The sequence below is a fragment of the Pinus tabuliformis genome, chromosome Q (genome assembly GCF_031772625.1).
Source record: "Pinus tabuliformis cultivar Carrire ecotype Pingquan chromosome Q, CPIR1, whole genome shotgun sequence".
Taxonomy (NCBI): domain Eukaryota; kingdom Viridiplantae; phylum Streptophyta; class Pinopsida; order Pinales; family Pinaceae; genus Pinus; species Pinus tabuliformis.
In genome coordinates, this window is record NC_142296.1 from 288,711,724 (window position 1) to 288,836,003 (window position 124,280).

Here is a 124,280-nt window from a genome sequence, read left to right on the forward strand (position 1 = left end):
GACTAACTAACGTGACAAGTTTGAATATTCTCAGTACCAGAAGTAACATTTGTTTTTACTATCCTAATTTTCATTCATTTCAAAACAAAATATACATGGTGAAACATGGGTGTGTGACATTTTTCCTCAATGGAAATTTTTTTATCAAAATTTTCATAATTTTAATTGGAACTTAGTAACTATGCCATAACATATTTTTTAAGTTGTGATATATATATATATATATATATATATATATATATATATATATATATATATATATATATATATATCTATATATATATATATATATATATATATATATATATATATATATATATATATATATATGTATGTATAAGTCAAATAGAGGAGACATTCTTATTTCATTTCTATTCTACTCTTGATTTTGAACGGTCCTTCTAATTTGATCATTTATTGGAATCTTCAATTTTACAATGATTTCTTCTTCTTCATATAATTAGAAAGTAGCTCTTCTCCACTCGGCTTAAAATCCTACTTTCTCCATTATTTTTCAAAATTATTAGACAATGTATGATAATTTTTAGAAAATCAAAGAAGCATTAATAAATATTGTTTCTTCATAATTTTTTTCAAAACGTCGACAAATTATAAGATGTTGAATGGTTTAATTCTTATGCCAAAAGAAACCAAAGAAAAACCCTTCACAAATTTACATTATTAGTCCTTGCCTAGACAAGAATCTAGCATCATGTTGAGTGGCATGCCAAATTGGTCAACACTATGTAATTGTGCATTGTGCTAAACGATTTTCAATTTAGATCTATATGAATGTGGCACCCATTTAGTTTTATATGCACATAATGTAAGTATTATTTGAATAAGTCCCACCAAAGTTACTACGTCATAACTTAATTACAAGATTTTGTTTTTTTTGAGAAAATATAAATTGTCAAACATTGCCATATAAATATGATACAATTGTGCTTTGTACTACAATTTCATAGACTAATAATTTTATGTTAGCTTACATATATGAAAAATATATATGAATCTTATCCATATTATACTAATATCAATTTAAATATTTTACATAATGCTTTATATGTATCATGCTAGCAACTTCTATATGAAAATTTTGTAGCAACATAATTCTTAATTTCAATGACAAGGACTACACTGCCCTGCAACGCTTGTTTCTTGGTGTCGAGATAACATTGATCAATGTTTTCTTCCCAGTTTAATTTTCATTTCAATAGCAAGGACTACATTGCGCTGCAACACTTGTTTCTTGACGTTGAAATGACATTAATTAATGTTTTCTTCCCGATATAGTTTTTTAATTTTCTTTTTTATTTATAGAATTAATTTCAACCTTAAATAGAAAAATAAGTAATCTTTTTCGCTTCATACAATTACCCTTCCCTTAATTTATAAAAACATAATGCTATTTTGTATGGTTAAGTTTCATGGGAAAACCCTGTAATACCCTTTGATCGGATGCTTATGGCACAACATTGTTTTTTTTTTAAATGGTCACCATGTGAGAAGAGTATTTTATATCAACAATATGCATGATCTAATAAGCCCAAGGAGTTGAATCACTAACTTGGTCCCATGTGACTAAATACTCGAAGAAGCACATATCCCATATCTCATTTCTATCACAAAAACCAAGAATATAATCTTTTGGTGTGCTAAAGAGGGGCTAATAATATCGTTAAAGTTTTAATAGGGGTTAATAATATTATTAAAGTTAGAATAAATGGTTATAAGAATGAGCATAAGTTTATAAGCAAATTATAAATTTATTTGACAATTCATTTTAGTAATAATAAAGATAGAATAGTTACTTTTAAACAAATAAGTTATGAATAGAAATTTAAAATAAAAGAAGAACGTTTATTTTTGATAAATAAGTCCAAGGAAATTTCTTATTGGTGAGTAATTTTCCAATATATTGTAGGGAATCCTCAACGCATGTCACCTCCAAGAATTTAAATAATAAGGCCACAAGTGTGAAAGAAATTGACCCACTACACTTATTTCACTTACTTAACTAAATTTCTGTGGAACTCAACTAAATTATTTACCATAAAATTCTCTATGGAACACTCCAATTAGCAAAATGATGGCCCTCCTTTAATTACCCAATACAATGTAGGGAAAATAATTCCCTTCCTTTTTCAATAGTCCCTCATGAATCTTCTTCCCTCTTGTACTCTTTAGTATGCATAGAAGTAGTACAACCTACCATTTGCCTCTAGGATCAACTTAGAAAAAATGTATTTGGCTCTTAAGCACATATGAAGTAGCAATCTATAAGGATAATGGATATGGCTTCCTATCAAACCTAGCCTCTATGATCCTCTACAAATTTTCTTCTTCCCCCTTAGGTGCACACCCTTCTCTTCCTTGGCTTATTCTTGCTCACTTACCATTCAAATTCCAGTAGCATAGCATGGGACCACATAAAATTGAATGGAATATCCCAAAATGCTCATCCGTAGAGTATAAAATGAATAGCATAGAATGAGTCCATGGTACAATTAATTTGAATTATCCAAAGGGAGTGTAGGGAAAAGAGATGCTCTAAATATCCATCCAATTTAAATTCATATGGAAATAGAATATCTACACTCTTTTAGACATATACTTAACTCCCATGCTAGTATAACTAAGGGAGGTGGACTTCCCCATTGACCAAAAATTATATTTAATACTTGGTCATTGTTGTTCATAATGCACATGGTGAAAATGTGAAGATTAAGACATTTAGATAGCTCAAAGAACATAGTATTATTTCTCATCCCCTTTGACCTCCTTTCATCTTCTCCTTTTTTTAACTTGTAGTCGCTATAGTTTTCATCCATAGCTAGAACTGGATCCTTATATTCATTTTTGAAATAATATTTACATATATTGAGAAAATTATGAAAATTTTACCTCATGGTAAATATAAAACATATTAATCTAAAATATATGCCTAGGCATTCACTAGTTTCTCCCTGCGCTCAAGCGATATTGTAATAATTCATACAAGATATTTACATCTTGTTTATAGTTAAAACATGCTTTAGCCCAATACAATCTAAAAGTGGCATTGGAGCCATTACAATTTCCCTCCTTGAGCATGAAAATATTATATACATGTCTTCAAAAAACTTTCTCGATAAGATAACCTTTAGTTGAAATAACACTAAATACAATAATATATAAATTCTAAAATAGTATGAAAAAAAGAAACAAAGTCATAATCTTGAAATAAGTAAAGAGCAAGAACCCCACCTTTTGTTTCCTTACAATGCATGCATCCTTAATAATATTCTTGGATGTTTTCTTTGTAATGATCTCATTAGCATGCTTCATTATTATTTGGAAGACATGAATCCATGGGAGGAGGGAATTTTATCCTACATATAAAAAATGGTGTTATTTAGTTAAATTTGTATGACAATGTTCCATCCATGGAGGAAGATATAAGAAAAAAATAACTCAAACACTTTCAAAAAATAGAGATTGGGAAACCCACCTTTCATTTCACTATAATGAATTTTAAATTAGGGTAAGTGAATTTTATATTTATTTCTAATTGTGATTGGTGAAACCTTAAGACAAAGGGAGAAGCGATGAAAATGGTGTGTAGTGCAGGTCATACAGATTACACTCAAGTAGTTTTTATTTGATTTTGGACCATGTTGATGTGAAGTATTTAAGTTCTTGGATGAGTTATGGGTATTGGAATTGCAAGATACTTTACTTTGATGTGCATGGAGAGTTATTATAGGTTTGATTTTCATATAGACCAGATAGATTTTTCTATAGATCTAGTGGTTGGTTGTCATTTTGGATGTGTCTTTGTGGTTTCAAAGGGCTGGTATCATATGCTGGAGTTTATCTAGTGATTTCTTTTTTATTTTATATTACATGGGATTCCTCTTTTTCAAGAGGTTTCAATAGCTGGTGGGCATGCTATTTGGTTATTTTCTCTGAGATTTAGGTGGTTTTATTAAAAAAGTCAATATCTATCTAAGATGGGAATCATTTATTGATTTTTCCTATTATTGTGACGGCTTGTTAGCGTGCACTTCGGGGAGCTTCATGGGGGTATTAGATTACTAGTGAAATTTTTTGGCTCCTATCATCATTTTTCCCTTATCAATTTCATTGGTGGTTTTTCATAGCATGTGTCTCTATGGGAGTTACATTTGGTTTCATCTATTTTGGTGAGTTTGGGTGGTTCTTTACTCATAATCCTAGTGGTATCTAGTATATGATCTGGGGTGACTTAGGACTACTATGGTTAATATTTTCTACTTGATGGGGGTGATTAACTATAACTGATATTTGTTGTTGTTTTAATTTTGGGGTGGCCATAATTTGAGTTTTTATTGGTGGGTTAAGCATTTGTCATTTTGTCATAACTCTATTATGGAGGGCCATGTTTATGGGACTCCCGCATGTGGATTTTTTGGTTGTACATTAATTGGTACTTTAATAAATTTGTCCAATCCTTGTTGTTGGTGATTTTCTCTTATTAATCTTTGGGAGTTTTTGGGGCAACATGGTGGATCGGGATTTCACCTACGTGTTATACATTTGGTGCATATTTGGGCTGTTTGTTGACGTGTATGCCACCTATCGTTATAGTTGGCTTATCTGTTTATTCCCTTGTTTTTCCACCATCATTTCAGGTTTACATGGACATCGTTTTGGATCCACTGCAGGTGGTTTTGGGCTACTGTGGTTAGTATTCACTACTTGGTGTGGGTGGTGCACTATTTTTGGGATTTATTATGGTTTTTCTTTTTGGGTGGCAATAATTTGAATTTTTATTAGTAGGTTAAGTATTTGTCATTTCATCATAAATCCTTTATGATGGGCTATGTTATGGGCTTCCTATATATAGATGGTTTGGTTGAATATTAATTGGGACTCTAATAGACTTGTTTGATTGTCATTTTCAGTGATTTTATCTTATTAATCTTTGGGAACTTTTGGGGCGATATGGTAGATTCAGATATTTGCACCTGCATGCTATACATATGTTTCATATTTGGGCTGGAGGTTGATGTGTTTGTCACTTATCATTATAGTTTCCTTATTTGTTTATTCCCCTTTTTCCACCATCAATGCAGGTCTATGTGCACATTGTTTTGGATTCACTGTGGAAAATTTCAACTTGCATGTGTTCAGGTGTTAACATTAGCATTTATTGCTTGGGTCATTTTTCACTTATTGTGGTTATAATGAGTGGATTGTATGCATGTGGGTCAATCTGTGGTGGTGATGCTTGGGATCCATTTGCATGTGATAGCTAGCTATGCCCTGCATGATCCATCTCCCTAGGATACAGATGACCAAATTTAGGCATTTGTAGAGATAAAAACTCTTTTTTCTCGTAGACATTCTTACATTTCAATTTGGTCATGGTCCAAGTTTACCAAATGTTACTAGGGGTGAAGGTATTGAGGTGCACTCTTATTCATGGGTTGGCTCTGATTGTATTCTTGACTTACATGGTTGTAGGTAAAAGGTTTTTCATCCTCTGAAGGATATAAAATTGCTTATTTTCTATCAATACATTTATAGGCATCAGATCCTAGGATTACAACAATGTGTTCTCATGGGGTGTTGGGAATTTGCTAGTATAGATGGTTCACATTTGCAAGAGTGCGTCGATTCCCACTAGACTCCCATTATTACATATAAGTTAATGATTAGTATATTGTTTAATGGGTGGTTCTGTGTCCATTTTCTACATTCTTAGGATGTGGAAATAATTATAGGGATTATATGTGCGTGGGGTTGTAGCTACTTGTCTCTTTAGTAATGGTACTTGGGATTTAATCTATTTAGGGAGGTTCCACCATGAAAATTAGCCTGGGTTAAACTTCCAAGGCTCCCTTTGGAGCTATGAATGAGTCTAGCTCTTATTTCCATCGGGAATATGATTGGAAAGTTCATATATTTGGAGGATCAAAGTCTATGTGGGATGGATAAGAATTTAGCTTGGATTTATGTTGAGTTTAATTACTCGAATAATCTTCCAGTGGAGCCTGACTTGCTGTGGGGCGATATTTACTTTCAATAGTACATTTATTATTAGAAAATTATGTTTAGATGCTTTGGCTATCATAAGACTAGAAATTTGATACCACATTATATGCGACAGTTCAGGGTGGCTCATCGGACACAACGACTAGTGGGGGGGTCGTTGCTAAAATATCAATATGGGAACATTGAAAACTATGTGGCTCTAGTGGATGCTCATCATATGTTCCATCACACTGATCAAGGTACTATAAATACACTTCCTGAATCTCCCACTAGTGTGTCTCTTGTAGATGTTTCCCATGAACATGTTGAATTTTTTGTTCAAAAGTCTGGGGAAAAGGGGGAAATAGCTTACAATTATTGCTTGAATCCATTGATTTGCTTGGGTTATGTTGGGGTTTCATCAATTTTCACTACAAATTCTCTTATGGGCTCTTGCCCACCATCATTGGTGACTCCATATTATGGGATATCCCCAGTGATTGATCATCTTATTGCTTGACCTGCACATTGTTTTCCATTGATGTTTCTTTCTCTAAATATTCCTTTTCGCACTTATAGGGGGATCCTATCTCCTACAAACTCTATTGGTAGTGACTTAGAGATTCTGAAGAACAATCTAGTTTTATATCTAGAACCACTTACCATCCATTCATCCTTGTCCCTGACAACTGATCTGTCCATTAGTCCTCAGTCAAGGTAGAACGTTATGATTAGGAAAACTTGGGGTGGCAAATATAAAAAGGTTTTGTTTGGCGACCTTACTTCCTCTTCCTTAGCTCTAACTTCTTCAGAAGAACTAACTCGTCAACATATCTCTTCATTTGTGGAATATGCTTCTCACGATCCTAGAGAAAATTTTCCTGGTAAAACTATTTCCCCATGAACATTATGTCTTTAAACATCTCGGGAGTGGTGGGTGTCCCTAAGTGTTTGTTGGTTAATTTAATTGATGGTTAAATTACTTCATAAATTGTCAACCAAGGTTAGTGTACTTGTGAAGTGCATGTGCGCAATATATGCTAGGAGTTATATTTTTTATTTTAAAAGATGAAACTAAAACAAAATTTTCTATTGAAGCAAAGTGTAACTATATTAACTCATATCATTCCTACGCACATGTTATTTCAATCAAAATTTTTCTTTTGAAATAAAACTAGTCTTAAAGGCGAAATCAATTGAAATTTATATATTATCAAATTGAATTGAAACTTATTCTACTTGACAAGAATTCAAATTTACTCTATTGAACTGAATTGAAAAGATTATTCTAATGAATAGAATTGAAACCTTATTCTACTTGCAGCAAATTGAAATTCTATTCTAAGTACTGGAAATCAAAGTCTCTACTATATTTGAGAGAAAGAAAACTTTGATCTAAATACTTTAGAATTATATCAAGAAACAAAACTTGAAAGTGATGATCCAAAATACAACTTTGAGTAACTACTAGTGTGTGCAATTGTGACTATAATTGATATGTTCTTTAACTCATAAATCTTAAATAGAGCCATTGAAATAATCAAATTGAGAAAGGAAATATTTTTGGTCTTTTTAACATATGTGAGTGCTTGACTTCTACAAAACAATTGATGTCAAATCATGAAAACAAATTAAATGGAAAAGAGACTATGAAATGAATCAATAACTAAAATAACAAATAACTAAACTAACCTACAACTCTCTAGGGGGTCCCATGTCCATTTCCTTTCTCCAAGGATTTTTATAATTCTCTGTTAAGTAAAAATTCTGAGTTATAAGCCGAGAATTTAGTTTATACTTGACAAATAAGAGATTAAATCAAAATAGGAATCATTATTCTCATGATTTTCTATGAGAAGAGAAAATCATGAGAATATTTCGATTTGACATATTGTAGCCTTTCATTCCAAGATTTTCTCATTGAATCCCATGCTCACTTGATGATTCCATGATCTTCCTTCAAATTATGCACAAGGTTGGAGTATTATAGCCAAAATTGACTTCTGGTTTGACCATCAAATTTCTTGAACCCTGTGAATTTCTAGATCAATGCAATAGGTGGATGTCCATATTTTAATCATTTTCCATCTACCTATATCCTTTATTACTCTTCAAATGTGCTAGAACCTATCTAACCATGGATGTAGCCACAAAATCTTTAGTTAGCTGTAGAATGAGTGTGTTTTGGTAGCTATAGAAATGTTTTGATTAAATTTCATAAAGAAACAATAGACTATAAAACATGAATGAATGATATCTTTTATTATGTTTGAGCATATCTAAAGTGACCTTATAACTTAAAAAATAGTAAAAATATCATGAAAATGATGGAAATGAATGTAAGAGGATATAAAAAAAGACAATTCACGACTTCAACATTCCCCTGCATTAAGGGTTTTGCATGTACTCATGCATCAAAAATTCAAAATTGGTAAATTGTTCTTTCACTACATTATCTGAAGCTAGGATTAGGACATCTAAACTAGTGCCTCCTTATTGACTTTTAACATTAAGTTCTACTTTTGGATTCCTCATTAATATTTTTCTCTACAATCCTCTGACTTTGTTTCTGAGAACCCTATTGTTGGACTTGAGTTTCTTGTTTTTATTGTACTAGTGGCACAAATTCAACAACATACTATCAAATTGAGTCCTCTAATTTTCATTTTATATTTTTATTGCCTCATTTTCTTCTTTGGGATGACTTTAATATTTTCAACTCATATATCTCTTGATTTAGAGAGACTTTGATTTTATGTTCTTTTTGAGGAATTTCATCGGTCAAGGGATCATTTTCATTAAAAATTTCTTCAAAATCACTTTGTGGGGAAGAATTAACCTTTTATTGTTCTCTTTGATCAAGTGTTTCTAGGTAGTCATAGAAATGTTGTTGGACATGGTCGATTTCAGTTGCTTCCTAGTTGGACTCGAGGTTTGATAAAATGGTGATGTTATTACCTCTTCATTTGTGCTATGATATTCCTTCTCTTGGTAAACTATTTTGGATCATTGTATGTTTAAATGCTTAGAAACATGTTTATTCCTTCTCAGCTTTAGTTCTTCTTCCTTAGTTTTTCGAATATTCTTTCTCTTGTTACCTGGATTTCTCATTTTCCCATGTTCCTTGTCCACTAACTTTACTTATTTTATTTCTTTAGTATACTTAATGCTTGAGCTTACCTTATTTATTCTAACATTTTGTTTCTCATTTTTCTACTTAATTTTCTATAGAAACTGTAAAAGGAGGGTGTCATCCTTTCCTCTGGGGAAGACTTCATTTGATCTCCTTCAATGATATTCAAACCCTCCTCTTCATTGACAGTCTTAGGGTTAGGGTTTGAGACTATTATGTGTTAGCTTATTTTTCTTTTTGTTACTACTTACTCTTCGAGAGCCTCTACAAAATGGTTTCAAACTAAAAATCTTTTCCAATTATCTTCCTTAGTCCTCAAATGTGCTTCGATAAGAATTTTGATTAGTGCCTGATGATACAAGGCATTGTCAAGGGTTTTAGAATCTCGTTGTACACTAGAAACTATTTTATTGAGACTACAAAGTAGAGATTATGGTAAATTCAACTCATCCCCTTCAACTAAGTGCATTAAGAGCTGAATATGGTAGAAAAACATTATGCCTTATCATCCCTCACAAGTTAAAATTTTATAAATTACTGGCAATAGATTTCTCCACTTGGTTTTCAATGCAGTGACTGAATCCATTTTTTAAAGATGGAGGTATCCATGCCTGGGTTTTGAAGGAAAATGTCCATTCTTTTTCTTTGATTTTCTTATTATTGAACCAAATCTCTCTGTTTCTGGGTAATCTTGTTGCATTTTCCATTATGGATTATGTAATTATGAGATTAATGTCTCTAATGTCTTCCTATACTCAAAATTCTTGTGTAAACACTTTTATAACCTCTATCTCGTGCCCATTAAATTTCTTAAAGGAATCGAGCCAACCCACTTTTTGTAACTGATCTTTGACTCGTGGGTATGGTTGAAGAAATTTAACTCCATTGGGATTTTATATGATGATAACACCCATGGTGAAGGAGGAGTTTCAATCCTAAATTGCTTCTCTCAACAAGGGTGATGGAGGCGATGGAGGGGTGGTCGATAAGGCTGAATAATTTGATGGTGGTCAAGGTCATGTGAAAGTTCAATTCATAACAAAATTTCTCCTCTTGTGCAAATGATTGCCACGATTCTTAGATCCATTTTTATAGCATGGTTATAATTTAGGCAATTTCGTATATAATGGAGATATTTTGATGTGATAGATAAGGATATAATGACAACATAAGGTTATGATTGTAGAGAGTGTTATAAGGTCTAAGAATTTACTCAATTTTTATAATGTATGTATCATAATCATTCGGTGAGTTTAGAAATCTAATGCTCTTAAATGAAAGATAATATCACATCATATTTTCATACCATGGCACATACCTCTTTGGAATTTGATGTCTTTTTCTTTTGTTTCATATTTGGAGTGCTCTAATGCTTCCTTAGACATAGATTGATGTGAGCTGCAAAATTATAAGTCGGCTACATAATGTCATTGGTTCAACAATTGTTCCTTTGAAAAGTTTACTGTTGTTGATGGAATGTAATTTCATTAGTTTTGTTACTTCTTGATGATGCTTGATGAACACCAAGCCTTAAAAGTGTTGCCTTTAGACCTAAAAATTTATTAGAAGAAAAGGGGAATAGCTAAGAAGTGGGAAAAAGACAAGGAATGTGAAAATCTAAAATGCCAAGAAATATTGGTTTTCAGTTAATATTTTCTATATAGACATGCCAACAACGTTGGTTTTCATGTATATACTTATATTTATTAATTTTAATTGAGAAAAGAAAATTATAGTTAGGTTGGGAGATCAGGAGAAAAATAAACTTTCTTGATCATCTTGAAATCATAATCATTTTCAAATATTTGACAAACTCTTCTCTTGCTTGATTTTAGACTTTTTTGATCCATACTGATTTTGATAAATTCTTTCAGATTAATCACATCATGAGTTTTTGGTGACATTTTGAACCATCTAATGTGGTTCATCATCAGCCACATTAGATGGTTCGAAACGTCACCAAAAACTCATGATGTGATTAAGCTGAAAGAATTTATCAAAAAACTTTTCTCTTGTCAAAGGTTTATGATATGACCTTATTCTATGGGCGTTAACAAGGAATGTGATATTTTCTTCATTAATATTCTTGATTCTATCTACTCCATTATTAAAGGCAATATCTATCTCAGAAGGACCATGCCAGTGAGTGTGAAATTTTCCTTGAAAATATTTGAATTTAGAGTAAAAAATAAGAGCCCAATCACCTGCCTTGAATATCTTAACTTTGATGAATTTTTCATGCCATCTTGATCTTTGTTGTTGGATTATGTTGGTTCTTTAGATAACATCTTGTCAGATTTCATCTAACTCATTCAATTGTGCTAATATTTATTTTTGAGCTTCAGATAGATCAAGGCCCAATTTTGTTGTTGTTCTGAAAGATCCACTTGGAATTCATTTGGAAGCAAGACTTTCTTTCCATATACAAGCTCATAGAGAGTGTGTCCAGTAGTATTCCTCCATGTGGTACAATATGCCCAAAGTGCTTATGGAATCATTTTTTCCCATTCTCTTCTATGCAAGGGTATAGTCTTGGTCAGAATTTTTTCAAGTACTTTATTGGTAGATTCCACTTTACCATTAGCTTGTGGATGATCTAGAGTAGACTTCCCATGTTTTATTTTGTATTGCTCCATTATTTTCTTCACCAAATTGGATGTGAATTGAGGACCTTGATTTGTCACAATTTCCATTGGGACACCAAAACGAGTAAAAATATCCTAAAAAGAAATGTAACTACAACAATTTCAGTAGAAAACGAAAGTGGTTTAGCTTCTACCCATTTTGTAAGCTAATTTGTACAAATAGGTATATACATTTTCTGCTTAGATGGAGGATTGATTGGACCAACAAAATCTAGAATCCATTTTTCAAAAGACTCTACAAGCACCTAAGGTTGTAGTGGCATCTCATCCAATGGAATGGGTTTTCTCATTCTTTCATAGCTATCACATCTCTTGACATATTCCTTCGCATATTTAAAAAGAGAAGGCCAATAATATCCCAAAAGAAGAACTTTATAAGAAATTCTTTTATCGGCAAAGTGTCCTCCACATGGTTCATGATGGAAAGATTTCAATATCTATGGCACTTCATCTTGTCTAACACATCTTTGAATGATTAAGCCAAGTCCAATCTGATACAATTCTCCCTTTATCCAACAATAAGGTGCACTGGATTTGATAACTTTCAGCTTTTTTTGGATGATAAATTGGGGAAAACTTTCTTGTAGCCAAATAATTAGCAATATATACAAACCAAGGAGATTTAGTAGGTGCTAAGAAAATACATTCATCAAGAAATTATCTTTTTTATGAGTATCATTATTATCATTCTGCATTCTAGAAAGGAAATCAACAACTGTGTTTTCTTTTCCTGACCTGTCCATAAAAGTAATATTGAATTCCTGCAATAAAAACAACCATCTAGTAATATTTCCATTAGTAATTGGTTTATTCATTAAATATCTAATAGTATAATGATCTGTATGAATGAGAGTTTCATAACCAATGATATAATGTCGAAACTTATTGATGGCATGCAAAACAACTAAAAACTCCTTTCCTGTTATAGTGTAATTTAACTCTGCATGAGTCAAATTTTTACTTGTGTAATAAATAACATAAGGAGTTAGATATTTTTGTCCAAAAACAACTCTTAAATTGGTATTTGAAGAATCAATTAAGATATAAAAAGGGAGATACCAATTAGGTCCTCTTAAAATGGGTGCTTCAGTGATTTTTTGCTTCAATGATTCAAATGCTTTCTAGTAGCCAGAATTCCAAACAAAATCACAATTCTTTTTAAGAAGTTTAAAAAGTGGAGAGGCTATTTTTGTGAAGTTTTCTATGAATATTCTATAATACCCTATAAAACCAAGAAAACTTCTAACATCTCTTTTACAATTAGGAATTGGAATTTTAGAAATTACTTCTACCTTAGATGTATCCCACCTTAATTCCATCACCTGAAATATGGTGGCTTAAAACAATTCTCTCATTAACATCATAAAACATTGCTCATGACTTAATGAAATATTTGTTTCTTTATGCCTAATGAGAACTTTATCTATTTTTTCAAGGGATTCTTCAAAATTATTTCCAAAGACAGTAAAATCATCCATGTAAACTTCCACACGATCATGAATTAGATCAGAAAATATACATAAGACTGCTCTTTGAAATGTTGTAGGTGCATTGGATAACCCAAAAGGAAGTAACCTACAAGCATATGTACCCCATGGACATTTAAAGGTTGTTTTTTCTTGATCTTCTGGTGCCAATTCGATTTGGTTATATCCACTGAAACCATCAAGAAATGAAATTTATTTCTTCCCTGCTAAGGTATCTAGTACTTGATCTATGAAGGGTAGTGGAAAATGATAATTTAAAGTAGCCTTATTCAAATCCCTATAATAAATTCACATTCTCCATTTTCCATTATTACTTAGAACAATCACTAAAGGTGAAACCCATTGTCTATATGATATTGGATAAATGAAATTCACATTAAGCAACTGCTGTAATTTTTCCTTAACAATTTCTCTCACTAATATTAGGATTCATCCTCCTCTAAGGTTGTCTAACCAATTTTTAATTTTCTTGAATGTAAATGTGATGCATACATGTGTTGGCATCAATTCCCTTCATATCAGCATATTCCCATGCATATGCAGAAGAATGTTTTTGTAGCATTTTTACCAATTTTCTCTTTTGAATTTTTTCTAGGTTATTGTTAATGTTTAATGTTTTTCCTAGAAAAAATTCTACTAAGGACTTGCCAAACTTTTCCATACAATGTAAATCCATTTGATGAGATGATAAATATTCAATATTACATTGCTCTTGAAAACTTTGATCTTGCTCACAATATGAAGAAAAATCATTATTATTCATCAAATTTATTAATTGATCTTCCTCATCTATTTGTGAAAGAGTAAATATTGGTTGAATATCATCAAAGTCTTCATTATCATAATCTATCCAAATTTCACTTTCTACTTCAGTTATTGTTTTTGCAGGTGAATACAATGTGAATTTCTCAGCAAAGATACCATTAGAAATGTACATATCACCATATATACATCTTATGAATCCCTTAGTTGTAGGTAGCCAAGGTCTACTAAGGATCAATGGATGGTCTCCTAAATTATTCTTGGGAGTTAAAATCATAAAATCAACAGGATACTCCCATGAATCTAAAGACACAAACACATCTTCCAATATACCATCTGGTTTGATAACATATATATCTACTAATTGTAGTAAAGTTGGGGTATATTGAAGATTGGGAAGCTTTAGCTAGTCCATAGTTTGTTTGCTCATAATATTAATGGTTGCTCCTAAATCAATCAAGGTGTTTGGGATTTCAATACCATTAATGTGGATTTTTACAATAAGGCTACCAGGATCTAGATATTTTTGGACTATTGGTTTCCCCATCATAATATATGAAATCTTTCCTACCAATTGAATTTTCTTGACATATTTCCTTTTTCTTCTTGGTTTTTAATGTGCAACTCCTTAATTATTTTTGCAAATATAGATATTTCCTTTATAGCTTGTAATAAAGGAATTTTGATGCAAATATTTTTCAATTCATCTAACACATCATATTTTGGTAAAACAATTTACCTTTCTATTCCCTTATCGATTTTGAGTCTTTAAAGAAAAGAAGGATTTTGTAGGGAAAAATAAGGTTGTTCTACTAGAGGAATTGTAAATCCTAGCTTTATTTGGTTGTCATCTAATTGTGCAGGAACATCTTCCTTTGGAGGAGTCTTTTCTTTTCCAGGAACCTTATCCTCTTTAAATTCTTAGATAACAACTCATGGTGAATTCTTTTTCAAAACCATACCAGATCTACGTTGGACACCATTTATACCTAAGGGGGATATCATGAACACTTTACAATTTTGACACTCTACGTTGTAGACAAGGGTTTTATTATTTGATTTGGAAGTGGTTGAGTAGGTAGTTGATTGGATTTTTGAGGAAAAGGAGTGGATGGTAATGGAAGTGGTTGATTTAATGGTTGTGTTTGAAATTGTGGTTGATTTGGTTGAGGAGGGGGGTATTGAGGTTGGCATGGGGAATATGGTTGTTGGAATTAAGGATACTAGGGATTTCTACCATAAGGGTTTTTCCAACCTTGTGCCCAAGATGGGTTTTGAGGTTGAGGTGGCCAAATTTTCCATGGCATAGGTGAATTCCAATTGCTTTTTGGTTGTGCATATGATTTATATTTACTATTAAGGCCTTGTGACATTCCTGGTTGTTGAGACTGCCATGGTCTTTTAGTAATAAAGCAAAGTGATTCAGCATGACTTGGTCCAACTTCATCCTGAAAAACAACCTTAAGCCCAGATATCGAAAAATATTCTTTTGTATCATAATTTTCAGCACATATGACACATATTTTTATTTTATTAGGAGGACATTCTCTTAAGGCATGCTTTTTCCTACACCTAAAAGATAAAATAGATAATGCAACATTTTCAGTAATTTGCTTGTTTTGTATCCTTAGAGTATCAAGTTGTTCACTAAGATTTCCAAGGATATATTTTTTTAAACTATCAAAAAAATTTCTTAATTATTATCTACTTACCATTATAGATGCATATTTATTGACTCTTGACATGGTTGGATCTCTTGGATTCTTACCATATCCAACCTTACCTCTTGAAATATGTTTTCACAATTCATAGATTTCATCAAATGATAATTGGGAAACATCTCCTTTTCCCATTAAATTGAGAAGATCAATCCACTCATCTCTTATAGCTTTTAGAAAAATATATTTTAATGTTTCCTCATCTAAATTATGCATCTTGGCCCTTTGATATTGTAGGAAAATATTTCCACTAGGTCTTCAAGGATTTCATCCTCCTTTTTCATCATCTTAAATACTTCATCCTTAAGGTTATGGTGCATACAATAATAATTATATTTTTTTAGGAATACTCTCTTAATTTCATCCCATGTTCTAATAGAGTGTGTTCCTAAACCCATAAACCATTTAAGGGCTCCATATTTTAGAGTAGCTGGAAATAATTTCAATTTTTGAGTATCAAGTAAATAGTCATAGGATCTACATAATACTTCAAACTCAAAAAGAAATGTCTCAAGATCCTTAGTTCTTAAGCCATGAAAATTGGGAAGAATAGAAGGTGATATATTTTTCATTGTGGTTGTGGTATTTTCATCAAAGATAGGGAATCCATAAGGGTCCACCACCACCTCCTCTATTTCCTCCTCTGCCTCTTCCACCACCAATATTAATTTCACCATCTACATTGTGTACTGCTCCTTGCCCTTCCCCTTCCATTGTAGATTCTTGAGAGTTAATATAAGGTTCAACAATAGGATTTTCTACTTCTTCATATGGTTCTTCTACTAATGGTATTTTAGAACAAGTTTCTTCCTCTTCCCCACTAGGAATTTCTAAATATTGTCCTAAGAGTTATTCTCTGGTTGAAGAGAGAAATATAACTCCTTCAATAGGGGATGTAGGTTCTTCAACTACAAATTTTATGGAGGAAGTTGGTGAGTCCGTAGGTTTAATTTCAGAATTGTGCACCTTAGGAAGTCTATGTCTACCTGCTATGGATGGAATCTAAGTATCAATGGATGGTGTGGCACTAAGTGGTCTAGTGGAAGTTAGTGTTAATGTTGGTATTGAACTCGATCCTCTACCTGTACTTATAAATATACCCCTAGAATCTCGTTATCTATACATGCATTCTAGATGATTTTAATATGATTTTAACTATGCATATATAAGATAAATGCATCTAATATGATATGCAAACCAAAAATAAAATCCTATATACACTTCCCCAACAATGACGCCAAAATGTTGGGTAATTTAGTTGATGGTTAAATTAATTCATTAATTTTCAACCAAGGTTCGTGTACTTATGAAGTGAATTTGAAAAATATATGCTAGAAGTTCTATTTTTTATTTTAAAATATGAAACTAAAACAAAAATTTATATTGAAGAAATGTGTAACTAGATTAACTCATATCATTCCTACGCACATGTTCTTTCCATCAAAATTGTTCTTTTGAAAGAAAACTAGTATTAAAGGTGAAATCAATTGAAATTTCTATATTATCAAATTGAATTGAAACTTATTCTACTTGACAAGAATTAAAATTTACTCTATTGAACTGAATTGAAAAGATTATTCTAATGAACATAATTGAAATATTATTCTAGTTCTAGCAAGTTGAAGCATTATTCTAAGTACTAGAAATCAAAGTCTCTACTATATTTGAAAGAAATAAAACTTTAATCTAAATGATTTATAATTATATCAAGAAAAAAACCTTGAAAGTGATGATCCAAAATAAAACTCTCAGGAACTACTAATGTGCGCAGTTGTGACTAGAATCGATCTGGTATTTAACTCATAAATCTAAAACAAAGTGATTGAAATAAGAAAATTGAGAAAGGAAATATTTTTGGTCTTTTTAACATATGTGACTACTCGACTTGTGAAAACCAATTGACGTCAAATCATGAAAACAATGTAAATGGAAAAGAGACTATGATATGAATCAATAACTAAAATAACCAATTGCTAAACTAACTTACAACTCTCTAGGGGGACCTCATGTTGAGTGTAAGCATAAAAGGAATTCAACTAATGAGTTATTCACCCACACATTTAATCATCAAAGGAGCAGAGTAATTGTATTTAAAAGCACAATTATTCAATATAAAAATAATTGCAGAGCTAAAATGATGTTCATTGCCTCAATCCAAGGCTTTTTATAATCCTTTTTTAAGTAACAGTTCTAAGAGTTATAAGCCGAGAATATAGTTTATACTTGGCAACTAAGAGATTAAATCAAAATAGGAATCATTATGTTCTTACTGCAACAACGACCCTCATAAATTTTTGCCTAAGTCAATTTTGGAACCTACATGAACTGTCGTTTCAAGCCCCCAAGTGTCATCACATTGTTTGATTTGAAAGTGTGCCTCCTGTGATGCAGGTAAATTCCAAGTGCGGACACAAACAATTCCTATAGCACGAGAGTGCGGGTCTAGTCACAAACAGACAATCTATGGAATATTTACTTATGCTAGAAACAATTAAGAGGGCCTACCTCTCAAAATGCTATTCCACTTGGTGATGATTCTGCTTCCTTGCTCCAGCTATCTTTCATTTCCTTCCTTCGTAGACCTGAAACATGAAAACAACTGCAAACGACAAACGTAAAAGCATACAATATGGTATGCAGCCTACTTAACAAGTCAAGAAACATTAAGCCATAAATATGTGAGATGACATTTGATGTAGGAAATCAATCGTAGTTGCATATATATTAGTTCAAGAAGAGATTACAACCTCATGGACAGCCTTAGCAATGATAGTCTCAAGGCTCTTCCCTCTATTCTTCCCACCAAACCAAACTCACAATTCTCCCTTAAACACAAACTAGAAAGCTACAAAATATGGGTAGCTTGTTGACTACTCCAAAATCAAAACCTCAGCTAGAACTTAATTAGGACTAAATGCTATCAACTAGCTTTTAGTTGGGAGAAAGAGAGGTTTATATAGCTGGGATGGAGGGGATATGGTTCCACTTCTCATGGGAGAAGGTCTTATCTTTGGGATTAGTTCCATCCTAAGAGGGGAAAGGAGCCCAAACTGATCTCTTCGACTCCATTCGGCCTAACCATATACCAAACTTCCGTTACGAAGCTTCAGCTTCATATTTAAAAAACTTTCCAAAAGAGGACCAACACGGCTGAGAAAGGGCTCAGTCGATCCGATCAGTGCTAGGGGTAGTTGTAAACCCTGCATATATGTGCGAGGAGGACACGGGTCATTAGTGTTAGTCTTGTAATCTGGGATAAACAGAAGAATTTTGGGAAATGATGAAAAAGGGAATTGTTTTGCTCGTGAAGAGGGACACAATGGGAGTTTCTTCATGATAGGAAAGCAAGTTGGGTACACTGTAGAGGTCCTCCATGGTCATGGACGGGGAGTACAAGGATAGTGACAAAATGTTGTGTAACACCTCCTTGTTTGCATGTATATTTTTTTCCCATGCATGTAGCTATGTGTTGGCATTGATGATTTGACATTCTCAGTTACAACTAATGGATCTTTGAATATAGTTTGATAAGATATTGCTACATAGTTAGGATATTTCGTAAATCTAATCTTGTCACCATGTTTGTTCTTCCATAGATGAGTGTTCGAGCTATAAGTATTGTCACTCTTTCATCATCTGTTGGAGCCATGCCTCCCACTACACATAAAGTGGGCTCCAAAGAAGCCTCAAAAGAAAGCATTGAGGAAGCAGTTAAAGTGACAAAGCCAACCATTCCCATATATGCAGACACATTGCTTCATAGATAAGCCTCTTGATGTCACATGGGGTAGCAAAAAATACACATTCATGTAGAAACAATTTGCTGAGAACTTGGAAGTATACATCAATATCAAGTGGTTCAAAATACCCAGGGTCGTATGAAGATTCCGTGTCATCCCCTATGTAGAAGTGATTGAGCGGATTATTACATAGATGGATGAATCTTATCTTGTGCTTCATTGTGAAAGTGGTGGTAATATTGCCACCTATTATGGAGAAAACATGCATAATTACTACAAGATTCTTAAGCCTCCATAATATTAAAATAATGACTTCTACATTATATGGGCCGATATTGACACAAGTGACATCATCAAATATTGGTGTCAAGAGCATGTTAAGTTTTTCCATTGCCTGTCCATAGTTTATATTACAAAGATTCTTAGATATGTATATCAATATCTTATTACCATGTGTTTTCGGTTGCATGGGTGGAAGCACGTTGAAGTATTTGAGAAAAATATATGCTCAATATGGTGGTTACCTGTGGTAAGATCTTCAATTGGGTAGATATATTGTAATTTGAGTTGCCACATCATGTGGAGCAGGAAAAACCATCTTTGAGGATGAATCAAGCACCATAATTATATATGTTTGCATTGATTTTAGATGGAATCTATGCATGATATGCTTTCCCAGGAATGTACTAGAACTGGACCCCTTAGAACAAGTTCCCAGTTTACTTCCACTGCAGAGTTTTATCAGAATCAAGCTTCAGAGGCACATATGCCATATGAGTTGAGCACTTTGCATTTATATTCCACATGATATTCAAGATCGATCCTCCTTGTATGATAGGTTGGTTTGCAGCACTTGAGGGCCCATACATTTGATGTTTTATATGTCATATCTCCCCTCATCTCATGCCGCGATATGTGACCAATAAGGTGGTCATGTAGGAAGTAGCATATTAGTTGGACAAGGAATTGTCAGGAGCCCTTCATAGGAGGAAGAAAGCCCCTTGGCCCACCATCCCTTTGAGGATTAGATTGTATGAACTAAATATCCATAAGGCGTAAGTTGTACAAATAAAAGAGCTAGATCACTTGCAATTTGTAACTAAATAATTTGATCGATGTGATCTAAAGAGATTGTGTAGAAAACATTGTGAAAGGATCAGCTTCAATTAGGGATATTCATCAATGTCTACCGCAGAAGATGAGAAGGTGAAGAATTGGTACAATTTATTTAGAAAGACACATCCAGGGAAGGAGACCAGTTCACCCCAAGATCCATTAGCACATCATATGTAGGTGTAGGAGGTAGAATAGATAACCCCTAAATCAAAGAATGTAGCTCCTAGGAAGAGGATGAAGTATGATTCGACATGAGAAAGAAATACGAAATGGAAAGTTGATCCTTTGAACATAGGAGTTATTCAAGAAGAACAAGGAATGAGAGAAAGAGAAGAAGAGGAGAAGAGGAAGTGATATGAGTTGCTTAGGAAGCAACAGGAAGAAGAAGAGGAAAGGAGAAGAATAGAAGAAGAAAAACAAAGGTAGTCTCAATAGGAAGAAGAAACACAGAGACTAGAAGAAGAAAATCTGACTTAGGAGATATAAGAAGAGTTGGAAGAAGAGGATACCATCTAACCCATGGATGATGAACTAGGTTCTCTAGAAAAATCTCCTCTTACAGGTGTTTATCTTCCATTTAGAGAAATGGGAGTCACACCTCCACATGAAGACAAAGTCATGGATGTGTGCAATGTCATGTTTGATCAACACAAGAAGAGGATCATGCAGCAGAGATGAAGATACTTCTCAAATGATCCTCAGAACCCAGTCTTAGTATCTACAGAGAAGGTGATAACTGCCAATACCAGAAGGGATCCTAGGGAAATAATGGTGGAAAATGTTGCCTTTTCTACAATAGTGCAAGATAAATCTGAATATTTTTTGAATGAGAACGTGAGATTAAGGAGATAACTAGTTGTGGTGATGAAAAAGGTGGAACATCTTGTGGTAGAGAATCAACAATTATCTTCACATAGCTTCAACACCGCAGAATGGCAATCAAACATTTAGTAGGAATTGGGGCCAATGGAGGAAGCCATGGCACAATTATATGATGAGATGATACTTCTATAACAAGTGGTGGCTCCTCTCATTGGAATTTAGAAGAAAGAACAAGAAGTAAAACTCCCGAAAGTGGAAAATAGAGCAATTGACCAACTTCAGGAATGGGCTACCAAGTATCTAGATGCTCTGCGACATTTGGAAAGAAAATCCAAGATTGTTGCTGAGATAGATATGTTTTAGCTAATACTCCACCATTAGAACTACATGCCTCTTGGAGAATATTTGATTAGCACCATTGCCGCTTACAATCGACTGCACAATGGTTTCAAGTCTCTAGCATAGAAACATTGGATGCCCTCAATAGGATAACTTAAATAAATAAAAGGCAGGGAAATAATCTTCCAGGAGATTAGGAAGTACATAGAACAAATCAAGAAAGCATTGGATCAGGAAGGCTTGGAGATCACCAAAGACATTATTATGAAGTATGTCATCGCACTAGTCAAAGCTCATATCAAAATCTTGTGGCTATGAAATAATGTACAATCAAGCTCCAAGACCATATTAATGGAGGCACTCGAGATGAATATGCGTTATGCAAGGGACTTTCCATTTCAGTTCAAAGCATGGCACAGGTACACCACCAATGAGCTCCATGAAGAAACAAATGATTTTTAAATTTGATAAGAATTTGTTACATTATCAATTTTGTCTTATATATCCACTGTTCCATATGTAATTTGTCTTTTGTAATAAATGATATGTAATGAAGTCCAAGAGACACATGTGGAATGTGAATAGCCACATATGGAATGTAAAGAGTCATGTATAGAATATGAAAAGTTATAGGAGTTGAAGAGTCACGAGGAAGCTCAAAAGTCATTGTCATTAGTTATAAATAACTCCTCATAACTCAAGCTAAGGGCTTGGATTCTTGGATTCTTGCCTTGGCTTCTCTTGTAGTGCATAGGAGATAGATCATTCTTTGGAGAAGTAAGTTGTGGCTTCATGTTCCACTACTAGATCTAGTGTTTCATATATGTAATAGTGTACTTGGGATCTTTCATTCATAATCAGAATCTCTATGACCCAACATCTTTTCATACATGTATCATGGACGTAGTAGGACTATTCTTGTTATGTTTATGATATATGTTGTTTAATTACATACTAAGGCTAATGAACTATTTCGTTACTTATATATGGTTGTTATTGAATAGATGTTGTTTTGTTTTCATGATTGTTGTTATTATGTGGACTAATTTGTAGGTAGTCAATAAGCCTTGCTTGTCCTTCCCAGGTCCCCCTTTTGGGACAGTACTATTACTTTTCTAAATGGAGGATCATTTTCCTTTACCAGTTTTGGAAGTTCCCCCGTGCACCTTACATTGGGTTTCTCGCAAATCCTACATACTTGCTGCCCAAAGAGGTGTTTCTATCTCTTATGTGTGATTGTAACCAAGGCTTCTCTTTGAAACCTTTCCAATGGCAAGCCATATAACTGGATGGGTCTCCTACACCAAAAGGTGTGAGGTCTAATTCAGACTTCACATCAGGGAGATCCCCTTACATTTTGGTGGAATCCATCACCGTCAACACATTCTTCTCATTATTTGCTATGAGAAGAACAAATCATGAGGCGATTTCAATTTTGCATATCGTAGCCTTTGATTCCAATATTTTCTCATTCAATCCCAGACTCGCTTAATGATGCCATGATCTTCCTTCAAATTATGAAGAAGGTTGGAGTATTATAACCAGAATGGACTTTGGGTTTGACCATCAAATTTCGCGAACCCTGTGAGTTTCCAGATCAATGCAATAGGTGGATGTCCATATGTTGAACATTTTCCTTCTACCTATATCCTTTATTCCTCTTCAAATGCACTAGAACTTATCTAACCATGGACGTAGCTATAAAATATTTAGTTAGCTGTGGAATGAGTGTATTTAAGTAGTTATAGAAATATTTCTGTTAAATTTCATAAAAAAAACAATAAACTATAAAAAATGAATGAATGCTACCTTTTATTATGTTTGAGCATATATGAAGTGATATTTTAACTTGAAAATGTAATAAAACTATTGTGAAAAGGATGGAAATGAAGGTAAGAGGATATAAAAAGAAGACAATTTGGGACTTCAACAATGTTTATCACTCCATCACTTCATGATGGTACATCAACCATCATTCATCCTATCTCAGGAGATTATGGTGATGGGGAAGAAGGAATGGTATTATTTCTTGAAAATATGTCCAGGATGAAAGGTTTATGCCACTGATGAAACTAGTTTTTCTGGTAGTTTAGCTACTATGTGGGACTCCCAAATGTTTAATTTATTGGTTTATAAAACTTGAGCAAGGATTCTATGTTAAATTGTAGCAAGAAAAGGCTTCATTTGAATTGTGCCTTAGTCAAATGGAGAAATTCAAATTTCCACATCGACAGTTATCTGAATTGGATCATTATATTGTTTGTCTTCCATGTCGATGCATTTTGGAGTGGAAAAAGTAGAGGAATCAGCTCATGGGACTATTTTTACCGGCGGACCCAATTTGGTGAAATGGGTCTGAAACCTTTTGGTAGCGTTTTGAGGCATCAAACGACATTTTTTAGGGGTAAAATTTTGTTTCTATAGCCTACACCGTTTCATGCTATTCTACACACAAAGACATTTCCAATGGCACAAGAAGAGCAATAATCGTAGTTTGTATGAAAAAGTTATGCCACTCAGAAGTTAACCGTCATGTTTTCACACCTATAGTTCGGGAGGATGCCATGTCAGTCCCCACTATTAATGGAAATGGGGCTAGCCATGTGTTATTTTATGTAAAATACTCTAGAACATTGTATTTTGTAACTCTAGTTAAGAGTTTATGTAGTCAAAATTAACCACTAGTAGGTTATCGTGTTGTGTTATAACTGAGCCACTAGGAGGAGGAGGAATTCCATTCTTTCATGAGCATTTTGTTCCATAGCTAAGAAAAGATAGCTAGGAGAGATAGGAGGTATAGCGCATAGACATTATCTGTGCAATGTAGAATCCCACGGGACATAGGCATTACTTCTTTGTACTTGCAACCATATTTCCACACAGAGAAAGAGAGTGAAGATGCCTCACCTTATAGCTGGGTTTCCCCTGAAAGGGTTTCCCATAGAGCATATCTTGTGTCCTGTGTGTGTGTGTGTGTGCTTATTTTTTTGTTCTCTACTTTTCTGCATAATTTCCATTCACATACATGCATTGATTACAGTTAAATCCATATATCTTAAAGTTTAGTACATTGTAATAGTGTAGAATTTTTAGAGTTTTAATAAAATATTATTAGATCTGTTGTGATAAACTGTCCAGTGGAATATCCATGACAAACTAACAATCAAGAAGGATGACTTGAGTTGCAGTTAGCAAGAGTGACATGGCCAAGTCAATTAGTTAAGTTAGGCAATTCAATTTTGTGGGCAAGAAGTAGAGTTGTGCATGAGTTGATTGCTAAGATCTTGCAATCTAGTGCTTTATAGTAGTTATCTGAGCTCTAGTCATGAATAGAGTCAACATGAGTTTATTTGAGTAGTTGCAACTGTTGTTAACTCACTGAAATCTTAGTTAACTACTAAATGTACTAAAAATATCCCTATTCATGCATGCAATTCAAATTGCGTAGTTGAGTGGAGGTAAAAGGCATACTTGTATTTATTATTGTATACTAGTGAGTGTATAGAGTTTTCATGTAGAAAGTGAGGAATTCTCTTGGTATTGTGCAAGCAAATAGGGGCTCTTACTATTATTTAGAAGTAGGAATTGCATAAGGAAATAAGAGGAAGAAGGAGGCCTATTTTCACTAAGTATTGGCCAGAGCAGACTCATGAGGAAATCAATATTGCAATGCATGTTGAGCTTCAAGGATTGATTTTGTCATCATAATATATCAATGTCTCATTGACATAATACAAATAGAGGAGGGGTTTTTCCCTGTTGGGTTCCCTAGTAAAAATTGTGCTCATTGTGATTGAACGATTGCATGTGTTTCTATTGGATGGTTTCACTTCCACAAAATTTAGTAGAATAAATTTGTGTCTTTTGTTTTCAATATAAATTCATTAGAAGTTACAAATTTCTAGTTATTTCTACATGGTATTAGAGCTATTGAAAACTACATAGAAACCAGGTTCCTGATATTCTCTGAGAGAAATTTCGAATAGAAGATTTGTGGTGCAGGAATTTTCTTCGGTGTAGGAACAATGTCTCTCTATGGATTGAGGCTTGAGTATGCATTGTAGGGAACTTCAAATTTCATAACTTGGAAAGATAGGATGGAACCTATGTTGGATGACAATGGAGTATTGGACTACACACAAAATGATATTCCAAAACCAACAACATAAGAGGCACAACAATTGACTCAATGGAAGAAAGACACAACAAAGTCCAGGAGGATTATCTTGAAGGGAGTCAGAGACCATGTGGTTTTGAGTTTTCATGGAAATCAAACTGCTTACGGAATGTGGAAAACCCTCATAGAGGTATTTGAAAGCAATAGTGATGATAAAAAAATGGCATTGAAAGATAATATATGGAACATTTAAATGTAGAAAAATGAAAGCATTGAGTCAGTACCTATCCAGATTCACTCAGGTAAGAGATTAAATTGGAGGATTTGAATATAATGTACCACCATTTGAACTAGTGAACTTAGCACTCCTTACTCTTCTGAACTCTTAGCACAATTATCAAGATTTGTTTAACGGGAGAGACATGCTCCCAAATTGGGTGAGTTTGGGTTTGACTTGGTGCAAGAGGAGATTAGAAGAAACACTAGATATGGAGTCTGATCCAGAACTGATGAGGAAGAAGACTTTTCTCTAGTTGGAAAAGGAAATAATGCCAAAGGCAAGGAGGGCCAAGGCAAGGCAAAATCCATCTAGATCCAAGGCAAGAAGAAATACCTTAGTAAAATTAAATTCTTTCATTGTCATGAGTATGTACACTATGCAACCAATTTTCCACAGGAAATCTAGTAAGGAACCTACAACAACACTAGGAGGGGATTCTCTCACATCACAATTTGAGTTCAATTTCACCCTCATTTCTTGCATGGAAAGAATAGTAAGAGGGAGCGAGTGGTACTTAGAATCTAGTGCTTCATTTCATATGACATGATAGTAAGGATTTCTTTAGCAAATTAAAGGAGAAGGACCTACAATTACACATAGAGCTTGGATATGATGGAAGGTATAGTACCAAAGTGTTATAGACATTTTTGGGCACTGCAAACCCAAGAATAAATGTCCATAAACCAAGGGCTACTAAGTCCCTAAATGTGTTGTTCCAACCCCTAAAATAACAAGGTCAACTGATTACAGCATCTCCCAGAAGTTCTCCATGAAAAACTACTCAGAACTGGTCAAATCTGGACCACTTCACTTGCTCCATAGGCAAAGTGCGTTGCATCCCACCTGAATACACATAGTAGGTGCAATGCATGTCAAAAAAACCTTCTATGGGGTACGATGGGCGAGAAGGGACAAATGGTAGGGTCAATCTGCAAGGTGGAGGAACATGGAATCTTCCAGAAACCTCTCCTGTGACACTTGCCTCTCTGAATTCGACCAGAGATCAATATCCAAGTGGAATCAAGAACTATCAGAGAGAAGACACTAATCAAATCTCAAAAGCTGACTCACCCCCCTTGCAGACATCTATATATGGATCCCTCATCCCAGAGATCCAGAGGCTGGAATTTTGTATCTTGTAAGGAAGTGTTGTTGGTTTCTGGGTGCAATATCATAGTATTGGGTGATCTAAGCTTTTCATGAGGTGAAGAAGGGATTTCTTGCTGAGAGGATGATGTTGGGTCAGAACAATTGGTTGTAATCCTCTTTTCTCTTTCTTGATTATTTATCAATAAAGCTATTCAAGTTTTCTTCCACATTCTTGTATGATTGATGATTTATGCATTTGTGTGGTCAATGTACATCTAATCCTATATTGTTTATGATAATAGATCTATGTTCTTGGATAGTGTTATGCTTCTTTGATTCTACAGGTACTCTTTGAGGCTGGGTAGACAAGGAAGCGAGTGCCAAAGACCTACCAGAAGAGAGAGGAATCGAGCAAGGAACCAAGCGCAAGACAAAGGTTGGTCTCCTTATTCTTCTCTTATCTATTTCCCATAAAGCAAAATGAAAGTAGTTTTTAGTGTGTTTGTTTCTAAGGTAGCTACCAGCCTTAGTGGGACTAGCAGCTCTGTATAGACACTAGTTTTCCCGATAAAAAAATGGCGACTCCGCTGGGGAGCGAATAGATTGTTTGTTCATCTACATTTGTTTACTTTATAAACTTACAGATGGAGCTTGCAGTCAAGCCAACTAGCCTTCGAACTGCATTTGCTATGCAAGTAAAAAGTAGATCAACGCTGCTTCAGTCTATCTCCGGGTTTTGTTTATGAATTAAACGATTGATTTACAAGCTCTCTAATTGCCCTCGTGGTGGCTCTAGTAACCTCCTTAGATCTACCCCTGTGATTGATTTACTGATTACCACTTGCTCGGCCTAAATACCTGAATTGAACTGCAAACTGTGACCCGGAATCCAATCAAAGTCTCGTCCCTCGTCCAGCGCACTGTCTATTCTGTAAACTTCAAATGCATCGCACTTGCCGAGTGTAGTAGGTACGTTGCATTTCAGTTTCACTGTGTTACAGGTGCGCTGATCAGACAAGACCTTGTTCTTAAATTTTGGTTTCTGTGTTCACTCTTTTCAGCTCTTTTCAGGAGTTTTGTTGCTTGTAGTCAGTACACCTATGTTTGAAACCCCTTTCCTTGCTTAGGGGTGATTTTAGGGGCGAATGTTCGCCCTTTGGCGAAATTAAGGGGTTTTAAATTTTTAGTGGGCGATTATTTTGTATCATAGTACATTTTTACAAATCACCTCAAATAGCCCACCTTCTTTTAAGGGAGAGGATAAAAGAGGTAAATTTAGCCCTTGAAATTAGGAGTTACAACCTTCCGTTCGCCCATTTTCAAGAACAGGTTTTATTTAAGTGAATCCATTCGCCCATTTTCAAGAATAAGTTTTATTTAAGTGAATCCTATGGTCCAAAGGCCCAAATACCATATTTATAAAAGAGGTATGGTAAATTAATAAAAATATAAATAAATGAGAAGTATGGTAAATAAATAAAACATTTTTTTAGATTTACTCCATAAGTCACCTTATATACATGCAAGGGTGTAAACAAATAAAAATATAAGTAAAGTGGAGGTATGGTAAATAAATAAAACGTTTTTTTATACTTACTCAAAAGGTATGGTAAATAAATAAAAATATAAATAAACTAGACGCATGGTAAATAAATAAAACCTCTTTTTATATTTAGTCCATAACCCTCGTTCTATTTATGAAGGTTCAAGAAAGAGGTTTTATTTAAGTGAATCCTATGGGCCAAATACCATATTTGTAAAAGAGGTATGGTAAATTAATAAAAATATAAATAAACGAGAGGTATGGTAAACAAATAAAACATTTTTTTATATTTAGTCCATAACCCTCGTTCTATTTATGAAGGCTCAAGAAAGAGGTTTTATTTAAGTGAATCCTATGGGCCAAATACCATATTTGTAAAAGAGGTATGGTAAATTAATAAAAATATAAATAAACGAGAGGTATGGTAAACAAATAAAACATTTTTTTATATTTACTCCATAAGTCACCTTATATTTACGAACACTCAAAAAATGCGTTATATTTAGGTGAAACCTATGGGAAAAATACTATGGGACAAATACCATGGACTAGATTGTTATTAATACCATGCAAAAAAAACATTATTAACCATAATATTAGTATTAATAAAAATAAAAATGGCACATGGTATTGACCCATGGTATTCACCAAAATGGCACATGGTATTGACCCACCATGGTATTCACCTGGAATGTGGCCTATTTAAATGGGGGAATTAAACCAGGATAGATCCATTTTACTCTGGATCTACTAACCCCCGAGAGGTATCAAATATCGTGATATGCAAACTAGCATAGAGTGAAAAAATATTTGATCCGATCAAGAGTAAAAATGGATGTTGTAATTACGCCGTAAGGCGTCTCCTTTTGAAATGAATTGCCCTAGCCGTCGCGGTGTCCTATTGTTCACCGTAGATTTATGGTGTTAGACGATTGAACTAATTTTGATCGTTGATCTAAAACTGAAATAAAACTAAGTTATGGTGTAAGGTTGTTTGCGGTCCGTGGAGTACCTCAATTGGCCGGAAAAATTGCAATATCGCCAGGTGCAAGAAACGCTATAATCCCCAACCTTTGTAATGCCCAAACCTCTTCTTTCATGAATCTGTGTGGGTACAACAGGCGTTGTTGATTTTGTTGGGCTGGCGGGCCAAGCGGACCCTTCTTCCAGATTCTTTAGAACAAACCATTAATTCTTGTTGAACGTTTCCAGTACGATCCACCGAGTTATGAGGTCAATTTTGACGACGGGATTCGGCAGGCCGAGGATCAACAGTTCCAGGGTTTGTCTTTGTCTACAATGAAGCTCCAGGAGTTCACAGGCGCAAGAAATTCCAGAAGAGCTGTAAAGGATATATAGAACCTGCAAGTAATTGAACCCTGCATGTCATAAGTAACCGGAATTTACTTTTAGCGTGGGCTTTCGTGGGTTGTTTTTTTGTGGGCTCGTATGAATTTTCATTTTGGGTTCAGTGCCTTATATATCGATCTGTAATTCCATATTAAAGTAATGATGTAATTCCATATTAAAGTAACGATGATCTTGTGCTAGTATTATAACTTTGGTGTCTGAATGCTTATACATATTGTTTCTGCTCAATGTCTTTAAAAAAAATCGAGTTAAAGAAACAGGGTCATCATGGCGTTCATGGCATTAGCTTGAGCTCCATTACGAGCGACTGGTCTTGCCAAATAAGTTGTGCATTCTTGATTTTATTTCCTCATGTGTTAGAACAAAAAAATGAAGTAATATTGAAGCAGCTGTTATCAAATAAATATTATTTAATTGATTAAAGTTTATAGCAAAATCTTTGTACATCTACAAGATCGCTTTTGGTTAAGATTTCAAGATCATCATAGACCGAAAATTCCAAGATTATTATAAATTGGCTATTCGAGAAATCTGAATGGTAAGTTGTGAATCTGTCTTATTAAAAGTCCAAAGTATCCTTTATCCTATCCTTTTTCCATGTCTACATAGAATTTAACCTTCCAACAGACTCCCTGTAAAAAAAAATGGGCTTCAATTCATCCCAGGACTATTTATTTGGAAAAATGGCTTAATGGGAAAATACTCCTTGCATGTCCATACCAACGATTTTTAAGTTCTTATAGCTTCTGTTCTTGGAGTCTATTAGTTTTTTTATTTTTGTCCAGAAGTATAAAGGTAGTTCTATAGGTTGTTTAATATCTAGAGGGTACTTCTACAGATTGTTTGTGGATATATAGGTTGTTTAATATCTAGAGAGTACAGACTTATTTTTATGTTGTGTTTTTAGTTAGATAAGTTAATGATAAAACTTTGTTTCTTTTTGGATTTCTGGTTGAAAACTAGATATATAACTGTACAGATCTATCTTTTTGGTTTACTGTCGGCCCTTCATAGTTGATCTTCAAATTTTGTTGTGCTCCGCTCCATGCTGAGCCTGCTCTTTATGTGTATCTTTGATTCAATAATAAACTGTTCCCAAAAAAAGAGAGTTTGTTATTTCTTCGTTGTTATGAACAACACCCAAATAACACAGGTTCCACAGTTTTGAAGTTGGCGACTGATAACATGGATACAGTACAAGAAGATAAAACGCATAATAAACAACATATATATATTTGAAAGATCTTTTATTTACTACTGCGAAGGTTTTTGAAGTAGGTGATACCATCGCCTAGCTACAATAATAAAACCGATATTTGTTTCTTCTCGAAACAAATTAATGGCAAACACACGAATCACAGGAATCTCATATTCTGACGCTAATTGCAAAGAGAAGCACAACGAAGCTATAAATTATCGTTCCAGTCGCCAGTTGCGCACGAACTGCAGTCAAATTCTTGCGCCCTCTCTGAGATCTGGAGTCCTGAGTCGTAAACAGACCCAACTTTCCAGTCTGCAGGTAGCAAATTTTATCCAGGGCGCCCTACCCAACTTCCGTCGAAGCCTCCCGTAACCAGTAACCGGAACAAGAAGGGACTGGGTTCGGCATGACCTGTTAATGAATAAGGGTTTGCAATACCCCACACTGCATTGTAATTGCGCAGACTCATTTCACGCCAACTCAGTGTCCTACCTGCATTGCATGCAAAATCCCTCAATTCAGATCGCATGATTGAATACAGTCATTGAAGCAAAATTTGTAAATTGTTTGTGATTTGCTCTATAGGATATTAATACTATTTTTACGGGTTGAATTCTTTTGACATTTTTGGGTTAGGATTAGTTCTATGGTTAATCTAACCGCAAGTGATCCCTTTAAAACAATTTATCTGATACAATATTATTTATGAACCATATTAGAAAAATAAAATTTAATACTTATATGAGCCATGGTCCCTGGTTACTCCACCTCGGTAACTTGAACCAAGGAAATGTCTGTTTGGCCTCCTTGATACAGAAACTGTATAGCAAGATAGTCGGGATAGTGACTGCTTTCGTGTACTTTGATGGACATATTTTTACCTGGATAATCGCATGGGATGCTGTAATCATATTCAAGTCATAAACAATTAAACACATATCCATCATGTCACTGTCGGAATTGAACAAAGATTCAAACTATAGAGAAACAAATAAAGATTCAAGCTGTAGACCAACTTATGGTTGTTTCAGTTATAATGTTCCTCGTACTAGCTTCACTAGGAATTTTTTTTTGGATTCTTGAATTGGTGCTCACCGTTTATGCTCCACGCCCGCCATCCCCCATGTTGAGAAGTTGGTCGATTTTACCAGGGCGTGCCAAGCTTACGAACGTGTGAAAGTATAGAAGAAAATCTGTCCTATTGTCCTCTGTAAAGTCCCTAACCACAACTTTCACCCCTGATTTGGTGCAAACAGCCAAATCTGTGCATCTTATTTGCTTTTATTCAAATAATAATTCAGACAAAAAATTAAAATACAATTAGAGAAAAGTTATACTACAATCAAACAAAGAGCTACGCCACAGAGGAGAGAACAAAAATATTATACTACAATTAAAAAAGAAGATTGTACTGTAATCAACTAAGAATTACACTAGAAATGTCCCGAGGACGATGTTAGAGGAATTCAATATATTGTAATGGATTAAATTTAATTACGCTAAGGCGTTTCTCTTTGAAATTGTCTGCGGTCCATTCTCTATGTTACATGATAGAAATATATTCTTCCTTCGGATTGATATCTCTTAAAGAATTTGCAAAACTGCCGAGTACCTCAATCAGCCAAAAAAACTGCAAGATCGCCAGGTGCCTCCATCAAGCGCCAAATCCAGGCAGTTACTAACTCCCAGTCGCTGTAACGGTAAGGAATGGCACTCAACAACAGTTGAAGTTGTATTAATAGAAAGTTGAAACGCTATAATCCCCAACCTTTGTAATGCCCAAACCTCTTCTTTCATTAATCTGTGTGCGTACAACAGGCGTTATTGATTTTGTTGGGCCGGCGGACCAGCGGACCCTTCTTCCAGATTCTTTAGAACAAACCATTAATTCTTGTTGAACGTTTCTTGCTGTGGCGAGTGAATGCAGGGGTCTGTGAATGAATAGGGTGCCTTGTTAGTGTAAATTGAAGGGATTGTGCTCTTTTGCTCTATCCTGTGGGCCTGTGAATGAATAGGGTGTCTTGTTAGCGTAAATTGAATGGATCGTGCTCTACTGCTCTATCATGTGTCAATACCATGAATCTGTATATCCGGGCTCATGCAGGAAAGACTGGGTTTCGCGAGTGAATTCTAGTCTTATAGTTAGCTTCTAACATGAATTCTTTTTGTTAGCTTTCTTTCAATAATCCGGATGTCTCAGAATTTCAAATATAGCCAACATCATAAGGTGGATCAGCCATGTTTGTTGATGGCATATCCAACATTTTAATTCTAGATTCCTTGTTTTTTTTTAACAAGGGAATCAACCTATATAGATCATGAACTCCCATTGTCCGGCATATTAAAAGAGCCATTTAAGCTTGTTAGTGGACCTGCTACTGTCGATGCTGGAAGTCCAAGTTATCATTTTTCTAATTTTCTATATTTGTGTTGCTAAGATTTTCTGGATTGTAAATTGTTTTGAATGATATGTTATTATCCTTTTTCTGCATTTTAGATTGTTGTGAACGAAATTGCTGTTAAATCCTTGAAGCACTTATTGTCCATATAGAACTTCTAAAATAGAAAAACACTAACAAGAACTTGAACAATACAAAGACTAGTGGTCTTAAGAAAAAGGGGAAGGATTATCGATTAATACTTCATCATTGACTTCAGAGATCTCGATCATACCAACCTTCAGGTGCACTCCACCTTTGGATAAGGAATCTGCGTGGGAGTTGGGCTCCTGGAAAATATGAGTAAAGGAGATGGAATTTAATCTGGTCTTCATTTCTACAATGTGATCCATAACAGATTGAATTCTTCGCAAAGAAGATTTTCCATTAAGCATGTTCACAGTGATATTTGAGTTTTCATACACGTGGAGTCTTCCAACTTAGTTTTCAATTGCTATGTGAAGGAGGTTGATAGTTCTTCCTAAACAATCAGGATCCGACAAGAGTAATAGAATGCAATGATTTTAAGAAGATGCATTCCCCTATGCCACATCTTCCAGAGTTACCTTCAAAGGCACCCATACCTCTTTTGTGTACACATGTTCTTGACACAATTGCTTTGTTCTAAGTCTTATGGGCAGTGATGAACGAACTTACTAGATGAGCCCAATCATATATTATATGGAACCAAAATGTTTCTAGCTGTAGCATACAAGGAAATACATTGCACCAAACAGAAATGCATCTTCCCCTGTGTGAGTGCCTTCTGATATTGTATTGGTTAATTGTACCTAATTATTTTCCCCATCTTTTCCCAACCACATACAAGTCAAGACAATCTTCAAGGTAATTATCCATGCGAAAAGACTACAAAATCCTCACTTTCATTAACATGGACCATTCCATGGAGTGACTTTATGATCGTGACCTTGTCATTTGCTTTAAACTAAGTAGCACAGTGGGTGAATACACTTTGCTTTTGACTTTGTTTGGAAAAATCATGTCACCACTCAAAGTTAACATTTATCTACGAATATGTGTGCAATTAGGAGAGAGATCTAGATAATTGTGTTCAATAGTCTCCAAACCAAATTTTAGATAATTGTGTTCAATAGTCTCCAAACCAAACTTTTAGGAAATTTAATCCTTATGTGATATCATATGAATATTTGAGTATAAAGATTTATTTCAAGTGGAAAAGATTTAATTTTACATTAATTTTATATTTAATTTTTTTTAATTATTAACAAATATATTTTTGTATTATTTTTATGGAATATTAAAAAAACATATTATATCTATAAACATTAAATTTATTAATGTATTTTTAAAAATATAATTTTTATTATTTTCATGGAATATAAAAAAACATATTATATTGAAGATTAAATGGGATTAATCTACAAAACCATAATTGCATGGACATAAATGGCATGAAAAAATGGGATAGGCTACGATGTTAAAAATTTGGAAGTGTCTGGTGTCGACCTCCCAAGCTAAGGTGGGAATGAGATACAATTGGACCTTGAAGCTTTGCCAACACAAAATAAAAATCATAATAAGATCTACAAATGAACATTCTCATTCATGAAAAATGAATAGAACCACCCAACTGTAATAAGGTTATGCAGGATCTTCAAGCGGCCAAGATGCCATCTTTAGGATTACAATGATCACTAGCTACTACCACAAACCCATCTCACTCAAGGTGTGATATGTTACATATATCTATTACTAAGGAACCATCATTAAAACACAAATTAGAATGACATCATATTCAACAAAAACTACCATTAAACTTTTACATATATCTATTACCAAGAAACCATCATTAAAACACAAATTAGAATGACACCTAAATAAAGCCATAATTTTCTTACAAATAGTTATAAGAAAAGTCATCAAGATGTCTAGACATCTACATCAAATTAGGGATCACAAACTAGCAAGAAATACCATATAGGAAACCCTTGAGTGTGATTAGACTCAGACTAATATTCAAAAGTAGTTGCAGATGTTCCTCTAGCAAGCAATAGTCAATGGAATCAGTCATTGTCTCTACAAGGAATAAATTTGCAATGATGTGAGATAATGCTTTCTTCTAGCAAGCAATAGTCAATGGAATCAATCATTGTCTCTACAAGGAATAAATTTGCAATTATGTGAGATAGTGCTTCTATCTAAGGTGTGTCTAGAGTAAATTGAGGAGATCAAATTTGGAATGACTCAACTTAGCTAAATTGCATTGAAGGTTGCATGGGATTAATCTACAAAACCACAATTGCATGGACATAAATGGCATGAAAAAATGGGATAGACTACGACGTTAAAAATTTGGAAGTGAGTGGTGTCGACCTCCCAAGCTAAGGTGGGAATGAGATACAATTGGACCTCGAAGCTTTGCCAACACAAAATAAAAATCATAATAAGATCTACAAACGAACATTCTCATTCATGAAAAATGAATGGAACCACCCAACTGTAATAAGGTTATGCAGGATCTTCAAAATCAACCCCACATGATCAGCACTAATCTGGTGATTGGATTTCTACACAGTCCTTATTAGCCTACAAGGATATCTACTACAAACAAAAATAAATTGGCTTCTAATCATGTGAATAATCCCACTCCCTATGACCTACCATGGTAGAAATGTTTCATTTGGCTATTAGAAATAACATGAAATGGGTTGAAGTTCCACATGCTCCTTTCTACCTAGAATTTCTTTCAGGCATGGCTTTGGTTGATGTTATAGCTGGTATGATATTGTACTGACATAATAGTAATGCATTGTAAGAATCTCTTTTCCAAGAAAGGATAAGACATGTTACTTTTTTATACATATTAACTCACTCTAGAAGGAGATCTTATTATAAAAGTAATATGAATACTAAGTTCAAAATATTTAAGTGAGGCTTCCTTTTATAACAAAAGGAACCAATATAATAAGGAAAAATGTGACGAGATCGAATTATGCATCTGCAACATTTCTCAATTCATATCTAAAAGGTATCCTCCTTATACATAGGGTTTTAGGTCCACTCCACCTTTGGATAAGGAATCTGCCTGGGAGTTGGGCTCATGGAAAATATGAGTAAAGGAGATGGAATGTAATCTGATCTTCATTTCTAGAATGTGACCCATAACAGATTGAATTCTTCACAAAGCAGATTTTCCATTAAGCATGTTCACAGTAATATTTGAGTTTTCATAAACGTGGAGTCTTCCAACTTCATTTTCAATTGCTATGCGAAGGAGGTTGATAGTTCTTCCTAAACAGTTAGGACCCAACAAGAGTAATAGAATGCAATGATTTTAAGAAGATGCATTCCCCTATGCCGCATCTTCCAGAGTTACCTTCAGAGGTGCCCATACCTCTTTTGTGTACACATGTTATTGACAAAATTGCTTTGTTCTAAGTCTTCTAGGCAGTCATGAATGAACTTACTAGATGAGCTCAATCGTATATTATATGGAACGGTGGGTGAGTACACTTTACTTTTGACCTTGTTTGGAAAAATGATGTCACGGCTTAAAGTTAACATTTATCCAGGAATATGTGTGCAATTAGGAGGGAGATCTAGATAATTGTGTTCAATAGTCTCCAAACCAAACTTTAGATAATTGTGTTCAATAGTATCCAAACCAACCTTTTAGAAAATTTAATCCTTATGTGATATCATATAAATATTTGAGTATAAAGATTTATTTCAAGTGGAAAAGATTTAATTTTACATTAATTTTATAAGAAATAAAACTTGTGTACTACTCAAATTTGCAAATTTAACAAATCTAGGGAACACAATACCCAATAGTTGCAATAAATGAGTCCCAAGAAATGTAGAGTAGTCATCATTGTGAGCATTGAGTTTCATCCCCCCAAAAAATTGTACACTAGTAGTAACTAGTACAAGCAATCAATCACAAAAAAATAGGAAATGTAAAATAGATCACGCATTTCAGTTAGTCCAAAGAGGCACTCGAAGAGTAACCATGATGGAATCAACCCCACATGATGAGCACTAATTTGGTGATCGGATTTCTACACAGTCCTTATTAGCCTACAAGGATATCTACTACAAATAAAAATGAATTGGCTTCTAATCATGTGAATAATCCCACTCCCTATGACCTACCATGGTAGAAATGTTTCATTTGGCTATTATAAATATCATGAAATGGGTTGAAGTTCCACATGCTCCTTTCTACCTAGAATTTATTTCAGGCATGGTTTTGGTTGATGTTATAGCTGGTATGATATTGTACTGACATAATAGTAATGCATTGTAAGAATCTCTTTTCCAAGAAAGGATAATCATGTTGCTTTTTTATACATATTAACTCACTCTAAAAGGATATCTTATTAGAAAAGTAATATGGATATTGCGTTCAAAATATTTCAGTGAAGCTTCCTTTTGTAACAAAAGGAACCAATATAAAGGAAAAATGTGACAAGATCCTTATGAATCTGCAACATTTCTCAATTCATATGTAAAAGGTCTCCTCCTTATACATAGGGTTTTAAACCATAATTTTAGGCCATGATGTATATCAAAATTTGGTTCATTTTAAGCAAGATTGAATGCGAAGATCATTGGCCCTAAGCATACGACAAGTTAATAAAAATTCTCCCCAGAGGCAATTTTAATTGTTGTTATCTTTTGAAGTGTGGGCAATGCCCTCGACATTTTCAAATTCCCGTTTATCCTTTCAAATATGCAACTACAAATATGTAAGATATTTATTTTATCATTTTAAATATGCAACTACAAAGGTGTAACATATTTATTTATTTAGCACGTTTCAAGTTCTTTTCCATGTTTATTTCAAAATGATTTAATGTATCTAACATCATATACAATATAATCTGAAAGATAACCCATCGATCATAACAAACCATAGCAGCTAGATTTTTTTAATGTCTTAAAAAAACCAATGGATGCAACTTTGCTAGAGAAAAATGGCATTGCCACAGTAATATAAATCGTAGCAGAGATCTTCATTCATATATATATATATATATATATATATATATATATATATATATATATATTGATATATAACGAGTATGTACTATGGAGATTTATTTATCTCAATAATAACTTGAGATTCTTCCAATTATGACAAAAGAGTAAAATATTTAAAATAGAGCATGGACTATAGAAATTTATTTGAATGATAACTTGAGATTCTTGAGATTCTTAACCCACGCTGCATACGATTTCAATGTATGTAAATGAAAAATTAGTAGATCAATTTAATCTTAATTTTGACGGATTTGATTACCTATTCTTCCCCACTCTATGCTATTCTTCCCCATTCTATGCCTTACGGCGTTTCCTTTGCAACATAAGGTGCAAATGCTAGTTTAATGTATGTTAAACATTTAAGCTTGGTTAAAATAAAAAATAAAATAAAAATCAACTATTAATTTTATTAATTTTTATAAATTACTAATAGTAATTTTTAAGCTCCAGGTTTACGATAACCCATGGTATTGACCCATGGTAATACCATGGTATTCATGTGAGCATAGACTATTTAAAGGGGAAATTCTATCATCTTAGATCCATCTTAATTTTGGGTCTACCAAGTGTTCAGAGGTATAAATAGATTTCATCCCCCTAAGAGTGGTAGATGTGGAGTTAAGATGGATACAGGTTGGTTTTTATGATAATGAAGATATTAAATAGACTTAGGAAATTATATTGTAAAAACATCTTAAGGTGAATGGTTAAAGCATAGACATTGGACAAGTGTATTTGTATACTTCTATTTTAAACTGAAACAAATCCAGAGCTAAAAGGAATGGATTGATTACACTAGTCATCCTTCTATAACTTTCCAACATATGCTGGAGTAAACAGATTGTAATTTGGGTAATTTTTCTAATTGCAAACAGGAACATACTTGTGTATTGGCAGGGTGGTTACGAGTTCCCTAGAAGTGATGAATTTGAATTTTTCTTGGTTTTATATATAGTATTAGGTTTTTTCTCATGCTTTCTGTGAATGGCACGGGTGAATTTTATCCTACACCTACTAGGTTATCGATATGTAATTTCGATAATTTTGATGTCAAAAGATATTTTAAAGAAATGCAATGATTTCATTTGTGTATTCAATAAACACAAGATTTTATAATTGAGTAAAATATTTGCCATGCCCGGTGAGAGATTCGCCAAAAAGCTATATATACATATCATATTATTGATAAAATCGCCTTCCATTTTTCCTATATTCCATGGAGATTCGCCCATTTATTATACATGTAAATTTAGGGGGGGTTCTTAAAATTTTCCCTATCCTTGCTGTTATTCCACCTCCATTGTGAAAAGAACTGTAAATGTTTTTATGTATTTTTGAGTCATTTTCAATTCTCCTTTACAAAGAAGTAGCGTAATTGTACTATCGTTTCTTGATTTGAAAGTATCGCAAGTGTCGTTTTCAGTGATAGAAGAGGATCTGATTGTTCTTGATAGTCGATTACATTGTTACTCTTGTATTTGATTCGAGTTAGTAGTTTTTCAAGTGTCGAAAGCAATTTTTCAATTCCAAATAACAAAGTGCCGTCATTGTCCTCATTTTGTTTTGAAAAGAAACTTGTTATTAATTGTCACTTTGGAAAATAATTCAGATTTGCGCTTAGCTTTCTTTTTATCATTCACACATTAAGAAGGCTGAAAACAAATACATGCATGTGCATTTGCATTTAGACTATTTGTTGGTTTGATTTAGGACAGTGCATATAGTGTGTGCTCTTTGCTCTTTGTTGAAAGAACACCATCTCTCTTTCCTTAGTAGCTAGGATTTTCATTGCAAAAAGAAGATTAAACGACTGTTTATCATCTTAGATTGCATTTTAGGAATTGTACATCTATATCACGCGGTGAACCTAAAAGGAAAATTTCTTAAGCAAGATCAACCATAAAATAAATTTAATGAATCTAAAAATGCTTTGGAACCTAACGCACAACATCTAGAAGTCTAGGCTAGAGACGTATTCCGGCGTCGTAAAGCCTGGTAACTGTTGTTTTCACTGTTGGTTGGGTGATTCCTCCACTTTGAGACGATAAGTGCCAGTACAGACTTGTGCTCTCACGTACCGTCGAGTATATTTTGGGAGACCACAATAGGCTTTATCCTTTATCCATAGGAAGCCGTGTCTGCCGCCCTATCGATCGCAATGCACTGAACACAGCATTCGGGAAGATTGATTGTCGTACCATAAAAAGTATTCTGCAGTTTTGCGATTGGTTTGGTAATCCCTCTATCTAGATTTCCAGAGCAGTCCCTTTCATTCCTTTTCAGACTCCTTAATAGAAAAGGTTCATCTGAGCACTTGTCAATTCCAGCTCGTTAAAAATCGAAGACAACTAGAGTCATTTTTTGTTTTTTCTCGACTCTTAAAAATTGAAAAAACAAGTTGTGTCAAAGCGTCTAAAATTTATTTTAAATGGAACAATCATCGCCTTTCCTACGTTGATCTTAAGTTGAGAAAAATGGAGTCCACCAACCAAGAAGTTCCCCTTGGAGGAAATCCTAGTCCCTTCTCAGCTTGGGGAGATGTTGGTGCACCCCATATGGCCACATTGTCTCTTCCAGGATTGACAATCGACTTTCCCGTATGGCTCTTCTCAACTTCTGTTGTTCAGAACACCGTGATTCCTTAACAATCAAGTCAGTAACTAAACGATATTAGAGTTACCCCCCAACCCTCTACTTCATCCAATTCTTCCTCTCCTCCTTCCTCTTCGCTTGATGAAGCTGGAAAAGCCCAAAATCAAGTAACTAAGAAGAAGAAGGAGAAGAAGAAGAAAGAGAAGAAGAAGAAGGAGCCAAAGGTGAAAAGGGGCAACCAAGCATCGTCTAGCGCAAATCCACACACTGCACCGACCATGCCTAAATCGCCATGTGTCATTTGCAAAGGAGACCACTATCATTGAGATTGTCCTTGCATCCCTCGGATCCTAAGGGACTGGTCTCCTACAACAACACTAGGAGGGGATTCTCTCACATCACAATTTGAGTTCAATTTCACCCTCATTTCTTGCATGGAAAGAATAGTAAGAGGGAGCGAGTGGTACTTAGAATCTAGTGTTTCATTTCATATGACATGATAGTAAGAATTTCTTTAGCAAATTAAAGGAGAAGGACCTACAATTACACATAGAGCTTGGATATGATGGAAGGTACAGTACCAAAGTGTTATAGATATTTTTGGGCACTGCAACCCCAAGAATAAATGCCCATAAACCAAGGGCTCCTAAGTCCCTAAAGGTGTTGTTCCAACCCCTAAAAGAACAAGGTCAACTGATTACAGCATCTCCCAGAAGTTCTCCATGAAAAACTACTCAGAACTAGTCAAAACTGGACCATTTCACCTGCTCCATAGGCAAAGTGCATTGCATCCCACCTGAATACACACATTAGGTGCAATGCATGTAAAAAAAACCTTCTATGGGGTGCGATGGGCGAGAAGGGACAAATGGCAAGGTCAATCTGCAAGGTGGAGGAGCATGGAATCTTCCAGAAACCTCTCTTATGACACTTGCCTCTCTGAATTCAACCAGGGATGAGTAAGAGATCATCAATATCCAAGTGGAATCAAGAACTATCAGAGAGAAGACACTAATCAAATCTCAAAAGCTTACTCACCCCCCTTACAGACATCTATATATGGATCCCTCATCCCAGAGATCCAGAGGCTGGAATTTTGTATCTTGTAAGGAAGTGTTGTTGGTTTCTGGGTGCAATATCATAGTATTGGGTGATCTAAGATTTTCATGAGGTGAAGAAGGGCTTTCTTGCTGAGAGGATGATGTTGGGTCAGAACAATTGGTTGTAATCCTCTTTTCTCTTTCTTGATTATCAATAAAGCTATTCAAGTTTTCCTCCACATTCTTGTATGATTGATGATTTATGCATTTGTGTGGTCAATGTACATCTAATCCTATATTGTTTATGATAATAGATCTATGTTCTTGGATAGTGTTATGCTTCTTTGATTCTACAGGTACTCTTTGAGGCTGGGTAGACAAGGAAGCGAGTGGCAAAGACCTACCAGAAGAGAGAGGAATCGAGCAAGGAACCAAGCGTAAGACAAAGGTTGGTCTCCTTATTCTTCTCTTATATATTTCCCATAAAGCAAAATGAAAGTAGTTTTTAGTGTGTTTGTTTCTAAGGTAGCTACCAGCCTTAGTGGGACTAGCAGCTCTGTATAGACACTAGTTTTCCCGATAAAAAAATGGCGACTCTGCTGGGGAGCGAATAGATTGTTTGTTCATCTACATTTGTTTACTTTATAAACTTACAGATGGAGCCTGAAGTCAAGCCAGCTAGCCTTCGAACTGCATTTGCTATGCAAGTGCAAAGTAGATCAACGCTGCTTCAGTCTATCTCCGGGTTTTGTTTATGAATTAAACGATTGATTTACAAGCTCTCTAATTGCCGTCGTGGTGGCTCTAGTAACCTCCTTACATCTACCCCTGTGATTGATTTACTGATTACCACTTGCTCGGCGTAAATACCTGAAATGAACTGCAAACTGTGACCCGGAATCCAATCAAAGTCTCGTCCTTGGTCCAGCGCACTGTCTATTCTGTGAACTTCAAATGCATCGCACTTTCCGAGTGTAGTAGGTACGTTGCATTTCAGTTTCATTGTGTTACAAGTGCGCTGATCAGACAAGACCTTGTTCTTAAATTTTGGTTTCTGTGTTCACTCTTTTCAGCTCTATTCAGGAGTTTTGTTGCTTGTAGTCAGTACACCTATGTTTGAAACCCCTTTCCTTTCTTAGGGGTGATTTTAGGGGTGAATGTTCACCCTTTGGCGAAATTAAGGGGTTTTAAATTTTTAGTGGGCGATTATTTTGTATCATAGTACATTTTTACAAATCACCTCAAATAGGCCACCTTCTTTTAAGGGAGAGGGTAAAAGAGGTAAATTTAGCCCTTGAAATTAGGAGTTACAACCTTCCGTTCGCCCATTTTCAAGAACAGGTTTTATTTAAGTGAATCCATTCGCCCATTTTCAAGAATAAGTTTTATTTAAGTGAATCCTATGGTCCAAAGGCCCAAATACCATATTTATAAAAGAGGTATGGTAAATTAATAAAAATATAAATAAATGAGAATTATGGTAAATAAATAAAACATTTTTTTAGATTTACTCCATAAGTCACCTTATATACATGCAAGGGTGTAAACAAATAAAAATATAAGTAAAGTGGAGGTATGGTAAATAAATAAAACTTTTTTTTATACTTACTCAAAAGGTATGGTAAATAAATAAAAATATAAATAAACTAGATGCATGGTAAATAAATAAAACCTCTTTTTATATTTAGTCCATAACCCTCGTTCTATTAATGAAGGCTCAAGAAAGAGGTTTTATTTAAGTGAATCCTATGGGCCAAATACCATATTTGTAAAAGAGGTATGGTAAATTAATAAAAATATAAATAAACGAGAGGTATGGTAAACAAATAAGACATTTTTTTATATTTAGTCCATAACCCTCGTTCTATTTATGAACGCTTAAGAAAGAGGTTTTATTTAAGTGAATCCTATGGGCCAAATACCATATTTGTAAAAGAGGTATGGTAAATTAATAAAGATATAAATAAACTAGAGGTATGGTAAACAAATAAAACATTTTTTTATATTTACTCCATAAGTCACCTTATATTTACGAACACTCAAAAAATGCGTTATATTTAGGTGAAACCTATGGGAAAAATACTATGGGACAAATACCATGGACTAGATTGTTATTAATACCGTGCAAAAAAACATTATTAACCATAATATTAGTATTAATAAAAATAAAAATGGCACATGGTATTGACCCATGGTATTCACCAAAATGGCACATGGTATTGACCCACCATGGTATTCACCTGGAATGTGGCCTATTTAAATGGGGGAATTAAACCAGGATAGATCCATTTTACTCTGGATCTACTAACCCCCGAGAGGTATCAAATATCGTGATATGCAAACTAGCATAGAGTGAAAAAATATTTGATCCGATCAAGAGTAAAAATGGATGTTGTAATTTAATGTATGTTAAACATTTTAGCTTGGTTAAAATAAAAAATAAAATAAAAATCAACTATTAATTTTATTAATTTTTATAAATTACTAATAGTAATTTTTAAGCTCCAGGTTTACGATAACCCATGGTATTGACCCATGGTAATACCATGGTATTCATGTGAGCATAGACTATTTAAAGGGGAAATTCTATCATCTTAGATCCATCTTAATTTTGGGTCTACCAAGTGTTCAGAGGTATAAATAGATTTCATCCCCCTAAGAGTGGTAGATGTGGAGTTAAGATGGATATAGGTTGGTTTTTATGATAATGAAGATATTAAATAGACTTAGGAAATTATATTGTAAAAACATCTTAAGGTGAATGGTTAAAGCATAGACATTGGACAAGTATATTTGTATACTTCTATTTTAAACTGAAACAAATCCAGAGCTAAAAGGAATGGATTGATTACACTAGTCATCCTTCTATAAATTTCCAACATATGCTAGAGTAAACAGATTGTAATTTGGGTAATTTTTCTAATTGCAAACAGGAACATACTTGTGTATTGGCAGGGTGGTTACGAGTTCCCTAGAAGTGATGAATTTGAATTTTTCTTGGTTTTATATATAGTATTAGGTTTTTTCTCATGCTTTCTGTGAATGGCACGGGTGAATTTTATCCTACACCTACTAGGTTATCGATATGTAATTTCGGTAATTTTGATTTCAAAAGATATTTTAAAGAAATGCAATGATTTCATTTGTGTATTCAATAAACAAAAAATTTTATAATTGAGTAAAATATTCGCCATGCCCGGTGAGAGATTCGCCAAAAAACTATATATACATATCATATTATTGATAAAATCGCCTTCCATTTTTCCTATATACCATGGAGATTCGCCCATTTATTATACATGTAAATTTAGGGGGGGTTCTTAAAATTTTCCCTATCCTTGCTGTTATTCCGCCTCCATTGTGAAAAGAACTGTAAATGTTTTTATGTATTTTTGAGTCATTTTCAATCCTCCTTTACAAAGAAGTAGCGTAATTGTACTATCGTTTCTTGATTTGAAAGTGTCGCAAGTGTCGTTTTCAGTCATAGAAGAGGATCTGATTGTTCTTGATAGTCAATTACTTTGTTACTCTTGTATTTGATTCGAGTTAGTAGTTTTTCAAGTGTCGAAAGCAAGTTTTCAATTCCAAATAACAAAGTGTCGTCATTGTCCTCATTTTGTTTTGAAAAGAAACTTGTTAGTAATTGTCGCTTTGGAAAATAATTTAGATTTTCGCTTAGCTTTCTTTTTATCATTCACACATTAAGAAGGCTGAAAACAAATACATGCATGTGCATTTGCATTTAGACTATTTGTTGGTTTGATTTAGGACAGTGCATATAGTGTGTGCTCTCTGCTCTTTGTTAAAAGAACACCATCTCTCTTTCCTTAGTAGTTAGGATTTTCATTGCAAAAAGAAGATTAAACGACTGTTTATCATCTTAGATTGCATTTTAGGAATTGTACATCTATATCACGCGGTGAACCTAAAAGGAAAATTTCTTAAGCAAGATCAACCATAAAATAAATTTAATGAATCTAAAAATGCTTTGGAACCTAACACACAACATTTAGAAGTCTAGGCTAGAGACGTATTCTGCCGTCGTAAAGCCTGGTAACTATTGTTTTCACTGTTGGTTGGGTGATTCCTCCACTTTGAGACGATAAGTGCCAGTACAGACTTGTGCTCCCACGTACCGTCGAGTATATTTTGGGAGACCACAATAGGCTTTATCCTTTATCCATAGGAAGCCGTGTTTGCCACCCTATCAATCACAATGCACTGAACATAGCATTCGGGAAGATTGATTGCCATACCGTAAAAAGTATTCCGTAGTTTCGCGATTGGTTTGGTAATCCCTCTATCTAGATTTCCAAAGTAGTCCCTTTCGTTCCTTTTCAGACTCCTTAATAGAAAAGGTCCTTTTGAGCACTTGTCACTTCAAGCTCATTAAAAATCGAAGGCGACTAGAGTCATCTTTTGTTTTTTCTCGACTCTTAAAAATTGAAAAAACAAGTTTTGTCAAAGCATCTAAAATTTATTTTAAATGGAACAATCATCGCCTTTCCTACATTGATCTTAAGTTGAGAAAAATGGAGTCCACCAACCAAGAAGTTCCCCTTGGAGGAAATCCTAGTCCCTTCTCAGCTTGGGGAGATGTTGGTGCACCCCATATGGTCACATTGTCTCTTCCAAGATTGACAATCGGCTTGTCCGTATGGCTCTTCTCAACTTCTATCATTCAGAACACCGTGATTCCTGAACAATCAAGTCAGCAACTAAACGATATTAGAGTTACCCCCCAACCCTCTACTTCATCCAATTCTTCCTCTCCTCCTTCCTCTTCGCTTGATGAAGCTGGAAAAGCCCAAAATCAAGTAACTAAGAAGAAGAAGGAGAAGAAGAAGAAAGAGAAGAAGAAGAAGGAGCCAAAGGCGAAAAGGGGCAACCAAGCATCGTCTAGCGAAAATCCACAGACTGCACCGACCATGCCTAAATCGCCATGTGTCATTTGCAAAGGAGACCACTATCATCGAGATTGTCCTTGCATCCCTCGGATCCTAAGGGACTGGTCTCCTCGTTTGCACAATCCAGTGTCATCAACCTCTAACGATCATGTTGAGCATACACTGTCAACTAGCGAAAGTGAAGCCCCTGTACAAAAAGGAAAATATAAATTTCCTTGTAAATTGTGTGAAGGTGATCACACCGTCCACCGTTGTCCCTTCTTAGATGAAGCTAAAAGATTTTTGGACGACCGTCTGGTTTCACCGTTATGGCTTCCTTCTGGATACAAGAAACTCTTGTCGAGCCCGTCACTAGTTGAAAATCCGGCTGACACGCCCTTGTGGTCGGCTGAAACATCTATCAATTAAGATAAACCATCTGAATCCATACCAAACGAAAGTCAAAAGGCCGAGGCGGCAGTTGACCCGGTCTTTCCTTCAGAAGGTCCATCTTCAGATGATACATTCATCGAAGAGAACAAGAATGACACCGTTCAAATTCTCTTCGTAAGCATAGACTCCGATGAACATGGGAGAAGTCTACCCGTTCCTTTACCGCATGAAGGAAGTTCGTCAAAGTCGTATCTGGCCATCTATTCAGTCCCACCTCCAAGAAACCTAGTTGTTTCCTTTGACTGGAATCTACTAGGCAGACCCTGTTTACCGGCTAGTGTACCGTTCCGAATCATTGCTCAAATATATAGAATGGTCATGGCCGGTACCATCATAGATGAAGGGGCTTCTGTGAGTATCCTTTCCTCAACTGCTTGGAAAGCGTTTGGCTCGCCATCACTTTTGCCTGAGATGAGAAATCTAACAGGCTTTGACAAAGGAACTAGTCGACCATTAGGGATACTTCCCGATGTGCCAATAACATTGAGAAGAAAAAATGTTCACATGAACGTAATGGTAGTCCAAGGACCCCCGAATTATAATCTACTCCTTGGACGAGACGATATTTATTGCATGGGAGCCATTGTCTCCTCACTCTTTAGAGTAATGTGTTTTCCGCACGAAGGAAGAGTGGTCAAGCTCGTAGACCAGCTTTCATTCCCCAGTTCACACATAGAAAACAGTCATATACCAACCCTAAATGGTCTTTTCACACAAGGAATGTCTCATCAATCCCCAGTCCGTCCTCCTAATGAGTGCGAGTGATTCGGAGGGCATGACTGAAACACAGGGGGCATGCACCCTGGCCTGTTTCGATAGGAAAACCTTGGGTATAGGGTGGGTTTCTGCGGAGAGTATATGACTGGCCTGACACACCCGTCCATTTTGGAAAATGGGGTTAGACCGGAATAAGATACCTTTTTTGAGGTAGGCATTTCCCGATAAAACAAATGTTTTGTCTGCAAATTGAGGGGTAACCTGAAAGGGTAGGCCTTTCCCGATAAAACAAATGTTTTATCTGCAAATTGAGGGGTAACCTGGAAACTCTACTTCGCTATACTTGGGGGCATGCGAACCTTTTGGTGTGCAAGCAAAGAGCGACCATTTACTTTTTAAATTTATAGGTCTTCTAACCCTTTAAACTCGTAGGATTGGTCGTTTCCTAACTTGCATAAAGAAAGGATGCAGGGCAAAGCTTTGAAATAATGTCGTTTTTATATATGAGACATCCCTATTATGCGACTGGATTATTTCAAGCAGTTTTAATGCGGAATTCAAGCTCGTTAAAAATAAACATAAGCAATGAGAAAGTGTTTCCCCCAGCGTTTAAGCTCATTAAAAAATGAACCAATTTCCGGTAAATAACCATCGTGAATGTATTACTTCAGCCTTTGAAGCCTTGGTCGTGTTCTCATCAGCACCTCCACTCTGTATTGGCCAATCATTCATCTCCACTTGATTGTTTACCCCTTTTGAAGAACAGCTGCGAAGAGTGATCTTGTTAGCCATCCTTGTGACACTGCCGTGATTGGAAAATTCCAAACCTTACCTGGAATCATCTGCTACCTGAATCTATCACTCATTCCTCAAAAAACGAGTCTCCTTTAAGCTCTTTTCAACTGACTCGTAAAATATGAGAAGATTGCCGAGCCATTGCCCTCTCCAGCTCGTTAAAGTGACCGGAAGTGCTATCCCTCCTTTAGATTTTAATCTTTTTGGACGGGAGGGATTATTACACAAAAAGATCGAGCGCTTGTTTTGTTCGGCTCATTAAAATTACCGAAAATTCATCCCTTTTGTATTATTTTATACTTTTTCGGACTTAAGGGATTAGATGACAAAAAAGGACTTTTGGAGTTTCCTTTACGTCCCTTTTCAGACTCTCTAAAATTGAAAAGGATCGAGTTATCTTTGTCGTTAAACTCATTAAAACCTAATAGCGACAAACTTGGCCATAACAGACAAGAACGAGTTTCACTATCGCTAGGCTCATTAAAACATAGCGATGGGTTTGCCCGAAGGGCAAATTATAGAACAAGCATATGTTATTCTCCTCAAGCTTGACAAAAATAAAGAGGTACTGGTCAGCAATGACTGGGGAAAAATTGGGAAGAAAACTTGAAGAAACTTTGTTGGTAGCAAGTCGCTCTTGAACATGACACTTTCACTCCGCATCCGAGTCGGGTTGGGTTGTTCCATTCACTAGTCACATCACCATGGTTCCATCACACCATCCACATTTGGGGTTAATGCTACCAATCCATCATGTCAGTTTCGCCGATATGTTCAAGAGAAGTCGCTCAGAGAATTCACCTGTGTCTCACCCACTATAATACATTTTCGCTCCATTCTTTCATGACCACCACCCTGAACCGTATATCACCAGATCGTTTTCACCTCGATTAAAATCATTTGCTCCGTTCCATGTCATTGATGTGGGATTCACTAAGGCCCTCCTGTGACAAATTGCTTCTGGTCGACATCAGCTCATTATCCAAGAAGTCGATCTAGGAACAACCCTTTCAGTACTTTGAAGCTTGCATGCCTCAATGGCAAGTTTCTCACTTTCGGCGACAAGTTTACATCAATGGCCTTCGACCGAAAGATTTTGTGTGGTGTTCGACGCTAATTCCCTTATTCACACCACGTGAATTGTACTGCAGTACCTTGAGGGTGATTATCATTATCGGTGATTCCTGTCGCGCTTGTTAACAGCTTACATCATTGGCTGGTAATCAGGAAATGTCTTTCCATGTTCGACTCCAGAACATCTCTCACATGGATCGACTTGTACTTTGAGTGAAGATCGAACGAGATTGAAGACCCCAGATCTAGTTTCATCCATCCGAGCTGCGATATATATTCAGGAAAATAAAGACATCAAATGTACATCATTGCTGCACAGATAATCATCCAATCTAAGGGATGATGGCTCTACCAGAATCATCAGTCTACACTCAGACGATTGTCTGTCCTATGTACATGAAAATGAATTTATAAAGCTGAGCATGGGAATGGCCGCCTCAGCTAGATCATGAAAATAATATGAAGATAATGTATTGTATTTGTATCTTATTACAGGTTGCCTTCCAGCTCGAAAAAACTTTGGATCGTCATGATAAAGCATTTCACCCGACATCAAAAGATTAACGACCTCATGCTTTAGGGGGCAACTGTTATAGACATTTTTGGGCACTACAACCCCAAGCATAAATGTCCATAAACCAAGGGCTCCTAAGTCCCTAAAGGTGTTGTTCCAACCCCTAAAAGAACAAGGTCAACTTATTACAGCATCTCCCAGAAGTTCTCCATGAAAAACTACTCAGCACTGGTCAAAACTGGACCATTTCACCTGCTCCATAGGCAAAGTGTGTTGCATCCCACCTGAATACACACAGTAGGTGCAATGGGTGAGAAGGGACAAATGGTAGGGTCAATCCACAAGGTGGAGGAGCATGGAATCTTCCAGAAACCTCTCTTGTGACACTTGCCTCTCTAAATTTGACCAGGGATGAGTAAGAGATCATCAATCTCCAAGTGGAATCAAGAACTATCAGAGAGAAGACACTAATCAAATCTCAAAAGCTGACTCACCTCCCTTGCAGACATCTATATATGGATCCCTCATCCCAGAGATCCAAAGGCTGGAATTTTGTGACTTGTAAAGAAGTGTTGTTGGTTTCTGGGTGCAATATCATAGTATCGGGTGATCTAAGCTTTTCATGAGGTGAAGAAGGGATTTCTTGCTGAGAGGATGATGCTGGGTTAGAACAATTGGTTGTAATCCTCTTTTCTCTTTCTTGATTATCGATAAAGCCATTCACGTTTTCCTCCACATTCTTGTATGATTGATGATTTATGCATTTGTGTGGTCAATGTACATCTGATCCTATATTGTTTATGATAATAGATCTATGTTCTTGGATAGTGTTATGCTACTTTGATTCTACAGGTACTCTTTGAGGCTGGGTAGACAAGGAAGCGAGTGGCAAAGACCTACCAGAAGAGAGAGGAATTGAGCAAGGAACCAAGCGCAAGACAGAGGTTGGTCTCCTTATTCTTCTCTTATCTATTTCCCATAAAGGAAATCGAAAGTAGTTTTTAGTGTGTTTGTTTATAAGGTAGCTACCAGCCTTAGTGGGACTAGCAGCTCTATATCGACACTAGTTTTCCCGATAACACAAAGGGATTGCCAATGTCACCTTTAAGAGGGATTCATGCTCCCATCTTCACCTAAAGGATGTAATTTTTGTGCCTGGTCTAAAGTAAAACCTAGTTTCTATAGTTGTACTTGAAGAAAAAGGATATGATGTGGTGTTCTATAGAGGGAAGTCTTATTTGAAGCATGTTGCTATTGGAAAAGTAAAAAAAATGGTGTGCAAGTTAAAAATATCTACAATCTAGAAGTAGATTTTTCCATGTATGCAGTTATACCTCCAGGAGTGAGGTGGGGTGACATAGAGCCTTAATCCCAGAGCTTCGAATATTTGGGCATGTTTCATAAGAGAACAAAATCAGTTGTTATATACTCTTCTCATGGATCATTACCCTTGCTATAGGGGCCCACAATATTCAGTAGCAGAAGGATCAGTGTCAATGATGCAGTTAGATCTTGTGAGATAGTTGCAGCATAGAGACAGTTGATTTAGTATTTTGGATGATTCTCAGTTGCATTTGTTATAGTAGCAATAACAACAGTGAGAGGGAGTGTTATTTGTGTTATAATACATTCCTATATAGGAACATGATGCATACATCTTGACAAATGCTTTGTCAAGAAGTAAGTTCGAGTTCCATAGGAGTAGGATTGGAGTTGTGCATAACCCTCTTCTTGCTAAGAGGGAGTCTTAAACTATAGCAAGAAATGGCTTCATTTGACTTGTGCCTTATTCATATGGAGAAATTCGAATTTCCACATTAGGAGGATGGCTTGAGATGCAAATATCATGAGTGGCATGGCCAAGTCACTTAGTTAAGTCAGTTAATTTGATTTTGTGTGTAAGAAGTAGAGTTGTAAATGAGTTGATTGCTAAGATGTAGCAATCTAGTGGAGTTATAGTTAGTGAAACTCAATTATTTGAGCTCTATTCATGCATAGAGTCAGTATGAGTTCAATTGAGTAGTTGTAACTATTGTTAACTCATTGATCTCTCAGTTAACTAGTCAATTTACTAAAAATAGCCTTATTCATGCATGCAATTCGAATTTCCTGGTTGAATGGATGAAAAAATCAAAATTGTATTTATTATTTTATACTAGTGAGTGTATAGAGTTTTCATGTAGCAGGTGAGAAATTCTCTTGGGATTGCACAAGAAAATAGGGGATATTCCTATTTTGTAGAAGAAGGAATTGTGCAAGGAAATAGGAGGGAGTAGGGGGCCTATTTTGGCTAAGTATTGGCCTGAGTAGACTTAGGAGGAGATAAATATTGCAGTACAGGTTGAGCTTCAAGGATTGAAGTTGTCAATGTAATAGATAATTGTTCTCATCTGATATAATACAAACAAAGGAGGGGTTTTTCTCAGTCGGGTTCACAAGTAAAAATTGTGTTCATTGTGATTGAATGATTGCATGTGTTTTTATTGCATGTTTTCCCTTTCACAAAACTTAGTAGAAGAAATTTATGTATTTTGTTTTTACTTTGACTTCATTAGAAACTACAATTTTTGAGTTATTTCTACATTCTATTATTGGGTTTTTACAAAGGTTCTAAGCATCGACTTCATATCATTAATATCGATGTGTCATATGACTCAAGACTGAATTTCTGAACCAACTAGACTATGATGGCTTGTTAAAAATTAGATCACTTATTTTGTGTAGTGACTTAAATTTGACAATGGTTGTGGATGAGGTATGAGGCACTAAATGTAAGATGGACCCTCTAGGAGGTTTCTTTAAGGACCTTTTTGGGAATAATCATTTGGTGGACATCTTACTAAAGCCTATTTTTCCCAAATGGAAGAATGGTCAATCTAGTTTGGAGGATATTGCAAAGTGACTGGATCATTACTTGGTACATGAGAACCTAGTGGAGCAAATTAATGTATTGTGATATTGGGTTATCCCATTAGGTTTTTCAGGAAATAAAACAATATTTCTACAAGGGTGTGGGGAATATTCATGGAGAGGTTTACCATTTAAATTCAATCATTCTTGGCTAAAAGACAAGGAATTTGAAAAATTAATTAAGGAATTGATGAGCCCCAGTATTGCAGCAAGGATGCTGCAACTCCTAGGGTGACAAACTTTACTTTATCAACTCGGGGTTCATACAAACTTGGAGGTGACAGTGCTATATGCACAACAGATGCAACAATCTACTCTTGTCACTTCTCAATTGGGGCGATAGACCACTAAAGTTTTTCAAACCAGTCTTCTATTGACTAGAAGGAGGCTGACTACTGACAATGAATGTAAAGCTATATTTAATGTAGAAAGTAAATGCTTGCCTATGTTGAGGAAATGAAAGTGTTGAATAGAAAGTGCTATGAAAATGACATGAAATCACCTAGCTAGGAATTAACACACATTACTTGCAGAAGAGACCTAATTTAACCTTGCATTTTATCATGTGGTTATTTGGGCTAAGTAAGCATGGAAATGATCCTAACATTGCTAAGACTGATGTATGCATGCATTAGCTAAATATTGCAAAAAAGAGTCTTTTGGTTTTCAATTTAGAAATGTAAATGTTAAACTAATCAAGCTGATCTTTTGCAGGAGAGGAAGGTATGGGAAAACTAGTAAAAAATGGCATTGAGGGGTATGGAGGTCAAGTTGAAGGCCTACCCTAGGCTTTGATCATTATTTCTGCCAAAATAGTCTAAAATAGGCTGCTACAGGGTTTCCTGTAGTTGCTACAGGATTTCCTGTAGTTACTACAGGATGTCCTGGTTTACTACAGGAAACTTAGCTAAAAGTTGTAGGAAGGTAGGGAAGGTGAAAGGAAGTGTCGGGAAGGTGTATGATGGTGGAATAAGGTATGGGGAAGGTGCACACTACCCAAGGATCAACCCAACTCTTCAGGATGATTGGATTTTCTCAAGGTGGTTGTCCATAGTGGCTAGAAAATAGAAATTTGAATTGGTGATTGGTAGGGTTTGGAGAGAGGTGGAGAAAACTTTAGATAAGGCTGGTGGAATGTGTTCCTCCCTACAGATCAACAACTCCTATAACAACACATATTCATTTATTCATTTATACACAACAATTTATGTAAATGTGGAAAAGATGAGTGCAATTTGAGAAATTGATTTATTGATGGCCAGTGGATCGAGTCTATGGAATGGAATTCTTTCTAATCTACAAAAAACTTAAGGAACCAAAATGACAATTGCAGGTGCTTCTAAGAAATCATTAACAATGGTCTACTCGACAAGAAATCCTAAGCTATGTAATAACCAAAAGATAACTCTGTTTTTGGGGCTATGAGAGTGGGGCCCTCAAATCATGATCCCATGAGGGAGATGAGGATGAGGCCATTGTCACAAGATTTTCTGAAGTATTTTTTTCACTATTATAACATTGATCTACTTCTCCAACTAATGGAAGAAAAACTAACCAATCATTCAAAGACTTGCAAATTAAACAAAACAGAAATAATTTTAGCAACTAATCTATGATTCTAATCTAAGGATACATGTACAAAAAGAAGAGGAACCTCTACTACTAGGGTTGGGCCCTAACCCAAGAGATTCAACCCTCTGAGTCAACTCAGTGCTTGATCAAAGAAACCCTTTTCATTATCACCAAAATGTCAAAAATAACATGAGAATAACAATCATAATATCTTAAGCTCGAAATTGCCTCTTGGCTACAATAAAAAGTTGAATCCTAATGAGGCCCTATGCCTTATTATTTATACAACTGAATCTACCAACAACTTCCTTAAAATTAGGGAGGCTTGGCTCCCAAACTCGAGATTAGCTGGTATTCAACTATCACTAGCTTGGCTTCCAATGAACTCGATGGGCTTGGTTTCTTGTAACTCTGAGCTGATGAGATATGGTGGAGGAATATTCGAGTGATTGAGGAGTTAAGGAGGGAGACCAAATCTCCTAAAATCCCTCTTGCTTGTCTAGTTCAATTTCCGGCACTTAAATTAGCCAAAACCTACTCCAAATCCAGCAACCAATGCACATTAGACCACATGACATAACATCTCACCTTTACCCTTCTCACTAAAAAAAATATAATAAAATATGTAAATAAATGTGAGAAAATTTTATTTTAATAATCTGGAGAGTGGCATTAAGGTCCATATAATTTACCTATTGATGAGCTGCATCATCACCCCCCTACTGAAAGTGTTTCTCATCCTCTGAGCAACTTAGTCTATGCCCATGTCTTTCATAGCTCTTGTGGCCTCTTTGACATCCCAGGCCTATGTTGATGGAGTTTGTTCTTATGGATAAAACCCTACTTGCTTCTCTATTCCCTCCCATTGATTTCTTTCCTCTTCCTCCTTTCTACCTTCTAGCATACCTAATAGCAAGGGTGGACTCGGTTTCAATCCAATCCAATTGATTTTGAGTCTCTGGAGTGCATTCTTATATAGTGAGGTCCTTTCTAGTGTATCTCTCATCCTTTCAAGGGAATGATACTCCCTAATCCTTAGGCTGTATGGTAGGGTGCCCCATCTCCTTTGGCATGCTTGTTGGATTTCATTCCTAGGCAACCTCAAGGTGTTCTCAAAATGTGTGATTGCTTGCTCTCGTGTAGCTAGGTATCTTGGTGCAAGTGGATCATTGGCGATGATGTTGTGGGTGCTAATGACAACCATTGAATTTATCTGTTCTTATTTGATGTAAATGGAATCTTTTTCTTCTATTTCCAACACCCTCTTCACCTCCTTAGCCTTGGCCTCCTTATGACTCATCCATGATTCAAGGGCCATTAGTTGTAAGTCCCCCATATTTGCATTGGGGTCCCACACATTCAATTCTATTAAGGCCAAGTTGTGCAAGTAGAATTCAGATATCTTGGCCTTATCCTCTAGGGTGCTTTTGTCACATAGTTCAATGAACCGCCTATAGTCTTGGAAATGCATAGTCCCTTATTGTGCTAGTGTATTTATCTAAAATTGAAGCCATTGATCTTTGAGGTAAAAGGCATATGATTTTGGTGGCATCCTGCATTGGAGTGACTCCATGGAGAGTCTTCTCATGGTGGCCAATTGGCTCTCTCTTTACTATAACTTCCTCCTTAGGCACGTGTTTCCTGCCTCTAGTTGAGATCTCATAATTCATTCCCTGTATCTTATCCTACTCAACTCTCTGCCCATATCTAGTAGCTTCTCTTCCATATGGCCCACATCCTCTACCTTCTTTGATTTGGCAATTTACATCCAATAATGTTTCCTTCCTCTCTCTTTCTCAAGCACAAAGAATAGAGGGATGGAAAATTTATGTGGTATTACTCTGCCTCCCTCAATGAATTTGTAATAAGAGCTCATATTGGGTTGTGGGCTAGGTTCCTGTAGCTCTTGGGATTCTCCCTTAGATGTCTTTGGAGAATCTTCCCCCTCCTGCACTTGTGTTGCTGCTTCCTTGCCTTCCCTCTGTTCTTGCTATCATTCTTGCTGTTTTTTCTGTGTTTCTTGTAGTGCTGACAAAGTTTCTTGTAGGACTATCTAAGTATCCTGTATAAGGCTTTTTCCTCTCTGAAATGGGGTCAAAGGTGTCTTTTCTTGCTTTGTTGATTCTAAACTGGTGACAGGCCTCCAAAAAATGATGAGCCTCAGTGTTACAACATGAATGCTACAACTCCCAAGACTACCAACTTTAATTATCAACCTAGGGTTCATACAAACTTAAGAGGTATCAGTAACATACGTGCAACATACAATGTGTCCTTCCTTTTATGTCATGATGTAATGGAATGAATGTAGTAAAATCAGATCCTAAATGAATTCCATAAAATGAAATGCTCGAAATGGAAACCTTAACCTATTGCAAGAAAGAAAATACCAGGAAAGAAACCTATACTAATTTCATAAAGTAAATATCATGAAGTAAATTTCAATAATTACATTTTGAAGAGTTTAGATCCATTAACAAAGTTCATTGGATGTGGCAATCATCATTGTACTATCCATTTCATAAATATGTCCATTATCCCAAATCGCTGAAATGTTTTTCATGGGTAAATAAGCAAGTTCTAAGTGGTATTTAGTCCTCCCTAATAATTTATTTAGATCCTATGGGTCTTTATTAAACCTTAAGGGAATAAAAAATATTCTTGAGTGAATTTGTTCAAGTATATACATGTTGGAAGGATAACTACAGGAGATCATGTAGTTACTACAGGACACTGCAGATTTACTATAGGAAACTATAATTCACCTAATGAACAAGAAAATAAAAAAAAAACTGGATGGGAAATTATTTTTTGTTTACTAGGATTTCTTAGGTCTCCATTCTAATTGGAATCACTCAAAAAGACCTCTGTTAACCCATGCTAAAAAATAACAGAAAATTGCTAGTTTAAAATCTAGAAATTCGAGAACTAGTGAGCTAGTAAATTTATAAAATTCCTAACCTAATCAAGTGAAAATGAAATGGGGTGATTTTTATTATTAAATAGAATGTTTTTGTGATCTAATACAATTAGAATCAACTTTATTGAAGCTCATTATCATGCTCTAAAAAATAGCAGATATCTACTATTATTTGCTACAAAGGACTTCTAGAAATCTAGATTTGGGAATAAGCAAACTAATCCAAGTAACTCAATGATTACTATGACCTTTTGTTGAGGCCTCAAAAATCGCTTCTTCAATAAAGGGGGAAAACCGCCTGGTCTAGACATTAAGATAACTCCTTTTCCATTTAAGTAATGGCTCTGACTAGATTGTATGGGACCAATTTCCCAATGAAAGGTGATTGAATGAGTGTGTAATGCTTATAGTGAAGTGAAATAGATGGATTCATAGTAATGAATTAAATGGAAAAATATATACATTAATCTATTCTATAACCCGGGATTGTTTAACTTTTATCTAGATGTAATCTATAGTGATTTTCCTTAGTGAATGAAAAAATAGATTGCTCAAACACCAATGGAAATGAAACTATTTCAAGATGGTTAGTTTGATTAAATAGTTAATCAAAATAATTTGTAAACTCATATCGCATTTAGAATATCAAAGAAAATTTCTTAGAATGTATAAAAATATCAATGGCAGCATGATCAGTGGTGAATACATGTAACACTGGTCTTTGAATATCAAGTAATAAGTAATCTGAAAAGATAAATTTACTATTTACTTATGAATAAAACTGAGGAACAATGATAAAAATACTAGATGCACTTCGCTAAGCTCATAAAATAAATAGCAACGGTTTAGTCCTTCTCACAAAGATGATTCCGGGAGTACAGTAGTTCAACTTCTCAAAATTCTTTATGAAAAATCAAAAAAATAATGTTCCAGCCGTTCTACTGAGGAAAGTAAGTACAATAATGCGAGATTTCACAATCATTTCTTCATAAAATTTGGGACCTTTATTTCATACAATGAGTAAGCTTAAATAGCAGAAAACAACTTAATCTATTGTGTAGAGCATTGAGGGCATTTAAACAGATCCCTTCAACAACGCTTAAACAAAAACACTTTTTTGGTCGAAATTTTTGAATGTGATTTGTTGCCTTTATTAGATTTTTTTGTTCCATCAGATAATCTGAATTCTTGCCTATCTATTTGAGCTAAATTGCTGCTTGTTAGCACAACTTTCCTCTTCTGTCATGAACCTGAAAAAGAAAAACAAGAATCAATAAGCTTGAAATAAATGAAAATGATAAACAAGTTTTATTTGAAACAAATCACTTTTGCAGGAAATGAGGAAAAATGTAGACTCGTAATAAATTCCAAACACAACCCTCATGGAGCCATGCAGAGTGAGGTCTGTGGTAAGACAAGTTTGACTTTTATGGTTTTATCACAAAATCACAATCACTTTTAGACCGAGGGTTGAATTATCGTCATATTTCAAGAAAGGATAATCCCTATTGAAATAGATGAAAATTCGAATAAGACCAAATTGCAATCAGAATGGGTAGAGGTGGAATGGCTTAAGTTCCATGACTTTTTCGATTGCACGAACACTGGAATTTATGGATTGGTGTGAATAATCTCATCGGGTTCGAGCCTTTATTGCAATTGGCATGAGGCAGGACCCTTTGGTAACTGTAATAGCTCTTCATGCGGGGTTTTATGGTATGGATTTTATAATCTCATTGGGTCTGGGCCTAACCTTATATCGCAATCGGGATACAATAGGAGGCAATGATATGGTGATACCTTTTTATTTGCGATAGTCGCAGACACAGGGATTAAATGAATTGTAGCGTATAATTCTATCGGGTCCGGGGCTTTATCGCATATCGCAACACACAAGATTATCGCAATCAATGTTCGAAGTTGCAGACTATAAGAGGTGGCCGAAAATCCTATGATTTACAATATGCAGGATCACATCATGGTGATGTCACTATGACATGGCGGATGATGTGGAATGATGACATGGAACGTGGTAGGTGATAAGTGATGTGATAGGTGACATGACAGATGAAGTGGAATTGACGTCACTGCTGACGTCATATTGCAATTGGCAATTAGGATCATATCGTATTCGCAATTCAAATGAAGCATGACTCTTGGAATTTTTTGATTGCACAGACGCGATATTTAATTTAAACATGTTTAATAATCATGGCAGGTCCAACTATATCGCATATCGCAATTGGGAAGGGGCATAATGCTTGGTCTAATGAAATTTGTGATGCCTTGTGGATGTGGGATTTTATAGATTGCAGTTGATTTTCCTATTAGGTTCGGTCTGGTCACAATAGGAAGGAGGCATGACTTTAGCTTTTGTGGTTTATTGCGATAGTCATGGATGCAGGGAATTATGAATTGAGATGTATATTTTCCCTTCAGGTCTAGTCTAATCGTAATTGCAATTATGGAGTAGAGCAAGGAAGTCTCTGCCATTAGTAACTTTTGTTATTTACGATGCAGGGTATAGCGGAATGTTGGAGTTTGTGAGGATTTTAACCTTAGGGGATCAAAACTCTAATTTATTTTGTTTTCTAATTAAATAACCCATTTTATTTATTACGTAAGGTTTTTTAAAGCCTGAGTATATGTATTAGTTCCGGGGGCTATTTAATTTGGTTTTTTAGGATAATCAAGGTTTAATACTTGGGTTTTAATTAAAAATCCTAAGTATTAAACTTTGATTATAATATTTTTCTAAAATTGAAAGGTCCCTATTTTAATATAATAAATTTCATAGGAAATTTATAATATATTAAAATGGGGGGATGTTGAATAGTACAACAATTAGAAATTCACCTAAAAAACCAATTATCTCTGATAAATGAAATTTTCCAAAAATTCAGTAAAAATAATTTAAGAAGTGAAAACTACTTTTCAAAACATTTAGATAAATAAAATTACTCTGACTATAAAACTCATTAAATTGCAATCTCTTTTAAAAACCCTTTTTGAATGAAAAACACTTATTTACTTGTATCGGTCATTAATCAGTTTATAAAAATAAAGTAGGGGGCCTTTTACAACTTAGCTTAAAATGTACTTGTTCGTCACAGGTAGAACCAATGCTGCCAACATGCATTCATAGCCTTGAGAGGGTTACTTTTTAACCAACAACAATCTAGTATCCCATCCATTTAATAGTGCAATAATTAGAGGTAAATTTTATTTTATTTTTTCTTTTCTTTTTTTATGCTAAAAAGCCATTGTCTTGGTTTGGTGGCTAGATAATGGCAACGCCATTCCTCAGTAATAATTAAACTGAAGAAGTTGGTTCGTGATGAGACCCCTTGTCTTATAATTAAAAATTGTAAGCCATTGCCCTGATTTGGTGTTCAGAGTGGTAATGTTAGTTTAATTGGTTCCCTATGAACATGGTAAGTAGACTCATGATGAGACCTCTTATCATTTTATATTTATGATATTTTAGAGTTACACTCTAAAAATTCTCCTTTTAATGGATGGGGAGGATCATTGATTCCTTAAGAGTTTTGGATGACAAATCCGAGTTAAAAGTGTTTAAGTTGTAAGATGGTCTTTACCTTTTATGGATAACCTTTTTTGACTAAAACTAAAGTAAAGGGATATTAATTTTTGAGGTTTTTAAAAAGATTTTACAACTTAATGGAAAAGATTTTTAGAGTTCTATATTATTATCTAATTTTCAATTTTGGTAATTACTTCATAAAAATTCCTACCTTCAAAATAAAAAAATAAAAATAACTTCAAGAGATGTTTGAAAAGTCAATAGAGTATTATTTAACATTTTATTAAAAAAATCAATAAAAGGAAAAATTAATTGTAGCACAATGTACAATAGGAGTGATTTTTTACAGATTTTATTTTTTATTCTATTATTTTATTTATTTATTTATTTTATTTTTTTAAAGAAATTAAGAAAATAATGTATTTAAGATGGGCCCATTTACAGGAAGATAATCTCTCTTTACTAATAAATATTGAAGTATAAATGTAGATGGGCTTATCTGTTCAACAATCTAAAATGGACCAAGCCATAATTTCTAAAATTTGGTATGTTTCCCTTTTTCTTCATGTGCGTTGTCCCACTAGAGAACTAGATCTCCAACTTGGAAGGATCTTTGTATGACTGAACTTGCATCAAAATAATCTTTTCACCATCTGTTGATGTTTGGTGTGTGTGAGTTTGGCCTTTATCCCTTCTTCTTCTAGTTTTAGGATTTGTGAATTTCTTAATTGCAATGAAGAAGAAGGTGTTTCTTCAATAACTTGAACTAGGGCTAATGAAGGAAGAGCTAAATGTCATGGAATAATAGCTTCCTTCCCATAGACTAGGTTAAATGGAGAAGTTCCTATAGAGGCCTTTTGAGTTATCCTATCAGTCCATAGAGAAAATATTAAAGTTTTATGCCAGTTTTTTTGATTTTGATCTACATTTCTTTTGATTATTCTAAGGAGATTTTTATTAGTGGATTCTGCCAAATCGTTTCCCTGGGGATAGTAATTAACAGAATATTTGAGTTTAAAACCTCTCCTAATTACAAATTCAATCATAATGGTACCCGAAAAGTAAGATGCATTATCAAATATAAGTGCAGAAGGCAAACCAAATGCTGTAATGATAAATTAATCAATAAATTCAATAATAGATTCAGAATTGACTACCTTTAGCAAAATTTCTTCCACCCACTTAGTGAAGTAATATGTAGTAGTCAAAATATATCTATGTTGTTTAGAAGAATGAGGAATGATCTCACCTATGATGTCCAATCCCCATTGCTCGAAAGGTTGTTCAATGTTAATTAGCTGCAGAGCCAAAACTAGTTTCCTTTGCCTTCCAGAAGTAGATTGGCATGTTTTGCATTTCCTCACATATACGTGTGTATCTTTGAAGAGAGTGAGCCAATAGTATCCAACATGTAAGATTTTGTGTGTTGTAGTATCTCCTCCAAAGTGTCCACCTACTGGTCCATCGTGAAGTTCCTGCAAAACTGTTTGTGCTTCAGAATTTTCTAAGCATCTTAACAATATGGAATCATAGTTTCTCCTAAATAACATGCTATCAACAATCTAATAATGACTTTATTTTAATCATAAATCTATTTTTCTTTTATAATTGAGTTTAGGAGGAGAATATCCATTTTTTAAATAAAAAATTAAATCTGCATATTGGGAATTAACATCAATTACACTTACCTCAGAAATGTGTTCATTGTTACATTTGTCCCCTTCAGGTAGTATGTTGGATTCTTCTATAAGCAGCTTGTAGAAACCTTGCCCTCTAACCATTTTGGATGGTTTTATTTCAATATTGTATTCTCGCAGAGTTGTTAGCTGATTTTCTCTCATTTCTCCTAATTCTTTTTGCATTATAATTGCCTCACTGCTAGGAATGAGACTATTACTTTCGTGTGTGTTTTTAAAAGAAAAGGTATAAAATTCTTTACAGATTCATATACAACAAATGTCTATTTTTCTACTTTTGAATAATTCAATTTAGCACCCTGAAAATTTGAACTAAAAAAAGATATGGGTGATTCAAATTTTTTATTATTGATTTGTGCCAAAACAATGGCATAAGATGTTGAAGAAGAAAAGGTATATAAGATGAAATGATATGAGAAATTCAGAGTATTTAAATAAGGAGCATCGATAATTACCTATTTGATTAAATCGAATGCTTGCTTTTCAAGATGAACCCATTTGAAAACTACATTTTTCTTAATCATTTGTTGTAACGGAAAAATAATTTGTGAGAAATCAGGGACAAACCTTTTGACAAAATTGACTTGTCCAAAAAATGATTGCGTGCTTTTTTTGTTATATGGTGGAGAAATTTCTCAAATTTCTTTTATTCTATCAAGGTCAATGTAAATTCCATTTTTTGACAAAATGAATCCTAAAAGTTTCCCTTCACTAAGAGCAAAAAAATACTTTTTTGGATTTAATGAAATACCATATTTGCTACAGCATTCAAAATTTTTTTTTGAGTCTTGCAAGTGACTATTTCTGTTCTTTGAATAAACAATCATGTCATCTATTTCAACAACAACTATTTTTTTAAAAGACTTTTGAAATCTATATCCATGGCTCGTTGAAAAGTGGCCCCTACGTTTATTAAACCGAATGACGTTTTTTGGTAGGCATAAGTTCCTCATTTGGTTCTGAAAGTAGTATTTGGCCTGTCATCTAGGTGGACCATAATTTGATTATATCCAAAGAAACCATCAAGGAAAGACATAAGTTCAGAACCAACAACTAATCGTAAAATTTGTTCCATAGTGGGTAGTGGGAAATTATCCTTTTGACTGGCCTTATTAAGATTCCTAAAATATATACAAATGTGGATATCACCATTTTTCTTCCGAATAGGTACCAAGTTGGAAACCCATCTTGAATTCCTAATAGGAAAATCCTTTTTGCCTTAAAGAGTTTATTCAATTCCATTTTGATTCGATTTTCTAAGTTCGGATGAATTTTCCTTAATTTTTGTTGGATAGGTTTATCATTAGATGTCATTGGAATTGTATGTTGAATGATGGAAGTGTCAAATGTTTTGAGATCTTCATAACTCCAAGCAAAGAAATCCTTATATTTCTTTAACAAATGGATGAAGGATAATCTTTCTTTAGATGAGAGACCAAGTCCTAAATTGACGTTCTGAGGTCTAAAGTCTGTCCCAAGGTTTATTAATTCAAATCTCAAAGTTGAACTCTATAGTTTTGAATTAGCAACTCTTTTAAATTAGTCTTTTAAATCATAGAGATCCTCAAGTTTAACTACAAATTTGGGTATGGGATTATTCTCAATTTTATGTTTTAATTGATTGTTGTGTTCATCTTCATCAATTATTTGGTCATCATATGATTTTTGAGAAGTTAAGAATCTTAAAATGTCTTCATCATCATTAAATAACCGCCAATTGGTGATATTGTCGGGAATGGATGGTCTAAAGATTAATTCTTCAGAAAATCTATTGGGACTGTAATCTTTGGATAGGATCAGTTTTGATGCAATGTTAACAAGAAGGTTAGCGCTGCCATTCTGAATCCTAGGAATAGCAGAAATGTTAAATGCTAAAAAATGTGAAGTGAGAGACTGAACCAAAGGCTAATAATGCTTCAAGTGTGTAGAGATACAATGCATCATGTTTGTTACTTGTTTAATTACAATTTATGAATCTCAATAAACTTGAAGGTATTTAACGTTAGGACTAATTTATTTATGCATACCTTGGACTAATGCTTCATATTTTTCAATATTATTTGTGCATTAAAATTCCAATATGCAAGTCAGCATTGTCTTCAAACCTTCAGGATTAATCAATATGCAACCTGCTCCTACACCATCGCTTGATTTCGACCCATCAAAATACAATGTCTAGAATAAATAATTAATTAATGTTTTTCTAGCATATTTAGACATCTGGAAAAGTTTTTATGTGAAAAACTTTAAATTTGAGAAGTTACAAAATTACTCACAAATGGTGACATTTGTGCTTTAAAATTCTCAAAAAATGATTCAATAGATTAGTTCCCAAGAATGTTGTTATTAAATGATACTGCCTCATTTTCACCTTCGAAATATGTTATTGAATGTTTCATATGTTTTTCTCGGTTGATTCTGATTTGATTCTTCTTTCCATTAAATGGGATCCATAAGTGAGACCAATCAGTGGAAAAATAATCGTGTAGTTTCTCTAACCAATATCTACTAATAATTAAACCATAGGAATTTGGGATATCAGTGACAAGTATATCAATTATTTGACAAACTTCAGGATTCGAAGATAATCTAATAAGAATTGAATTCATTTCTCCTATGAATTTGAATTTTGTCCTATCGAGTTGCATAATGTGAAGTACTAGAGTTTTCTGGGGTGACATTTTTAATTTCAGACAAACTGAATATGACATGATATTTGAAGATGCCCCTGAATCTACCAAGAAGTTATGCACATTTTTATTAAATATTTCAAAATTCAAAAGAAAAGGTGGATTATGTGATTTAGACTTGTCACCTATTAGAATAGAATAAGAGGAATCAAATAATGGATGACAAGGAGGTTTAACCATTTCGTTGGAAGCTTTGGATACCACAGTAGTAGGAAGAGGAGAAGCAGGTACTGCATTCAATTCTTTTAGTAAAAATTTATGTTGCTGTTGGAGTTTAGTGAGTTCATGAAGGGAAATTCTTTCTTTTATTTTCTTCATATCCTCAACTATATTGTACTCAATAGTATCTAAAACTACTAAGGTTTTGGGTGAAGATGGAGAATTGAATGAAGATGGAATTACTTGGGGAGAAGTAGAAGTGGAATTTTTTAATTGTAGCTTTGTCTTTAGCAGTGGAAGTTGAAGGTTTATGTTTTTGAATTGGTTGCATATGATCAACTAGACTTTTAATTCTTGTGCTAACAGGTAATGCTTCATATTCATTTTCACTATCAGAAATAGGAAGAATAAAATCCCACATTCCATTTAACTCAGCTATTTGTTCATCTTGGGATTCATCTGCAGAAAATGTTGCTTCTTCCTCATCTTCATCATCAGTTTCTGCATTAAAGATCGCGTTTGGAGGTTGTAGATTAGGTGGCTGATTTCTTCTGAATGGTCTTTGGAAGAGGATTTAGCTACTTGTTTTTTGATCTCTACCATCTCGTTAGATGAAGTTTTAAGGACTTGTTGTAAGCCTTCAAGATCAACGGATATTTAGGTGCTTTCTTTTTGGCTTCATCCTTAAATGTAACTCTTTTTAATTTTCTGTCTTCCTGGTCTTTTTTCTTTTCTAGTGCATTTGTCCCTTTCTCTATAGACACAACTCGTTTCATGTTATCTACCAAGGTATTTTTATTAGCTCTATCTACAAAAATTCCTATGTTAGAAGGAAGAGATGAAATATACCATTCTATTTGTACATTGACACCAAGTCTAGAAGTAGCTAGGATTTTATTTAACAATTTGTTAAATTTGGAATTGAAATCTTTTATCTTTTCCCATAAATTTGTTTTTAAATTAGAAAGGTCATTGATAAGAGATGTGGTTAAGCTATCATCACCAAATTTAGTCAAAAATAGTTCTTCAAAAATATCCCAACTAGTAATAGAATTGGCTGGTAGTGAAAAGTACCAAGACCCTGCTGACCCTGTAAGAGTGTATGGGAATAATCTAACAACACTGTCTTCTTCATCTACCTCATTGAGATTGATGGCTAACATATAATTATGAAGGTGCTCTTCAGCAAGTAACGCATCATCAGGATTGAATTTTGGAATCCATATTTTAGGATATTTTGGTAGAGGATGAAGTGGTGTTGGCATTTGAATAGCTCCCAGATTGGACCATGGTCTAGCTACCATTGTAATTGTTTGGGAGGTGGATGGGATGAAATAAGAACTGGTAGTTGTGATAGTACTGATTGAGGTAGCACTAGTTCTTTGTGCAGAGGAAATGGAAATAGATGAAGTGAACAGTAGAGAGAAAGGAAATGAAAATGGAAGAAATGGAGATGTCGGTGAATTAGAGAATGAGGTAGTCTCACTGGTAGATGTTTTGTGATCTGATGTAGTAGTTTTCATTCGATGGGATTGAAGTGGAAATTGAAATGGCAAGATGCCAAGTTTTTCACTTTGGGACAGAGTTAAAATACCATTTGCTTGAAAAATAGAAGTTATTCTTCCTTCAGAATCTTTGGATGATTCATGTTTTCTTGTTGAAATGGAGACGTCTTCCAATTTCTTTATCAAAGCTATAATTTCTAGTGATTCTAGAGTATCATCCATAGGGATTACCTCAAGAATTATTCTAGGAGACTTGGGAGGTGATTTTACAACTCTTGATCTAAAAGTAGGAGATTCTGAAGGGGATCTGGAAGTTGTAGGAGATTTGGAGGAACAACGACTCTTAGAATGGTCTTTTGTTTTTGGATTGGACTTACTTTCCATTCATAGTCTGCATTCCCTCCTTCTAGCACCAAAACGTGTTGAGGCCTCAAAAATCGTTATTTCAACATTGGGGGAAAACCACCTAGTCTGGACCTTAAGATGGCTCATTTTCCATTTAAGTAGTGGCTCCGACTGGATTATAATGGACTAGTTTTCCAATGAAAGGTGATTGAATGAGTGTGTAATGCTTATAACATAGTGAAATAGATGGATTTGTAGTAATGAATTTGTCATACCAAGAGGTAACTCCTCAAAACAATTCATAATATTCATTCAGGTTTGTCTTTACTATATACATGAGGGAGAGACTGTTCATTTCATCTCCCGGTGACTCTTCATATTTTCTATTATTTATGTACATCAACTACAGTTGTTCACCCAATCCTGATGATTAGGTGTCAAAATTCCCCCCCTTAATCTGAAGGGATCTTGGTGAGTCCAAGCATCATTCTGAATCTTTCAAGCTTTTCTCTTCCAAGAACTTTGGTGAAGATGCCTGCAATTTTCTCATTAGTGGAACAATGGCGGAGATGGATTTTTTTGGCCTCAAAATGATGTTGAATGAGATGATATTTAGTATTGATGTGCTTCATTCGATCATGGAACTTTGGGTTCTTGGCCAACTTTATTGCTAAGGTATTGTCAATCGTGAGTGGAGTTGATTGTACTTGTTTTACTTGCAAATCTTCAAGAATTTTCCTGAGCCACACAATTTCTTTTGTTGCCTCAGCTGCTGCCACATATTCTGCCTCTGTTGTGGAATCTACTGGAATTGATTGTTTACGTGATCTCCAAGAGACAACTCCTGATCCAAGACTCATAGCATAACCTGAAGTAGATACCCCAGTTTCTTTGTCTCCATCAAAGTCTGAATCAGAGTATCCAATCAAGCTGAAGTCACCCACCTGTGTATACTTGATTCCAAAGTCTTGAGTTCCCTTCAAGTACTTTAAAACTCTTTTTGCGGTAGACCAATGTCCCTCACAAGGCTTTTGCATAAACCTGGAGAGGATTCCAACAACAAACAAAATTTCTGGTCTGGTAGTAGTTAGGTAGTTGAAACTTCCTACAAGTTGTTTATACTTTGTTGCATCCTCAAATTCATTTCCTTCAATGGATGTGAGCTTTAAGTTTCATTCCATTGGAATAGTCAAAGGATTGCATTATGTCATGGCAAACCTATTCAATAGATCTCCAATGTACTTCTTTTGAGAAAGGAATATGGATTTCGGTTGTTGAGTTACTTCAATACCAAGATAGTAGTGAACATAGCCTAAATCAGTCATTTCAAAGCCTTTCCTCAATTCCTTCTTTATGGATGCAATGTAGCTCTCATTGTTCCTTGTCATAAAAATATCATCTACATATACAACAAGATATACAATTGTTTTTCCAACTTTCTTGACAAACAAATTTGCATCATCAAGATCATAATGTTTGAAATTGAGTTTCAGAAGATGCTCAGTTAGTTTTTCATACCAGGCTTGTGGTGCTTGTTTTAGGCCATACAAGGATTTCATAAGTGTGCATACTTTATGTTCATGTCCTTTCACAACAAATCCTTTAGGCTGGGACATAAACACATTCTCTTTTAGATCTCCATTCAAGAAAGCAGTTTTTACATCCATTTAATGGACTTTCCAACCGTTCTGAGCTGCTAGGGCAAAGAGTGTTTGGATGGTAGCCCATTTTGTTGTGGGGCAAAAGTCTCCTCATAATTGACCCCTTCCTTCTGTGCAAAACCTTTTTCCACAAACCTGGCTTTGTGCTTGTCAAGTGAGCCATCAGCTTTATACTTTTTATTGTAGACCCACTTGAAACCAACTGGTTTGGTTCCTAATGGAGGATCAACCACCTTCCAAGTGTCATTCTTTATCACGGCATCATACTCCTTTTGCATTGCTTCTTTCCATTCATCATGAGAAGCAGCTTCTTTGAAGGAAGTTGGTTGGAAATCTGTAAACAAATTCAATTCACAATCATAAGAAACATCCATATCAACAATTGAATCAGAGTCATCTATATCACCTCCATTTTGTCGGTTTTAATTTCTAGTTCTTGTCTTTCCAACCTCATCAGGATGAACACTTTCAAGTGTCTTTGTCAGCCACTTCGGGGGACCTTTCTTAGATGGTCCAGGCTTCTCCGTTGATTGAGTTGGGACTGAATCAAGATTGAGTCTCCCAATTCTATCAATCACATCACTTAAAGTATCATCTATTGTTGGAATTTCATGCGGGGGAGAGAGTGCTTCAGAAGAAGATTCCATAGGTTGATCTAGTATAGGAATCCCCCTTCAAGATGTAGAATCTAATTATCAAATTCTTGAAATGATTTTTCATTTGCAAATCTATCCAAGCGATCAAGTTGCCACTCAACAACATTGTTAGTTTTGGATGTTTCGAGAAAGATTACATCTCTAGAAACAAAAAACTTTTTATTGACTCCATCATAGAGACGTTATGCTTTGGAGTTGTTTGAATACTCTAGGAAGATACACTTACGACTTCTTGCACCAAGTTTTTTTCTATGTACCTTTGGTATCAAGGCATAACAGGTAGAACCAATGACCCTGAGATGCTTTACCAAAGGAATGTGCCCATACCACATTTCATAGGGAGTCTTTTTTCTGATAGCATTAGATGGACATCTATTCTTTATATATATAGCACATAGAATTGCATCAGCCCAAAACATCAATTTTACATTTTTGAAAAACATCATGGAGCGCACCATATTCGAGATTGTCCTATTCATCTTTCAGCTACACCATTCTGTTGGGGATTATAGGGCACAATTGTTTGATGTTTGATCCCATGTTGGAAAAGATAGTTTTCAAATTCATTTGAAGTGTATTATTTTCCATTATCAGTGCGAATAGAGACAATATGAGATTGTGCATTATTTTCAATCCATATATGAAATTTCTTGAATGTTTGAAAAGAATCAGATTTGTTCTTCAATAAATAAACCCAACGCATTCTGGTGTAGTCATCAATAAATGTCATCATATATTTATTTCCAATTGCAGAAGGAACAGGCATTGGACCCCATAAATTTGAATGAATGAGTTCAATTTTTCTATGTGCTCTTGAATGTGAATCATAAAAATATTGTTTGCTATGCTTTCCTAGAATGCAAGCATCACATTGCTTAAGTTTCCTAGGAATTGTAGGTAAACTAGTAACACCATTTTTCTTCAACAAGCGGAGGTTGTCATAGTTCAATGTCCAAATCTAGCATGACATAATAAACTTGATGGAAGTGTACCTTCTTCATAATGAGAATTGTATGAGAAATGTTGTGCACGAGTAGAGGTACCCTGTAGCTTGAGAAGCCTTTCTTCTTCTATCCACCTCATGACAAGTGAGTGGTTAGATGCTTTTCTCACCTCAAGATTGCCATCAAACATATGAATGGGGTGATCTTGCTGGCGGATGTGAACAAAGGAAAACAACTTTCTCTTCAGCTGTGGGAGATATAGAAGATGATGCAGAAAAAAGCCTGAAAGACCAAGAAATTTAAGCTTGATTGTGCCAAGCCGTGATGTTTGAGTTTTTATTGGTATCCAAAGTATACTTCTCCATCAACATTTTCAATAAATTCTTCAAAAAAAATATTTTCTATGAGTCATGTGGCAAGTTTCTCTTGAATCAAGCAAGCAATCATTTTTCCAAGAAGCAAGTGAAGCACTAAATAAATCTTCATTTACTCCAATACTACATTGTACCACAACATAATGAGCAGATTCAGGTGCTTTACCTTTGTCTGTGTCATTAGTTTTACCTTTGGTTTGTTTTCTTTGCTGCTCAATTTTGTCCCAAGGTAACTTGCATGTGGAGGCATCGTGTGATCCATTTCTTTTGCAGCGTATGCACCGCAAATCTGATTTTTCTCCTTGAGAGTGTCTGCCCCCCCGCCTTTGAAATATCTTTGTCTTCCTCTTCGACCATCTCTTCCTCTGGAAGAATCTTGGGCAAGATTCTTTTATTTATGAGCAAGGCACACAGCCTCTTCAGAAGATTTAGGGGTTGTCTTCTTTCCAAAAGCTTTTTCTCTTTCAACAAATTTTTTCACAAGAGAGTCAAAGGTAATATCTTTGAGACTTCCATTTGCTTGAAATGACTCAAGATAATTGGAGTAAGTAGGATAAAGTGCCTTGAGAAAAGAGATAAGAGGAATAATCAATTCAACCTTAGTGGCTTTGATATCATGCATTATAGATTTTACTTCGGATGCAAGAGCAAGAGGATCATTATTTTGTAATTCAAGAGTGAAGAGTTTAATCGTGAGTTGAACAACTTCAAGTGCAGAGTGTGACTCATAGAGTTCCTTCAGTTTTTGTAAGGCTTCGAAAGCATTTTAAAATGGAGAAATATGGTGACTCACCTCTTCACTTACTAATGCTGCAATCAATGCATAGGCCTTGTTGTTCTTATTTTCCCAAATGGCAAACTCCTTGTCTAAGGTAGGTTGTTCTAGCTCTTTGTCTCCATCTCCAACACACACTCCTTTCCACAACTCATTTAAAATGAGGGTGTGTTTTATCTTTTGGGACCACTTAGGATAGTTCTCCTTTCCAGTGAGAACTACTCCCACAATAGATATGATTGAATGCATTGTAAAATCTATATACTGTGAAAAAATTCTTCTGTTGCCAATATATAAAATTGTACTTTTGATAGTAATATCACAACGTTAAAATCAAAAGACAACATTATGGTGGCCAGCCTTTAAGGCACAAAAGTGCAGTGGTATGGAATGATGTGGAGTTAATGCAGAGCGGTGGAGTGATATGTATGAAACCATGTTTCATACCATGTTTCTGCTGCGCCATGATTATGTGAAACCAGGAGTGTTGATAATCGTGGTATGATATGATAGAATCTAATGGCAGTGTATGGTATGGGGAGCGGAGGGGAGGTCTGTGAGAGGTGGACTGGTAAAAAAACAGCATATACCACAACAGTTACCACACAACATATACCACGGACTGGTAAGAAAATCACAGCGTATACCACAAGACTATATATATCGGGCAGAGTATGGACCAACATTCAATGTAATAGGAGCATACCACATATAATTCTCCTTTGACGCAGCATGGAGGAGGCTCACCACAGCTTGAAGTTGTGTCTGTGGAATTGCAGTACTGTAGCACTGAATTTTTATTCCAATTTGAAAATCGAATTAGCACGAGCTTCAATGCCCCAGACTCGACTTGTCCCTCCTCTTTGATTACGTGGTTCTATGGTGTGATTCGTGGCTTGAGTCGCCCATATAAGAGAATGCAATTTGTATCACCATCCATGGGGTCATAAGGAATTACATGAGCTATGCCACTAATCTTTTACAGGAAAGTGAGGCACCAACAGCGCCAAGAGTTTCGACCCCAACTCACTCCACATCACCTCCAAGCAGCAACTAGCTCCAATCGACTCCTTCAATGCACCATTCGACACACCAATCGACTCCTTCAATGTAGTAACACACTTCAACAATGAATGAGATTTCGCAGGGATTTGACAGAGATGTCATCCTACAAAAAATGAAAAACATAGGCAAAGTAGGGAGTTACAAAGTAGAGGGAAGCCAAAAATGGTGTTGGCTCTGATACCATATCAGACCAAGAGGTAACTCCTCAAAACAATTCATAATATTCATTCAGGTTGGTCTTTATTATATACATGAGGGAGAGACTGTTCATTTCATCTCTCGATGACTCTTCATATTTTCCATTATTTATTTACATCAATTATAGTTGTTCACCCAATCCTGATGATTAGGTGTCAACAGAATTAAATGGAAAAATATATGCGTTAATCTACTGTATACGCTGGGATTGTTTAACTTTTATCTAGATGCTATCTATAATGATTTTCCTTAGTAAATGACAATATAGATTGCTCAAACACTAATGGAAATGAAATTATTTTAAGATGATTATTTTAATTAAATAGTTAATCAAAATAATGTGTAAACACATATCGCATTTAGAATATCAAAGAAATTTTTTTAACATGTATAAAAATATCAATGGCAGCTTGATCAGTAGTGAATACATGTAACATTGTTCTTTAAATATCAAGTAATAATCATATGAAAAGATAAATTTACTATTTACTTATGAAGGAAACTGAGGAACAATGATAAAAATACCAAATGCACTTCCCTCAGCTTATAAAATAAATAGCAACAGTTTAGTCCTTATCACAAAGATGATTCCAGGAGTAGAGTAGTGCAACTTCTCAAAATTCTTTATGAAAATTCAAAAAAACAATGTTCCAATTGTTCTATTGAGAAAAGTATGTAAGTACAATAGTGTGAGCTTTTGTAAACCTTTCTTCATAAAATTCATGAACTTTATTTCATACAACGATTAATCTTAAATGGCATAAAAAAGATAAATCTATTTTGCAGAGCGTTGAAGGAATTTAAACAGATCCCTTCAACAAAGCTTAAAGGAAAACAATTTTTTGGTGGAAATTTATGAATATGATTTGCTGTCTTTATCAGCTTTGTTTGTTCCATCAGATTATTTGGATGCTTGTCTATCAGTTTAAGCTGAACTATTGCTTGTCAACACAAATGTCCTCTTCTGTCATGAACCTGAACAAGAAAAATAGGAATCAATAAGTTGGAAATAAATGAAACTGATAAGAAAGTTTTATTTTTAACAAATCACTTTTGTAGGAAATGAGGAAAAACATAGAGTCATAATAAATTCCAAACACAACCATCATGGAGAGTCATGTGGAGTGAGTTCTCTGGTAAGATAAGTCATACTTTTATAGTTTTATCGCAAAATCACAATCACTTTTAGATCGAGGGTTGAATTATTATCATATTTCAATCAAGGAGAATCCCTATTGAAATAGATGAAAATTTGAATAAGACCAAATTGCAATCGGAATAGGCATAGGAGGAATGGCTTAAGGTCCATGACTTTTGCGATTGTGAGAACACGGGAATTTATGGATTGGAATGAATAATCCTGTCGGGTCAAGTGTTTTATTGCATTCGAAATCAGCATGAGGCAGGAACCTTTGGTAACTGTGATAGCTCCGGATGTGGGGTTTTATGGTATGGATTTTATAATCCTGTCAAGTCCAGGCCTAATCACTTATCGCAATCGGGATATGGTAGGAGGCAGTGATACAGTGGTCCTTTGTTATTTGTGATAGATGTGGACACAAGGATTAAATGAATTGTAGTGTATAATTCTATCGGTTCCGGGGCTTTATCACATATCGCAATACACACGATTATTGCATTCGGCATTCGGGGATGCAGACTATAAGAGGTGGTCAAAGGACTTGTGATTTGCAATATGCAAGATGACGTCAAGGATGATGTCATGGTGATGTCACTATGACATGGAATATGACATGGAATGGTGACATGGCACATGGCAGGTGACAAGTGACGTGACAAGTGATGTGGTAGATGACATGGAAATGACGTCACTATTGGCGTCATATCACAATCAACAATCGGGATCATATCGCAATCCCAATTCAAATGAGGCATGAATCTTGGAATTTTGTGATTACATGGATGTGATATTTAATTTTAACATGTTTTATAATCATGGCGGGTCCAGTTATATCGCATATCACAATCGGGAGGGATAGAATGCTTGGTCTAATGAAATTTATAATGGCCTGCGGATGCTGGATTTTATAGATTGCAGTTGATTTTCCCACTGGGTTCGGTCTAATCGTAATAGGCAGGAGGCAAGACTTAATCTTTTGTGGTTTATTGCGATAGTAATGGACGCGGGGAATTATGAATTGAGATGTATATTTTCCCGTCAGGTCCCGTCTAATTGCAATTGTAATTATGGAGTAGAGAAGGGAAGTCTTTTCCTTTAGGAAATTTTATTATTTTCGATTCAGGATATAGTGGAGTATTGGAGTTTGTGAGGATTTCAACCTTAGGGGATCAAAAACTCTGATTTATTTTGTATTTTAATTAAATAACTCATTTTATTTATTACTTAAGTTTTTTTAAAACCTAAGTATAAGTCTTGGTTCTGGGGGCTATTTAATTTGGGTTTTTTAGGATAATCAAGGTCTAATACTTGGGTTTTAATTAAAAAGCCTAAGTATTAAACTTTTATTATAATATTTTTCTGAAATTGAAGGGTCCCTATTTTAATATAATAAATTTCATAGGAAATTTATAATATATTAAAATGGGGGGATGTTGAATAGTACAACACCTTCCAGAGTTGTTACAAGGATAAAATGATCCTAGTGATCCTAAAAAAGAACTTACTTCAACCATTTAACCCATTCTTACAACAAGAAATCAACAATACTAAATGAAGAAATAGGAAAAAATAAGAAGTGAAAGGAACAAGAGTAAATGATACAAAAGGGTTTTGAGGCTCCTAGGACGGTGAAGGCTAAGGAAAATCAGAGTCCTATGAAAGAGACCAAGATTTAGAAGTTGAACATGTCACCAATATTCATTATTTCCATCAATACAATTACATCCCTGCAGAAAATGAAAGTGGAGCTATAAAAATATCAGTTCTCTCCGCAAAAAGACTAATTAAAATAAACCCCTAGAGGCAAATTCGACTTGGTACTTATACAAAATGATTAGGAAGCATTCCCCCTAAAAGGAGGAAGCTTTCCCCATCAAAATTCCTTAATTAGTGAATCTAGTTCCCAATACTAGGAATCTGCATTAAATGATAATGAACACATTCCTAGATTTTCTCAGTGATTGGAGCTCCAGAATCTGTGCAATTATTTCAGAATATCTTCTTGATTTATTATTTAATAATTATACTCATGTAGTAGGGAGCAAGTCCTTAAATTATCCCCTCCTCCAAATCTTCATAATTTTCCCAATATTCCACAAAAATAATAATATTAGGCATACATATGCAATTATCCATCAACCTTTCCAATGAACATATTAAAGTTAAAAATATGTTGTCTAATGCAAAAAGAGAGGTTTAATGTGCTGAAGGATGCTTAGATGGGCCTTAATTTATGTCTAGTTTAGAGGCCCATCATACCCCCCCCTTTGAAAGTGTTGCTCATCCTCTAAGAAACTTAATGACCTCATTGTGCCTCATTCATGGCCCTGGTAGCCTCTCCCTTGTGCATTCCTCAGTCCTTTCTCTTAAGACTCTTGGTTGTAAGTTTTGCAAGGATAAGCACAAAAAATGTAGTTGTTCTTTTCATGATTGTTTAACAGCCTTTCAAGCAAAAAAACATAACTCTCCTCTTTGCAAGTGAACTCTGTTGGCTTGTAGATCCATTTCATTCATATCCTCTCCCTTGAAACCTTTCATTCCATTTTCACTAATTTTTCCAAAATTGTTTGTGCATAGAAAAATCACAGTGTTTCTTGAGACCATTAGTATAACTTCTTACCCTTATTAAATATGGGTTCTTGAATATTTTTTAATTTGGAAAGGCCTTCCACATCCTTTTCCAACCTCCTGCTACCTTTTTCTACCATTTGGACACCTCTGAAAGCTTCAAAATGCCTTTAGATGACAACTAGGACATCCTGTAGTAACTACAAGAAACCCTGTAGGAGTCTGTTTAAACATGTTTTGAGAAGAAATGTTAGTCTGAGCCTAGGGTAGGCCATCAACTTGACATCCATTCCTTTCTACCCTTTCTATAACATCATTTAGGCCTTGGAAAAAAGCTAGAAAGATATTAGAATCCTCTTGGAAAGCCTCTTTTTATCATTGCAGTTTGAATTCTAATTTGATGGTGAATGCCATCTTACCTTTTCTTGCCTTCTACTTTTCTTTTGTGGCCTATATTATTTCCTAATGGCCTTGGAGTTCTCTGTTTTGATTAGGTCTCTCTTAGGCACTGCCGTTTTGGGTTTTAGCACAATTTGTTCCTTTCTTCCTTCTTGTAGCAAGATTCTTCCTCCCTGTAGCAATCATTCCTTCTCTTTCAATGTCTTCTAACTATATGGGAGTGATGAGAAATGATGTAGAGGGTTTGGAGGATTATTATAGGGCTCATAGGGAGTATTGTAGGTCTTTGAAAATGGAGAGGATGTGCTTTGTGTGTTTTTTTTTCAAGAAATTTTCAGGGTGAGACAAAGTGTAGGATTTGTACTTGAAAAAGATTATTTTTTTTCTTATGAAATGGGATGGATGAATGATGAATAGATAGTGGATATGAAGTGGATGGAGGGCTTGGAGTACAATGCATATGATATTGGTGGCATCCTGCACTGGAGTGCCTCCATGGAGAGGCTTTCCATGGTGGCCAATTGGCTCTCTTTTCCCTGTAACTGCCTTCTTAGCCATGTATTTTCTACCTCTATTTGAGATCTCATAATTTGTTACCTATATCTTATCCTACTCATGTCTTCTCCCATATCTAGTAGCATCTCTTCCATATGGCCCACGTCCTCTACCTCCCTTGATTTTGAAATATTCATCTAGTGATGCGACCTTCCTCTCTCTTTATCAAGCTCAAAGAATAGAGGAATGGAAAATTTTTATGGTATTACTCTGACTCCCTCAATGAATCTGTAATAAGAGCTCAGATTGGGTTGTGGGCTAGGTTCTTGTAGCTCTTTGGATTCTCCTTTAGTTATCTTTCAAGAAATTTCCCCCTCTTTCACTTGTCTTGCTGCGTCCTTCCCTTCCCTCTATCATTGTTGTCCTTATTGTGACTTTTCCTGTGTTACATGTAGTGCTGAAACAGTTTCCCATGGGACTATCTAAGTATCTTGTAGAAGGCTTTTTCCTTTCTGAAATGGGGTCAAAGGTGTCGTGTCTTGCTTTGTTGATTCAAACCTGGTGACAGGCCTCCTAACATAGGTGATGGGAGACTTTGGGGAATCTTGTTTTGATGTGCCTTCCTCATATTTTATTCCTAGGGAAACTAGCTTTTCTTGCTCCTTTAGTGAGTCCTTAATTATGATTGGAGTCCTGGTGGGTGTTTGTGGTTTCCCTTGTTTGATCCTAGTGCTCCTCCTTGTTTTGAAATAGAGGGGAGTATGCCTCTATCTTTTCCCTTTTGACTTGATAAGTGTGCTTAGGGAAGTCAAGGCAGCAGTTGCCTCCCTCTCAATGGGTTCAGGAGACAACCTTGGAGATTCCTCCCTTTCCTTGGTGTGTTCCTCAAGGATTGCTTCTTCCTTCTATTCTTTCTCTTCACTTTTCTCCTCTTCTCCTTCTTCTTTTTCTTCTTCTTCCTTTGTTTTCTCTGTTTCTGCCTCCTCTTTCTCCTATGGTTCTTCTTCTTCCTCTTTAGGTTCTTCTTCATCTTCTTTTGCCTCCTCTTCAAGTTCTTCCTGACCTAGGTGCCTTAAGGGATGTTTTCACCCAGGGATCTTTTATTTTCCATTTTTTACTCTTGGGCTACCTCAAGGAGGTTTTCAACCCAAAAGTTGGCCTTAGGTGCCTCATACAGGTTTTCACCTAGGTCCCTTATTTTTTTTTCTTTCTTTTTTCTTTTTTTCTTTTTCATTTTTTTCAAAAATAAAAAATTCTTCAAGAATTTGTTGAGATGGAAGCTTAAACACTTCCAAGCACATTCACTTCCTTACTTATGGCACTGATGAACTCTTCACTTGACAGAGGTCTTTTATAGGCTTTCAATCTGTATCCATTGACAAGAAAGGGGATACCTTCTTCATCAATAGTCCTTATTTGTGCAGCCCCATTTTCATGGAGCTTTCCTATCACATATGGGCCCAACCACCTGGTCATAAATTTTCATTTGAAGTCCTTGAACCTGGAGTCATATAGCAGAGCCCAATCACCTTCTTGAAAAAAATTGTCTTTGATGTTTTTGTCATGCCAAATCTTTCTTTATACTTGAGTCACTTTTGTGTGTAGGAGGGCCTGCATCCTGAATTCATCTAAACCATTGAGCTGGAGAAGCCTCTCTTGATGTGCCTTTGTAACATCCAAATCCAAATGTGCTTCCATTCTCAAAGTGTTGTACTCAAATTCAATGGAGAGCATATCCTTCTTCCCATAGACCAAGTCATAAGGGGTGAAGCGAGTGGTTGTCTTCCAGGTTGTATTATAGGCCCATGTGGCCTCCACTAGTATGTTTTCCCAATATTTTCTATTGCTACTCACAATATTGGTAAGGATTCCTTTCGATGCTCTATTGGTAGCCTCTATTTTCCCATTGGCCTGAGGATGATAAGTAGTTGACTTCATGTGCTTGATCTTATGCTACCTCAATAGATTTTCCATCACGTGTGGGGTGAATTGAGCCCCCTAATCAGTGACTATCTCTCTAGGGTACCCAAACTTTAAAATACATTATCCCTTAAGAATGCAACCACTTTCTCTTTTGTTTCCACCTTGACAACCTTGGTTTCATCCCACTTTTTCAAATAATTAGTGCACACCATTATGTACTTTTTCTCCCTGATGGTGGATCGATGGGCCCATTGAAATCCATGCCCCACTTATCAAATGGCTCAAGAGCCACTTGTGCTTGCGAAGGCATTTCATCCCTAGGAGTAGTTTTCCCTATTCTTTGGCACTGGTCACATCGACTGGTGTATCTTCTTGCATCTTGGTGCAGATTGGGCTAGTAGTAGCCAGCTTGCAGTACCTTGAATGTTGTCCTCTTAGCTGCAAAGTGACCTCGACAAGGCCCATCATGACAGGTGAGAAGGATGTCAAAGACTTCCTCCTCCCTGACACATCTCCTCAAAATTTGATTTGGGCCTAGCTTAAAGCAATTTCCCCCAATCCAAGTGAATGGGTCACTCTTTCTTATAATTCTACTCTTTTCCTTAGAGGACAGTATTGGAGGGAACTGTGCAGCCACTAAGTAGTTGGTTGTGTCAAAAAACCATGGAGAGAGAATTGAAATAGAAAGTAAATTCTCATCTAGTAGTTGATCATCAACCATTACTTCCCCATGTGTAGGAAAAGCAAGTCTAGACAAAAAATCTGCAACTACATTTTCTCTACCATACTTATCAATGATAGTTATATCAAACTGTTGTAATAAAAGCAACCATCTAATAATTCTGTCATTCACATCAGGTTTTTTCATCAAATATTTAATAGAAGCATGGTTAGTATGTACAAAGGTCTAGTAACTAGTGATGTAATGTCTAAATTTATTCAAGGAATGGACAACATCTAGGAGCTCTTTTTCAGTCACAACACAGTTCAATTCATCCTTGGACAAATTTTTACTAATGAAATAAATGGCATAAGTCATCTTGCCATCTATTTGGCCTATAGCTGCTCATATAGCGTTGTTAGGGGCATCAGCATGGATGTGGAAAGGAAGAGCCTAATTTGTGCCTTGGAGTATGGGTGCAGTAGTTAACTTGTCCTTTAAGGTTTCTAGGGCCTCTTGGCAGCTTTCTGACCAGAAAAATTCAGAGTCCTTGGCCAATAGTCCAAACAAAGGTGAGGCTAATTTGCTGAAGTCCTTTATGAATCTCTTATAGTATCCAGCTAAGCCCAAGAAACTTCTGACATCCCTCTGCTTCTGAGGAGTAGGGACCCTCTTTATGATAACAATTTTATTTGGGTCCACTTGCAGTCCTTCCTCGGATATTGAGTGACCTAGAACAATCCTTGCATTCATCAAGAACTCACACTTCTGAGGATCAGGGGATAGGTTTATTTCAATGCATTTATTTAATACTTTACCCAAGTTAGAGAGACCCTCCAAGAAATCACACCCATAGGGTGTGAAATCATCCATATAAATTTCGACAGTTTCATGGACTAGCTCTGCAAAGATGCTTAGGACTGCCCTCTGAAAAGTGGTGGGGGCATTACATAATCCAAAAGGAAGGGCCCTATAGGAAAATGTACCCCAAGGACAAGTGAAGGTGGTTTTATCTTGGTCCTCTGGGCTAATCTGGATCTGATTGTAACCACTGAATCCATCCATGAAAGAGAAGAAATTATTTCTTGCAAGACCATCTAAGACTTGATCAATGAAAGGTAGAGGAAAATGGCATTTTTTGTGGCTTTGTTTCACTCTCTATAGTCCACATATACCTTTCATTTTCCATTCTTCTTTGGTACCTAAACTAGAAGAGACACCCACTTACTATCTGAGATGGGGTAAATGAACCCTACATCCAACAACTTCTATAGTTCTTCTTTAAATATGTCTTTGATGGCTTGTATCCTTCCTTGATGTAAATATTGCAAGTACACAACGAAGGGTGAACTCCCTTCATTTCCTTATAACTTCAGGAAAAGGCATCTAGATGCTCTCTTAGCATGCCACATCACTCCTTTTCCTAATGTGTAGAGAGAGAGGGGTTTATTTTCAATGTTCTATCTGGACCAAATTATATCATCTTGACATGATTAGGACTCAAGTCAGCTAGGCACAAATCAATCCAAGGGTTATCTTCAATTATCTTTATTAACTCATCAAGGGATATGGTGTTGGGGGGTTGATTTTGGAGGATTTTATCAATCAGGTCATCTTCATCAGGTTGCTCCCCTCCTATAGTAGCATGTAGGATACAGATTGGGTAATAAATGGTAGATTAGACTTAATCCTCCTCCTCCTCTTCCAACCATAAAGGTAAGTCATGTTGTAGAGATGGTTAAGAAGGAGGGTAAAAGACCAATTTTTTGGACAAATTCCCATTTTTAATGGTCATATTCCCAGCCCTGCAACTTATGTAAGCATCAACAACAACTAACCATGACCTTCCAAGGATGAAAGGATAACCATTGAACTTGGTCTTAGGTTGGAGAAATAAGAAGAAGTCAACAGGGTATTCCTATTAATCAATGGAGACCATCACATCCTCAACAAATACCTCAGGAGTTATTGTGGATTTGTTTGCAAGCTGCAAGATTGTTCTGGTATTCCTTAATGATCCATGGAGATTCATTTTAAGCATAGTATCCTTAGTCATCGCATTGATGGCAACCCCAAGATCAATCAAGGTATGGAGGACAATGATACCATCGATGTGAAAATTGTAGGTTTTAACCCTGTGCAAAAATTTCCTGCATACGAATTCTAAAACACGGAAAATAAACAATGCAAGAGCATAACACATAAAACACATATACACAGTGATTTTCCCACTAGATCCCAAAACCGGGACTACCAGCTTGATTTTTCATTATGTTCCTTTCAATGTTACAATACATATTTATACATGCCGAAGCATCCAATACCATGGACCAAAAACCATTGCATCCAAAACCATGGACCAAAAAACCATAGGTAGGTTTGCCCAACCTAATATAGGGTCCCCAAAAAAATTTATGGGGTGTGTCACACGGAATTTGTCAAGGGTGCGGACACGACTGACCTTCCTAGAAGTCTAAGACGTTCTAATGACAAACAAGACAAAATGGAGTGATCTTTCTCTAAATACACCTTTTACAACATGAAAACTACAAGTGTTCAGGCTTACCTTATTCCAAAACGCTGTTGTTGAAGTCCGTTCTTGACGATCCAGATGAGCTCCTCTTTCAAGTCAATTCCTGCAACCACAAACAATCAAACAATTACCAAGCACTTGCATTTCATATAATAAAACATATATTCAACATGCAGACCAAGGAACACATGAAATAACTCATTAACACAAGCTATTGAGAAAAATAAACCAGTTTGTATTAATAACGAAACAAAGAAACTCTTACAACCTGGCCTTGGTGTTGTGCAAGTTCCTCCCAGGGTCCATCAAGTGTTTTCCCCTACTTTGACAAAGCTCACCCACTTCCAAGTAGAATCATGTAAAGACAATCTCTCCTCACAAAGGTTCTAATGGAAGACCTAAATCCTGCAGCATTTACCCAAAGAAAATGTATAGCTCCAACCTCTCCTCCTTCTGGCTCAATGCCTTTATTTATAGTGCTGTAAAGAGGTTATTCAGGTCCACTATCAATGGGATCATCCCCCTCTATGGGTGGGATAGCTCCCTTATTGATGGGATAAGTTCCCTCTTTATAGAGATACATGAACCAACTAGAGGCGCATCCATTTCATCAAACCGACCTCTAGAATGTTCTAGAAGTAACCACAAGTAACTTTCTCAAGATAAAACTTGCGCATTTTGCCTTTTACAGGAGGACGCACCTGTCCTTTAACATACAGAGCGTCCCTGGACGCAGTTTTTGTGAACATGGCCTGCGTCCCCGCAGGTAAGGCTAGAGAGAACCTGCGACCCCAGAGATAAACAAAGTTTTTACAAGACTTTCTCTCTTCTTTGAGTTTGAGATGGATAACAGAGGCATAGACTTGCCTAAGAGGGTAGCATGACTGTTGATTTTGAGCCATACTAACTGTAAGTAGTCAAGGTGACATTTTTTAGTGTAACAGATTGCCCCCTAAAGTGCGAAGCCTGGAATAGATTGGTGTTTTATAATTCTAGGAAGGGTGAAGCGCTTTATCATTTCAAGGATTGACTTGTGGATGACCTAGTTAGAACCTGCAATTTTCAACACAAAATACATGTATAAGATTATATCATCACTGAGGTAGGCATTCCCATACTCAGATTCAAAACTTTAACTAATGGACTAACTATTCTGATACAGGAATGATCTTGCAGTACATCATTTTATAGACTTTTGTAGACACAGTATGGACGCAGCCATCTGTTTATGATTAGTCTACATAGATAATGAATACAAAACTCCTCGCAGCCTGGATGGTAGAAACTAGATCCAGGGTCTTCACTCCTACTTCCCGAATTGGTACGATTCTAAGCATGTGATTAAATGATTTGATGTCGAACATGTTAGAAACCACTTGATTACCAGTCGATGATGTGAACTGTTAACAAGCGTGAGAGAGACCACCAGTAATGTCAATGGTTCTCAAAGTACCAAGCACAACCCGTGAAATGTGAATATATGTTCTGATGTCGAACACTTCACGGAATCCTTTGATCGAAAGTCAATGATGTAAACTGTCGTCAAAGGCGAGAAACCTGCCATTGATGCATGCAGACTTCAAGGTACTGTTGATTCCTAAGTCATCTTTCTAGATAATGTGTCGATGTCGATAGAAAGCGACTCGTTGCAGGCAAGCCTGCAACACGAAATCATTGTTCAAGTTGAAGAAATGTTGCTGTAAGGACTGACTCAGGGATGGTCAAATGGATGATAAGTATTTTGCAGATGAAAGTTTTGCTTGCAGACCTCTTGAACACATAACGACACAACAGATGGTTTGGTGACGAATAACTCAAAGTTGATCCCTGAACCCGGTTAAAGATTTTCAAAGTGATTTGGTCAACTGTGAGGTAAAAGATTTCCCAACCCAGGTGAAATGCAAAAGTGTCGTGTTCAAGAGTGGTAATAAAGTTTCGTTTGAGACAAAAGGTGACAAATAGGTTCATTCTTCTCTCTTTTCCCCCACCATTTCTGGCAAGTACCTCTTTATTTTTAACAAGCTTGAGGAGGATAACATATGCTTGATTATAAGCTCATCCTTCGGACGAGTCCAACCTAGTTTAAATTCGAACCCTAGGAAGGAGTGGTTCGTTCCTGTTTGTAATTGAACAGGTCCTTTACTGTAAAATTTTAACGAGCCCAGTATAGGAACAACTCGGCGTTTTTCAATTTTAGAGAGTCTGAAAAAACTTAAGGAAACTCCACGTTGAACTTTTTCGTAAATTTGTGTCCCTCAAGCCCGAAAAAGTATAAAATAATACCTGGGGGAACCGCTTGATCTTGCGACCAAGGAGTACTTTCATAATAGTGTCGTTGACCTGAAAAGTAAAAAGCGATCAAAGACACGTCGTTTTAGTTCCTTATCGAGTTTGAAACGACAAAAACCCGGCAATCTTTTCCTGATTTTACGGTCAGAAAAGAGCTAAAAGGGGACCGTCTTTTAATTCCGTTTTAACGAGTGTAAAAGAAACACTCAGCAATCTTTTCATGTTTTAGGAGTCAGAAAAGGGCTTAAAAGATGACTCTGAGGTTTCACTTTTTCGTAAGTTTTAACGAGTTCGAAAAAGGGATAAAAATGTACTCATATGGTTTTCACTTTTTCGTAAGTTTTAACGAGTTCGAAAAAAATGATAAAAATGTACTCATATGGCCGACTTTCAATTTAATTTACGAGTAGGAAAAGACGGAAAGAACTCGGCATTTTCATTTGTTTTACGAGAATGAAAGATAGCAAAATAATCTCGGTATTTTCATGAGTTTAACGAGTCTTGAAAATAACTAAAATTGACTCAAGATAGGTTTCATTTTTACAAAAGCTTGAAACAGAGAAAAACCATGCTTCAAAGTAGTTTCATTTTTACACAAGCTTGAAACAGAGAGAAAACTGTGCTTGATGCCCCCTAAGCATAACTGCTAGAGCGCATGCCCCCCAGCTTCATTTCATTCAAGTACGGTGGATGAAATGAAGGTTCAAGAACGAGATCATTTGAAAGACTTGACCTAAAACTGTAAGAAAATTATGCAAAAAACTAAAATAACTAACCTAAAAACTTAACATCTATAAGATCTAGTCAATCTCTCGACTCAAGTAGAGGAGGATTTGTTTCATTTTTTAACGAGCTTGACACAGGAAAAGAACTATGCTCGGATTCGGTTTCATGTTTACGCAAGCTTGAAACGAAAAACTATGCTTGTTATAAGTTCACATGCCCCCAGCATAATGATGCAAAACTAGGTACATGCCCCCCAAGCTGCATTGCATTCAATGAGGTGGATGGAATGAAGCTTTACTTTCAAAATCTTGGAAAGACTTGTGGGAGTTGTTTCATTTTTTAGTGAGCTTGACACAAGACAAGGAACTATGCTCATAACTACTTTCTATAATCTACCTAACAAAAACTCTACTCTAAAAACCTTGATTCATTTTTTAACGAGCTTGACACAAGACAAGGAACTATGCTCTAAAATCCTTGATTCATTTTTTAAGGAGCTTGACACAAGATAAGGAACTATGCTCATGACTACTCTCTATAATCTATCTACTTAACCTACCCTTGTTTCATTTTTTCACGAGCTTGACACAAGACAAGGAACTATGCTCAAAAAGTTCGCATGCCCCCTAGCATAACGATGCAAAGCGAGGTACATGCCCCCCAGGCTTCATTGCATTCAACCGGCTGGATGAAATGAAGGTTTACTTTCAATATTTAACTTGAAAAGGGAGTTGTTTCATTTTTTAGTGAGCTTGACACAAGACAAGGAACTATGCTCATAACTACTCTCTACAATCTATCTAACAAAAACTTTACTCTAAAAAACCTTGATTCATTTTTTAACGAGCTTGACACAAGACAAGGAACTGTGCTCTAAAAACCTTGATTCATTTTTTAATGAGCTTGACACAAGACAAGGAACTATGCTCTAAAATCCTTGTTTCATTTTTTAACGAGCTTGACACAAGACAAAGAACTATCCTCATACCTGATTCATTTTTTAACGAGGTTGACTCAGTAACAGGAACAATCCTCGTAACCCTGATTCATTTTTTAACGAGGTTGACTCAGTAACAGGAACTATCCTCAAAATCCTACATTCTATAATCTACCTATATAACCTAAAACCTACCTGATTCATTTTTTAATGAGGTTGACTCAGTAAAAGAACTATCCTCATGCACACTGTTTCGATTTTTTAACGAGGTTGACACAGTAAAAGGAACTTTCCTCGTAACATCCAATTTCATTTTTTAACGAGGTTGATATAGGAAAAAACTCTCCTCGTCAACTGATTCATTTTTTAACGAGGTTGACACAGTAAAAGGAACTTTCCTCGGTAACACTGAGCATGGCTTCTAACTGGAAGAAAGACATGTCAATGGACACACCTTGATCATGGCTTCCAAGAGATCTTCATCAGAAGGAAGAACAGTTCTTTGGAAGGAACACATGTCAAGGGACTCAAAAGGGATAAGAACATCGTGTTCAAGTAATCCCATAGAGTTTTCCATGTCAAGTACCGGATCTAAATCAACAGTGAGAGGCTCACTTACATTGGTAACTGAAAACATGGGATCAGTTGCCACATAATTAACCCGTGGCAGGGTAGATACCACTTTAGAATCAGGAACAGTTAGGGGTGTCATATCATTGGTAGTTGAAACAAGACTAGGGAACGAAAGCTGGTCTACAGTCACAATTCTGCCATTGTGAGGGAAAGACATCACGCGAAAGAGTGTCGATACGACAGCTTTCATTGCATAAACATAGTCTCGCCCAAGGAGTAAATTGAAATCCAAGGGACCTCGAACTACCATAAGATCAATACAAACAGTTTTACCTTCCAAGGTAATAGGAAACTTAGGAAGGATCCCTAAAGGTTCACTAATGGTTCTGTTAAAAGCTTTCAGATTCTACGTAATAGGCGCAAGATGAGGGGAACCCAAAGCTTTCCAAACAGTTGAGGATAAAATACTAACAGAAGCACCCTCATCTACCTGAGTACGATGGATGTCCCTACCACCAGCCTTGACAATGATTTGGAAAGGGATGGAGGAAGGAAGACGAGGTTCTGTCAGTCTATTCCAATCAAAGGAAAAGACCTCAGTGCTTGGAGGGGGTTCTGTAGAAATAGGTGAAATACCCCCGGGCATAGAAGAATCTGATGTAACAAGAAGAACCTGAGCAGTATGAATTTCACTCTCTAAAGGGAAAGTGGGATCGACCGAATGTGAAATTGAATCGACCACTTGATCAACTAATGGATCATCAGCCTGAGTGACATGAGTTTCACTCTCCAATGGGAGAGTGTGATTGACGGTACTTGAATTTAGATCAATCACTCCGTCAGTTGACGGCAGGTTGGGAGAAAGTTTACGGTAACCAGTTGGAAATTCTTGCTGTGGAACAGTAAGGTTTTCCAACAATGTTGAGGCTTCATCCATGTGAGGGCAAATGTGAGTTTGATGACTCCCTTTGCATAACTTACAAGGAAACCTAACTTTACCCTTTTTCCCAGGAACCTGACTATCACTGGTTGATGGATCAATGGAAAGTTGATGAGATTTTTCTGACCATACTTCCAAGACCTTTGGAATACCAGGAAAATTGACAAGGAAGTGGTCACCCTTACAAAGCCTACAAGGGTATTTGGGTTGACGATGCATGTCGGAATTTTCCTCAACACAACTAACACTTACAGCCATGGTTGGTTGGTTGACTTCTTTCTTATCTTGCTTCTTCTTCTTCTTCTTCTTCTTCCCTTTCTTCTTCTTCTTAGCCTCCTGGTTACTAACATCAAGGCTTTTACCAGGCGAAGAGGAAGAAATGGAGGAAGAAAGATTAGGCGAAGAAGGTAAAGGGTCAACAGAAGGTTGGTGATGTTGAGATGGTGAACTCTGTTGAGGTGAAGCATCCGGTTGAGATGGAACAATTGGAGTACTTTGGGCCAACGAAGTTGAAAATAACCATATCGGTAAACCTATTGTAAATCCAGGTAATGACAAAGTAGCCATATAAGGAGGACCAACATTTCCAAAGTAAGGAAAAGTACTAGGATTCTCATTAGGAGGGATTCCTAGGTTGATAAATTCCGGAACATTTGCCATTATATTCAACTTCAGTGAATTTTATTAACAATTTAAAACTAAAATTAACAATTCACAATTCACACTTAACAACTAAAATTCACAATTCACACCTATGGTCTCTAAAAGTAAAAACAAACAAATTAACACGCGCTATCAAATCTAGGAGTCAAACCACACACAAACAGTAGCCTTCCGGACCGAAAACACTAGTTGGTGATTAAGCCCAACCTCGCAGAATTCAGTACAGAAATAGTGGGTGGAACAGTTACCCCGACAACCTGCTTAATGAATAGACTGGACCAAGTTCCTCCACTTTAACCGTCTCGAGTGAAGTGAACCCCCTAGAAAATCCAAGTGAGTATAGCCGACGTCTGCTCCAGGTACAGTGGGACCTTCCCTCCACCGTCACCTTGGGTAGAATCCTAGAGATTATGGTCACTAAGGTTACCAACGGCCACAAGTACACCTGGGGGAACAGTCTAAACTCCGACAGCACGCAAGGGCAGAGTAACAAGCTCAATCCCCTTACCAGCTCCTTGACAGTAATCCAAGGTTTACCGATAAGTGACCCCTGGCTCCTCGACAATGGTTAATCCGAGGTTTACCGTTTGTAATACGTACTATCTGGCGTCGTTCCCAACGAGGGAGGAATGATCCCCTCACTGGTTTGGACACGAGCTCGTGCTTCTCCTTTAAGAGGAGCTTTCCCAGAGTGTAAATGTAACAATTGGATTTGATTCTATCACAAGATCGACTACTTGTTTGTTTTACTGCCTTGGAGAGTTAAGTACTCACCTATTCCAAGACACTAGCCTAAGCTATGTTGGTGCTTCAGAGCCCTAGAAATGTAAAAATTACTAGATGAATTTTAATTAAGCGCTGTGTTATTAAGGCTGTTATTACTCAAATGGGTAAATGGATACGAAACCAATGGTGTTATGACCCGACTCAACTGAATGCAATCGAATATGATAATGTAATCCTTTCAATTCGATGAATCCTACCTAAAGTAAGGAGAGAGTTTCCATTCACTTCCAACAATGCAAAAAATTGATCATTAAGAGAAAATATAAAAAATTCTCTAATGCACTAATTTCATCAAGAAAAACTAATGCAAATCAATTCCAAACCATTTTTTTATTTTCTATTTTGTGTAAATTCAAATCAAAGAAAACTGATCTAAATCTACGATTGATTTTTTCAGAATGTAAACTATGCAATTGTAATCTAAGCACAATTCACTCGAAAAGTATGCAAATGTAATCTATGCACATTTTTCAATAATATTCTGAAAATGAGAACTCTAATTATGCAAATGTGATCTATGCAAAAGAATTCTCAAACACAAGACGATTCTAATGTGATCTAAGAACCAATCAAGTGCAAATTGAGAAAATTGGGTGAGAGTTCCAAAAATCAAAACATAAAAACACTCAAAGGCGATTAACACTCAAAGGGGAAATTTTTTTGCAAAAACAAAAGCAAAAAGATGCAAAATTGTGAAAAGACTGAGACAAACCTCCAAGTAATGATCAAAGGAAATCAAATCAAGAATTTCTCAAGAAAGAGACTCAAAACACCCAATTGATGAAAGCTAAGAGCAGGAACAAGCTCAGGTGAAAATTTTTGACAGGGTACTAAAGGATCTGGGCAGAAAACACTAAGAAAAACCAAAATCTAAAAGCAATTAAAGCAAAAATGGAATTTTCTTAACTTTTACAGGAAGACGCAGGCCACCCGTTGTCACAGGTGCGGGCCCGCACTGTGCAGATGACAACAGCGCGTCCAAGGACGCACTGTGCAGTACACAGAGAGTGCGTCCTTCTGGAAAAAGAAAGAAAAACCAAAGCTAACTAAATCTAAAGCTAAGCCACCCAAATACTACTTCTCACAGTCAAAAACCAGAAAATAAAAATGATTTTCACAAAGCAAAGTTCATATAAAGGAAAAGACTCATTCATTAATGGATTCCCCAGTGGAGTCGCCAATTTGTCACACGGAATTTGTCAAGGGTGTGGACACGACTGACCTTCCTAGAAGTCTAAGACGTTCTAATGACAAACAAGACAAAATGGAGTGATCTTTCTCTAAATACACCTTTTACAACATGAAAACTACAAGTGTTCAGGCTTACCTTATTTCAAAACGCTGTTGTTGAAGTCCGTTCTTGACGATCCAGATGAGCTCCTCTTTCAAGTCAATTCCTGCAACCACAAACAATCAAACAATTACCAAGCACTTGCATTTCATATAATAAAACATATATTCAACATGCAGACCAAGGAACACATGAAATAACTCATTAACACAAGCTATTGAGAAAAATAAACCAGTTTGTATTAATAACGAAACAAAGAAACTCTTACAACCTGGCCTTGGTGTTGTGCAAGTTCCTCCCAGGGTCCATCAAGTGTTTTCCCCTACTTTGACAAAGCTCACCCACTTCCAAGTAGAATCATGTAAAGACAATCTCTCCTCACAAAGGTTCTAATGGAAGACCTAAATCCTGCAGCATTTACCCAAAGAAAATGTATAGCTCCAACCTCTCCTCCTTCTGGCTCAATGCCTTTATTTATAGTGCTGTAAAGAGGTTATTCAGGTCCACTATCAATGGGATCATCCCCCTCTATGGGTGGGATAGCTCCCTTATTGATGGGATAAGTTCCCTCTTTATAGAGATACATGAACCAACTAGAGGCGCATCCATTTCATCAAACCGACCTCTAGAATGTTCTAGAAGTAACCACAAGTAACTTTCTCAAGATAAAACTTGCGCATTTTGCCTTTTACAGGAGGACGCACCTGTCCTTTAACATACAGAGCGTCCCTGGACGCAGTTTTTGTGAACATGGCCTGCGTCCCCGCAGGTAAGGCTAGAGAGAACCTGCGACCCCAGAGATAAACAAAGTTTTTACAAGACTTTCTCTCTTCTTTGAGTTTGAGATGGATAACAGAGGCATAGACTTGCCTAAGAGGGTAGCATGACTGTTGATTTTGAGCCATACTAACTGTAAGTAGTCAAGGTGACATTTTTTAGTGTAACAGGGTGCTGCCTCGGACCCCGTAGAGGGGGGCTACCCACCCCCCTCAAACCCCCTGGACAGGGGGCACTGCCGCCCCCCCGTGACCCCCCCACTGTGTAATCGGTGGAACGAAGGGGGGGTCCACCCCCCCGATTCACTACGTAGGTTAGTCATAGAAAGAATATAACACAACCCAACATTCTCTCACTTGTTGTTTTCTTTCCACAGGGGGCCACAAGAGAGCTTAGTCATTTTTCCAGCCCTGAAACGCCCATTGTTTCTCTACACCAAGAGAACTTCTCAGAGCTCATAGATTTTTTCAATGCATTTGCAGTATTCTTCAAAGTGTCCACCTTTACCAGCAACACCTTTTTGTCTTCTATCATATCCCTCACAAAGTGATACTGAACATCAATGTGCTTTGTCTTTGGATGATAAGCAGGGTTCTTTGCCAAGAAAATTGCACTTTGGTTGTCACAGTCTATCCTTATAGCTCCCTGTACTAACCCCATACTTGAACACAATCTCTGCAACCAAACTACTTCCTTACTTGCAAGAGTGGTTGCCATGTATTTTGCCTCTGTAGTTGATAGAGCCACTACAGATTGTTTCTTACTCATCCAACTGACTGCACCTCCAAATAGGTTAAACACATACCCACTTGTATATCTTCTCTGATCCAAATCTCCAGCCCAGTCTGCATCAACAAATCCACATATATCCGAAACTTTGTCCAATCCTGGTCTTCCTTGGTAGCACAAACCATAATCACTAGTGCCATGCAAATACATGAAAACCCGCTTCACTGTTGTCCAATCCTCCTCCCTTGGCTTTGACATAAACCTGCTCAATACTCCCAGTGCATGTGCAATTTTTGGTCTAGTACATACCATTGCATACATCAGGCTATTGATTGCACTTACATATGGAACACGGGACATATCCTCTTCCTCTTCTTGTGTCTTGGGACACTGTTCAGCAAATAACTTTACACCTACAAGAATAGGAACCTTCACTGGTTTACTATCTTGCATATTAAACCTCTGTAGTATTGTCTCGACATACTTCCTTTGGTTTAACCAGAGCTTCCTCTTTTCCCTATCTCTTTTAATTTCCATGCCCAAAATATAGTTTGCACCACCAAGATCTTTCATGTCGAATTTGGAGGACAATTGGGTCTTCAAATCCTAGATAATTTATTTGACATTTCGAACCAACGACATAGCATCCACATAAAAGACCAGATAAATAACACGGTCACCAATTAATTTAAAATACACAAAGTGATTTTATTTGCTTTTGGTGAAGCCAAGTCCCCGTATAAATGTATAAAATCTCTGATACCACATCCTTGGTGACTATTTTAACCCATACAAAGACTTCTTTAACTTGCATACCAGTTCTTCCTTACCCTTCACTACAAATCCTTTAGGTCGCTTCATGTAGATCTTCGTGAAGAAATGTTGTCTTCACATTCATCTGTTCTACCTCAAAATCAAAAGCAGCAGCAACAGATAAACGTAACCTAATAGAAGTTACCTTGGAAACAAGAGAAAAAATATCACCAAAATCAATTCCTGGCACCTGGGAATAACCTTTTGCTACCAACCAAGCTTTGTATTTCTCCACCTTTCCTTCTGCATTTGTCTTCTTCTTGAACACCCATTTGCTGCCAATGGGCTTCATTCAAGCCAGCAACTCCACCGGATCCCAAGCCTCATTTTTGTGCAAAGATGCCATTTCATCAACCATGGCCTCTTTCCAGAGTTTTCCATCCTCTGAATCTATTGCTTACTTCGCAGCTCTGGGATCATCATCAGTAATAGATAAAGAAAAATTTGAAAAGAAAGCAGATGGACTACACCTTTCTGGTTACCTTATTTCTCGAACTGATCTTCTTACACCCGAAGTTTGTGGCTTTTCATCTTCTGATTCCTCCTCTGCTGTAGAGTCTGATTCTTCCTCCTTTAGCTCAAACTCTATCTTCTTAGGTTCCTTTGGTTGGACTTCATGTTTAATAACATCTTTCACCTCTCTGAACACTGCATCTCGGTTGTACACAACCTTCCTTGTTGCTGGGTTCCAAATCTTATAACCCTTTAAACCATCTTTATACCCAATAAAGATGCACTTTTCATATTTACTATCCAACTTGGTTCGTTTCTCCTTTGGAACATGTACATATGCATCACATCCAAATACCCTCAGATGTGAAAGAGAGGGTTTCTTACCAGTTCATACCTCTTGTGGAGTTTTATCTTCCAACGCTGATGAAAATGATTTGTTGACCAGGTAACATGTTGTCTCCACCGCCTCTGCCTAGAATTCTTGTCCTAACCCGACACCACTGAGCATGCTTCTTTCCATTTCCATCAATGTGGTTTTCATTATTTCTGCAACTCCATTTTGCTGAGGTGTATATGGAGTAGTCTTTTCCATGCTATACCACACTTCTTATAGAATTATTCAAATTCCTTACTGCAAAACTCTCCACCGTTATCTGTCCTTAGCACCTTTATCTTCTTCTCTGTCTAGTTTTCCACCAAAGCCTTAAATTCTTTAAATCTGTCAAAGACTTCGGTTTTATTCTTATGGAAATATATCCATGTATTCCTTGATAAGTCATCTATAAATGATACATAGTAAACAGACTTAGCCAGTGATGGAACCTTCATAGATCCAAACACATCATTGTGCACAAACTCTAATATATGTTTTGCCCTCTTACCACCAGAGGGGAAGCTCACCCAATTCTACTTCCCATACACACAATTTTCATAGAAATCAAAATCCAAAGAGCTATTACTCATACCTTCTACCATACCTTTACCACGAAGTATTCGAAGGCCCTTCTCTCCTATATGTCCTAGCATTTGATGCCACACCATGGTCTTCTCTCCAAAGACCACTAGATTTTCTGCTCCACTTTCAGGAACCACAGAACAACAATGCTACCTTGCAGCTTGTACAGAGTTCCAGTCTGAACTCCCCGCATCAATACTAGTGCTCCTCGAACCATCTTGCAAGTATCCTCCTCGAACACTATTTTTACAACTGCATCATCCCAACATCCTGTAGTAAATCAAGACATCTTGTACTAAGTATAGAAAATCTTGTAGAAACTATAGGAAGCCATGTAGAGACTTGTTTTGGACTGTTTTGGGAAGAAATAACGATTAAAGCCTAGGGTAGGCCTTCAACTTGACCTTCATACCCCTCAATGCCATTTTTGACCAGTTTTCCCATACTTTCCTGTCCTACAAAATATCAACTTGATTAGTTTAACATTTACATTTCTAAACACAAAACCAAAAGACTCTTTTTTGCAATATTTAGCTAATGCATGCATACTCAATCTTAGCAATGTTAGGATCATTTCCACTCCTACTTAGCCCAGATAACTAGATGTTAGAATGAAAAGTTAAATTAGGTCTCTTTTGAAAGTAATGTGTGTTAATTTCTAACTAGGTGATTTCATGTCATTTTCATAGCACTTTCTATTCATCGCTTTCATTTCCTTAACATAGGAAAGAATTTACTTTCTATATTAAAGATAGCTTTACATTGATTATCAGTAGTCGTCCTCCTTCTAGCCAATAAAAGACTGGTTTGAAAAACCCTAGTGGTCTATCACCCCAGTTGAGAAGTGACAAGAGTATATTGTCGTAATTGTTGTGCATATAACATTGTCACCTCCAAGTTTGTATGAATCCCAATTGATAAAGTAAATTTGGTCGCTCTAGGAGTTACAACATCCTTGTTGCAGTACTGGGGCTCATCACTTTTTGGCGCCATTGTTGGCGAGGTGTCTAGGTAGATGTGATTTATGCTTTCTTTTGTTTTTCATTCAATATATAGTTGAAATTTATGCTTTCTTTCCATTCTGCAAGTAGTTCCATTAAGAAAACAGTTGCAATTTCTGCTTTCTTTCCATTCTGCAATTAGTTTTAAAAAAAACCCTAAAAAAAAAAATTATTCCATGCCTCGTAGGAGCAGAGATAACTTAGGAAAATTTATGCCAAATACCCCCACACCATCAAACAAACAATCTTCCCTCTTCTTCAGTGGTTGTGAGCTAGAGGACCCATTAGGTGAACAACCAGAGATATTTGGAGATCCTATTGGGGAAGAAGAAGGAGAAACCATTCCACCAACCTACACCATGGCTGAAAATAGAAATGGAGCTGAAAACAGAACTAAGGGTGCTTTTTCCATTAGAGAAACTAATGGAGATTCTAGGATGAAAAACATAAGCCTCTCTTCCCTTCCTCACTTCCATGGCTTAACTTTAGAGGACCTTGATACCTTTTTGTTCAAGTTTTTTGTCATCTGCAAAACTTATGATTATACTTCTAATGACCAAAAGTTGAAGTTGTCCCCATCCAGCCTTAAGGATGTGGCCTTGTGGAGGTTCATGGGTTTACCTGGGGACAACATCACTACCTGGGCTCAAATGTAGCAAGCCTTCAACAACAAGTACCAGGATTATTGTAGGTTCAAAGACACCAAAGAGGAAACATTTAGAATGACTTTGGGACATGACGAATCTTTGGAAGATTATGAGGAAAGGTTCCAACTCAGCTACAAAAGGGACAGATGCACCCTCGATCCTAAATCACGCAAGCTATTTCTTCTTAGAGGGATAAGGGAAGATATCCTAGAAACCCTAAACATGTTGTCGGGGGGGGGGGCATCTACCAGTTATCTTATGAAGATATTAAGACAGTTTTCAAAAATAATTCTAGGGTATCCAAAAAGAAGGGTAGGGCTAGTGAAGATTTGGCCAGTTCATCCTCCTCCAACACATCCATCAAAAGTGAAATTTGGAACATGTTGGAAGACTTTAAGAGTTAAATGTTGCATACCCTTGTTCTACAAATGGAAACCATTCAGATCAAGAGGAAGCAGGAGGAATCAGAAAGAGCCTTAGTTATCTTTTGCCTTAGATGCACCAAGAGGAACCCTAGAAATGAATGTCCATTGAATCTTATAGAGATCTGCTTGGTCTGTGAAGAGAACCACTCCATAGACAAGTGTCCTTCTCTACCCGCATAGAAAGATGTGTATCAAGGAACTGAAGGTGTGACTAAGCAACTATGCTCAGTGCTATATCAACCAAAGGAGGCCTCAAAGACCTCGGTCATACCATTAGGGCATGCAAGGGGCATCCTATTCATATTATAACCCTAACCAGAATGCATCCATTCCCCTTTAATGTCGTTCTACTCATCCTTCATGGCCCACACCTTCTCCCTAGTCTCTTGCACCTCAATACCATTCGCAACCCGCCAATCAGTCATTTCAGCCATATTCTCCCCCACAACCTCAATGGAATACACCATCACAAGGGTGGAAGCCCCCATACAACCAATATCCAACTTTACTGCCTCCGCCTCCATATCAACCACAAATCCTTCCCCATGGTCCACCTAAACAACCTTAGATGCCTTCTTTTCCAAATTTGAAACTGAACAACAAATAGGCACAACAAGTCTATAGTGGAGAGACATCTTACCTTGCCTATGTTGTGGAAATTCAAGAAATCAACCTTAGGTCTGGAAGAGTGCTTCCAGATAATCAACCTCCATCTCCACTTGAGGAGCTTGAAGAGGAAAAGGAAGAGACTATTCCTCAAGCCAATCCAACTCCTTTTCCTGAGAGATTAATCCATCCTAGCCAACACATCCCAGACGGGACTGAACTTCTGGGTGAATTGAAAAACTTGTCTTTTAAAATCTCACTCCTCCAAGCTATCAAGGATGTCCCCATCTATAACAAGTTAATTAAGGAGAAATGCTACAAACATCCTAGGAGGAGAAAGAAAGACACCCCTACCATTAATGTCAATGGACAACTATCTGACTTAATGTTGGGGAGATGATTTTTTGGAAGTATCTAGACCCTGGAAGCCCTGTGGTACAAAAATGACATGAAATCACCTATTTAGGAATTAACACACATTACTTGCAAGAGAGACCTAATTTAACCTTGCATTCTAACATCTAGTTATCTGGGCTAAGTAGGAGTGAAAATGATCCTAACAATTCTAGGATCGATGTATGCATGCATTAGCTAAATATTGTAGAAAAGAGTCTTTTGGTTTTGTGTTTAGAAATGTAAATGTTAAACTAATCAAGTTGTTCTTTTGTAGGACAGGAAAGTATGGGAAAATTGGTCAAAAATGGCATTGAGGAGTATGAAGGTCAATTTGAAGGCCTACCATAGCCTCTGATCATTATTTCTTCCCAAAACAGTCTAAAACAAGATGCTACAGGGTTTCCTATAGTTGCTATAGGATTTCCTATAATTAGTACAAGATGTCTTGGTTTACTACAGGAAACTTAGTTGAAAGTTGTAGGAAGGTAGGGAAGGTGAAAGGAAGTGTTGGGAAGGTGTATGATGGTGGAATCAGGTATGGGGAAGGTGCACACTACCCAAGGCTCATCCCAACTCTTGAGGATGGTTGGCTTTGGTCAAGGTGGTTGTCCACGATGGCTATAAAATATAAATCCAAATTGGTGATTGGTAGGGTTTGGTGAGAGGTGGAGAAAACTTTAGATGATGTTGGTGGAATGAATTCCTCCTTGCAGATTAGCAACTCTTGCAACAACACCTATTCATTTCTTCATTTACGCACAACTTTATGTAAATGTGGAAAATATGAGTTGAATTTGAGAAAATGATTTATTGATGGGTAGTGGATCAAATATATGGAATGGAATGCTTTCTAATATACAACAAACTGAAGGAACCAAAATGACAATTGCAGGTGCTTATAAGAAATCATTAACAATGGTCTACTCAACAAGAAATCCTAAGCTATGTAATAACTAAAAGATCACTCTGTTTTTGGGGCTATGAGATTGGGGCCCTCAAATTATGATCTCGTGAGGGAGATGAGGATGAGGCCATTGTCACAAGTTTTTCTGAAGTCCTTTTTCACTACGGTAACACTAATCTGCTTCTCCAACTAATGGAAGAAAAACTAACCAATCATTCAAAAACTTGCAAATTAAACAAAAAGGAAATAATTTCAGCAGCTAATCTATGATTCTAATCTAAGGATACATGTACAAAAAGAAGAGGAACCTCTCCTGCTAGGGTTGGGCCCTAACCTAAGAGCTTTAGCCCTTTGAGATAACTCAGTGCTGGATCAATGAAACCCTTTTCATTATCACCAAAATGTCAAAAATAACATGAGAACAATAGTCACAATAGCTTAAGCTCAAAATTGCCTCTTGGCTAAAATAAAAAGTTGAATCCTAATGAGGCCCTAGGCCTTCTTATTTATACAATTGAAGCTACCAATAACTTAAAATTAGGGAGGCTTAGATCCCAAACTCGATATTAACTTGTCTTCAACTATCACTGACTCGGCTACAACTCAGTGGGTCGGCTGCTTGTAACTCCGAGCTAATGAGATCTGGTGGAGGAATCTTCGAGTGATTGATGAGTTAAGGAGGGAGACCCAATCTCCTAGAATACCTCTTTCCTATCTACTTTGAGTTCTTTCACTTAAATTAGGCAAGAAATGCTCCAAATCCTACAATTAATGCACATTAGGCCACATGACATAACATCTCACCTTTACCCTTCTCACTAAGCAAAACATTAGAAAATATGTAAAGAAATGTGAGAAAAGTTGATTTTAATAAGTTGGAGAGTGGCATTAAGTCCCATATAATTTACCTATTGATGAGCCTGATTAGGAATCATGGACAAAGTCAGTTAAATATTTGGAGATCTCCTAAATTGATGTGGTGAGATGGAAACTCTCTGATCTATAAATGTGGTGAGGATTTGGGAAAAGGTCAAAAAAGAGGATGCATATTAAAGAATTGATTGACATTGATAAACAAAACATGGAATAATCAGATCCAAAAATGATGTATTACTTATTAGAAGCTTAAAAGGATTTGGTCCTCGTACTTGAACGGTGAAAATGTGTAATCTTATTGCTCTAAGAGGAAGAATGTTAACTAAAGCGTCACACCATATGGATAGCTGGAGCAGAAAAAAATATAAAATTATGTCATCATTATGCAAAGAATAGGAGGAGACAAAATACTATATGTGGTCTGATGGATCTAGAGGGTTGCAATATATCCTCCCTTAAAGATCTACATCAAGGACAAATCAATTATTTTTGAAACATTTATTAATCCAAGGTCAGAGTGGGCATTGAAAACTAGCTAGAAAACATTCAATCATATCTAGGTATGCTTAATGAGGAAAATAGTATAATTATTGGGAGGTCGATCACTTCAGAGGAATTGATTGTGGTATTAATGTCTTTCAAAGGATAAAAGTTTGGATCTGGATGGGTGGATGTGGAATTATTCCTTCACTTCATGGACATCATGGGGGAAAACCTACTAATGGCACAGGAGTCTAGGACTCTTTGCAGAAACTTTGGTGCTTTAAATTCCACATGCATTACATTGATCCCAAAAGTTTCACATGCCACAACCTTCATGGACTATAACCCATTTCACTATGAAATATTATTTATAAGTTTATATCTAATATTATTTCTACTCACATTAAAGAAACACTTTCAAAATATATTTCGCCTAAACAATGTGGGTTCCTAGTGCATTGGGAGATTCAAGATGTTGTGGCTATTGCACATGAATGGCTACATTATAGCAAGGTAAAAAAAAGCCACTTATTGTTATTGAGATTAGATTTGATCAAGGCATATGACTGTGTGGATTTGGCTTACTTGAGAATGGTATTACATAAGATTGACATATCTGTGATGATTGTGCATTGGATTATGTCGTGCATAACATCATCTAATTATGAAGTTATTATAAATGGTGTTCCTTCTCACTTCTTAAAAGCATCTCGTGGACTTAGACAAGGTTATTCTCTTTCCCCACTTTTCTTTTTTTGGGTGATGATGGTTTAAGTAGGAAGATTTTAGAGGCACACTCACGTGATTTATTTTTGGGATATAAGACCTCCAATAATATTTCAATAACTCATCTTACATCTGTGGATGATGTTATTATCATGGGGGAGATTTATGTTATTGAGCGATATAACTTACATCAGATCACTTACTCTTTTGGTGATGCATTAGGCCTCTACTTGAATAATTCAAAAACATTATTGATTGCAACATCCTCGCATGAGCCTTATGTTGTGGAGATTGCAAATCTATTTGTAGTTGAAATTGTACAATTGGATTATGACTTCAAGTATTTGGGTTTAATTTTAAACCAAATAAATATGGTATAAGGGACTGTAGTTGGTTAATGGATAAATTTTAGCAGAAGATGTCATTATGGTCACATAAATGGCTCACTTTGCAGGGTGGTTTGATACATGTTCAATCAGTCCTACAAAGCATCATGGTCTATTGGATGCATCTATATATGCTTCCTAAAAATATCCTTAAGAGGATAAATGAAAACATCTCAAAGTTCATCTAGGAAATATTCAAGGGTGAAACATGATCCACCTTGTTCGCTTGGAGGTATTATCTATGAGGAAAGAATATGGGGGTTGGGGTCTTTTAAATATTGAACATTTTGGCTGGGCGTTCTTGATGAAGAGTCTTTGGTGTGAATTGAATGGAAATGGCATATGGCAGAGGATTATAAAATAAAAGTATTTGAAACTACATACATTGAGGTCGTGAATAAAGGATGGGGCATGGGTTCCTTACTCAACATCATACATATGGAGCAGTATGATGAAACTTAAAAAATGATTGATTAGGAATTTGGGGTGAAGGTTGGTTTAGGTATTATGGTGGAGATTGGTATGGATCAGATTGGAGGATGTGTGGGGGAACAATCATTACCAGTAAATCTCATCTATTATATTCAAAATCTAGGCATATATTTTTTAAATCAAATACATATGGAATCCAATCCCAACTTTTTATGTCCTTCTTTGTGTAGTTCCAGAAACCTGGGTTTATTTGGTGAAATGAAAACTTATTAGGATAAATATGTATGTAAATTAAATATGCCTAGTATATCATTAAATGAAATGGGGGACAAATTCACTTGGGATGGAAAATATATAAATGGAAATATCACAATAAAGGAGGCATACATATTTTCACACCTACATAACATTTAATCGAGGTTTCAAGGTGGTTTTAAAAAATATGGAAGTGGAACTTTCCACTTAAAATCAAATGTTTTGGTTGATCCAACATGGAGGAATAAGATCTTAACACGGTATAACTTATGCAGGAGGGGCTTCAATGGATCAAGGAGATGTGTCATGTGTGAGTCGACAATTGAGGATGTAGATCATCTATTTTTAAAATTCCCTTTCATGATATTCATCTGGTTTTAAGTTTTGGATATTTTAAAGTTAATTTCTGACTGGAATAACTCTTTAATTTAATATTTTCTTTTCGATTGTTTCTCGGGATATAAAGTTTGGTTCACTCTCCCTTTCTACATTTTTTAGGGCATGTGGTGATGTAGAAATGCTAATTTTTTTGAGGAGTCCCTTATGGACATCAAGAGGATGTGCATAAAGATTGAAAATTACCTCAATGAAATCATCTATGGAGGAAAGGAGGCTTGAAAGACATATACAACTCATAAATATTTGGGACATATTCCTTGTGGGATTCTATGATGGGGCGAACAACAATGATAAGTGTGGGAGTGGGATTTATATTGTCATTAAGCTAGGTACTTACTACCATTTTACCTAGATTATTGGGCTGGGTAGAAATACCCGTGTGCATATAATCGCACTTTGGTGGGTAGTTTTCTGTGTATAGTGGCTTTCCATAAAGTCTATGGTTGTATTTGGAGACTCAAAAGAGCTTTTGGACGGGGTTCATATGTGATATTCTTTCGAACCACACAAGCTCATTAATTGGATGAAAGGAATCAAATTGATAATGAAATTCTTCCTTGACTTAACCTTTTCTCATATATATAGGGAACAGAATGTAGTTGTTGATGGATTATCAAAGGAAAGACTCAACAAACCACTTGGGGAGATTTTTTTACTTTGCCTTTTTCAATAAAAAATTCCATAGTTCAAGGAATTTCCAAATGGCTTAAACACTACTGATTTCATGGACATATTCTATATTATTTCTTGTTCAATTTTTTTTTTTTTTTTTTTTTTTTTATGGTGGTTACATATTATGTATAAACTAGTTAGGATGCATACTGAGATAGAATCCACTATTAAGTTTGATTATCTTTTATTGTGTTCATGGACAATATATAGATCTGTATCTTTTTTTTTGGCTATAAGGCAGGATGTGATTACAATTTGGGAGATTTAATTGGTAGAACAAATATAGGAAATATTTTGGCATAAGTGCTATATGTAAAAATATTTTTTAATATAAATTTGTTGGTTATGAAAATAAAAAATAAAAAATTAGGGTAATTACTATACATGGATATTTCTCTTACGGTAATCTAATTATAACACTTCAATAAGATGGTAAAATGGTTTACTTATAGACAATGGTGTGCCATTAGTTTAAACAAGAAGTCCAGATTGCGTTCAGGGAAGGAAGATATAAGAATCCACTAATTAATTTTTTTTTGTAATAAACAAAAAAACTATAGTCCCACCTTTTATTTCATTACAATGTATGTTGCATCATGATTAACACTATACATGGTCTTTGCATTTACAATAGTTATATCATATACTTTAATATTTCTTTGAAAGAATTGATTACTTTGTTGGGTGTCTTCATAGTCTGTTTTCAAATAATGGCATCTTATTGTTTAATCAATCAAAGTAGACCAAAGTGTTATAATTCAGAATGTAGAGATTGAGAAAATAAATGGTGATGGAGTCCACTAAACAACAAATAGAAGATATGATAGAAATGATTATAGAGGGAGACTTTAGGGAATTCCTAGAGGTTGATAATTATTTATCCTAGGTTCCTTTCCAATCCCATGGAAGCCATCTAGTAAGAACCTATGACAAGCTATTAAGATACTTATTTTATATGTGTACAAGGGATTACTAGTTTTTAGTGGTCAAGGGGTGACGATGAAGCTTGAAAGAGATTTGATGCTCCATCAAAGTTTTAGTCCTTACGTAAACATTAACACTCAAACAATATTGTGTCCTTCAATAAACAAGTTGTGACCATGTCCTTTAAAATAGATTTTTAATCTCCCTAAGGAATAGCAAATATGTTTCATTGTAAATAATTATGATGAATTATATAAATTCCTACCCCATAATCCTAAGTTAACTTAAAGATTTTTAAAATTAAATAATTAGTTGATTATAATTAAATAATAAAATTTCAAACAAGTGTTTTATTTTTAGAATATTGATCACTCTCAATTACTTTATAAATTACTTATAACTTTCTTAATAAAATAATAAAATACAAAATCACTTAATAATAATAGAAAATCACCAAATAATAATTGAAATTTCATTAATAAGACACAAATTATTGAAAATAAATATATTTATATAATTGTCCTACCATATGTTGGGCCTAGCCCAACTTGGCCTAGATTTTGGAAAAAACTCTACATTTTATGGGGTGGAGCGCATAATGGAGCATGCAGTCGAGCACATGGAAACTGCATGGTGTTGTAAGGGATTCGGGGTGGGTTGAAGCCCCTCCTTTTTGTAAAAGTGCGCAATTTTGTAAGGGATCAATGGTTTTGGGGCCGTAGTTGCTTGTTTTAGGGATTCCATGGTATTTTGATGATGTAACCCTACAATGTAATAGTATATATAGGGTAAAATAATAAGAAGAAAAAAGAATAAGAATAAATCAACATTATGGATGAATTATTGTGCTTTGTAATTTGGTAACAAAGGAGAGGATCTACAGCTCAGTGCGTAGAGGCCTGGAGAAGAGTCTGCAGTTGAGTGTGTAGACAACCTGCAGCTTAGTGCGCAAGCCAAGAAGTGTTTGATTTTCAAAGATTCATTATATTAAGAAAGAGTTCTTGTGGACGTATCCCTACACTAGGGTGAACCACGTTACATTGGTGTTTTGATGTGTATATTTTCTTATTATATGTTATAGAGTAGTAGTTATTACAGTTGCATTTTACTTCAGCATAGTGATGTTTTATGGTTTTATATGGCATGTTTAAGTGATTAATCTAATGCGGCGAAGTGATTTATAAATGCTAAGAATAATATATAACATAGTAATGCCACTTCTCGTAATCCTTCAAGGCTACAAAAACTTGGTTCTGCATCCTCCCATAGTCACTTTGGGTGAGACTATGATCTACTTGCAGGTCATTTCCGAAAGGGCCAGTGATCAAGGGTTTTGTTGGTGCATAGTGTAGATTGAACCTAGGTCAACCCAAATCGAGCTAGCAAATGCTTTTGTTGTCGGGACCAGGATCTTTTTGAAGGATATGTGGATGTGGTACTCGTCAAAGAAAGAAATTCAAGATAGGATAGACCTAAAAGAGAGAGAATTTGTGGATCAAGAAAACAGAAACCCTCGTTTGACATCCGAAGCTTGGTTACATAAGTATATTTTTACAGATCAATACGATATTTTATTTTCTTCTTTTCCTGTTGAGTTGTACGACTCGATATCGAGGTTGAATGAAAGGAAGAACTGTTTTAAGGGTGAAGAACCTATAGTGTGGACTCTTGAAATAATACAGCAACTCAAGAGCACTAACAATAGGATCTCAAGGGTTGTTGATTTATAGATTGATAGAATCTTGGGAGGATTCATTACTGAGTTCGTCGTAGACTCGGTTGTGTACTATAGCAAAGTGGAATACCAATTCTTCAAAGGACCACGAGGTAAGTATTTAAAATCTTTGAAAATTTGGATTAAGGTGCTTCTGTGTGAAAAGGGAGTTTACAGATGCAGTCAGATTGCTAGTTTACTTATGTTTGAAAGAAGATAGAATAAATCTAAGCAAGAGAACAAAGTGACGCGAAGTGGAAAGAGATATAGAGTAGATACCAGAAAGAGATATCATGAACAAGACCCGAAGACCTTTTTAGATATTGATTATAGTCCTTGTTTGAGTGGATATGAATGTGAAAGAGAAGAAAGACACCCGGATAAGCCCCAAGTAACTTCGCAGTATTCACCCTCCTAGCCTGAGAGTTTGCAGAAACTAGAATACAGTAATAGCAAGGGTGTTTTTCGCTTTCCCTCTCCCCATACCCCTTCTACCTCCCATCTCCCTCCCCCTCCAAGAAGAATTATCATTGACAATATTAAGCTACTCGTTTTCAAAAGAGATGGATTAGAGGATCCAGAACAGTTTTGGTTTGTATGTGAAGTTGTATGGATAGCGAAGCATATCAACGATGAGAATATAAAGAAAGTGTAGCTCATTACGATGCTTTGAGATAGAGCATTGACATGGTATATGAAGTATTCAAATAATTAGAATAGAACATTTGCAGATATTAAAATAGCATTGATAAGAGAGTTTAAGAAACCGAAGTCTGAGTCACAGTGCATCACTGAGTTGAAAGAGATCAAACAGAAACCTACTAAGTTTGTTTGGGAGTTTGATCAGAGATTTAAGGTGTTATTATATTAAGTAAGCTTCGACATAGCTCCACAGAAACATAAAGAATGGTTCATAGTTGTGTTTCTACCGCACATTAGATTACCATTTATGTAACAAATGATAGAAATTCAAGTCGAAGCTCTACAGATTGCAATGAAATTCAAGGCTTCGCCTATAGGAGATACTAGTGCATGAATTCAACAGATTCAGAATCAACTAGTGAACCTAACCCTACAGATACAATACATCAAGAAAAGAAAATAAGTTAGAGAATAATTATGGTGTACGAAGTGCAGATCAGAGGGCCATTCTAAAGAACAGTGCCCTATCTTCATGGATTACATGGCTAGTGGGGCACTAAATCCCTTAAATATAGGATCCAACCTATGGTGTGAAATATGTAAGATTAGAGGCCAACATTTTTTAGAAGATTGTTACTTTTTATAGAAACATGTATAGACTCTGAGGAATCTATATTGCAAATTTTGTAAATCAGTAGGACACGATGAGAATAATTGTCGGGCTTACGAAGTAATGATGGAGCATGGTGCTGATGCTTATAGAATGCAAGAAGAAGAGCATGGGAATGAGGAAAATAGACAGTGCGGTGGTCAAGGAGGTTACCAAGGAATATGTCAAGGTGGTGGAGCTGGTCGAGGACATGGACAGATCATTTTTTATAACTGTGGCCAACCAGGTCATTTTGTGAGAGACTTCCAGAACTCCATAATGACATGTAAGTAATGTAAATCCTTTGACCATGTAATTCAAGAATTTCCTATACTTATAGTGAAGATGAAAGAAAAAAGGAATCAGAAACCAACACAGAATATTCAAATGATGACTGTTGAAAGGAGGACAGACAAAACTTGAATTAATATTGTCACTAGAAGTGGATCTACGACTAGTACTAATAAAGACTATGAAAAGAAAGAATATGAAAGTGCATGGGTCAGAAAGACTACTAAGAAAGTTCTTATTTTTTATATTCAAGAAGAAAAAGAAGTATTTATGGAAGAAAAGTGAATTTTTATGGATGTTGGAGCTTCGACCTTTAATTCACAACCAAAGCCCAATAAGAGAAGTAATTACAATGTGTCATCAGCTTCGATACACCGAGCTCTGAAATAAGACTAGGATTCAACAAATCAAGTAGGTATTTTAAAGTCTTTTTGCATACTTGTATGAAATTGTTAAATTATCAAAAGGTTGTAGAAGGGCTTAAAGAATTGATAAATTCATGTGCATCCAAAGAAAAACTATGAAGTGAGATGCGTGCAATCAATAATTTGCATCGACAGAAGAGAACCGGAAGAGAAATGAGACTTAGTGCGTAGATAGGAGAGTATGAGATGGATCAAATTATTATGGATTTGGGATCTAATGCTAATGTCTTAAAAATGTAGACATGGGAATTAATGGGTAGGTCTAACCTATAGTGGTCACCTATTCAGTTAAGGATGGAAAATGAGCAAGGATCTTCCCTCTAGGAAGACTACTAGGTGCCACAGTGGATATTGGAGTTCACACTACTTCTGATTTTGAAGTAATGGAGATCGTCGATGATAGTAACCCTTATCCTACATTTCTCAGAATTGACTGGGAATTTGAAAATATGGCCATAATTAATCTAAATAAGAGATAGATGATATTTGAAGGAAATAAGATGAGAGTAATTGTTCCCTTAGATCCATCAGAAGTAATAAGATATACAAAACTAGTCAAAGAATAATACTGCGCAACTAACATAGATAATATCTATCAGATGACAATGAAGGAACATGATTTTGTTAACCCTATTGCGTAGGGCAAGTTGAGTTCGGAGTGTGATAGTTATTGTACCTCAAGTATCCACAAGGCATTGTGCAAGAATTACCATATCAATTTGTTGTATGATATTTGAGGTATGTAACCTAACTTCTTATGATGGCTTCAGTCATTTAAATACTTTTCTTAATGATTATGAATAACAAGTTCCAGAAAATCAAAGGTTTCTAGCCTTGGATATAGCCCTGAACGCTACCCTGTGAGATGGTGGAATGCACACAACAAGAATATAGGAGGCTAGTCGAAATGTCGAAGACCGATGGGGATAATTTTTGGACAGATAGATATAGAGTTGGAGATAAAATATGATGGTGAAACTAATCCTAGGAAGCATATCTAGATATTCACTACAACATGGAAAGAGATTCCACGACGATAATGGGTACATAGATTCATTCATACATTAGAGACAATCCCTAAGAACTAGTACCTAGAAATAGAGCTTCGACATTGTACCATGAAATGGGAAGACATGGTTGATGGATTCATATTAACATTAAGCTTTTAGGATGATTGCCCATACATAGATTTGGCCCTTTAGACAATCAAGAAGAGGATCTTTGAGAATGTAACCCCACTAACATGGCAGCAACTTGATTGGGCTGCACGGATAGAAAATGCACTGGAGAGTTATAACCTTACTGAAAATGAAGAAGAATATCCCCACAACATCAAAATAGTAGAGTTAGAAGGATACCGTGAAGTAACTGGACCTGAGCTAGAAATACCAGACATAACGAAGCCATTTAAGACCAAGAAGGTAAACATAGGATCAAAGAAGGAACCCAAGTTTGCAACAATAGGAGACTATTGGGATGAAGAGATAGTCAATAAAGTTACAAAGTTACTTCATGAATATCAAGAATTGTTTCCCACCAAGTTTTCATAGATGAAGGGTATAATAGAAGATATAGGAGTCATGAAGATTCCCCTTAAGCTTGATGCAAAGTCGATCAAACAAAGACCATATAGGTTGAACCTAAAGTGTAAAGAGAAATTGAAAGTAGAACTTGATAAGATGATAGCGGTAGGAATTATTAAACCTGTAGAAGAATCAAAATGGGTGAGTCCTATGGTGGTGCAAGAGAAGAAGACTCAAGGAGAAATTAGGATATGTGTTGATCTAAGAAATTTGAATGATTCATGTTTAGATGATCCCTTCCCTACCCCTTTTACATATGGAATGCTAGACAATGTAGGAGGTCAAGAATCTTACTCATTTACAGATGGATTCTCAGGATATCATCATATTAGGATTTCACCTGAAGATCGTCATACGACCACATTTGCTACAAAATGGGTGGTGGTCATAGATTTTAAGGAATACGTCCACAAGTTTTTAGAGGTATATTTTGATGATTGGAAAGTAATTGGATTGTTGAGAAAATATGTTGGAAGTTTAAGACTTATGCTCGACACATGTAGACAATATCAGATCTCTTTGAACCTAAAGAAGTGCATATTTTGTGGTATCTTTCGGAAAAATGTTGTGACTAATGGTGGAACTTGCTATGATTTCTATCATTATGAACTTGCATCCACCTAAGATAGTAAGACAACTTTGCACTACATTGGGGCATACTAGGAATTATAGGAAGTTCATCAAGGGGTATGCTCAAATCATTGAGCTTGTGGAGAAATTGTTGAAGAAGAATGTAACTTTTCAGTGGAATGAAGAATGTTAGAAAATCCTCGATATATTGAAAGAAAAAATGGTAGTTGCACCTATACTAGTATTCCCTGAATTGAATACGGAATTTCATGTCCATGTGGATGCCTCTTGTATATCTTTGGAAGTGGTATTGGCACAACCTGGTGCAGGAGAGATTGATCATCCTATAGCTTTTGCAAGTAAAAAGTTATCTAAAGCAGAAAATAATTACACCACTACAGAAAGGGAAGGATTGGCCATGGTGTATCCTTTTTAGAAGTTTAGACACTATTTGTTGGGGTCACACTTTAAAATGTTTACAGATCATTCTACACTAAATTATTTGGTTAATAGGCATGTCTTAGGAGGAAATATTTCCATATCTTTATTGTTATTCTAGGAATATGACTTTGAGATCATAATTAAACCTTGGAGACTAAATGCAACAACTGACCATCTGTCGAGACTAGAAACAAGGGAAGAACCAACCAGTATAGAGGATAATCTCCCTGATGCGCAGTTATTTGAAATCAGAGTGGAAGATGAAAATTTCGTTGATATCATTTATTTTTTTACCACAAGAATGGCTCCTTTAGAGTATACTACACAACAAAAGAAAGAATTAGTGGTTTAGGCAGCTGAATTTTCATTAATAGCAGGAATTTTATATAAGATTGGACTAGATGATAGTTCACAGATATGTTCTTGAACAAGAAAGGAAAATGATTCTAGTAGAGGCTCATGGGAGCATAGTTTGTGGATACTATGCAATAAAAGATACTGCTCAAAAGATTTTAAAAGCAGGATTGTGGTGGCCTACACTAGATAAATATGCAAAGGAGTACTACCAAGCATGTGATGTGTGTCAAAGAATAGGGAAGCCTTCCAGAAGAGATGAGATGACAATGGTACCATAAGTTACATTACAGGCCTTTGATAAGTGAGCCATTGATTTTTTTGGACCCATCAACCCACCTAGAAAGAGGACTGGTGTGGGGTACATAATTACATTGACTAATTACTTGATAAGATGGATCAAAGCACAACCAGTAAGGAACTGCAACACAAAGACTACTCAAAGTTTACTTTTGAGTACATATTGTCTAGATTTGGATGTCCACAGATTTTGATGAGTGACCAAGGTTCACACTTCCTAATTAAGACTATTGAAGCATTGACTAAGGAGTTCCAAGTTTATCATCATAAGAGTACCCCTTATCACCCTCAGGCCAATGCAACAATAGAAGCATTTAATAAGATTTTTGAGAGTGCACTTACTAAGGTATGCAATGTGAATAGAGATAAGTGGGACCTTAGAATTATAGTAGTGTTAAGGGCTTATAGGACCACATGTAAAAAGTTGATAGGTCAGGCACCATTCAATTTAGTTTATGGGCAAGAAGTGATGCCCACGGAGTACATTGTGCATAGCTTGAGGCAATTTTTACAGATATGGCAGACCTTGATATAATGGAATAAAGAATGTCGCACTTTCTTACTTTGGAGGAAGATATATTTATAGCAGGATTTCATCAGCAGGTACAAAAAACAAGATAAAAGGCCTAGCATGATAGCCATATTAAGTAGAAGAAGTTCCAGGTAGGAGACCTTGTTCTCCTTTATGACTATAAGTTTGTAAAATTTCCAGGAAAATTCAAGATGCAATGGTTGGGCCCATACATTATCAAGCATATTACTGATGGAGGAGCAGTTTAATTAGCAAAGTTAAATGGAGAATTTGTTCAAGGAATAGTAAATGGCAGCAAGTTCGATATGTACCGGGACAACCCTACCCCTACAACTTCACTCTAAAGAAAGGAGAAAAGTCTTAGTGCCACCTACAGTTGAAAGTAGGCACTAGACTATAATCTACGCTGCAGAGATAACTTCGACGTAGGAAGTTACTTCACTACATCCTGGATTATGTTGAAGTTCATAAGAACCTTGGCATAAGAGTAGTTGCTTTGCTACAATATGGAATATGTTGAAGTTCGCTCGGTAGATATGACTGTTAAAAAGGAAAGTTGTTGTTGAAACACAAGGAATGATGGATTTATGAGGATAGATTGAGTGGATCTACTATAGTATACCTAGGGGGATAGTATGGGTTATAGAGGGAGGTACCCAAGGGAATAATGTAATAATGGGATGGGCCATAGTTAATAAATAAAGTGGTTAACCCACATCATGTAAGGGACCATAAGTAGTTAGAAATAATGTGATAAGCCCATGGTATTAGTTAGATGGTATTGAGGGAACCATGGTATTGTATATATGAGGCCTATATAGAGGCTAGAGACTTCCCATTGAGAGAGGTCAAGGGTTATTGTATTGGCAAGCATATGGCTTGTGGAGTGTTCTCCTTCCTTAAGGAGTGATGGTATGGTGTTTCCCTACCTTAAGGGTTTTGATATCAATAAAGAGAAGTTTATCTGAAGTTCTTATTTTATATTGTGTTATTTCTTGGGAATATTTGGTATTTTTATTATATTTTCAAGTCATATCAATTACAAGTGGTATTAGAGCACTTTCTTGGGCAAGAGGAGAGATATATTTTATTTTTTTTGCAGGAATTTTTTGGGGCGGTGAGTTTGCAGATCAGATATGAAACTTTTGGTGAAAATTTTGTATAAGAAAATTGCATATTTGGATTTTGTGCAAAAAAAATACCCATATTTAAAAAATAATCAGCCAAATCAGAGTTTGGATGAGGGAGATATCGTTGATTTAAAAATTGGCTGGGTTGCATAAATGTTTTGACGAAAATTTGTGGACAGCGGATCTCCAGTCAATTTTTGTAATTTTTGTGGGGAGTTTTGAGAAAATAATTATAGATCTGAAGTCCTCTTGAAAAATTATACAATTTCAAAAAAGAAAATCAGCCAAATCAGAGACTGGATGAGGAAGATATCATTGGTTTAAAATCAACTCTTTTTTTCAGAAGTTTTTGTGACAACGGGACTGTTGCAATGAAAATCAGAAATTCCAGTGCCCATATCAGGATTTCTATTACATGGGAAGATGTAAAATGGTCGTTTCATGTCTGAAAATAGGTCATAATAAATATTATGAGCAATATTGACCAAAGTATGGCCACTTTAAATTTTCATCAAGTGATTTTTTTCAAAACCCTCTTCGTGGCTTCTAGCAAAATTTTGTTTTCAAGACAAGATGATGGTCCTACTTTTGAAGAATTCATAAGCAGTGAAAAAATATTATATGTGAAAAGGTGGAAAAATTTAGTATGGCTTGGTTTGGAGGATTGTTTAGTCAATTTAGTGTTTCTAAATTGATGTCATTAATTGTCAACCCGGGGCTCGTAAGCTGATGAAGTGAAGGTGTACTATATGTACTTAAGCAACCTCTTAGAGCTTTTGTCGTTTGGGGTGTTGTTTGTGGTTAATTTATATTCCTAGGATGGAGTGATGTTTTTATGAACAGATGAGTGATGGTGTGTGTAAGGTGAATTCTAGATGAGTGAGAGTGTGTGTAAGTGGTTTCTAACTACTTGCTGAAAAGGAAAAGCTTGAATGAAATAAATAACTTGAAATGACTTGAAAGCAAAGAACCACTTTCTAATGGCATTAGACACCATTCATGCTGCTGCAAATAAAAGGTAAGAAAATCACTTAAAAGACCAATGATAATGTTTATCTCTTCCTAACTCTCTGCCTCTAACACATAGTACTGTGTAAGACACGATTAGGGAGTAGCTAAAGATAAGTCTAAGAAATGATAAAAAAATGAGAAAATCTACTTTAAAGACTAGTTATGATGTTCAGCTCTCTCTAACTCTCTGCCTCTACCACATAGTACTGTGTAAGACACGATTAGAAAGTAGTTAAAGATTAGTCTAAAAAGCACTCAAAGCCAGCTGCAATGTATCAGTATTCTGATCTCTATAAGATAGACAATTTATGATAAAGAGACCATTCATATGTTAGCAGACAACTGTGAGAAATAAAACTAAAAATCAGCTATGAAAATAAAGTAAAGGCAGCAACTTGAATCTGTCAACTGAAACTACCACTAGATATTTAAGCAAATACACAAACACAAAATCAATCCCGGGCTTAAAAACCTGCAAAAGAACAATGCTGATCAGCGTAAAATAAAGGCTGGAAATGAAATAACAAGAAAGTAAAGCAAGCTGTACATGTTTCAACTAAAAGAAATGCTGAATAGAAATAAGGAAATGCTGCACATAAAATACATAAAATACTTTACAAGGCTAACATGAACAGGGGCCCTCCATTCATATCATCCAAAAGAGACTCAAGGAATTGTAAACTTCAAAACAGCACTGTTTCTATTACTCCATGTGCAGAAAAATACAGTCCAGAGTGCTAGAACAACACTATAAAAACAGAGTCTTCGAATGCTCTAAAATAACAACAAGTTTATAAAATGCAGCAACTAAAAAGTAACCTTCAGCGTATGCAAACGCTAGTTTTTATAGGCATCTGAAGAACAGCCTAATGTGTACAGCTAAAACTGGAAAACTAACTAACTGTCATGCGTAATTAAGGATCAAAACACGTCATAAGTCTGCGTGGATGAGCTGGAGGTTCTGGTCGTTATGGGCATTGAATCCAGAGTTGGATTATGTCCCCCACGGCCTGCATAAGACGGACAAGTCACCTTTTAAACTGACGTGACCCAACAGCTTACGTATCACCGTTAAGCTGCCTTTGTTGACCGTAACTTGACCCTCGTTGACCGGAGGTACAGATGACGTGGATGGCTGAACAGATAGCACAGGAACCTCGAGCACCTTGATTCCTAAGTGCCCATGTGGCTCATTTGGCAAAATGACACGTGGAACCTTGAGATTAACAAAAAGGCTGCGGGATCATCAGATGGCTGCGGAATCAACAGATGGCTGCGGAATCAGCAGATGGCTGCGGAATGCCTGTAAATACGTCAAAATCTAAACAAAACAGTCACACATTAGCAAAATCCCTAAATCATGCTTAATGCCATCATATGTAATGATCTGGGTGAGTTTATGCAGCAAAATAGAGCAAAAGAGAGAGATGAGTGAGGGAAAACTGTAGGAAATGATGGATAACCAAGTGTAAAGTAGAGACTCTACAAGGATGAGGCTACCAAATGGTTTAGATCATTTGTTAGCGAGAAGTTGTACAAACTTTTAGATGAAGAGTTTGCAAAAGTCTTTTTAGACAAATGGTATCATGCTAGAAAACAGGAGAATGAGAAGAAGAAGGAGAAGATCATTGTGTCTATTAATCCTAGTTTCTTGAATAATTTTATTAATGTTCATTTGGCTAAAAAGTTTCAAGTACCAGCCAAAAAAATGGAGCACACATAGGTTAATAATGAGGAGGTGCAAGTTTATAAAGATTTGAAGATTTCTATGGACAAGTATGTATTGCATTTTGATTTTTATGCTTCAGATATGGCTAATGTGGATGTTGTTTTCGGATACCCTTGGATGGAATCTGTTGGTACTATAAATATTAATGTGCAGAAGAAATTCCTGAAGCTCTGGTATAAAAAGAAGAAAATTACATTATAGGATATTTCCATCAATAAACAGGTAGAGTCCAAGGAGGATGAAGCAGAGGCTATGGAGGCAGAAGCACAAAGCTCTAATGACACTGACACATTAGATGATGAGCCTTTGATGGTCGAAAACCAAACACAAACATCAAATTAGGTATCAGAAAAAGCACCAGACACCACTCATGCACCAATAGTAGAGGAATTCAAGAAATATATTCCATCAGTTAAAGCTTCAGCATATCACCACCCACATCACCTAATGAGACAACAACCTACAAGATGGAAACGAATCAGCAACAAAGACAACAACCCCTACATGACAAATAGAGAGGGGTGACAATCCACCCACAACACACCAACACAGTAGAGCCACCAGGGTCAACTTCCATCTCAAGCGAGCGAGGCACTAGCTAGATTGAGGGTTCACATTTCTCTTGGATGGATAAATGCACGTGCATGGTACCAGTAGACTACTCTTTTGAGTCGATATTATTATTTGTGTCCTTCTTATGTTTCGGGGATGGAACATGTTTAAGGGGGATGGAATGTAGTATACCTAGGGGAATAGTATGGGGTACAAAGGGAGGTACCCAAGGGAATAATGTAATAATGAGATGGCCCATAGTTAATAAATAAAGTGGTTAACCTACATCATGTAAGGGACCACAAGTAGTTAGCAATAATGTGATACGTCCATGGTATTAGATAGAATGTATTGAGGGAACCATGGTGATGACCCATGATATTGTATGTATGAGGCCTATAAAGAGGCTAGAGACTCCCCATTGAGAGAGGTCAAGGAATATTGTATGGGAAAGCATATCACTTGTGGAGTGTTCTTCTTCTTTAAGGAGTGATTGTATGGTGTTACCCTACCTCAAGGGTTTGATCAATAAATAATCATTTCTATATTTTGTGCTTGTAATTCTCTTGAGAGTATTTACAGTTATTGGTTTTATTTCTATTTTCATATATTTTTGGGTCATATCTATTACATCTAGCGATAGATATGAAATTATTGAACACAATTTGAGCTAATGATGGGGTTAGAAATTCATAATTTTTATAAAAAGTAGCATCCCACCCAAATTTGGCACTTTTTTCCTAGGAGTTTGAATATTTCTATTATAGAGAAGTCATAGAAATTTTCACTGTGGTATGACGTCTCAAGAATTTATTCATCTATTTAGTGAGAAGGGCTTAGTCGGAGTCAGGGAAGCAGTATCTGATATGCCCGCAACAACATCACCACCTGTAGTAACATCATCACATATACAACAGAGATCCCCAGGAAATAAAATGACAAGAGAGAAGAGAACGAAGAAGGAATGAGAAAATAGACTTGTTGAACCTTAGAAAGAGCTCGAACATGTGAGAGATAGTGTGGAAGAAGAAGAGCGAGTGAAAATGGAAACGGATGGCGCAACATTTCCTTCGCCTCTCCCACTGTATATTCCACCAAGAAAACCAGATGCAAAACTAGTGACAGAGTTGAAGGACGCAAAGTATAGCACCTTCACACCTTTTGTTATCACCAAAAAATGATCACCTAGCCACTTCTAACTAGGTGGATCGATATATATCATGTAGATTTAATTTTACCATAGTAAAATTACTTTCACTATGGAAAATAATTTAGTAAACCACTTTTATTAAATTATTTTATGATTTAAATAAAAAAACCCCATGACAATAATTAGATAAATCATTATTTATTTAATTTTCTCTAGAAATAATTATTAAATCATTATTTAATAATTATTCCTTGTCACATTTGACTAAATCCTTTAGGAATATTTAAATAAATCACTATTTATTTAAATTTCCTTATTTATGTTATTAGAATAATTATTAAATCACTATTTAATAATTATTTTGATTTCACACGTTTCTTAATTCTAGCGAAATAATTAATAAATCATTTTATTTGTTAATTATTTCTAAATAAAGGTATTTAACCATTTTAAATGTCATTTCCCTCTCCAATAAATATAATAATGTATTCCAATTGGTTAGATATAAATTTGGTCAATAATATTTTATTATTCTCCATTTTCAAGATTAACTCCATACTTTGCTATAAAAAGGAGGGTTTTTCCTTCATTCTCCACCATGATCATAATCATCATCAACATTAGTGTGTTTTTTCTTTGAGCTCCCATTTTGAGTTCTCTACTTTTGTCTGGGTTTTTCACATATTGAGAGAGAGGACCAGTTTCTAAAGCATCAAGGACATCAAAGGACCTATCCCATAGAGGGGGACTTACAGGCCCATCTATACATCTCCTTCACCAAGTGTTATCAATAAAAGATTTATTCATTTAAAAAATTAATTCCAATTGGGTTATTATACTCAATATTTTATATTGTTGCTTTCTATTCTAGATCATATCTTCTTTTACAACAGGTTTTTTATTTGTGTTACAGATATGAATCAATATTAGCCATCAACTTGTTGTTAGGGTCACTTGTCACCTAGTGACTTAAGTGAAGTATTTTTGGTACACCTTCGAAGAATTTTCACACCGACAAATGGCGACTCCACTGGTGTAATAACAACATTCTTGGGTGACTGAAGTTTCAGACAATTTCAGGGTTTTCTTTAGCTATTTTTAGCCTCTCAATTTCTATTTTATTAAATCCTATTTTGTCAAATTGTCGGATTCTGGTGGGGTTTTCATCTTTTCGACAAGTCACAGGTACTAGCCAAGAAAGAGATGGAAAAATCTATGTGAGATCTACTGACCGAGATGCCCAGGAATAGAGCACACATTTCAGCCCCATAAGTGAGTTGTAGAGCACACTTTTTGGCTAGAAAATTATGTTTTCCTAGGAAGCGGGTCAGTACCTGGGTTTTGTACTTTTTACGGATATTTTTCAAAAAATTTATAGATTTTCCGAGAGTGTTGTCTGCAGACTAATTTGGGTACTTGATCTATATTGTTAGTCTCCCTTATGCTTGGATCCACTTGATTTATCTCTTTGAGGAAGGAAAAATTACCCTAGGTTTTAGAGTACACCTCCACATTGTTAGGAAAAGATTTTTTCAGTGAGGAGTCTAGGGTTTTTGGCATTTTCAGCCACTGTTTTTCAGATCTGATCCTCACTTTTCAAATCTCTTGGATAGGTTTATCTTACCTTTTCTCCCTTTAGATTTTGGGTTTGCCTTTTCCCCCTTAGGATCCCCTTATGCATCCTAGGTTTTAGAGCTCCACACCTATCCTTTGCAGTATTTTTCACCTTTGATTTTTGCTATTTACCTGCATCATTTATAGTAGTTTAGAACCTTTATATCCTAGTCCCTTGACACTAGATATTTTTGTCCTCTTTTTGTGTCTTTGAGTAGCTTGTTTTCCCTCTCTTGCTTAGATTCTTAGTAGCCCTTGTGGGTAGGTTTTTGTGTGCTTGATTAGTTTTTTATTTTTCTGTCATTTTCAAATTTATTTACAGTATTTAAGCATTTTACTTTCAACGGCACATGGAATCATGAAACATGCTTAATTAACACATCCACTTGACACATTATTTTCACACACTCACACCTTAAGTGCAGATGAGATTGGCTAACACCACCAAACCAAGACTTGAAACACTACACCTTAATAAATCTACACACATAGAATAATCCCACTTGGGCATCAAGGCCAAACAATATTTGTAGTGTAGGTGTAGGGTCGATGGGATAGGCTTCCAATAACAGCCATCAGTCACTTTCATTGAGACATAGAATTTGACATATTAGGGAGCTTAAAATCCTTCACAATCCCACGATCAAAGCCAGAGTGCGTCAGAAACTTGATTTAGAGAGTGTTAGGTTAGGTCATCGTGTGATCAATTCTACTCAGGGCTACCCAACCCATGGTAGGGAATTCTGTGCAGTGGCTAACTACCAAGAAGCTCAAGTCTCGACCACCCCCCTGGGACGAAGGTAACTATAGTGACCAATCTTAGGAAAACACCCTATGGGACTGGTTGTGGGAAGCAATTGATCCTCTACCGTGCCTCTCTCTTGATAGCTCTGCTTGTGGGGATGAGATTCCATCAAGTAAGAAGTTGTTTAGAAGGCCATTTGAAGCAGTAGATCTAGGATTTTTTGAGGATTTAGATCACCTATAGGCTAGAGGTATTTTTTTTTATAGGACATGTTTGCTTGTATTAGAGTAAAATCATTAAAATAGCTAGTTTACACTTGGCACCACTACACTTGGTGTTTGCTTATTGTTTGTTTCTCTTTTATTCCTATCATTACTCTTTAGTCTAGACACCATTGCACCTTTAAGGCATTTGTCATGTCAAATTCGAGGTCTTCACTCTCAGTTCTTGTTATGACATATTACTCATCCCCGTTGAGTTAGAGTACATCCTCCTAGTCCTCCATCGAGTCATAATTCTGATTTTGATTTTGATTCTGTTGATTCATCCACTTCATCCTCTGACTCTACATCTTCTCAACCCCATATCACCACCATGTCAAGCACACATGTAGGTGCGGGAACCCAGGTGCTAACCAGGGTTCCCCCACCAGTCGAACCCCCACCAATGTGGTCACTCCTACTCCCTTACTCTCCTTTTATGGTTGGTCTAAGTCTCCCATATTTTAGCCATCTTATCAATGATCCTCTTCTCCACGATCCGACATGGCTAGATATGTCTACTAAAATCACTTTAGACCTCCCAAATTTTGAAGGCAACCATGGAGAAGATCCAACTAATCATGTATTCTCCTTCTATATGTGGTGTTCATTCAATTCCATTATTAAAGACTCCATCTGTCTTCGTTTGTTCCAACGTCAACTCACTGGAGCTGCTGCAAAGTGGTATGTCAACCAGCCCAAAGAAACCCATTCCATTTTAGTGAGTCTTGTCACAACCTTTCTTTCATGCTTTCAGTTACCTCTCTGTTATGATACTGGTACCAAGATTTTGAGTTCTTTTCGTCAAACTTCGACCACTCTCCTTTCCGACCATGTTCAGGAATGGCGTAGGAGGAGGAGCATCTGTAGAGCTCCTAAATTTGAAGACTGAGTCTATATGGATTGGTTTCTTAGATCGTTGTTAGCCCCCAATTCAAAATATGCCGCTTCTCACTTCCCCCATTCTAAAAAAGAAGCACTCCAAATAGCTCTAAAATTCGAACTGATTTACGCCCAGTCAGGTTATGCTTACATTGTCATCCCTGATATGCCTCAGCTTGGTGTTGTTAATGCATCAAGGGAATATCATGCCATGGATTTCATAGTTGGAACCCTTTTGTACCCCCACCCATATGCTCCACCTCAGATGAGTTATGGTCCACCTCAAAGAGGGACCAGTTCCACTTACAATTATCCCTCCCCCAATCCTCCTCAGGGCAATATTTATCTAGGTCCCATCACGCCATATGAATATCCCCATCAGTATCAACCGATGCTAGGGCCAACTATTGCACCGCCTTCTTATACCAATATTGCCCCATCTCCCTATTATTAGTATGTACAACCTAACACTCTATCTCCTCCATCACCAGCACCTTAGCCCCCCATGCCTTCTCCCCCTCTACCACAGCAACCACCTCCTCCATAAGGATATGTGTATGCTCAACATAGTGGACTCAATCCCCCTTAACCCCAAGAAAAGGAATAAGGGGAAGGGTAATAGGAACCAATAGTCTCAATGTAATCAAGGCAACCAGGGTCCTCCACCCAATGCCCCTTAGGGTCCTCCACCCAATGCCCCTCAGGGTCCTCAACCTAATCCCACCACCCAGCAACAGGGTGGCCAACCCAAGCAAAACAAGGGTATTCATATGAACAAACCTTGTGCTTGTTGCAAAATATATGGTCACTATACCCATGAGTGTCCTATTTTACCTTAGATGCGGAAACTATGGGAAGATCAAGCATCTTCTCGAGGATCACAACCCACTGCTCCTCCTCCCCCTCCTGCTTCATCTCAATAGTCATGCTTACCAATCCTTTCCCTCACCAAGGATATGTAGCTACCCAACCTACACAAGGTTAGGAAACTCAACCAGCTCCACCATCTGGTCACCATGATTATCAGATTCTTATGATGAATTTTGATGAGGTAAATATCGAGCAAGTTAACCTTCAAATTTGATCACGCCAATATGGCAACCCATCTGCTAAGTCAGTGACTGGCTCCCAACCCAAAGTGTCCATTGAGCCTCTATCGCCACCCAAAGGTACCATACATATCCCTCCGCCTAAGTTCTAGGTTATTCCCAAGATCCCTAAAGGTTCGTTACATAGAAATGTTTCTTCTACCAAAGTTTCCCATACATATAGCATAGTAGATGACTTGGTGCAGTCGCCTGCTGCCATGTCAATTCTAGAAGTCCTCTAGATGTGCCTGTTATCACCCCAAGAAACTCACCTAGGTTGTAAACTAGTGATGCTCAGGAACATTAAAAATTCAACAATTATTATTGGATAAGATGATAGATGAATGAAACAAATGTTGCATATTCAATCCAGATAACCACTTCTACTATGATTGACCCTAGACATGGGTGAACACCTCTAGACTACAAGGCTTTTAACCACCAATTACTCACGGTTTGAGGATAAGGTGATAATGGAGAAGACTGACCACACCAACAGATGCACAAGACCATGTGATGGCCGGCTGCAACCAGTTAAAAGGTCTGTAAATCTAGTTTCTAATACACAGACAGGATGACAGCTTTCTATGCATTAAACAATAGAAACCTGCATACACGTTCAATGATACATGCTAAATCCTAACACAGAGGTGGGATGACAGCCCCTCTAATGCTAAACATTAACAGAACATGAATCAATGCAAATAGGCACAGCCTGGAACAAGAAAGAGAAGTGGAAAGTGAGCAATTAACAACAAAAGAAGCTTGTATTAGATGGAAATGAAGACAGACACTACAGGTTACAAAGTAGTTACAGTCTCCAGAAGTTGAACCTTACAACAGAGTCACCTTCATCTAACACTCATCCCTTATTACATCTATTTTTCAGTATATATGGTGTCTCATTACATAATCTCTCTGTTAGCTATGCGTGGAGGAACCCATAAATGGCCACCAACCACATTTACATTCAGGAGTGGAACTCTGGTACAAATCTGACTGTGCTATAAATGGATTTGACCCCTCTATTGCTCTACAGTCCTCCTTTGAGCAGGTGGCGCGAAATACTAAAGGATCCATAACCATTGAATGCACTGATATGATAAATGGTGTCTTGCTTTCTTCTCTGCCATACTGCTGATTAATTGCAGCAGCTGAACATTAAAAATGGCTCCATTATGACTATTTTGCTTATAAACAGTGAAACGTTGCCCAAACTGTTCATTCTCGCTCATCATTGCTTCAATCTTGACTTTAAAAGGTTTGGGCATGGTTCAATCATCTATCGGGTCCGCCTTTCGGGTCGCAATGCATATCTTAACCGACGAATCCTCTGTTTCTTTGTATTTCCTTATACACAGAAAATGCGCCCAAAACCATTGAAAATGGCTTAAGCGCGGATTTGAAATGTTTTTTGTTTTTTGTTTTTTGTTTTTTTTTTCAGCCATGTTGGATCCCTGTTCCTAATGAGGCAAAAATTCTGCTCATTGAATCGCTATCACGAGGGTCTGTGGGGGATGATGACAAATTTTATGAGCACCCCCCTCAGCAGGGGTTTGTGGAAAGCGCCCTCGAAGTTAAAAATAGATGAAAAATTGCCTTGTAAAATATTGTAATTTCATAGTCAATCTGGCCCATTCATTAGGTAGATGGTCTGATGGTAGAAGTTATGTTAATTTATGTTTTTTTCCTTAGAAGGAAACCCTCAATCTATATGAGGGAATTTTATTGTGGTTTTGTATTAATTTTATTAGTGAGAAACATAGAGGAGACTGTGTGAGAACAAAGAGAAAATTGCAATAGATCTATTGTAGGTTGCATCTCTTTATTTTTCTAGATAATGTAAAAGGAAGGATTGGTTGTTTCTCCGTGGATATAGCCCAGATTGGGTGAACCATGTATATATGTGTCTCTCTTAT

General features: G+C 35.9%; 1 pseudogene; it reads right to left on the bottom strand.

Annotated features, from left to right (window-relative positions):
- Nucleotides 1-31,568: 31,568 nt before the first annotated feature.
- Nucleotides 31,569-98,164, bottom strand: LOC149219362 (expansin-like A3; annotated as a pseudogene).
- Between the last annotated feature and the right edge of the window lie 26,116 nt (nucleotides 98,165-124,280).